The sequence below is a fragment of the Canis lupus genome, chromosome 26 (assembly GCF_003254725.2).
Source record: "Canis lupus dingo isolate Sandy chromosome 26, ASM325472v2, whole genome shotgun sequence".
Taxonomy (NCBI): Eukaryota; Metazoa; Chordata; class Mammalia; order Carnivora; family Canidae; genus Canis; species Canis lupus.
Window position 1 is genome coordinate 17,497,930 of NC_064268.1, and position 119,335 is coordinate 17,617,264.

Sequence of the window (119,335 nt, forward strand, 5' to 3'; positions counted from 1 at the left end):
CGAGAAGCTCTGCTGTAGACCAACTGTGGTCCCCTCCACCTCCTCGCCTGCTGCTTTTCAACATGTTTATATAATTATAATTACAGTTAACTCGTATCAACTCTTGACTCCATAGGCACCGTGCTAGGGTCTGAGTATTAACTCTTTCGATCCTCGCCGCGTCCCTGTGCAGCAGGCGCTGCTCCACCACGGGGTGAGGAAGACTGTCCCCAAGGAGCTACACTGAGGAGGGGCATGTGAGTTACCAGCAGTCCCGTTTGTCTTCCCCTTAATCGGCCCGGTTGGGTTTTCCTGCCCCTGGCAGGCCAGGACTGCAGTCTCCAAGAATGCAGCCTCTTTGGAGGTGAAACCAGGGGGCGGTCATCATGGTCCTTGACGGTCTAGACCAGACATCAGAGGGGGGCCCAAGCAGGATGTGAGACTGTGTGGATAAGTGGGGGCACTGTTGGCGTATGACCCGCACACGGGGCCGCCAAGCAGGGCTGTCTCATGCTTGAGCCCTGGGTGCCTAGACCCTTCCACCGGTTCCCAAATGAATCCCGGAAGAACTGTCCGCTGGCTCCCAAGGACTGTGAGCAGCGCTTTCTCAGTCATGCGCTGCAGTGGGACAGGCTCGCTCTCTGCTTTCCAGGGGCTTGGTCAGCTCACTGTGGAGCAGGTCCCTGGGGGAGGGGCTGCTGGGGACAAGGGGAGGCCTGTGGGAACCTTGCTCCTTCCTGCCTCACCCCATCTCCCCCCCAACCCCCCTCCCCGGCTCTTGCCACGCAGCTTCCTGACTGTGCTCTTTTCAGGCCCCAGAGATGGGAACACCTCTGCCCCAATTTCCCCCAAATGCACCTTCTCTCCAAGGACCTGCCTCTCCTCCAAAAATCCATCTTCTCAGCCCTTCCCCTCTTAGAGCACTCCTCTTTCCTTTCTCTTCCCTCTCAGCACCCCCTCCCCAATTCTTGTAGCAGGACCCCTGTGTCCTGCCCTCCCCTTGCCCAGCTCTGCACCCAACCCCCTCAGAACCCCACCCCCAGCCATGGCCTTTCCCGGGGACTGAGGCCTGCAAGCCCCATCTGGCTCATGGGCCTGTAACACTTTACAGACAGGGAGGTTTTGATGTTTCACTTGGACCCCCACTCTGCCCCTGGATCTAAGGTGGGCCTGAGTGTCCCCTTGCACCACACTTGCCATCTGCTTCCCTCTTCCAGCCCTTTCCACACTTCCCCCCCATACCCTCGTTATTCCTTCCTGAATGCAGGGGCTGAGTGATTATTAGCACATACTGCATGTGGCCACCATGCTGGGCACCAGTTCATAAAGGAGGAACAACCCATCTTGCAGAAGAGGAAACTGAGACTCGAGAGAGCTAAGGTGGGAGGGAGATGTGGAGCAGGCTGGGTGGCCCCACTCTCCTACCATTCCTCCTGCCTGGGAGTGGCAGAGCAGGAAGGCCAAAGCTGGTGTCTGTGTGGTCCCCTTCCTGCCCGGCAGCCTTGGAGGAATGGGGTCTGGGTGGCCACATGTGTTCAGTCTTCCCATTCCTCACTTTTGCCACAAATATTTCCAATCTTTTTGGTCTGTTTCAAATTGAGATGCTTGGTAACTGCTGCTCAAGGCTGATCCGTGAGTGGAGGACGTTGCCCATTTCACAGGTTTCAGTGACTCAGTGATCAGTTGAGACCTCACAGATTGCCTGTGGCACAGTGACACACCCCATCAGCCCTTCTGGAAGGAGCAGCCCTGGATCTGCCGCTAGAAGCAGGGCTCCAGGGCCCACCCAGCGCGGGGGGAGGGAGAGAGCTCCCCACTGAGGGTGGAAGCCAGAGTCTGGCCTGCTTCTGCCAAATAAAACAAGATGAAATCCTGCCCAAGTCCAACAACAGAGACAAGGGTGCTTTCCCCTGTAGGCAGGTTGTTTCCTGGGAGCAGGGAGGCCCCTTCTTGTCCGGAAAATAGGTCCATTTGGTCTTCCTGCTTTCTGTATTTATCTTACCACATCCCCACATCGCCCTCATCCACATTTCACAGGTGAAGAACTGGGCCCACAGAGGGGTCACCAGGCCTCTACTCAGGGGAGCGGCAGAGAGAGAACCTACGTTGCGTGGGCACACTCACCTCCCATGTGATCCCTAAATATAGAAATAGTGTCTACCACGTCCACGTAGAATTCTAAAGTGACCACCTATGTAGCCACAACCCAGGCAAGAAACAGAACACTGCCTTTCCCCCCAGGAGCCCCCATAGACCCCACATCCCCTAGACTTCAGTGCTCACTGCTTCCTAGCTTTTGAGCGTGTAAATGAACCCTACTGTTGGATTCTCTTCTCTCAACATTCTGAGGCAACTAAGACATGCATGCCTCTGCTTCGATTTTCCTTGTGGCATAGCATTCATGCAACATATACACGATTCATTATCTAGTATTTTATTGATGGATGTTTCAGCTATTTTTAGTTGTTGGCTCTTAAGAAAAAACTGCTTTGAAAGTTTCTATCTTTCAGTGCATGTAGGACTAGATCTTCTTGTAGGGGATATATACAGACCTGGATGGTGTGGAGCCTCCTGGGTCAAAAAGAATGTGCACCTCCAAACCTGTAACACTGTTTTTATCCCTTTTTCTAAAGTGTTGTACCAGCACACTGTGAAACTTCCTATTGTTCCGCATCTTCATGAACAATGGTTTAACAGCTGTGTTCATTTTGTTGATCCCAGAGTACCTGGCTGGCTCAGTCAGTGGAGCAGGGGACTCTGGATCTGGGGTTTGTGAATTTGAGCCCCTCTTTGGGTATAGAGATTGCTTAAAAATAAATCTTTAAAAAACTTTGTCAGGCATCCCAGGTGGCTCAGCGGTTTAGCGCCGCCTTCGGCCCAGGGCCTGATCCTGGAAACCTGGGATTGAGACCAACGTCGGGCTCCCTGCATGGAGCCTGCTTCTCCCTCTGCCTGTGTCTCTGCCTCTCTGTGTGTCTCTCATGAATAAATAAAATCTTTAAAAAATAAAAATAAAAAAACCTTGTCAATACAGTGGGTTTGTGGTAGGATCTGCTTCATTATGCATTTCTCTGATTATAATATGGTTGAGTGCTTTTCTGTTTATTAGCCATTTAGATTTCCTCTTGCGAAGTGCCTGTTTGAGTGTTTACGCATTTTTTCCACTAGGTTCTATCTTTTATTAGTATTATTCTTCATAGGAATTTTAAAAATGTTCTGAACAGTAGTCCTTTGTTGACTGTGTTACAAACATCCTTTAACATTTTGTGGCACATCTTTTGAAATAAGCTTTTATTCCCCCTCTCTTTTTAAAGATTTTATTTATTCATTCATGAGAGACACAGAGAGAGGCAGAGACAAAGGTAGAGGGAGAAACAGGCTCCCTGCAGGGAGCCCGATGTGGAACTAGATCCCAGAGCCCTGGGATCACGCCCTGAGCCAAAGGCATACGCTCAACCCCTGAGCCACCCAGGTGTTCCCGAAATAAGCTTTTTAAATGCAGGAAAATTGGGATCCCTGGGTGGCGCAGCGGTTTGGCGCCTGCCTTTGGCCCAGGGCGCGATCCTGGAGACCCGGGATCGAATCCCACATCGGACTCCCGGTGCATGGAGCCTGCTTCTCGCTCTGCTTCTCTCTCTGTCTCTCTCTCTCTCTCTGTGACTATCATGAATAAATAAATAAAATCTTAAAAAAAAAAAATGCAGGAAAATTTATCAATCTTTTCCTTGTGTCTTAAGAAACCTCCCCTATACTGGACCATTGTTTTATTTTGAAATAATCATAGATTCACAAAATAGATGCAAAAAGAGTAGCGGTCCCCTGTGCCCTTTGCTCAGTTTCCCCCAATGATAACTTCTAATAAGCTATAGTACAATATCATGATCAGGACGCTGATACTGGCACAATCACAGACCTTGTTCAGATGTTACTTTATATGCACGTGTATAGTTCTATGCTGTCTTATCCACATGTTGATTCGCATTCCCATCATACTGCATCACACCGCAACAGAGACAGACCTTCCACATCATCTCCTTTATGCCACCCCTTAAGAGTCACACCTGTGCCATGGCAACGACGACTCTGTTCTCCTGTTCTGTAATGCTGTACTTTCAAGAATGTTATACAAATGGAATCAGACAGCACGTGACCTCCTGACACTGCCTTTTTTTGTAATACCCATCCAAATTGTTGACAGACCAGGGGACTTGAGATGGGCCCCAGAAGCCATTGTAGGACGATGCCCTCACCAGAAACCTCCCACATCCATATTTGGGAAAGAGTCCTTAATTTTGTCTGCCAGAAGGTAGGAAATATCTCTTTAAGGGACAGAGGCGAAGTTGTTTAGTTTTGTTAGGTTGTTTTGTTAATTATTTCTAGTATTTGCCCTTTTCATTTATTTTTTTTTTTTTAATTTTTATTTATTGATGATAGTCACAGAGAGAGAGAGAGAAGCAGAGACACAGGCAGAGGGAGAAGCAGGCTCCATGCATCGGGAGCCTGACGTGGGACTCGATCCCGGGTCTCCAGGATCGCACCCTGGGCCAAAGGCAGGCGCCAAACCGCTGCGCCACCCAGGGAGCCCTGCCCTTTTCATTTAAAAAAATAAAAATAAAAATTTTCCCCTTGTTTCAGAGGTTATGTTCTCTGTGTGAAATACAGAAAAGCGCCCAAAATGAAAATGATTATCCCAACTTTTATTTTATTTTTAAAACTTTATTTATTCATGAGAGACCCAGACAGAGAGAGAGAGAGGCAGAGACACGACAGAGGGAGAAGCAGGGTCCATGCAGGGAGCCTGATGCAGGACTCGATCCTGGGACTCTAGGATCATGCCCTGAGCCAAAGGCAGACATTCAACTGCTGTGCCACCCAGGCATCCTGATTATCCCAACTTTTAGAAATCCCAACAGAGTGTTATTTTTCTTAAGAGGGGAATTATACAAATATTGCTTTTGAATTTTATTTAAAACATTTTTAGGGATCCCTAGGTTGCTCAGCGATTTAGCGCCTGCCTTCGGCCCAGGGCATAATCCTGGAGTCCTGGGATAGAGTTCCACATCAGGCTCCCTGCATGGAGCCTGCTTCTCCCTCTGCCTATCTCTCTCTCTCTCTGTCTCTTATGAATAAACACATAATTTTTTTTAAATATTAAAAAAATTTTAAAGTAATCTCTAGCCCAACATGGGATTCAAACTCATGACCTCAAGATCAAGAGTTACATGTTCTAAGCCAGCCAGGCATGCCACTTTTGGACAGCTTAATTTAACAGCATGAATATTTCTTAAAAAACAAAAAACAAACAAACAAAAAACAGTATTCCATGTTCCTTTTAATGTACTGCATAACATCCCAAATTCAAAGAGCCTCCTAGTGTTTGACATCCAGGTTATCAGTTTCTGATATTGTAACTAATGCTGTGAGAAACACCTTCGTCCCAATCTGATTATTTCCTAGGCCAAGAGGCAGCACAGCACATTCAGGGAGGGACCCTGGTAGGCCATGGAAGCATCTGAGTCTTGGTCTAAATGCAGAGGAACCTGAAGAAGGTGGGAGATTTTCATTTCAGGTATTTGTAAAAGATCTCTGACTGCAGGACGAAGAAGGTGAGGTGGATGGATGGTAGCCATGAAAGACCTGGGCAGAGGGAACAAAGCAAATGGACTTGGAGGTTGCTAGAGGTCAAAGTAGCAGGACTCAGTGCTCCTAGGCTTATGATTCCTACAGCTGGCAGAATGGATGGTGGTGCTGTGTACTTTATCTGAAAACACTGGAGAAGCGCCAGGTTGTTGCTATTGTTTGGTTAATGACAGGAGTTTAGTAGGAGAGATCATTAGATAGTTTTGTGCTGAGTTGGAGGTGCCTTTGAGATGCATATCAAAGTAGGGATATCATAGGGTTGGTGGATGTAGGAGTCTGGACTAGAGATACAGATCCAGGACGTACTGATGTGGAGATGGCGCTAGAAGCCAAAGGTCTGGCTCACATGATGTAGGAAGGCCTATGTGGTAACAAGAAGCCTAGACCTACAAACTGGCACTCCTTGGATTAGAACTGGCAAAGTCCAGAATGACTGCAAAAATGCCCAAAGAACCACATTTGTATTGGCAACCCAGAGGGAGCAAAAAGTAAGTTAACTGTAAGTCTATTATATAATGTATATGTAACTGGTGTAGAATTAGAAAACAAGCAATCAGTAGAGAAAAATCAACAAAGCCAAAAGTTCTTTACAAAGATCAATAAAGGGATTCTGTGGCTCAGTGGTTGAACCTCTGCCTTTGGTTCAGGTCATGATCCCAAGATCTGGGATCGAGTCTCATATCAGGCTTCCTGCGTGGAGCCTGCTTCTCCCTCTGCCTCTGTCTCTGCCTCTCTGTGTGTCTCTTGAATAAATAAATAAAATATTTAAAAAAAAAAAGATCAGTAAAATCAATAAGCCTCTAGACCAAGATAAAAGGAGAAGATACAAATCATAATATCAAAACTGAAGAGGAAAAATCACTACAGGTCCCATGGACATCAAAATCAAAAGGACAATAAAGGAATACTATTGACCAACTCCACGCCCACAAATTGATAACCTAGAGGAAATGGACCAATTCCTTGAAAGACATAACCTGTCAAAAGTCACACAAGAAGAAACAATCTACACAGGCCTACATCAACTTACAAAATTCAATCAATAATTAATAACCTTCCAAAAATAAAGTACCAGGCTGGCCCAGATGGATTCACTGGTGAGTTCTACCAAATGTTTACGGAAGAAAGTATACCAATTCTCTCTAGTCTTTTTCAGAAGATAGATGCAGAAGGAATACTTCCCAACCCATTCTGTGAGACCAGCATTACCCTAAAACCAAATGTAGGCAAAGGCATTACCACAGGAAAAAATTATAAATCAATCTCTCTTATGAACATAAATGCAAAAATCCTCAGCAAAATATTAGCAAATTGAATGAATCCATTAGTGTATAAAAGGAATTATATACCACAACTGGTGGGATTTATCCTGGGTATGCAAGGCTGGTTCAACATTCAAAAATCAATTAATGTAATCCATCACATCAACAAACTAAAAAAGAAAAATCACATTACATCAATAGATGCAGAAAAAACATGCAAAAAAAAAAAAAATCCAACACCCATTCATAATAAAAACTCTTAGTGAACTAGGAAGAGAAGGGAACTTCAACTTGATTAAAAAAAAAAAAAACCTACAGTTAACATCATACCTAATGGTGAGGAACTCAAAGCTTTACCACTAAGGTCAGGTCCAAGGCAAAGATGTCCCCTTCTCACCACTCCTTTTCAACATAGAAGTTCTAGCTAATGCAGTTAAGACAAGAAAAGGAAGTAAAAGATATAGATCGGGAAGGAAGAAATAAAATTCTCTTTGTTCACAAATGATATAATCATCTCTATGTAGAGAATCTGAAAGAATTAACCAAAAAAACTCCTGAAACCAATAAGCAATTATAGCAAGGTTATAGGTTAGAAAGTTAGTGTTATCATTTTTCTATATACTAGCAATGAAGAGGTGGAATTTGAAATTAAAAACAGTACCATTTACATTAGCACCAAAAAAAAAAGAAATACTATAGGTATAAATCTTAAAAAAAAAAAGAAATTACAAGAGCTATGGGAGGTACAAAATTCTGATGATGAAATTTTAGAAAGAAATATTCCATGTGGGACACCTGGGTGGCGCAGTGGTTGAGCATCTGCCTTTGGCTCAGGGTTTGAGCCCGGGGCCCTGGGATCAAGTCCCACATCAGGTTCCCCTCGAGGACCTGCTTCTCCCTCTGCCTGTGTCTCTGCCTCTCTCTCTGTATCTCTCATGAATAAATAAATAAAATCTTAAAAAAAAAAAAATATCCCATGTGGGATGCCTGAGTGGCTCAGCGGTTGGACACATGCTGTCACCTCAGGTCGTGATCCTGGGATCCAGGGTCGAGTCCTGCATCGGGCTCCCTGCGAGGAGACTGCTTCTCCCTCTGCCTATGTCTCTGTCTCTCTCTCTCTCAGTCTGTGTCTCTCATGAATAAATACATAAATCTTTAAAAAGAAAGTTCCATCCTTGTGGACAGGAAGTTTGTTAAGATGTCTGTTCTTCCAACTTGATCTATAGATTCGATGCAATCCTAGTCAAAATCCCAGCAACTGAGGCACCTGGCTTAGTGGAGCATGCAACTCTTGATCTTGGAGTTACAAGCTGGAGTCGCACAAGGGTGCAGAAATTACTTAAAAATAAAAAAGCTTAAAAAAATTCCAGCAAGGTATTTTGTAGTTATTAACATACTGATTCTGAAGTTTATGTGGAGAGGCAAAGACCCAGAAGAGCCAGTACAATACTAAAGAAAAAGAACAAATGATAACTACTCAACTTCAAGACTTACAATAAAGCAACAGTAATCAGGACAGTGGAATTGACTACAGAAGTTTGTGGTACTGACAAAAGAATAAACAGGTCAATGGAACAGATTAAGGAGCCTAGAAATACACTGACATAAATACAGTCAACTGATATTTGACAAAGGAGCCAAGGTGATATGATGAGGCAAGTATTCTTTTAAACAAATGGTGCTGGAACAACTGGACATCTACATGCCTAAGAATATACAGACACAGACCTGACACCCTTCACAAAAATTAACTCAAAATAATATGCTGAATGAGCAGAAAGAGTGGAAATAAGAATCACTTCTTATTAGTGGTGGCTTCAGCACCATCTGTTTTTTTTTTTTTTCTTTTTAAGATTTTATTCATTTATTCATGAGACACAGAGAGAGAGGCAGAGACACAGGCAGAGGGAGAAACAGGCTCCATGCAGGGAGCCCGACGTGGGACTCGATCCTGGGTCTCCAGGATCAGGCCCTAGGCTGAAGGCAGCGCTAAACCGCTGAGCCACCCGGGCTGCCCAGCACCATCTGTTCTAAAGGAACTGAACTTCATAGAAGAATCTGTGAAGAATAATCCAAAACTCACTGATTTTACAAGAAACAGAAAAAGATGCTTAAAAACAACAAACCCAATAGACACACATAATCATGGTACAAACTATAAATGAGAGAAGAGGACTCTGGGCTATACTGGAACCAGTAAAGCAATGGAAGCTCTAAACTTACAAACTATTATTCTGACCAAGTATAGAGAGGAAACATGTAAATGAATTAGAGAACCAGCATCACACAGACTTTTAATGCTATTAAGGAATATTACTGGCAGGCCTCAAAAACAAGAAATAGAAAGAAAGAAATATTCAGTAAATATCTACATGCCTATTTACCAGACATTTTGTCCACATCAACTCTATACTGAAGCTCAGACAGTATATGACTCCCAATAATACTCTATGGTTTACTTAGAAGACGATCCAGTGGAAATTAGAGGGGAGACAACAGCACTTCTACAAGAAAAATGACTATAACCTAGAAAATGTGAGCAGTCCTAGGAAATAAAGCTGTAGGAAAGTAAAAATCTTTCATTCTATGCAGCCCACTTTGCAACAATTACTAAAAGCAACAGTAACAAAGCTTGGAAAGCAATCCCTTCACACTAGAACTTTATTTCACAATAAATGAACATTTGAAACGGGGAAGCATATAGGAGCAAGAATAATGGAAGTGATGGAAGTGGTGCTCAGGGGATCATATCCAAAGAAATTCAAGACAAAAAAAAAGAAAAACAGATTAAGGATACAGTTTGCTGCTCCATTTGTTTTTATAGTGCACAATGTATGTGGAAGGCAATGCAGCCCATTACACTCTGGACTTTTTTTTAATAAACTCTGGTTTTTAATAACCTGGCACATAGCCCTTTAATTAGCTGTAATTTACTGAGATGTGCAACCTTAAATACAATAAAATGAAAACTGAAGTCTCAGAGGAAGAATCTGAAAAAAAAATACAAGTCATAAAAATATGATTATTGCTGCAGGGAACTTGTACTCCTTGCAGAGATTAATCTAGAACTGTGTCACGGTGGGAAGAGCAAGTTCTAGCCAATCTGGTTGAGTACAATCTACCTCCTTCAGGCTCAGGGCACACACATCCCAGAAGGCTGCGTGGCGCTGAGACCTTCACAAGACACAAGAGGTCCAAAGTGTCATGCCAAAAAAAAAAAAACGTCATGCCAAAAGGCTAGCCACCCAGGTGGCCTTTTGAGGCCCCCTTCTGGGATTCAGTAACATACATGTTGGGATCACCTCACACAGGGTGATCTATGGAAATTCTACCAAATGATTCCTGAAGGAGGAAAGACCTATTTCTTGCTGCCTTTCCGGAAAGCACTCATGGAGCACATCAGCCTGTCTTGGAGTTCATAGTTTTTTCTTCCAGAAAACAAGACGTGATCCTTCTGGGACCACTAAATTGATAAACCTAAAATGAAGTGCACCAAGGCTTACCAATTTGTTCTCAACAGAACAGTGAAATTTAAATGGCAAGTTTAAAAACTGAGAAACTTCCTTCATCTCTCCAGCGGGAGTCTTCACTGGAGGCTGACAATTAGCATGAGGCAACAAGAAAAATATATCCTGTCACAGGACACACTCCACAGCTCCTAGCTGGGATGCAGAGTCTGACTTTCTAAATCTATCATGGGACTGGGCGACAGCACTGTCGTGTGACTAGAAGAGACCCACCTTGGACACAAAAGGCAGGAAACAGCCTCCTGCTGGATGCTGCCTATCCACACCACCTTAGTCTGGTGTGGCCCTTGCTCCGTTTAACTATGGACCCAAATAGGCTCACTGAACTGTTTTGCAGTGACCCAAACACTCAAACAGAACACTGTACAACCATCTGGCACCTGCGCATCAAGAGCCTCAGCGTCCCTGCTCTCTGTGCTTATGGTACCAACGAAGTCAGTTCCAAGCATCCTACGGATGTCCGTAGGGCTGAGGAAAGAAAGAAAATACAAGTCTGATCAGATCAGCAGTGTCTGGAGCACTGGGGACTAATCCCAACCTAAATAAGAGCTAAAGTGCACTAGAAATGGCTGTTTTCATTTACCAGGGATAAAACTTTGACCCTACGCCAGAATTGAGCACTTCATTAACTTTTTTATTTTCTAAAAGATTTTATTCATTTATTTGAGAGAGAGAGAGAGAGTGCGAGCGAGTGCAGAAGTGGGGGGAGCAGGAGTGGGAGAAGCAGACTCCTCCCGCTGAGCAGGGAGCCAGACATGTGGTTCCCTGGGATCATGACCTGAACTGAAGGCAGATGCTTAACCAACTGAGCCACACAGGTGGCCGTATTACCTTTTTTAGTGACATTTCCACATTTCACTGTGTGAAAGCCTGGTCCCAAGGCACTCACTGATCCATGGTCCAGTGAGTTGAGAACATGCTGTTCCCTGAACCTCGAGGGCCCCAGTCAGGACAAAACAGTTCTGTAGCCCGCATAACACCTGCTTAACCTGCCTCAATGGCTTCCCAGAGATATCTGCCTACAGAGGAGCCAGACTCTTTGCATTGTTGCAGCACTTTAGAGCACCAGGGTGGCCAGAGCGGCCCTGGTGCAGGAGGAGCAGAGGTGATGTGCCTGTTGGGCCATCCCTCAGTTCCCAGGGGCTATAGTTATCAGCATCCTAGGAGCAGGGGGACAGCCTTTACTTCTCTGTGTGCCCTGTGTGGTCCTGCACAGGGGTCACTCAAGTACTCTGAGAAACAGGGAAGGACGAAAGGAGAAGAGTGGATTGACAAGTGGGGAAGGGGCACGCAGAGTTGCTGTGAGGGAGGGAAACCAGGCTGCTGTCACCTGGATGCCACTGTCTACACAGCCAGGACCTAGCACCGCTGCTCCTTCACCTCCCACCGTGCACAGGGTGACGAACAGGCCCGGGACAGCAGGGGCCCGTCACCTGCAGACTCCCTACCTGGGGCCGGTAGCCCCGCTCGGCCATCATCTTCGCCTCCTCCTGCAGCAGGGTGTCGGTGAGCTGCTCTGCCTGCCTCGCTTCCTCTTCCTCTTCCTCCTGCTGCTGGTCCTCCTCCCATGCCTGCAGCTGGCGCTCTGCAACCTGGCCACCAAGAGCACAGTCATCCAGGACCAAGCTTCCAGGGGCAGAGCCCTGCCTCGGGTCAGGAGGGAAAACCTGTGGATCTCTGCTGGCTGGAGAATCCCAGCTAAGGAACAGTGACAGCAAGCGCCAGAAGAGGTAAGGGCATTTATGAGACTGGAAAGGCTGCGTGTAAAAGCTCCAGGTGCGCCCAAGTGCTTGGAAGAGTATTTTGTGCTCCCTATCAAGTACCAAACTGAATAAATAGGAACTGTGGCCCAGGGAGCCAAAGGCATGCAGATGCAAGATTGGAAAGAAACATGCTGGCTAGGCATGACAGCCTTGCTCCTATAGAGATGGGGGACCTGGAGTGGAGCTGGAGCTAATTAGGAGGGTCAGGGTTTCAGCTGGAAAGAAAAAAGGGTGCACTGAGCTCACAAATGTGGGTTTCTCAGACAAGGTCCTAGTGACAGGCTGCAGAAATAAGTCAAGGGTCTCGGCCTCCAGTGCCTCGGGGGGGATAGGGCCATAGCAAGGCGGGCTGTGGCCTTTGCCGAAGCTGCCTCCCCCCACCCCCACCTGCCCTCTGGCTGAGCCCACCTGGGCCTCAAGCTCCTGTTTCCTGGCCGATTTCAGTTCCTCACTCTTCTCTTTCTCACGACGAGCTGACTCTCTTGCCTCCTCAAGATTTTGAATAAGCTGTTCCCTGTGTCTCAGGGACTCCTCTTGTGCCCGTCTGTTTTCTTCAAGCTTTTCTTGTATTTGTTGTTGTCTCCCTGTCAGAACCTACGCGCAGCAGGAAAGCAAAGGGCAGATTTCAGTGTGACACTCATAGGTAACCATGGCTGCCCCAAGACCCAGCCTCGTCCTCAGCTTCAGGCCTGAATATGCCAGAGGAAGGCGAGTCCAGACCACAGGACTGGCCCATGCAGTGTCAGCCCCACTTCCTACCCATCCTTGCCACACACAAAACACACACAGACTATGCATTTGGGAGAGGCAGCTGGGTGCCTACAAGGTCAGAGGAGGGGATGGAGCCCCCTCCCCAAGGCAGAAACAAGGTTGTGAGTCTCACTTCCCATCAGTTCTGGAAAAAGAAACCACAAGCTATGCAGATGACCAGAGACAGAGTCTGGGTCATCCCCTCAACCCTTTGGATTTAAATCTATTGCTCAGAGTAGCAGACACCTTCTGGGTTTGAGACCTGGCCACAGCACAGGACTACCTCCAGGGCATGGTCAGGCCTCAAGAACCAGGAACGGTGGGAAGCCACCTGCCACAGCCCACAATTATGCTCCCTGGAGGGGATATGTAAAATGGCCACAACAAGGAAAAACATTTTGAATAGGCAAAATCAAAAGGTGCTGGAGAGTATCAATATCCACAAAAGCAGGAAAGCGCTACTGGGAACCCAACTTCCCATGAATTCCAAAATAACATGCATAAAATATAATTTCCATTTTAAAGCAGTTTAACTTTTTTTTTTTTTTTAACGTATTGGGCAGCCCCAGTGGCCCAGTGGTTTAGCACCGCCTTCAGCCTAGGGCCTGATCCTGGAGACCCGGGATTGCGTCCCACATCAGGCTCCCTGCAGGCTCCCTGCGTGGAGCCTGCTTCTCCCTCTGCCTGTGTCTCTGCCTCTCTCTCTCTGTCATGAATAAATACGTAAAATCTTTAAAAAAAAAAAATTTTACGTATTTATTCATGAGAGACACAGAAAGAGAGGCAGAGACATGGGCAGAGGGAGAAGCGGGCTCCCTCCAGGAGCCTGATGCAGGACTCAATCCCAGGATCCTGGGATCATGACCTGAGCCAAAGGCAGATGTTCAACGACTGAACCACCCAGGTGTCCCCACTTTAACTTTCAATACATGGATAATGAAGGCTTTTTTCTAAAAGATTTCCTTTAAGAAATTTTTTTTTTTTTATTAAGTAATCTCTACCCACAATGTGGGGCTCAAATTCATGACCCCGGGATTAAGAGGCACATGCTCCACCAACTGAGCCAGCCAGGAGCCCCTAAAAGATTTCTTTCTAAATGGGATATGCCTTATGCATATGACTTACTTAAGTCCTGATAAAGAAAATAGTTACATTCCTCCATGAATCCACTTCTGGTATGCACCCCAAGAAAAAAAAAAATCCTAAATGTGGAAAATGGAAAGCCTTATGCATCAAGACGTTCACTACAATGTTTCTTTTTTCTTTTTTTTAAGACTTTATTTGACAGAGAGAGAGAAAGCAAGCACAAGCTGGGGGAGAGGTAGAAGCAGATCCCAGCTGAGCAGGGAGCCCAACACAAGGCTCAGTCCCAGGACCCTGGGATCATGACCTAAGCCAAAGGCAGGCGCTTAACTGAGTCACCCAGATGCCCCTGCAATGTTTCATGTAATGCCTCAAAATTAGAAAAAAAGAATACCCACAAGAGGGAAGTAGAGCACAAACTACAGTATACCCACATGACACAGTATGCAGATATCAAGATATCTACCAGGAAGATGTAAAAGTATGTTAAAAGGTTTGAAATCAAATCGCACAGTATAACAGGGAATGCACAGAAACACAGGTTATGCACAGAAACAGGAAGAGTCGAATGAAATCAATTACTGATGACTGTGTAGATGAGTCTGGGTAATTCAGTTTTTACTTCCTGTACTTAGGAATCTTTTTCTGATAAGTTGATATTTCTTTCATAATGACATTAAAAGCCTCTTTAAGATAACCAGCAAGGCCGGTGTTCCGGAACATTTAGCAGGATCAGTCCAAGCTCACAGCCAGGATTACCTCACTCATCAGTCTGTCTCGTGCGCTCCTCTCCCGGGCCCACTCCGCCTCTCTCTTTTCCCACATCTCCTTGGCCTCCTCCCTGGGAACACAGAGCAGATGACAGCAGGCTCCCTGCCACCACTGCGGGCAGAGAGCAACTAAAGGACCAGCAGGTACACACGTCTTCCGTGGGGCCAGCCTTCAGACCAGTTTCTGCACCCAAACTGTTCACAGGTGACAACTACGGATAAGCTCCCTGGGAGTACTCCCATAGTAAGGGCTTTAGGGTGCCTGAGTTTGCTCCCACCTCCTTACAAAATGCATCTGGGATGACCTGCTCCCAGGCCATTCAGACACCAAGGCAACTGAAGCTGTCAGGACCCTGAAGATGGAGAGGAGTCCTGACTGAACTCTGTCGCCCTGCCCGTGGGGTCACTGCTGGCTCGCCCTCCTCGAGTCCTGGTGACCTGAGTACCTACCACTTGGCTGGATGTCAGGATTCATAAGATGAGGATGGGAAAGTGCTTTGCCTAGTGTCTGACCCACAATCAGTGCTCAACAAATGTTACCTATTATTTGATTATTTCAATCTACTAGATTAATTTTTAGGATGCAAAACCATTTATGATAGAGACCTAAAAAGCATTCAGCATCTGTGCAGTTTATAACAATTTGCTTTAAATTTCTAAGATTTTAAATGAACAGATCCTTATTCTAAACCCTAATGACTCTAAAAATAAATAAATAAATAAACAAAACAAACCCTAATGATTTCTACCTTAAATAACTTCAGGGAAACACCCCCGACAAGCCAGGTCCGACAGACAGATGTTTCAGTAACAATGGGAGACCCTCTGGGTGCCCCGTGGGGAGGTGAGGGACCAGAGCAGAGGCCAGGAGTGTCAGGCCCACACAGGTGCCACCTCTCACCTCAACAGCAGCTGCAGCTCTGCCTCCCGCTCCCTCTCCAGCTGCAGCTGCTCTTCAATGACCTGCTTCATCCAGGCCGCATCAGCCAGGGCCTGCTCCCGCCTGGCCAAGTGCATGCGCTGGTTCTCATCGTCCTTCTCAATGAGCGCCTGCAGGATGCGTTTGTCCGCCTCCTGAAGGGTGGAGGAGGAAGCATAGTGGGCACGTTGGGGGAGCCTGTCTGCACCCATAGCCCCACTCCCACAGCCCCTCCTTTCTGCACTCAGCCCTAAGAGCAGACATTTGTGATGCTTCCAAAGGTTCTCAAGACAGAGATGGGAAGATTCAGGGTATAACCACTTAGGTATGGTTTAAAACAACACAGGAGAGGCCCAGGGGCTTTACTCTGCCAAGGGAGACCCATCTGCCACATGTCCCTGCCTGTGGACATGCCTGGTAGCAGTTTCTGAGAACATAATTGGGCAGCAGTCTCACTGCTGCGAGCACAGACTGGACACCCGAAGGCACAAAGACATGTGCACAATATGCTCACTGCAGCTATTCTGTAAGAGAATGACCCAAACACACAATAGTAGGAAACCAGCTGTTATGCACATCTCTCAGTGGGGTGCTGTAAAGAATGAGGGAATTCTGGGGGGTCCTGAGATGGGAAAGACATCCTCGGGAAGAGCTGCATGCCAGCACCAGCAGTGGCAGTGCCACACCCAGGCCACTCTGATGTAGCGGGCAAGGATGGAGGCAAATGGGTTTGCTCATTCACTCTCCCTGTTCCTGTGTCACTAGCAAGTCACAGACATGCGTAACAGGAATACCAAGCAGCTAGTAAAAAAGAACAAGCTCACGCCCAGTGTTTGAGGTTTAATGTTAGGTAAACATCATGAGGAACGCCACTTTAATTTTTAAAGAGCTTCACCACTTCCCTCTGCATCGTGTAAATATATCTAGAAGGATACTGACGCAGACACTGCTGGGGAGGGGCAGGGATTGCAGGGCTGGTGAAGGCGGAATCTCCCCTGGTGTTTTATTATGAGGACACACTCAGCTACTGAGCAATGAAAAGCATTTTCTTCCAAAAAGGGCGAAAGAAATGCCAGGCTGACTTAGACTCACCAGTTCCTCTTGGATCTGCTGTGTACGCCTATTGAGTTGCACATTATACTGATGTCGCAGGAAGCGTCTAGAAATGAGCAAAATAGGTGCTGCCTTCAGTGTCTTATAAACAATTAACAGAGGTCAGACAACTACTTACTACAAACTGTATCCTTTCTGGTTTGGGACACCCACGCAAGACTGGCAAAGTGAGAGGCTCTCCCGCCAGGCCAGGCCAGCCGTCCGGGGCCCTTCTCACACATACCCTAGCTCCGCCTTCTGCCGGAAGGCTGCCACTTGCTTCCTCTCTTCCTCCAGCCTCTCCAGCTCCCACCGCTGCTTCAGCAGATTCTCCTGCTCCTTCTTCAGTTTGGTGGCCTGTGGTGACGATGACAGTAACCCCAATTAAGGTCATCAGAATCACAGCTCCCTACGTTCTTCATCCGCATTTTCAGTAGACACAAATCAACAGGGCTGGCCTGGCCAGGGGTAAGTAGAACCCCCTCCCACATCTGGGCTCTGAGCCCCGTCTCACTCATTTCCTACAAGAGCCTTTCCTGAGCCTGTGGACAAGGATGAGACCCATGCTCCATGCTCCCACAGGACCCTGCACTCATCCACACCTTACTATAACTTAACCTGTCTCCCCAACTGACACGGCTCCTGCCATGAAGGCCAGGGCTGTGGGCCTGGCTCAGTATTGGGCAAAGAGTGGGCACATTCAGGACCTGGTTCCTGAATCATTTGGGCTTGAGGAGGGACAGGCTTCCCTCATCCAAATGGCAAGATCCAGCCCAGGATTCTAGCTCAGGGAAAGTGCACACTATTTTCAGAATGGCCTCGGGAACCAAAGATCCTCATAGTTTATGCCTTGAGATCCCAAACCTGCCAGCTGGGGAGAGCTGTAGCTATGTGCTAGAACATCAGACTAAGTCAAGTCTACTTAATGCCCTGGAAAATCCAAGTTCTAAGAAGGCACTCACACAGCCGCTCTCAAAACACACCTAGGAGAGAACAGGTATTCTCTCTACATCGTGAACATTCTAGAATCTGGGCCTTAAACCCAGGAGGATGGAAAACCCACAGCTGGGAATACATGTCAGAAGAGAGAACCTAGAATCATCCCCTAGTCCCCCAACAGGACCTATCCAGCAGTTTTTGAAATGCCTGTTTTATAATGACAGACGGCTGCAGAAGAGGAGGCTGTGTGGCCAGGGCCATGCCCTCACCTCCTTCTCCTTCAGCTTCAGCTCCTCCATCTGCTGGAGCAGCGCCTCAGCCTGGAGTTTGCCCTCCAACTGCCTCCTCTCTTCCTCCGCTTTCATCCGCTCCAGTGCTTCCCTTCGGGCCCGTTCATACTCATTTTCAGACCGTTTGTTCTCTTCCTCTTTAGTGGCTTCTTGCTACATGGACCCAAAAGAACCCAGGAGATCAGTATCTGTAATAAGGCCAGCAAAGACCCAGTTCCCCACCACTGTTCCTCATTTGGACATATCTACGCCAGAGTGGGTCGTGCCACTTAGCAGCAGTGTGACCTTGGCCAAGGGTGCATCTTCCTGGGCTCTGCTCTCACGGTGGGAACCATGGGAGTGATGCTTCCCTCAGAGACGACGCTGGGGAAATTACTCAGCACAGTGACCGGCACAACAGAGGGGTTAAAAAGGCCAGGGTTCCTGCTCCTTCCAAAAGTCAGCAAAATACTCTCCAAAATCAACTCAGAGGCAATGCTGCAGCTCTATGCAGGTGTGGACTTTTGTCCCCAGAGGTGCTGCTGTGGGCCAAGGCTGAGAGTTTATGATGCAAACTACATCAAAAGAGACTGCCAGCAACAACAGCAACCTTTAAGATGCACGTTCCCGCCAGTGGAATGGTCACCTGGTGTTACTTTGCCCCGAGAACGATCACAAAGGATTCCGTACGTGTAAGAGCAAGCGCTGTTCAGCTTTAGCATGTTACGTAAGCTGAGATAAAGTCTATTCCTGGACTGGCGTCATTAACATCAAAAACAAGAAAACTTCAAAACCATGGAGACGTGGCACTCCGACCACAGCACGCAGGACTATTTCCAGAGCCATATACCACACCTGTTTTTTTTCTTCTTTCTGCATTTTCCAGGAGTTTATCACATGCTCCTTGTGAAGGGCTGATTCAATCTGAGGGTGAGAAGGCAGAGGAGATTAACTTCCTCACTGGTTCATCTGACAGATGCACACTGCACAGCGCAGGGCCACACAATGGCAGTGACCATAAGTTCCCTAGGCATGGGAACAGGCGGAGGAGTCTTACAAGGGAGCACAAGGTGACCCCAACATATATACAGTCTAAATGCCAGTCAGTCAGTAAACCAAAAGACCAGGCAGTTCTAAACTAATCTTAAGTGCTGTAACAAAGGAACACAAACTTTTCTCCCTGCACCCCTGGGGTTGAAGAGGAGCAGGTCAGTGTACACTGAAATGGAAATACAATCAGAAAGGCCACCCCTGCCTGCTCCAAAGCATGCCAGGCCCCAGTCAGCAGGAGCTGACTGAGGCACAGACGCCGCCTTGTACCTGTCTACTCAGAATTCCCTCTGCAGGGGATCCCTGGGTGGCGCAGCGGTTTAGCGCCTGCCTTTGGCCCAGGGCGCGATCCTGGAGACCCGGGATCGAATCCCACGTCGGGCTCCCGGTGCATGGAGCCTGCTTCTCCCTCTGCCTATGTCTCTGCCTCTCTCTCTCTCTCTGTGACTATCATAAATAAATAAAAATTTAAAAAAAAAAAAAAGAATTCCCTCTGCAAAGCAGAGTTGCATAAACATGTGTTCCCTGTAGCAATGATGCAACACTTCTGGGGTTAAGAGATTTGGGGGGACGCCTGGGTGGCTCAGTCAGTTAAGTATCCAACTCTTGATCTTAGCTCAGGTCATAATTTTAGGGTCCTAAGTTCAAGCCTCCCATTTAAAAAAAAAAAAAAAAAAAAAAAAGGAAGAGATTTGGGTTTAGAGAATCTTTTGAATCAGAAAATGAATTGTAGCACTGTCTAAAAGCTTTTGTTTGGGAAGTCATTTATAAAAATTTTTAACTTCTAAAAAAAAAAAAAAATTTTAATTTCTAACATTTAATTAAGCGTCCCAAATAAACACTTCTGAGTAAAAGACTTTGGAGCACCCACACCTAAACCCTCAAATGGCCAGGGAAAGTCTGAATGCTAGCTGCACAAGACTCAAAAGCACCAAATTGCTCCATTACTTAGTGACTAGCAATTTCTAAATATAATTACGAATAAATAAACGCACACCACCAAACAGAGATACAAAGTTTGAGTTGAAATAAATTATTGACATCATCAAGGATCATCTTCCCCTAGGCCAGTCTCCGTGGAAGGATGCCCTCCCTTGCCCCCAGGTCTTGCACATTGCCCTCCTTTCTCCTGCCACCCCATTCTGGCCTCCACTACCACTGCCCTGGCCTCATCCCCTCCTGTCCACCTCAACACTGCTGCCAAAGCTACTCCTCCTCGAAAGGTAGCTGGAATCCTGCTATACCCCTGCTTAAAACTATCCAGGTGGGGGATCCCTGGGTGGCGCAGTGGTTTGGCGCCTGCCTTTGGCCCAGGGCGCGATCCTGGAGACCTGGGATCGAGTCCCACATCGGGCTCCCGGTGCATGGAGCCTGTTTCTCCCTCTGCCTGTATCTCTGCGCCTCTCTCTCTCTCTCTCTCTCTCTGTGACTATCATAAATAAATTTTAAAAAATTAAAAAAAAACAAAAAAAAAACTATCCAGGTGGCTCCTCAGTGCTTCCAGGAGGTCACACAAGGCTGGCCAGTCTGGGCCTGCCTGCCTCATTAGCCTCAATCCTGCAACAGCCCCTCCCTCTCTGATGGCACAACCCCCCAGCCACTGTTGCTCCCTGGACTCTCTCAGACCTGATCCTTGCTCAGCTGCCTCAAGCTGGAATGTCCTTTCCTCACCTCGACACCATCAAGTTAATGCCCATGTCCTTCCAAACTCCTCCACCCCAGCAACTCCTCTGAGATGCCTCTCTAACCCCCCACTGAGTTGGGGGCACTGCCCTGATGCCCAGCTTTCTGGGCCTGCCCAGCCCACTGCAACCTGCACTGGACACAAGCTCCTGAAGAGTGGGGCCCCATCTAATCTCCACATGCCCAGGTGGTGGACCATACGGCAAATGTTCAGTAAGTGTTGGCTGAACACCAAACAAACCAGATCTGTATGGTACATTTTTCAGGTGGCTGGGGTGTTCTCTCTTGTTTCACCCCAGCAAGAGATGCCAGCTTAAAAAAACAAGAAGGGAAACATGATTTCATCTACTTAGGCAAATCAAAGATTTTCACCTCTCGAAGTTTGGGGTTGTTCTTCTTCCAATGTTCATACAAAAGTTGTTCAGCAATCTGTCAAGAAAACACACAAAAAAGGAAGCCTGATTTCACTTTTCAAATCCATTCATATTTTGGATAACTCCCAGTGGAAGTTCAGCTCAGGCTGAGAGCCCCTCCACTGGCACGCCATCACTGCACCTGCCCTTCAGACCTCCTGCCTGCCTTACACCCCCGGCTCTGGGAGACATCAGAGTGGAACCAGACAGCCTTGACAAATGACTCCCACAATAGTGATGGAAGGGTGCCAAGATCTGATGCTACAGATGCGTCCCAGATGTGACAGATCTGCTGCAAAATATACAGCAGGCTTAAATACACAGACTGGTGCTCACCATTCCCCACAACTACTTGGAAGATAAAATACACCAGTGCCAAGCCTTTGTGGGACCACAGGACTGGAATGAAGACAAAGGACTCTGACATAATGATTTAAGGGGCCAAAGAGAACAGAGGTGGCTTGTGCGAAACACACATCACGAACAATGCAGCACAAGTACCTCCCCCTGCTGGCTTTGCAGTTAACTGCTGTCTGATCAGCCCAGAGTGCCCAGCCGTGATCCCACATGTCACTGACAAGCTGGGGACACTCCTGCTCTGTTGCTCCTAAAGGGCTAGAAGTTACCAGTTTTCTTTGCTCTTCTCGGGCCGACTTCAGACTGCCGTGCCGCTCCCGGATTCTTCCCTCCCGCAAGTCCATGCTTAACCGCAGCGCCTCGAGTTCTCTGGCCAGCAGCTCCTGCTCCTCCAGCAGCAGCTGCCTGAGCCTCTCCCGTCTGCCTTCCAGCTGCTTCCTCTTCTCCTCCTTCATCTTCTCACGCTGATAGGCATACATGCTGGGTGAGAGGGAGCCCTCCCTAAATCAGCCGCACTAGAGCCACACATGGCATGCTCTGCTCTGATGCGTGGCAAAGGAGGCTGAGGCGGACATGACATGGTGACACGGGCAAGTGTCTTCCAGCCGAAGCAAAGACAGCGGGTCACAGAATACTATGCATAACAGAATCTGGTTTTTGTGAAAAGAAAATGTACAGTGGTCTCATATATGCATGTACCAGCTAACTTTGACCAGTAACCATGTACCAGATACTATGTACATGGATGGCTTTCTATTAATCAAAAGTCCTACAAAGGAGGTCCTGTTGTAGCCCTACTTCACTGAAGAAGAAACTGAGGCTCATTCCTACAGCAAGTGACACAGTCAGGATTTCCATCTAGGTTTGTCTGACTCTGAAGCCTATGCTTTTAACTTTCACATCTTTACACATATTTCTGCAACAAAGGATGTACATGTATATGTATATTTATACACACACAACTGGGGAAAAGCACAGGAGGATCCATATTAGACTGTTAATTGTAGTTCCCTCAGGGGATCTAGGGTTACCAGGAGACTCCCAAATTCTACATGTATTTCCTATTCTTTTCTCCTTTTCAGTGCAAACATATCATTTCATGATGATCTTCCTTTTCAATGGTCAGTAAACATCACCATGCAAGTCATCTATGCCGTCCAGCAAATTCAAGAAAACATGCTGTTAAGCCATGTTCTACCTTCCCATCCCCCGCCAGGGGTTCTTAAAGCCACAAGCCGTAACCAACAAGTGGCTTCCTGCCTTTGTCCCACCAAGGTCCCAGCAGGTACCTCCGCTGGTAGGAGGTCTTGGAGCTCCATTCCGCCTGTTTGGAGCTACAGATATCAGACATCCTGAAGTAGCGGCTGTTCTGGTCCCACTGCTGCCGAAGCCGGGCCTCCTGCTCTCGGTGTCGCTGTCGGGCCATCTGCTGGTCCAGGAGCCTCCGGCTGCACCAGTAGGAGGGCAGCGTGGGAAGTGCCATCTGAAGAGAATGGCAATGGTACGAAAATGGGCCTGCTGCAGCTCCCTAATGAGCGGTCCTCACCCCTTGGCTGCCCCCTGGAATTACCCCACTCCAAACCAATGACACCAGAAGTCTTAGTGCCCGCCCCCAGGCATCAGCATTTTTAAAATGACTTGCATATTATTATTTTAAATAAATAATATTTATTTAAAATAAATTGGTGCCTGGACTGCACCCAGCTGTGAGCCAGACATCATCAAGGGCGTTGCAGACGAAGACTGGAACCAATGCTGACCCAAGCACTTGGGGGCTTCTATGTTCTCCACCAAGTAACAGGGATAACGATTTCAGGAATGTATATATGTGCCAAGCTCTTGGCATACATGATCTTTTTCATTGTTAAAATCACCCCATTATTTGGCAGGTGAGCAAACTCAAGTTCAAAATGGTAAAGTGACTTGCCCAAGACCACAGAGCCAGGAAGCAGAAGAGATGAAAGGGCTGGGAACCTAATTCACGCCAGTGTCAGACCAGGGCCTGGGCTCTGTAGATGTCAATAGGCTGCCCATGGGGACCAACAGGCCCTGGGTCAGGCAACCCCCAGGGAGTGCTCCAGCCTGGCTGTCACACCTGGAAGTGTTCTGGATTAGCACGGGGGTGACATTCCTCCACTTAGAAATGGAGAAACTGAGACCCAGAAAGGAATCGAGTTGCCCAGGTCACGACGCAAAACGGGGACACAATGGAGACTTGAAAGCAGGCAGCAGTCTCAGTCCAGGCACCCCTCTCCCTGACCCCAGGGCTGCCCCGATGGGCAGGGCCTACACAGTGTCTGGCTACGACAGTGCTCATGGAATGTTTCCTGAATATGCTTAGAAGTCTGGGTCCAGGCCAAGCCTCAAACTCAGTGCTCAGACCTGCAAGAACATAATGTGCGTTCATGGACCAAGTTCGGTCTGCGGCTGCCAGTTTACAGCCTGTCTTGAAACTGGGGCGGACTGGCATCACGTTTTCCCTGCCCCAAAAGCACCCCATGAAAAGCTCTGCACCAGGAATCAAGAAACAAGACTGGTCCCGGATCGCCTCTTTCTCTCAGCCCCTAAGACAGCCTCCTAAGACAAAAGGAGTTGCAGAGCAAGGCGCAGGGAGGGCGCAGGGAGGGCGCAGGGAGGGCGCAGGACCGCCGCAGGGGGCGCAAGGAACGCGCGGGGGGGGGGGGGAGCGGGACAGACGCAGGGTGGGTGCGGGGAGGGCGCAGGACGGCCGCAGGGGGCGCGGGGACGGCGCGGGGAGGCCGGGCCCCAGGACGTCCGCCACGGTTCCCGCCCGCGCGGGGCCACGGGGTCCCGGCGCCCACACCCGCCCGGCCGAGCCCACCGTCCGACTCACGTTTCTTAGCGCCCCGGAGTTTCCGAAAAGCGCCCCCGCCGAGCTCGCGCATGCCCCAGCCACGCCCGCCCCGTCCCGCCGCCACCTTCCCGGCGCCGCACGGCCCCCACGCCGGCGGTTTCCCCGCCCGTTGCCCGGGCAACGGATCTACGACGGAGCGCCGCGAGGGCCAATCTGCCTCCAGCGCGATCCCAAACGCGCGGAGAGAAAGGAGGCTGGTTTGGGTTTTTCTTTTTTTCCTCTGGCGCCCTCTCGCGGTGGGGCGGGAGATCAATCCCAAACATCGCTAGTCCCGGAACCAAGGAAGGATGAAGGCAAAAAGAAGCCTCTTCACGACTAGGCAAAATTCAGGATGGTAGTTACCCGGGAGGGCGCGGGTGGGGGGTGGTGATCGAGGTGAGGACTGGGCGGGTCTCGGGCCTGGCTGCACACGGAGATTACCCGGGGGGGGGGGGGGGGGGTCTTAAACGGCCGCTGCCGAGGCGCCTGCGGGGCTCCGCGGTTGGGCGTGATCCGGGACCCGGGATCGAGCCCCGCGTCGGGCGCCCTGCGCGGAGCCTGCCTCTCCCTCTGCCTGTGTCTCTCAGGAGTAAATAGAGCTTTCTTTTTTTTAAGTCCAGATGCCTTTAAACAAGAAACACAAATAAATTCAGATGCAAGAACCAAACTCCAGGCCGATCCCATCAGGTTCTCCAGTTGTCAGGGTTGTCGGGCCCCCAGATGCACTCAGTGTGCCCCCGGTTCCAAGAACGGTCACCTAAGTGCATACAAGCTATTGGTAACTGTTGTCTAGCTTGGTGGTGGGTACAAGGGTGTTCATTGGTGCTTCAGGACTCACATGTGTTCCATGTATTATTTTATGTATGAAAACGGTGGTAAAGGGGTGTGCACTTGGCTCATTTGGGGGAACCTGCGCACTCCTGATGTCTAGATCATGAGTTCAAGCCCCATGTTGGCCATAAAGCATAGTTTAAAATTTTGTTTAAATAAACTTACCTTAAAAAAAGTCATAAAGATGACTTCACTCATTTATCCTCTTTTGTTTTCTCATTCTTCATGTTTAATTCTCTTAATTCCTCCCTTCATTCTCTTTCATCTGTCTGGGTTTTTTTCTGGGTACAGCATAGTCAGTATCTTGAACATTTTGGCCTCTATTCCGACCCCCCCACAAGCCAGTTGTGAGGTCTCGGGCAGGTCACCTCACCTCACCTCTCTGGGAAAAGAGAATGGTCAAGTAATTGAACAGGGAGACCATTAGATGAGGCAGCTCTGATGCCTTGCTAGCCCAGCAAGCAAACCAAAACCAACACCAGAATCAAGGCTCTCAAATCTGAGAAAAAGTAAACGTGAGGTCAAACAGCCACCTAGCCTTGCCCAAATAAAGCAACTACTTAAGCTGTAGCCAATAAAATGATTTCCTTGCTTTGCTTTTGTCTCTTCTCTATAAAAAAAAATAAAATAAAAAAGCTCTCCCCCAGGTCCTGTGTGTGGCAGAGAGTTCCTACCCACATTGGCCTGGCACTACCCAGTTAAAATTGATATATTCCAAGTACACTCTTGAAAAAAAAAATTAATGTGCCTCAGTTTACCTTTTAACAAGAATACCAGCAGTGCTATTTTTTAGAGTTGCCCTTATGGGACGAAATGAAGGTTTCAGTGGAGAGCACACGGTAGCAGAGCACCTGGTGCATCTCAGGTAAGTACTCTTTCTTCACATCTCCCATGACTCCACTCGTGCTGACCCAGGATCAGCCCTGCCCCATGCATGAGGCATGCATGGCCCCTCCTGTTGGCCCCTATCCCTTTGGCCAGGCTCATGGCCACTTTCCCATATTATGTCCCCAGTGGACCAGGGAGGCAGCTGCCCCTTGGGGTCAGCCCAGCAAAAGAGCCCAATACATAAATGCTTGTTGGTGGGTCTCTGTGAATGTGGTAGGAACTTCAGAAATATGTGGATGTTGGGGGGGGTGGTGGAAAGAAATATGTGCATTGGGTAGGGGAAGACCTGGCTTATGATTTTATGCCTTTTGAGTGAGTCCCCTCTGTTCCCTGAGCCTTGTTTTCTTCCTTTCTTTTTTTCATTTTAAGATTTTATTTATTTATTCATGAGAGACCCAGAGAGAGAGGCAGAGACACAGGCAAAGGGAGAAGCAGGCTCCCTGCAGGGAGCCCAATGTGGGACTCGATCCTGGGACCCCGGGATCATGACCCCAGCCAAAGACCAATGCCCAACCACTGAGCCACCCAGCTGACCCCAGGCACCCCTTATCATTCCTGTTTTACAGTTGTCTAAACTGAGCCTCAGAGGGTGGTGTCCTTGCCCCAAGGAAGGTGGTAGAAGCCTCACCCTGTCTGGTCCTAGGCCGGGCCTTCGCAGCAGGGATCACCACCTTCCCTCCTATCCTCAGGGCATCCAGTGCAGAGTAGGCTCACCATAAATATTTGTTGGGAAGGAATGAGTAGATTACCTGCTTTTGAACCCCTTCTTCTTCTAAAGAAATAGGGAAGCATAACATAGAAAGAAAGCAAAAAGAAAGACGAAACAGAACTAACATTATTTGAATACCATGTGCCAGACACTTTGGGATATATTCCCTCACGTAAGCCTTCCTCCAGCCCCTGGGAGTTCTGCCTCCATTCTGTCTAGGAGGAAACTGAGACCCTCGATAAGCCAAGACACTCTCTTGAGGTCACACAGCCAGGACTGTGCAAGCCAGGATTTACACGCAACCTTCAGAGCTTGCTGCTCCCTCTTCAGATCGTGATTCCAGGATCTTGTGACTTGCAGGTGTCGCTCTTAAAAGAGGCCAGCAGATGCGGACCAGCTGGGCCATTTAAAGAGTTCAACAATATTAAATATTTCATGACAGGTTGATGACTACAGCCCACGGGGGGCGGAGAGGGGAAGCCCTGGCAGGTGGACGCCGCTCAGGCCGGGCCCTGGGCCAGCACAGTGAGGAGGGCTGTTCTTGGACCTGTGTCTTTGGGTGTCCTAGCACAGGAGGAGAAAACAGGGCTGGAGACATGGCGTGACGACATGGGAGCGGTTCCCCATTGGCTGAAGTGTGATGGCATCGGAGGCCATGCCGTTTCCTGACTTACTTAGTAGGTGGCATTGCCAAGGCACATTGGTCCACGCTGGGTGTTCACAGCATTCCGTCAGCCACTCCTCCAGCTTCTCTCTTCTCACTAGGGCTGGGCTCCCCATCCTTTCCCTAAAGATGAAGGATACTGCAGTAGGCCGGAAGCTCCAGGCCCCCGGGGGTATGCGGCTGCCCATCACAGCCCTAGTTTTGTGTTTTGATAATAACAGGAATAATCAAAAATGGAGATATCCAGGAGAACAAAAAGTGTAAAAAGGCGTTCACCGAAAACAGAGGATGGAGATACCACTAGGGGGCAGGATTCAGGGGGATTTTAATTTTTATTTCTCCCTAGGTTTTATTTATTTATTTATTTATTTATTTATTTATTTATTTATTTATTGAGAGAGAGCGAGCAAGCACAAACAAGGGGAGGGGCAGAGGGAGAAGCAGACTCCTCTCTGAGCAGGGACCCTAAAATGAGGCTCAATTCCAAGACCCTGGGATCATGACCTGAGCCAAAGACAGATGCTTAACCAGCTGAGCCATCCAGGCACCCTCCTCTCCCTAGATCTTTAAATTTACGATGGTCAGTGGTACTTGTGTAACTAAAGATAATACATTGGTTGGTGAATCACAACAACCTGCACTTTCATCTTGCTTCTGAGTTTATGAGATGCTTTCAATGCATGAGTGGCTCTCAACCTCGGTTACAGGTTTGAAGCCCCTAGAGAGATTTTTTAAAATCCTGATACTTGATCCCCAAGACAGAGGTTCTGATGTAATTGGTCAGGGATGGGGCAGTTTATCTTCTTAATTTAAAAAGTTTTTTTTTTTTAGGAACCGCCTGAGTGGCTCAGTGGTTGGGTGCCTGCCTTTGGCCCAGGGCGAGATCCTGGATTCCCGGGTTTGAGTCCCATATCGGGCTCCTTACATGGAGCCTGCTTCTCCCTCTGCCTCCCTCACTGTGTGTCTCATGAATAAATAAAAAATCTTCAAAAAAAATAAAAAGTTTTTTAAAAATATTTTATTTATTTATTTGAGAGAGAAAGTACGTGCCGTGTAGGGTGGGGAAGGACCAGAGGGAGGCGGAGAAGCAGGCTCCCCACTGAGCAGGGAGCCTGTCATGGGGCTCAATCCCAGGACCCGGAAATCATGACCTGAGTCAAAGTCAGAAGCTTAACCAACTGAGCCACCCAGGTGACCCTCTTTTTAATTAAAGTTTTCTTGAAGTAGGGTCGATACACAATATCATGTTATTTTCAGGTGTACAACTTAGCCATCCAAGAATTGTATACATAGCAAAATGCTCACCCCTTTGAATGTGGTCACCATCTGTTGCTAAAATTGTTACAATATTGTTGACTGTATTCCCTTTGAGGTACTTATCATCTCCGTGACTTCTTTATTTAACTGGAAGCTCCTCCATATTTTTAACAAACTTTATGTGAGGATAGTTTGAGATTTACAGAAAAATTCAAAGAGAGTAGAGGGAGTCCCCTCTTACCTGATACCCATTTTTCCATTACTAACATCTTATGTTCATATACTCCTGGGACAGAAGGACAGAAGTCTCATGGGGTTGAGTTCAAGGTGTCAGTGGGGCTGCACTCCTTTCTTGAGGCTGTAGTGGAGAACGGGTTTCTTTGCCTTCTTCAGGCTTCTAAAGGCCACCCCGTTCCTTGGCCTTCCTCCATCTTCACAGCTCACAGCAGAGCCTCTCCCTCTGACCATTCGTCACTAGTCACATCAGCTGAGGAAGCTTCTCCACTTTTAAGGATTCATGTACCCACCTGGGTAATTCAGGATAACCTCCAGGGTTTCTCACCTTAATGCCGTCTGCAGAGCCCCTTCTTCCATGTAGACAAGGTAACATATAGCTTCTGGGATTGGGAGGTGAGCATCTTTGGAGGTCATTATACCACCCACCACAGGAGGAAAGGGGGACACTTTTAATTACTATTATTCAATTTCATCTTATTATTATTCAAAAACATCATCAATTTGTTTTTGTTTTTGACCTTCTCTCCCCACCCAAAGGAAAGGTATATCACCACCACATCATTTATCCCCCTGAGCAAGCCTGACCTACAGTTACCTCATTCCTCCCAGTGTAGAGGTCATCGCCCTGAGGGAAACCCGCACAGATAAGCCCGCCCTCTTCAGGTGCATGGCCAGGGGACCTCCCATTACCATCGATGCTCCATCTGCGAATCAGGTGAACTCATCAGACCCTGTTCCTATGTGCAGAGGAAGCTACAAAATGAAATCATGTTGCAGAGCCTCCCATTCAGAGCTCTCAGGTAGTCAGCCTGCTTCCACCTGCTGGAATACATCCATCTGATGGAATGGCAATAACTGTTTTTTGGTATTCCTTTTATTTTTCAAGGCCAAGCCAACACAAAGGAAGGAGCCTCTGTGCGGCTCTCCATCATTTCATATCTCTGAGCTTTAGTTTTCCCATCTGTGAAATGGGGGTGATAGTACGAGTTTGTTATTAACAGCCGCCCTTAGCCCAGAGCCAGGCACATCATTGAGACTTGATAAATGATAACTGTTGGTGTTACAATTGTCCTCATACTGACAATTTTCTGTGTAGCACAGGCCTCAGTGAGTGCTGGGTTTAGTTCCCCCTCCCCTAAAAGAAGGCTCTGGAAAACTGTTACTCAATCGCACACCAGTAGTTGATCAACTCCTAGCAGTTCCCCCCAGTTCCCCTGTCAAGCAGCATCCCTGATTGGGGTAGAGTATCTTCCTTTCTGTGTGGTTCAGGAGGAAATCCCAATATGTGTACGCCAACCACAGGGGGACCCACAATCATGTGTGGGAGGGGACCTGGGGCCCAGTTGTAACCAATGACACTTCAGAGGATGTCTGCTGGGTGTGCAGGGTGGTTGCTGGGTTTTGTCTTATCTACTGCTGCAGCCATAATCCCACCAAGAGGAAGCCACCTGACACAGCCGACTGATCATCACAGGGCAGGAAGAGAGAGCCTGCTCCTTGATGGAGGTATGATGACGTCAGAAGCAACATCAACCCACCAGTGGTGGGCCCAACCCCATCACTTGGCCTTTCTTTTTTTTTCTTCCTTTTTTTTCTTTTGCTTCTAAGTCTTTCTTATTACTACTATTTTATGTTTAAAAAGAAATACACCAAACTTGAGATCTACCCCCTTAAAGTTTTAAGTGTACAGTACAGAATTATTAATGGATAAAGAAGACATGGCATATACATACCATGGGATTCCTTTTTAGAAGATCAGCTAAAAATAATAATAATAAATAAATAAATAAAAAGAAGATCAGCTAAAGAGCCCTCTTGCTTTTTTTTTTTTAAGCCCTCTTGCTTTAAATAATTTTCCAGTTACCAGGAAGCATGACAGACTTTTCTAGAGCAGCATTGCTCACAGTGCAATATATAAATATACAAATAAATAAATATATATATATTTATATATATATATATGACACTTGGAGAGATGGGCATTAAAATACACTTATAAAATCAACCTCTTTTTAAGATTTTTATTTATTTATTTATAAGAGACACAGAGAGAGAGGGACACAGACAGAGGGGTAAGCAGGCTCACTGTGGGGAGCCTGATGTGGGACTTGATCTCAGGACTCCGGGATCATGATCTGAGCCAAAGGCAGCTGCTCAAACACTGAGCCACCCAGGCATCCCTAAAATCAACCATTTTTAAGTGTGCAATTCAGTGGCATTAAGTACACTCACAATGTTGTACAAGCATCTCAGTCGTTTCGACTGTTATCTAATGTACAAAAATCAGGTTGTACAAACAGCTGATAACAATGATAATGCTCCCACAGCCCATATCACACTTCAGGCCGGTATGGGTATTCCCTTGCCTGAGGTGTTACTGGCTAAAAAAGACACCAGAAAACAAAATATTCAAATGCCCTCTTCCCTAGGCTGGTTGGCAGCTTACCGTGGCCCACAGATAGGAGAGGTTGCTGGGAAAACACCTCTGCTACCCCCCAAGGGTGCAGCAGGGGCCTAGAAGAGAGCTTGAATCACTCAGGCTGGTTGCCTTGACCATGGCTGAATTTCAGAAGACACACCTTCACCACATGCCAACAGCATACCTTTTGGGGAAAAAAAAAAATGTGATGTGCGAGACCCTCACTTTTAAAATCAGAGTTTAATTCTTGAACTACGATAGCAGCCAGAGAACCAATGCTGGAGGATCCCACCCACGCCCCTACCTTCACTCCCACCCCAGTTCTCCCTGGGATTGGGGGACCCAAGACCACAGTTGGAGAACAACCTGACCCACCTTAGTGGAGCTCACCCCTGACTTTCCACAGGGGCACCTGAGACCCAGAGATAGGGACGGCTTGCCCAAACATGGTAGGTAAGTGGCAGAGCAAGTGTATCTAGTGAGAGCAGCTGGTAGCCTCGTGCGGCAGAGAAGACTCAGCAGGTGCCTGCTTGGCAGCAATTGAATGGGTACTCTCCTGTGCCGCTGTGACTTCCCTCCTCACAGTGTCTCCAGGAACTGTGAGTTATCACCACTCCACTTTTCAGATGAGAAAACTGAGGCTTAGAGTATGGTTGGGCCAGAGGACTCCTATGGCCAGTATTGTGAGTCAGGGTCCTCTCCCCAAAGCCCACACCGGTTCCATTCTGCTGGGCTGTCAGGTGTGGGCACCATCTATTGAGATGAGGCATCAAACCAGCCTTGCAGGGCACCTGGGTGGCTCAGTGCTTGAGCGTCTACCTTCAGCTCAGGGCATGATCCTGGGGTCCTGGGATCGAGTCCCACATCAAGCTCCCTTCAGGGAGCCTGCTTCTCCCTCTGCCTGTGTCTCTGCCTCTCTGTATGTGTCTCTCGTGAATAAATAAGTAAAATTAAAAAAAAAAAGTCAGCCCTGCGTCTTCTGTGACTTTCCTAGACATGTACCCACTGGCCATCCCCAGATGGCAGAGACCTTCCACTTCCAAAGTTCCCAAGTTCAGGATGATTGGTGGATGGTGCCCTGGTGGTCAGAGCAACTCTCTTCTCTGCTTCACCTTGAGCCTTCCTGGGCTCCCCATTTCCCTCTGCATGAAGCCCACACTGTGATCAAGCCAGTGGACCTCAGCATGGTCTGGCTTGGCCAACCACACTTAACCTCGTTGGCCTTTCCTTTAGCTCTCATGGCCAGAGTTTCTGCTATGCTGTTCCTTCTGCCCAGAAGGCTCTGTACCGCTTCTGACTCCTCTTTATCTTTCAGGTTTTGTAAATGCCCCCTTTCTCTGGGAAGCCCTCCCTTGATCCTCTCTGATGAGATCAGGTTGCCTGGCCTTGGGACACACTGGATTTTTCCCATAGTGTTCACTGCAGTGTGAAAGAAATTTTTTTTTTTTTAATTAATAACCTGCCAGGTGCCAAGGTAGCTCAGTCGGTTGGGTGTCTGCCTTTGACTCAAGTTGTGGTCTCCGCCTTTGACTCGAGTTGTGGTCTCCGAGTCCTGGAATTGAGCCCCGTGTCAGGCTTCATGCTCAGTGGGGAGTCTGCGTCTCTCTCTCTCTCTCTCAAATATAATCTTTTTTTTTTAAATAAAGATTTTATTTATTTATTCATGAGAGACAGAGAGGCAGAGACATAGGCAGAGGGAGAAGCAGGATCCCCAAGAGGAGCCCTATACACGGCTCTATCACAGGACCCCGGGATCATGACCTGAGCCACTCAGGTGCCCCTCAAATAAAATCTAAAAAAAAAAAAAAAAAAATGAATAACCTGCCCACACTGGACTGTGAACTTCATGAGAGCAGGGACCTTGCTGCCTTGTTCCTACTATGTGTCCCCAGTCTCTGCTGTACTGATTGGTACACAGTAGGTGCTTAATAAATACTTGATGCACGAGCAGGTGAAACTCTGGCCAGTGGGCCACTAACATAAGCACACTTGTAGTCGGGGACATGGGGGCATGAGCGAGAGGGCTGTACCTTTGCCAGAGATGTCTGTCCCCTCACTTGGGCTATGTGCCAGGGGACTGGTTCTCGAAAATGAGTGCAATCTCAGTTGAGCAAGCACCTGGGGTGTTCCCAGAGTTCTCTACTGAATTTCAAGAGCCTTTGTCCCTGGGAAAATCTTCCCCACCTGTCCTGTCTCCTCAGGTGTGCCTCCACACCACCCTCACCAGGACAATAAAGTGCTCCCGTGACTGGCCTGGGTCCCGGAGGAAGGGCAGCAAGAGTGGGGGACACACCCCTAAAACCACTATTGGAATTCGAAGGTAGGAGGGTGTAGAGGGCGAGATGGAGTCACTCATGTCAAGCAGGGGCCTGTGCCAAGCAGTGACACAAGCAGCTAAGGGTACCTCGGGTGAGATATCTCCAGGACCAGCACCAGCTGACAGCACCCCGGAGCTGATAACAAGCAGAAGCAGGGCAGGTGCGCAGCGGCCCAAGACCGATAAGTCCCTTTAGGAGGGAGAGGATGTTGGCAGCAAACTGGCTGACCCTGCTATGTCTGACCACTTAAAAAAGGCAGCTGCCACCGAAGCCGCTGCCAGATTGATCTCCGAACAGAACTGAGATCCTTCCCTGCTTGAACAGAATAAACAGCACCAAGGGCTGCCCCGGATCCGACCCAGGTCTCTTCTCAGCTGCACGCCCACAGACTGACTTCACCTTTTTGTTTTTTGTATTTGTTTTTTCAACAACTTCCTATTCCCTCTGTTATCTTGTCGGCTGGGTGACTTGTGTTCTGCTCCGTGTACCCGTGTAAGAAGCCAGGTTGGTCACATGGTGAAATGTCATTGAGTTAGGAATCCTGAACCTGCTTTACAACGATGTTAACCTTGCTTTATGACGGAATAAAACTGCCATTGTGGAAAGACACACTTGTCTCCTGACACTGAGATCTCTGAAATTATTGTGCCAGACCTGCTCTCTTGATCCTCGGGGAAGATGAGGCTCAGAAAGGAAGTCTTGAAACCAATTAACAGGGTTAGAACCAGATCGTGGGGGCCCTTAACAGGTGGGCCTAGATGCTTTCCACTTTACTGAACTCCCCTGCTTTTACTCCTGAATTTCTGAGAGCTGGAGAAGGCATGTTGATCATCAGCAACATCATCCTTGGCATCCCCATGGGACCTCTGCCAAGTGCCAACATGTGCCCCAGGTGGATCTTTCTTTTAATTTTTATTTTCCTAAAAGATTTTATTTATTTATTCACAAGAGACACAGAGAGGGAGGCAGAGACATAGGCAGAGGGAGAAGCAGGCTCCCTGCGAGGAACCCATCCCAGGACCCCGGGATCACGACCTGAACCAAAGGCAGATGCTCAAGCACTGAGCCACCCAGGTGTCCCCAGCGTCTATGTTCCTATCTGCTTCCTTTTATCCTCATTTTCAGATGCTCAGGTTCAGTGCACGGTTGATTCTTGCTAACAACGTAGGGTTCTGGGAGCTCCCTGAAGGAGGGCCACCATTGAGCTCACAATGCCTAGCAAAGTCTGGCCTGGGGGAGAAGCTCAAGAAGTGACTGGAATTGAATGGGATGAAGAAGACCAGCTTTCCATTTTTATATTTCTCCAAATGACTAACGGTGGTAGTCACCTAAACCTAAAGTTTAGGTAGTTAACACACCTAAACGATGTGTTAGGTCAGTGACACAATGGTTTGGGTCTGCTTGCAGCATCCCCCACCCCCCTCAGATCCCATCACCATCGTATGGGCACGAGGATGAGGTGGGATTTCTCCCTTTCCTCTGCTCTGTGCTGTGTAAATGCCCAAAATACTATTTTCATCCAGTAACTGAAAAAATGTTCAAATATTTAGCTGCCGTGTGCTGTGCTGTTTTCCCGGGATGGCAGCAAGCGGGCCTGCTGGCGGGTGTCGCCTTTGCGTTAATTAGGGAAAAGCAGCAGACGGGCCCTGGAAACAGCAAGGCGGGTTGGCATGGCGGCTCTTCACACCCAGAGGAGTTGGCTCAACAAAGCCCATTTGGCACATTTAATCCTGCTGAAAACCTGGCAGTTGGAGAGAGGTGACATCACTGGAATCAATTACCCCACAACTGCCAGTCCTGGGTAGAAATAACTCAAGAAATCAATTCATAATAACCACCCCATTCATCGAGGGCTGCCCGCCTGCCAACTTACCAACTGCCTGATTTACATTAACCCATTCGGCCTCATATCGGCCCTGAGAGGTGGTAACCTCGATTACCATCCTCCCCTTACCGGTGAGACTGTAGGCAGAAGGGCACCCTGAGATGGGGCACTTTGGCACGATGATTATTGTGGGTTAAAAAAGTCATCAAACCCCACAGCAGCTTCAGGAAAAGCTCTTTAGTTCCCCACCAAGAGCAGCCTAAGAAGAATTTAGGTGGAGGACCTGCTCCAGGAAGAGGGCTAGCACCATATATAACTACGTTAGGGTATGAACGAGAGGTGGCGGAAAGAGAGGGACCCAGCAAGGCCACTCTGATCAGAATCGTCTGTATGCCCCATAGAGAGGGGCACATTCCTTCTCTTTGAAGTCCAAGGTCCCCTACCCCCTTCTCTTTAGTTCACCATGACACATATACCTCATTGTGGCTGTCTTTGGTATTTCCATGTTTATGTGCATTCCCTGTGCATACAAAATTAAGTCTGATTTTTCTCCTGTTCGTCTATCTTGTGACAATTTGATTCTTGGTCCAGTTAGGACCTTGAGAGGACAGGAGATTCTTGTTCCCCAGCAAGACCATGGAGGGTTAGAGAGGGGAAGTGTGGTAGGATGAGTAACGGGTCCCCTAAGAGATGAGCTTCCAATCTCTGGACCCCCCCCCCCCATATGACCTTACGTGGACAAAGCATCTTTGCAGATGTGATCGAGTTAAGGACCCTTCGATGGAGGAATCATCCTGCATTATCTGGCTGGGCCCTACCTGCCATCACAAGCACGCTTATAAGACAGAGAAGGGTACTGTGCACATATCAGGAAAGCTGTGTGAAGACAGAGGCAGATACCGGAGCCATGCAGCCACAAGCCAAAGGATGCCCAGAGTCCCCAGAAGCTCAAAGAGGCAAGGAGTAGATTCTCCTTTAAAGCTTTCCGATGATATGTTGTGCTGCTGATACCTTGATTTTACCCTGGTGATACGGATTTCAGATTTCTGGCCCCCAAAACAGATAGAATAAATGTTTGGTTGCTTAAAACCAGCAGGTTTGTGGATGTTTGTTATAGAGCAGCCCCAGGAAAGCTCACACAGGAAATGACTTGTCCAAGGCCACCCAGGTGGAAGGTAGAGGGATTGGGCTCCAAATATAGTAAATGCTCAGAAAGCATTACCTGTTGTTGTTATTGTTGTTATTATTATTATTATTTAAAGATTTTGCATATCCATTCATGAGAGACACAGAGAGAGAGAGGCAGAGACATAGGCAGAGGGAGAAGCAGGCTCCCTGTGGGGAGCCCAATACAGGACTCGATCCCAGACCCCCAGGATCATGACCTGAGCTGAAGGCAGATGCTCGACCACTGAGCCACCCAGATGCCCCTGTTGTTATTATTATTATTAATTACTCTCGCCTCTGGGAAGTCTGAGGATAAAAGCTCAAAAAGACCATGAATTTGGCCTACTTTATCCATCCCAACAGATGCTGTTGGGGAGAGACAGTCTGAGTAACCAGGATTTGATGATTCATTTTGGGAAGAAGCTATTAACCCTGGGTGGGGCCGGCTCAGGAAAATGATGAAACTTTTAGGGTGAACACCTCACCCCCACTGAGTCAGTTCTAACCACAAGACTAAACTCCACTGGCCAAGCTGGGCCTGCAGATCAGCTTGAAAGGGGGTTTGCCACCAGTGGAGCAACTAGGATGCCCCAACAATCCAAAAAGACGACACAGCTCCTCTGTGTCTGGCTGTATTTCCCCTGTAACACTCTGTTTATTGATGACTTCATCCTCTGTTCTCTTTGGTTCAGAATAAACACTCAAGGCATACTTACTGAACATGTGAATGTCTGCCCCACCACAGTAGGGAGGAACTGGTGGCCTGTAGCTCAAGCCTGCTCACTGAAGCCTTATGTGGCTTCCCCCTTCTTCCTTCCTTGCCTCCTCCTTTCCCTTCCTTTCTGTTTTTTTTTTTTTAAGATTTTATTTATTTGAGAGAGACAGAGACAGAGAGAGAGCGTGCACAAGCAGGGGGAGGGGCAGAGGGAGAAGCAGACTCCTCAATGAGCAGGGAACCCAATGTGGGGCTCGATCCCAGGACCCCAGGATCATGACCTGAGCTGAAGGCAGATGCTTAACCGACTGAGCCACCCAGGCGTCCCTCCCTTCTATTCTTGAACAATTCGATCCAAGAGCCATTTGGTGGGTCCCAGTAAGGTAAGCATCAGCAGCAGAGACACAGGGAGAGAGTATGTGCTGCTCCACAGAGAGGTGTCAGAACCCAAATGGGATAAGAAGAGTGTCCACGTGGGGTGAGGGTAGCCCACCACGGGTGGCCAGAGCTTATGTGAGTGAGGAGGGCATCCTTACAGAGAGGCAGCCCGGTGGAGTCTGAGCTCCAGTGGGCTGTAAAGGCCATCCTTGTTGGCAAGAGGGTGGCATCAACAATAGGAAATTGTTGCATATGGGGCCCAAATAAGTGAACACAATGAAAACAACAAGACAGGTTTCTCACAGTCAGATGAGGGAATTAACCAAAGTGGGAATGGGAAAAATGGGAATTTGCCCTGCAGACTTAGATGGTAATTGGATCCATTAGGATGAACTCATGGTTTTTAATATAGCAGAGGACTATGTAGACAAATATAGACAGATATTGCCGTAAATGTGTGTGTGTGTACATGGATGTGAACGTGCACATGTGTAATTCTATCCATGGAGAGGATCTAGGAGCAGTGACACCCCAATAACAAGAAGCACAGCTAGGTCTTGGTGTCTGAACACTGGTCTCCACTAAAGAACATTGGCTTTTTGGAGAAATGGCTGCTGTCAGGCCAAGGGCAGGAAGAGGGCAAGATGAGCCTGGAATATGTTGTGCTAGAGACTAAGGAAGTACTCCCAGACACAGAAGCCTGCCTGAAGGGGCCATCACAGGCCCAACCTAGGATAATTTGGGTATCCAAATAAAGAATAACAGTAACAGGGACTGGGTGGCTCAGTAGTTGAGCGTCTGCCTTTGGCTCAGGGTGTGATCCTGGAATTCCACATCAGGCTCCTTGCCTGGATCTTGCTTCTCCTCCCTGCACCTTTCTCTCTGCCCCTCTCTGTGTCTCTCATGAATAAATAAATAAAATCTAAAAAAAAAAAAAAAAAGAGTAACAGTAACATATTGTGACCCATGGAATCCTTTACATCAGTCTGTACTGACATAAATAAATGGGAAGTATGATGGACATTTACCAGGTCTCCAAGTACCTCCATATGAATTATTTATTTATTCATTTAAAAGATTTTATTTATTTCTTTGAGAGAGAGAAAGAACGAGCAATGGGGAGGGGCAGGGGGAGAGAGACAGAGAAGCAGACTCCCTGCTGAGCAAGGAGCCTGACACCGCGCTCTATCCCAAACTGGAGATCATGACCCAAGCCGAAGGCAGATGTCCAACCAACTGAGCCATCCAGTGCCCCTCGCTATGAAATATTTATTAATTTCAAGAAGGAAAAGAGCAGATGCACTGCACAGTGGAGAAGCCTGGAAGATAGCACCTCATTCAATTGATCAAAGTTAACGTTACCAGTAGTGGGACGAATTGAAGTCATGTATCATCTGTTATGATGCAAACAAAAAAGACACAGCATCACTTCTGTGATAATTTGTGATGTATAGAATCCCCAATCTACCTCTAATCTAAGATGTCTGGGATGTCTGGCTGGCTTGGTCAGTAGAGCCTGTGACTCTCGATCTTGGGGTTGTGAGTTCGAGCCTCACATTGGGTGTAGGGATTACTTTAAAAAAAAGAATCTAACATATGATCTGAGGAGTGCCTGGGTGGCTCAGTTGGTTAAGTGTTTGCCTTTAGCTCAGATCATGATCTCTGGGTCCTGAGATTGAGCCCCATGTTGTGCTTCCTGCTCAGTGGGGAGTCTGCTTCTTTCTCACTCTCTCTCTCAAAATAAAATAAATAAAATCTTAAAAAAATAAAAGATGCATGACCTGAATCTAATCAAGAAGAAATGTCAGACAAACAGAAACAGAAATATTCTCCAAATAACTGCCCAATCTCATGTTGCCAAGGATGTGGAGAAAGGGGAGCCCTCTTACACTGTTGGTGGGAATGCAAGCTGGTGCAGCCACTCTGGAAAACAGTACGGACGTTCCTCAAAAAGTTGAAAATAGAGCTGCCCTATGACCCAGCAATTGCACTACTGGATATTTACTATAAGGATACAAATGTGGTGCTTCGAAGGGCACCTGCACCCCAATATTTATAGCAGCAATGTCCACAATAGCCAACCTATGGAAAGAGCCCAGATATCCTTCGACAGATGAATGGATAAAGATGTGGTCTATATATAATGATGGAATACTACTCAGCCATCAAAAAAGAAAACTTGTCATTTACAGTGATGTGGATGGAACTAGAGGGTGTTACACTAAGCAAAACAAGTCAATCAGAGGAAAACAATTATATGATTTCACTCATGTGTGGAATGTAAGAAACAAAACAGAGGATCATAGGGGAAGAGAGGAAAGAATAAAAGAAGACAAAATCAGAGAGGGAGACAAACCATAAGACACTCTTAATCATAGGAAACAAACTGAGGGTTGCTGGAGGGGAGGGAGGTGGGGAGATGGGGTAACTGCATGAAGAACATTAAGGAGGACACGTGATGTGATAAGCACTGGGTGTTACACAAGACTGGTGAATCACTGATCTCTACCTCTGAAACCAATAATACATTATATGTTAATAGAATTTAAATTAAAAGAATAAAGCATCTAAAAAAAAAACCCAAAACAAATAACTTCCCTCTCTAACATTATCCAGGTCATGAGAACCAAAGAAAGACTCGAGAATGTTCCAGACTGAAAAAGACTCAAGAGACCTCACAGGACAACTAACTATAGGCAACATGAGATCCTGAACTGGACCTTTTGGCTACAGAGGACATCCTGTAGAAGAATGGTGAAACTTGAATAGGTCTGAAGTTTAGATGGTAATGATGTATCAGAGTTAACTTCCGGCATTGATGGATGTATTGTGATTCCACTGGAGAATATCTTTGTTTGGAGGAAACACACATTGAACTATTTAGGGTGGTGGGGCATTGTGTCAGCAACATATGCTCAGATGGTTTAGGGGTAAAACGTTACTTGAATTGTACTCCTAACTTCTCTGTAAATTTGAGATTGTGTCAAAAGAAAAAATATGTTCTGTGTGGCTTACACAGTGTTTTTTAAAAATTTGAATTAGTTGCCAACAACTAAAAATCAAGAGACTTTACCTCTAATCCAGGTTTCTGACTTCTTGAGAAATCTGAAATGCTAACAATCTGAGCAATGAATGGCCAGGTGAATAGCCACAGTGCCCTTTATTTTTAAAGACTTTTAAAGATATTTAAAAGACCTATTTAAAAAAATAAAAAAAATAAAAGACTTATTTATTTGAGAGAGAGAGAGAGAGAGAGAGAAAGAGAGAACGTTTAGGGAAGGGGAGGGGAGGGGAGAGGAGGGAGAGGATCCGAGCAGACTCTGAGCTGAGTGCTGAGCCTGACGTGGCACTCAATCCCACAACCCTGAGATCTTGACCTGAGCCATAACCAAGAGTAAGACACTCAACTGATTGAGCCACCCAGGTGTCCCCACAGTGCCCTTTAGATAGGCCATGTGACCCCTACTCCACAGTCTCCATCACTCTTTACTGTATAACATGTAGCCCACAGCATCCATTATGCTACCAGCTGGCCCCTGGGATCAGCTCACTCCCTATCATAAACTATGGGAATCACCCCAGAGGAGGCACTTAAAACATTTGTTGGATGAATGGGTGGGTAGACAAGATGGGTAGATAGATGAACTTTCAAGATATTCCATTAATCTGGAGCAATGACCTTTCTCAGCACATTTAATGTTCCATGGCAAGACAGTTCTTATAGACTTGAATTTCTTGTGTTAGCCATAGTTTCTGGGTCGTTTGGCTAGCATGGACCACGTTGTGAAATCAGGGTGTTGCCTGATGCTGGAGGTCCTCATCGTAGGTTGTGATCTCTCTGTGGAATTGAAGGAGGTGTCTGAAATGTGGGTGGGGTACTGGCACTGGGTCAGGGTGCTGGGTGGGATGGCAAGCCTTCAAGGAGATGGTATCTCAGGATGCCTGAGGTGATGAGGTTGGGCGGGGTGGGAACAAGCCAAAGCTGATGGCTTGGGCTCCTATCAGTGGGAGATCTGACTTGATGGGGCATGTCAGGATCTGTGTCATGAGCAAGAACGATGATAGCTTTGTCTCCCTCAGACCCCCTCACTTCCTGACTGTACCTGGGTTATACTTGTCTTGGAACAATCTCTTCTTCCAACTGCCCCCTAAAAGATTAACTTACAAATATTCAATACAGTTTGGCCATTATTTTTCTGGCACTAGTGAGTTCTCATTGCCCTTAGGATAAAATCCAAACTCTGTACCACTCCCTACCTAACGCAACATGCCCTGCTCACCTCCCTGAGCTAAACTCCTATCTCTCCCCTCCTATTCCCTCCCCTGGCCCACCGGACTGCTTGCACACACCAGGCTTTTTGTCACCTTAAGGCTGTTGCACAGGTTCCAGCCACTCCGGTTGTCTCCTACTTCTCCTTCAGGTCTCAACTCTTCATAGATACTTATTGCGCCGACCTCCTATATCCTCTTTCTCTCAGTACCTCTCTGACACTCTGCTGTTTTATTTTCTTCGTCTCTAGTTACGAGTGTCTGAAAGGATCTTATTTGTGTATTGTATTGTGTTGTCTCCCGAAGCAGAATGCCAGCACCAAGAGAGCAGGAGGGTTGCTGTACTGTTCATAACTTGGATCCACGATTCCTACCTAGCACAGTGCGTGGTACCTACGAGGCACACAATCAGTATTTATTCTGGAATGAATGAGAAGCTCTTAACAACTGTGCGCTAGATTTTTCGGAGAAGACGGGCATTGGGTTTTAGGCCACCAGCATCTAGGTGGATTGTGACTGATGTGACTTGTGCTCTAAGGGGCGAGAAGCATGTATCCTGGGCTGTAGAGGCGAGGTTAGGTTTGGCGAAAGGAGTGTCCAGTCGGGTGGTGGTCGAGTTGGATTGTAAACCAGGCCGGGTCCATCAGGCAACATCGGGCTGTTCGGGTCAGGCTGGACCGCAGATTTTGAGAAACAGGCGTCTCAGCCAGGCCTGGCTGCGCTAAGCTTGTGACTTGAGCAGTGTCCAATAGGTCTAACATCATTGAAGAAGAATCAAACGCCCCCATTGGCTGCAGCCAAAGAGAACTGTGACCCAAGCAGTGCCCAACGGGTTATTTGGGGCTGTTGGAGGCCGGGCTCTGTTTCTGGGGAAACAGGTGTCCTCGGGGGCGCTGGCTGCGTTGGGCTGAAACCCGGGCTGGCAGGTGGGCTGGGATGTAACCTGAGCGGTTTCACGCTCCCAGGAGGCGAGGACCGGACCCGAGCCGGCCCGCCCAGGTTGGGGGCGGAGGGGGAATACGCCGGGAGGCAGCAGGAGACACCTGCGGCAGGCTCACCCGGGAGCGGCAGGCCCACCTGGGAGCGGCAGGCTCACCCGGGAGCGGCTCGCCCGGGCGGACCTGGCCCCGCGAGGCCGCGCGCTTCCGCGCCGCACAGGCCGGCCCCGCCCCCTGACCAATGGCGGCGCGGCGGCGGGCGGCGGCGGGCGCGGATTGGGCGGGCGGGCGCGGCGGCGGGCGCGGATTGGCGCGGGCGGGCGGGGGCGGGGCGGCGCGGCGGGGCGCTTAGGCTCTCGGCCTGCGGGCGGCGCTGAGCGCTCGGCTACGCGGGGCGCGGCGCGGGCGGAAGTGGCGACGCTGGCGTCCCCGGAGCCTGCGGCGGGCGGCAGTGACGGCCCCGGCGCGGACGGCGGCGGCCCGGGGGGCGGCGTGGACGCCCGCGGCGCCGGCTGGGGCATCACCGCCGGCCTCGACCCCGAAATGGCGCTGCTGGCCGAACACCTGCTGAAGCCGCTGCCCGCGGACAAGCAGATCGAGACGGGGCCCTTCCTGGAGGCGGTGTCCCACCTGCCGCCCTTCTTCGGTGAGCCGGGGTGCGGGGGGAGCCGGCCCGCAGCGCTGCCGCAGACGCCCAGCCCCCTCCCGCGAGCAGCCTCCAGCCTCCCGCCGTCCCTCTCCCGGGCGCCCCCGATCCTATCTCCCCGGGCACCCAAGACCTAGACCCCTTTCCTTCTGGGCACCCCCGGCCTCCCTAACCCAGACCACTCCCCGATCCTCTCTCTCTCCGACATGGCACATCCTCCATCTCTCCCCGGACACCCGGAGCTCCGTCTCCGTTCCTTCATCTCCAGGCACTTCACGTTCCACGGAATCCTTCAGATGCCCCCAGTTCACCGCTTCCTTGGGATCCCCCAATCATCCGTCTCCCCCAGACACCCCTTACCCTTCCAAACCCTCAACTTCCCCATCTTCCATCTCCCTCAAAGCATCCCGCCCCTTCTCCCCCGAGTCCCATACCCTTATATCCCTCACCCCATCATTCCCTTCTTCCTTTTCAGAATGGCTTTCAGCTTCCTCCCCTTAGGATAATCCTCCTATTTCATAAGCCCTCTCTTTTCCTTATTGTCGTAGTCTTTTCGTCTTGGGACTTTGTAAACTCTTTTTTTCTCAGAATTCCCTCAATTCCAGATCAAAGACACCCCACCCCCACTCCCAAGGGTGGAATGAGGAAGCCGGGAAGGATGAGGAGGATGGAGTTGCAAAAGTCTGGCGCCCCTTTTTAGGGGGAACCACCTAAAGTTTTTTCTCCATTTAGGACAGGGGTCGGGACAGGGGAAGCTGCTTTGTGGGGGTGACATCAGACACAGGGTGCTTGGCTGGACCAGTCCCTAACCCAGCTTCAGAGCCTCCTTCCTCCCCTCCCGGAGCCCAGCCCCGGCCCTGGATGGAAGATGGGAAATAACAGACAATACCATCTGCTCCCTGCCCTTTGCCTTTTGGGTCCTGGCTAAAGGATGCATCCGGAATCTCTGCTTTCCTCTCTTCCACATGGGCTTGCCCAGCCCCGTGCCGGTGCACTCAGTGGCCTTTTGCCAGGAAGATACCAGCCCCCAGGACAGAGTTAAGCTGAAACCACAAGCTGACAGAACGACGGACTGACTTGCAACTGAAGAGATTTGGCGCCCAGGTGGTCACTCACGATCCCCCTAGTGAGTGGTCCCTATCTGTGAAATGGGGATGCTGATCCTTAAGCCTGGCTGCTGGGAGTAAATGTGTGTAGAGCCCTGAGTGTGGCTCTAGGTGTGGGGGGAGTGCTTCACCTGGTGCATCATATGGGTTCCTGGATCCCATTTGGGTTCCTTCACATAGTAGATGAATCAGTGCTGGATGAATCAGGTGCAGTCCCCTGGTTTGTATGACCTGCAGACCTGGGTAAGCAACCTGAGAGCAGGATCTTGGGCTTTTGTGTCTGCTGCTGCATCCTCAGGACCCAGAACAGCCCTGGCACATAGTAGGTCCTCAGTTAATACTCATGGAATGAATGAGATGTGCTTCTTATTGGTGTTTAAGTGTTGACAGAACACTGATTCTCCCGGCAGGGCCTTGGGAATTAACTGGCATCAGCGATGAGGAATTAATCATTTGTGTGCCTCCCACCTTGCCTCTTGTTCTGGGAACATTCACAGGACAGAACCAGCTTGCCCTGGACAAGGATTCAGAGTCTGTTTAAGGTGGTGGTTCTCCGCTGGGGGCAGTTTTGCCCCTCGGGGGGGGGGGGGACATCCAACAATGTTTAGAGGCATTTTTGTTTGTCGCAGCTTGGGGGACGGGGAGGGGGAGTGTGCAAGGAGGTGCTGCTGGCAAGTAGTGGGTAGAGGTGGGGGATGCTGCAAGATACCCTACATTGCACGGGGCAAGCATCATCACAAAGAATTGATCCAGCCCCAAATGTTAGCAGTGTGGAGATGGATAAACCCCAAGTTAAGCCCTGTGGTCTTTTCGTCTCTTATGGTCAGCATTGGTGCATGTCCTGCAGTTCTGCAGCGGGGAGAGGGAGCACCCTCATTGGATGTGATTCTGTCTGGTTTTAGAGGGAAGGGGATGGTGGGTGCTGGAGTCAGCCGTGCTATGATGCCAGGGCTGAAGAGCATCCCCTCCTCCCTTTCCCTGATCTCAAAGGACCCTTGTCTTTGCTGTGAGCTGTGTGCTGTGGGGCATCACATCTGCTGACAGAAGCGCCATTTATACAGAAGTCCCAGTGGGTTGGCCCACACAGAATAATTCTTAGCACTCTAAAAAAATGTGATAATCCATTTTGAACCATTATGCTCTCTGGGAGAAGAGTTTCTCCTGAGGATTTAAGGTTTACGAGGATGCTCCCACCAGGGGCTTTCTCTGAGACTCAAGGGTCAGTTGAGATCCACTGTCGGCTCTAACACAGGGGCTCTATGAAATCTTGGGAGCATCTGGTCACCTGGATGATCTGGGTGGTTTATGTGTGTCTCTTGAACGGAGCAGGTCTGGCTGGCTTAAGGGATGTTAGAAGTCTGAGAAAGGTTGCAGTGACAGTTGCCTCCAAATCAGGGCTCCTCCACCATGGCACTGCTGCCCACTGAGGCTGGATCACTCTTTGTGGTGGTGGGGGGGCCGTCTTGCACATTGGAGGATGTTTTAGTGGCGTCTCTGGCTGGCTAGATGCCAGAAGCACCCCCTCTCCCAAGTTGTGACAACCAAAAAGATCCGGAAGGGGACAAAATGTGGTTGAGAACCACCGCTCTTGGTATAAAGAGGGCAAAGGGCTGAAAGCTGTGTTGTTATTTTTTTTATTTATTTATTTATTTATTTATTTATTTATTTATTTATTTATTTATTTATTTTTTATTTAAGTGGGGCTTGAACTCACATCTCACAATGTCAAGATCTGAGCTGAGATCAAGAGTCAGATGCTTAACCGACTGAGTCACCCGGGCACCCTGAAAGCTATGTTTTTAAAAAGTATATAATGCTACCAGGAAGCTCTGCTTATCAAAGGATAGTTGAGCAAGAAAAAAATGATAAAAATCTCCTTGTCGTTTTTTGAGCACTTACTATGTGCCAGTACTCTATGTGGAACTAATCCTCTTAGAACCTTTGGAGATCCCTTTTTTTTTAGTTTGTTTTGAGAGCCTCTCTGCTGATGTTTCAGGTTATTTCCTTCTGGACTCATTCTTATCCATCTTTAAGGGAAAAGGTATAAGCTGCTTTTTCTGCCCAGCTCTACAGCATCTTTCCATGCCAATCATTGTTTCTCGTAGCTGCTTAGAACTCTTTTGTTTGAATGTAGCTGTCATTTATTTGACCAGTCCCCTGCTATAGAACAGTTACGTCGCTTCCCATTATCTGCTCCGGTAAACAACGCTGCAATGAACATCCTTATACGTGTTCCTTTGTATACTTCTTTCATGAGTTCTACCCTTTAGAAGTGAAATTTCTGAGTCAAAGGATATGAAGGCTTTTAACCTATTAGAGCAATCACATCCCTTTCACTTTTTTCAGGTGTGGTTTGTCACAGAATTGGTTGGCCGTGGGTGGATGCTGATTCTTGGGACTGGAGGTCAGATGTGGCTTAGAGCATCCACGTCATGGGCTAGCCCTGCCTCCTTATCTCCAGCCTAAATCCCTGGAGCGGTACAGGTTTTACTATGTCCAGCCCTGTGTCCATCTTGTTCCTCCACCTTGACCTAGTAATTGGATCTCACCTCTGAGTGATCAGCTTGCAACTGACTTCTGTAAGGTCTGCTCTCTCATCTTTTAGGTCAATTATGCAGCAATGCCCTCCGGCATTAACAGAGGGCCCAGGGAGTGGGAGAGGCGGAGGGAGAGACCTAGATGTCATTTCATCTTGTCACTCCCTGCCTAAAAGCCTCAATGGCTCCCTATTACCCTACCTTCATATCTGTTCTATAGCCTCTCTGAATGGCTTACAGCCCCACAAATGGTACCATGCCATCACTTGCCTCTGCCTGGCACACCACTCCTCTCCAGCCTACCACCTTCCTTGTGCCTGGCTGGATTCCACTTATTCCCACAGGAAAGTTGCCTCATCCAGAAAGTCTCTCCTAATTCCCTTAGACTACCCTAGAACTATCACAGTCTGTGACTTTGAGCTATTTCAGTGCCTAGCCCTGGGTGAGCTAGTGGTATTTGCTGAGTGAATGCTTTTGGTTTCATTCTTATTTTTTTCTCCCTGGGTTCTTTCTAGAAGCAGTTTGGCTTTTCTCCCTCTTTCTAAATTAAAATACATAGCTCACAAACCATACCCATGGCAGACATTATTAATCAGTCATGGTACTATTCTTTTCCGTTAAGTCTAGATACAACCTTAGCATTTCTTAACACACTGCTCCAGGTCAGCCAGACACAGTACATGACTTCACACCTGTTTGCTTTCACTGTTTAAGGAGGAACTGAGATGCAGGGGTTGAAGGGAATGCTTCCCATCTCTCAGTGCTTGAAATTCAAATTTTGGGGCTGATTTTTCTTTATCCAGATCTCTTATTTAATTAAGTGGATGTCCAGAGAATTAGGTCTTGCACATAGCTGGTGCTCATTAAGTAGTCATAGGGAAAACCCCCAAAAGAGTGATTTCCCACCCCTTTGGTTCAATGGTTGCTCTATTTTGGGGGGCCAGTGGCAGCCCAGAAGCACAGAATTAGCTTCTTATTATACAACCAGAAAAACCGAGGCCCAAGAGGCTAGGTGACTTGCCCAGGGTCACACAGCCCAGGGCGGGTAACCAGTAGAGTCCAGCTAGAACTCAGAACTCAGGCCTTGGGACTCCTTATGCAGTGGTTTTGGCTTGTGCTTGCCTGCTCTCCTGGCTTCCTGTCTGGAAGAGGAGAACCCCCATCTCCTGTGCCCCCATGGAGCCAGCCTGCTTGGCTACTGAAGTCCAGGACTCTGCTGGGCCCACAAGGACTCATCTAAGATTCTGGGAACTGCAGACCAGATATGCAGGTTTCATCTGAGGTGTGTGCCCCATCATTGGTTTGCCCATAACCCTTGCTCCTTTGTTTTGTTTCTGTTTTTGTTTTTAAGATTTTATTTAGGGGCAGCCTCCGTGGCGCAGCGGTTTGGCGCCGCCTGCAGCCCGGGGTGTGATCCTGGAGACCCTGGATGAGTCCCACATCGGGCTTCCTGCGTGGAGCCTGCTTCTCCCTCTGCCTGTGTCTCTGCCTCTCTCTTGCTCTCTCTGAATCTGAATGAATAAATAAATAAATCTTAAAAAAAAAAAGATTTTATTTATTTATTCATGAGAGACAGATTTTTTTTTTTTTTAATTTATGATAGTCACAGAGAGAGAGAGAGAGAGGCAGAGACACAGGCAGAGAGAGAAGCAGGCTCCATGCAGGGAGCCCAATGCAGGACTAGATCCTGGGGCCCCAGGATCACGCCCTGGGCCGAAGGAAAATGCTCAACCGCTGAGCCACCCAGGCATCCCACCCTTGATCCTTTGAATGCAAGTTTGAATGACGAGGATATGGAAGTCATCCCATGGGGAGGTCTCAAACAGGTCAGATTTTTCTATAATTGGGACATGGTGTTAACTGCCTGGGAACCAGCTCCACCAGCACCCCTTGGTCTATGAGTAAGAAGTTCTCCTTCTTCAGGGGAGGTTATTCTCCCCATTGTGACAAGCACCTTCCAGGACTTGACCATCTATCAGATGTCTGTAATGTTTTGTTTTGTTTTTTAAGTTTATAAACACAGATATTTATTAACCCTCTTACTATAGCAGGTTAGTTATCATTTTGGTCAAGTGTTTGTTAAGGGCTGGATTCTCTAGGGACGGGACATAGCCTGTGTACCTGGGAGGGACCCTTCTAGAAGGAAGAAACTATGTCCTGTGGGAGGAAGAAGCCAAAAATACACTTTCTGCAATGGGTTTTTGCAATTTTGAAACTGCCTGCAGACTCTTGTTGTTAGTTGGTGGTGCATTTGTAGGTAGTGAGGGCCCAGGACTTTAAGAGCACCTACACGTGCCTGATGTTCTCACGCATCCCACTTGCCGTCTCCTGTGGCCCAAGTAAGATCCAACTACCCCCTGGCCCCAGTGTGTTAGCCCATTGTCTCCCTGACAGCCGTGGTTGGCTGCTTTTGAGGCCCAGCAAGGGGGAAGTCACTTCAGGTGACCAAGACAGCAGACTAAGACACCTTAGGTCTGTTGTCTACTGAAGTCCCTGCTCTGAACATCATAGGTAGATGAATGAAAAGAAACACCGGCGTTGTTGTCAGGCTCAGCCAGCCCGAGTTCCAGTCCTGGTTCCACGGTGCCAAGGCTGTGTGCATGTAGAAATTCATCCCCTGTCTAGGCTTGCAGCCCCGACCTTCTCAGGAGGGTCAATGGAAGTGATCTTCCCAAATGATTTTGGTACTTGGTGCCCTGAATCACTCCCATCTTCACACATAATAGGATGGGGAGGCCTCAGGCCTTCAGACACTGCATGTCTTGCCACACAGCCCTTGGGAAATGAAGATCTTCCAAAAAAAAGCTCTCTGGGTCTGGTGGCCAACTGCCAGGACTCAGGGCCAGCAGAGCTGCTTGGCGGCTGGTCTGAGATTGCTCCAGCACCCTCATTTATAACATCCAAAGGTCAGCGCGGAGCACAGACCAAGGTGCCTGCCTGCTCTGTCCCCCAGGGACAGTGATTAGATCTTCCTCAGCTCCATGTTCAGAGAAGTCTGGCCCTGAGGTCAATGGCTGAAGTCTGGCCTCTGCTCCTGGAGGGAATAAAATGGAGAAGCAGGAGAGAAAAGACCTAAGTTCCACTCTGTGTCTTGCTGGCTTATCCAGCCCCTCCTCACCTCCAGTGTCCCACTGCGAATCCCTCAAGGGCAGAAGGTGGGCCCTCCCAGGGCCTGCCCAGTGGATTTGCTCAGCCAGTGTCAAAGCAAAAGGGAAAGAAAGTAAAAAAAAAAAAAGTAAAAAAAAAAAAAAAAAAAGGGAAAGAAAGTGACATGAATGACTGAGGGCTTTGTAAGGTGTAATGCATGCGCCCAATCATAGCTAGCATAATAACCCCCGTTTTGAGTGGTTCCCATATGCCAAGCTTTGAACTTGCCGCTATTTCCTTTCCAAGCCTTATCATGACCTTACTTGAATGAGGAGTTGGCACCATTTTACAGAAGACATTGAGGTTCAGAGTGGTGAAGGGACCTGACCATGTGGCACAGCTAGAAAGTAGGTCCATAGGGCTTAGAAGTGGGCTGGCCCTGTGACGAGGAAGGGCAGTCTTATTCGGGCAAAAACAGCCCTTTTTTCTGGCCCAGGCAGTGTGGGGGGAGGGGAACACCAGGCCATCCCCATCTGGCCTGACAGTGCTTATTCCCCAGCCTTGGAATGGCAAGGTGAGGTGATGGTCTTAGGTTTCATTGTTTCCCTTTAAAAAAGGCCTGGGTGGGTGTTAACTCCTCTTGTTACCTTCTTACAGCGTTACTTGTATCAGGGGCCTTTTTTCTTTTCTGCTTTTTTTTTTTTTTTTTTTTTTTATTGTTAGAGTGTTAACTGTAGCTGAGCTTTTAAAGTCATTACAGCTGATCAGCCCTCTCCAGGGTCCTATAAAAGCCAGCCAGCACACACTTCCCTGTGCTCGGAAATGATTCATTTTCTGCCTTGCTCTTCTCCCCAGTTCCTTACTCCACTCCCTTCTGAGATCGCCTTTTTTTTTTTTTTTTCTTTTTTTTTTTTTTAGCTGGCTCGGAATACATTTGAATTTGTGATTTTATGACTGGAGGTTTCCTGCTAATTGTATCCATCCCCATTTCTGGATCCCCCTTTCTTCCCCTCCCTTCCTCTCTTTGTCCTTTGATTCCTCAGTCACTGGGATTGTTCTTTTCTGGATTTCCTTTGCCTGTTGAAAAAGATGAAAATGATGTTATAATAACAATAATAATAAACATAAAGAATACTTTCTTTCCTCTGGAGCACTGGCTACGTACCAGAGACCATGTGGAGCCCTTTATACAACCTGATGTAAGCCTCACAACAACCCGATGATGTGGGGTCCATTATCAGCCTCGCTTTACAAATGAGGAGACCACAACTCAGTGAGGTTAACTAACTTTTCCCAGGCCACAGAGCAAGTAAAGAAAAACCCATTCCCCAACCACATCCCCACTTTAAGGCTGGTTTTTGCCAAAGTGGACAACTGTGGATAGAGAGTAGTTGGCATGTCATAGGAGTGACTTTTAAGCAACATTTGAGACTATTTTGTAAACATTCTTTCTTCTTTAGCTAGGATTTTTTAAAATAGCTATTCACAGAATAACAATAATAAAATGCCTTATCTCAGTAAGTTTTCATTTTAGGAAGGTGGGTGTTTTCAGGGTTCATTTTCTTCAAAATAGGCCTTGTTGCAAACTGAGCCATCACATCCACACCCACACCCACCCACTTACCCACACATACACCACACCACCCCACATACTTGTGGATTAATAAATGATTCATCTCCATCGGCTGTAATTTGAGTGCCTCTCATTATGGTCCTTGTAACCCAGGACCTGTAAAGTTAACCTGCCCCTCATCTTTAACAATGAAACCTTATTATTCAGCTATTGAAAAACAAATTGAATTTGAAATAGAACCTTCCCAAACCAGGCTCTTAGCATCGACACAGGCATTCTGTTCTTCCTTTTTGGACTACTTATAGGTCGGGCTAGGTGTTTCCATCCTGAATCACACAGGCCGAAAGTGAAGGCGTGTGTCTGAGAAATGGACTGCTTCTTATTCCTGCAATGAAATGACAGGGGGTGGGTCAGGCAGGGTGGTCCCATCACCCTGTTGCCCAGGGTCGGGCAGGTGTTGCTGGGCAGCTTGCGCATAGCATGCTGTGGTCTTGCTCAGTGTACAGCGCTTGTTGCTTTCCAACCACCTTAAGGCCAGAGAAAGCAGAAATGAATCTGATTCTGAGTGGCATATGGTGACTGCTGGCTCGTGGGGAATTCTGCTGTCTGAGCAGTCACACTCATCTGAACTATGGTGAAGACCCAGGTAGGAGGTTATCCAGCCAGAATGGTCACAGAGTCACACACAAAATGCTTGCTTGGTACCTATATCCTCTTATTTTGCAGGTGATGCTGACACAGTTGGCTATTTATTTTCCAAGTGTCTATCAGAATGAAAGCACTGCAGGAGGAAGTGACCACCACCCATCAAGAAAAGTTCCTTTTAAACTGTGCAGAACCATATTTAGTCAAGGGTTAAGGAGGTCTGCGATGTTACTGGGTCACATCTTTACCATAATTTATATTGTTAGTGATGGCCCTGTTTAGAAAACTGTGCTTGGCTTGCTGTATGAAAGCGGGGATATCTGTGTTACATTTTGATGAGTTCCATACAAAATGGTTCATCTAGAAAAGGTCCGTGCATTCATAAAACCTTGGTAGATAAAAAATACTTCACTGATTTAATTTTGTTTTCTTTTTATTATTGAGATAAGGTATTGTTGTTCTGTGATTTGCCATTTTTCTATTGAGCTATTTTTTTTCTTATTGGTTTGTTAGAGCTCTTTACATATTAGGGACAATAATCTTTAGTCCATGGTTTGTTTCACTGATCAGCACCCCAGTCATCATCAGTTTGTTGCTTGCCTGTGATTAGTGATGGGATCTATCCTTATGCTCCATACAAGAGGTCTCTGGATTTTGAAATCAGATTTGTGGTATTTTCCTTATGCTTTCTGGGTTGAGTAGCAGGCTTAGAAAAACCTTCCACACCAAACAGAAGGGGCCATTTGCCACATATTCCTGATAACCAAGGCTTATCTGTATTTAGAATCTGTGCCCATTAGAGTTGGTCCTATGAAGTGAGATGGTGGAGTTATATCTGATTTTTCTTTTTTTTTATTTTCTATTTTTTAAAAAAGGTTTTATTTATTTATTCACAAGAGACACACAGAGAGAAGCAGAGACAAAGGCAGAGGGAGAAGCAGAGGGAGAAGCAGGCTCCCTATAGGGAGCCTGATGCAATCCCAGGACCAGGGGATCACGCCCTGAGCCAAAGGCAGACGCTCAACCACTGAGCCACCTAGAAGTCCCTGTTTTTGTTTTTCAAAGACAACTTCCTTTCTGCCTGGAGGTAAGATGAGGAGCCAGGAAGGCATCCAAGCCCTCTCCCTCCCCTCTGGCAGAGGGCTTCTGGATGACATTTTAAAGAGCCTGTTTGCTAACAACAATAAAACACAACTTTGAGGTATCTGCAAAACTGGTAAAACAAGAAAGGTAATTTTGGGGCAGGGCTGCATACTATAGGAAAGGTAAGCCTGGATGGTGTCACGCTCTATCCAGAGCAGGGACCAGCCTGAGTTTAAACTATCCGAAAAGCCACTGTGCACTTGGTGATTAAAATCATCTTGTGGTTTTCCTGTCGGAATACTCTCCCTTTTGTTGAGTTCACATGGATGGAAACATTCCAGAAAGAAAGGTGATGGAGTAGTAGAACCAGCCTTTGTTCTGTAATTATGTCTGAGTGCCTGGCTCCCCCTGTGTGACCCTAGACAGGTTTTCTGGGCCTGGTGGCCTTGGAATGCACCACAGACAAACAAGCCCCAGAGCCTTGGCTGGGTCACGTTGAAGCAGATTTCAGTTCACCTGGGCCTGCAGCACCTCCTGTTCGCACGGCACCTGTGGGCTGCGGCCAGTGAGGGGCCTGAGCCCGGCATGGCTCCGTCCCTTGTCCAGAGTTATACCAGACCTAGATCTGAACCCAGAAGAGCAGACTCTAGAGCACCACACCACTTCCTCCCTGATTCCAGGTGGCCTGCTTCAGGGTGCTCCTAACGTGACCTCAGCGGGCACATTTACGGATCCACAGAGATGTTTTTCCTGCTGGAAGGCAGTTCTGGGGTCCGCACCCCACCCTCCACCCTGCCGCCCCTCTCGGCGCCTGCTCTGCTCCCAGCTCCAGAAGTAGGCTCGAGGCCTGCATGCCTACCCCTGCTGGAGCAGAAGCCCTGTCCCTGAGTGGTGGCCGCGACACACAATAACCGCTGCTGTCAGGGCCCAGCTCCTGCTGACCATGGCGGCCTCGTGACCTGGATAGCGCACTGTCAGGAGAATGGGAAACAAAAAGCCTTTCTCCCTGCCACCAGGGCCAGGCTGCCCAGAACCGCACAAGAGCTGTTTTCAGAGCCAAGGAAGTCGGATAACATTTTTCTGCTGAAATGCATGTCGAATGACCCGAGTCACTGGGACGAGCCAGTAAACCACCCCTGCATGGTTGATGATGACCTCTTGTAAGCAAGCCCCAGGTTTCTGTCTCCTCCCTTGGAAGGTTTTCCCTGAAATCAGCCTGTAGCAATCATGGCAGTGTGCCAAGCGCTCACCTGGTACATAGGATGCCTCTCCCCCTCACAGCGGCCCACTGGGGGAGGTCCTACTAAGTGTTCTCATTTCACAGACAGGGAAACAGGCCTGAGCCCCTTCCCATAGTCTCTGCCGTCTTGGTTGTGTGGGTGCTTAGAACCATATGTTGGGTCCATTGGCAGTACGAGAAAGTGGACAGAAAATGAGCCTGACCGGATGTTTCCCACCTCTTTCGTGCCACAGATGCCACCCAGGTGCCTGATGGTGTCCAGCTCCTTGCCAGGCATTGGGGACACAGGGGAACCCAGGTGATCTGGTCTCTACCCTCTCAGAGCTCAAGTCCAAAGGGGGCTGGGAACAGATGGTACATAGGGACCTCAAGCACTGTCTGCTATCACAGTGAAACGGACTTGGAAAAAAAGAAGGAAAATATATGACTTTATGAGTAACAAACAGCAAAAAATGCTGATTTTTCCCCCAGCATCTTCCATGACAATTTTCAAACATAAGGCAAAATTGAAAGAATTTTACGGCGAATATTTGTATACCCACCACCTGTATTCTGTAATATTTTACTGCACCTGTCTAGACATCCCTCTGGCCATCTGTCCCTTCACCCTGTGTCTTTGGACAGTCTACATTTTTGGAAGGTGGGGACATGAAGCCGTCAGCCAGAGCTGGGGAGCAGCCATCCCTTTAGAAGGGCTGCACCAGTCCACATGCAGCACATCCATGGCACTTGCCTGGCCCCAGTGAGGGTCGGGATGGGCATGACCTCTCCGGGGGGTTGGTTTCTGCCAGATGAAGTCAGTGGTTCAGACAAGCTTAAAGAGCGGGATGGAGGGCAGCCCCGGTGGCTCAGCAGTTTAGTGCCACCTTTGGCCCAGGGTGTGATCCTAGGATCGAGTCTCACATCAGGCTCTGCATGGAGCCTGCTTCTGTCTCTGTGTCTCTCATGAATACATAAATAAAATCTTAAAAAAAAAAAAAAAAGGGTGGGGGAGTGGGATGGAGTAGTTATCCTCCTTATAAGCAGGTAGGTCTCTGAGGCCAGAGTGCTCAGGATTGTGTGGCCAGCCACCTGGATCCCCTGCCAACCACCTCGGCCTTGGAGCTGCACCAGCATGGCCCTATGGAGGGGGGTTTGCCCCCACAGGCGTGGGAGAGAAGCCCAGTGGCTGAGAGAAGGCTGGCCAATCAGCCTGAGGATTCTGTGCCTGGAGCCTGCAGCAGGGCAAGTGAGGCACCAACCCTGGGCCCACCAACGAGGGGCCTCAGCTCGGCAGAGCATAGAGGGGATGCAGGCACAAGCCCAATGGGTTCCCATTCAGCAGAGATTCTGCAGGGCTTGGCGGTTTATAAGCATAGCCGAGTGACATCTGGGTTTGCTGGACCGTGTAGTTTGAGGTCACAAAAATGATCAAATTCCATTTACTGAGTGTTCATGCACTGGACACTCTGCTACATGCATCCAACATGTGGTTTTTAATTCCTATAACAACCCTATGAATTAAGTACTATTACTGCCCCCTTTTGACATTGGAGGAAACTGAGGCACACAGACGAGGAGCCTTGCTCACCTAGGACGTGGTTGGGGTAGGATTCGAATCCCACCTGGCTGGATGCCTACCCCATTTTTTTTCCATTGGGTTTTAGGGTATTTCATTTATAGCACCTTAAGGCTGTTTCCCCAATGCACCTCTTTTAACAGCTATGCTTAGACTGTTCCAGATGGCTGGCCAGGTGTGCCAGGTCACCTTGGGTGGAATTCAGCCTGTGGCTGTCCTTCCCCCATTCCTCTGGTCTTGTGCGGTCAAGGTGGCATGCACACCAAGGCCCCTGCTGGGCAAGGAGAGTCTGGCACTGGTGTCCCCTGCCCGCCCCCGCCCCCCCCCCCCCCCCCCCCCCCCCCCCGTGGGTCTGGAACCCTCTGGCCTGCTCAGGCATCTTTGTCCCCTGGGCTCTGTATCAGGCATGGTGGGTCTCTGGACACAGCATTGAGGACAGTGAGAATGTGTATGGGGGAGCTCGGTTGTCTTCAGGCCCTGAGGGTGAAGCCCATGTTGAGCTTGTTCATCTCTGGTCCCCGTGATGGTCTGGTAGGGGGGGTCACAAAGGAGAGGGGGGGGTGGCCGCAAGGCTGTTCACATTTCAGGTCTACCAATTTCTAGGTCTGCCTTCCGTCAACTCAGGTGTCATTGGCAACACCAAGAAAGGAGCCAGGAGCTTTTTCCCTAAAAAGTTCTTAACTAGTATGTTCTTAACTAGAACATACCGATTCCAGAGATAAAACGCATCTGGGAAGTGGATTGTTTCAAGTCCTGCTCGCAGCATGTCTGGTCCTGTTGCCCCACTGGCTAGGTGGGAAGGCCGAGGCCAGAGCTGAAAGGACACATCCCAGCCCACCCTGCCAGGGGTGGGGGCATCGAGCCCACATTCCTGTGCTCCGTGAGTGACTGGAATCCCACTGTTGGTGTGTTCTCCGGGGTTCTAATGCAGGGTCTCAGAACGGTGGAGCCTCTGAGTCACCAGCTCATTTCCTTCCTAGGAGCTGGTGAATGAGAAGGTCATTTGTAATCAATCGGGCCCCTCTTCTGCCTCGTAAAATCCCTCAATCTGCCTGCTGGCCAGCTGGTCAGTTAGCACTGATCTGCCTTGTTGGCCAAGACGGGTTTATCAGAGCATTAGTTCTGCAAGGTGCTATACAGCTGTGCCGCTCAATATGGTAGCCACCGGCCACATGTGCTATTTACATCTCAGTGGACAGAAGTCAAATAAAATTACAAATCCAGTTCCTCAGTCACACCGCATTTCAAGTGCTCAGTAGCCGCACGGGGTCCGTATTAGTGCAGATACAGAACATTTCCATCACCACACAAGATTCTAGATGGTGCTGTCGGAGGGAGACGCAGTGCTGTGGACAAAAGGGTTTGCCCCCTAGATAGTCCAGTTGCATTTTAGAGGCTCTGACAAGCCCGACAGCTGGAAACCTGGTCTCACCGGGAGCCCAGCACACCAAATCAGTTTGCCCATCAGCCTTTTTAATACCTTTACACAGGGGCACCTGGGTGGCTCAGTGGTTGAGCGTCTGCCTTTGGCTCAGGTCACGATGCCAGGGTCCTGGGATGGAGTCCCACATCGGGCTTCCCACAGGGAGGCTGCTTCTCCCTCTGCCTATATGTCTCTCTGTGTCTCTCATGAATAAATAAGTAAAATAAGAACCTATAAACAGCTCTGCTTTTCCCTCCACATACCAAGTGACCTTGCTTCCTCTTCCCAAGCCTCTAGGGTTTATGGAGTTCCTGAATCTCATCCTCACTGGGAATCTGAATCTCTCTTCTTGTTTTGCCCTCAGATTGCCTCGGGTCCCCAGTGTTTACTCCCATCAAGGCAGACATAAGCGGCAACATCACGGTATGTATCTTGGCCTGGCAGCCACAGCTGGGAGCCCACGTGGAGAATCTACACCCGTGCTGGGCACCAGGGCCCCACTCCCTGTCATGAGCTCCGCGGGTTGGGGAACAGGAAGGAGATGTGGAAAACGTGTGTGACCCCAGCTCATCCGGCTCAGGGCTCTTGGTCATCCTTTGCAGTCACACCCCCAGTCCCAGCCTGACCAGGCCCGCAGTCTGGAGGACTGACTCGAGAAGGAACCCCCTGGTTCTTGTATGCACCCCGGACCGAATAAAAAATGAACTCCAAAGTCCACCGGTGCATCGGCTCAGCCCTCTTCTCTACTGTTCCTAGGAGTCCCCACTGCTTCCTCCCAGCCACCAACCCTCTCCCTGTGAGGATCCACACAGGGCCTGGCCTGCAGGCTCAGGTGCACCATGTCCCATCACATCATCCCAGCAGCCCTTGAGGCTGGTCTGTCATTCTCCCCATTTTTACAGATGAGGAAGCTGAGGTTCACCTGAGGTCATACAGCAAGGAAGGGGCAGAGGTGGGATTCAGATCCAAACTGCCTGGCTCCAACTCAGGAGCCTCGTTCCTGGACACCCTTGTATCCCAAAGCGATTGTCCACTTCAGATACTGGGTGTCGGAGGAGCTAGCGGTAGTGGCTGGAGAACATGGAGTCTGCAGCCCGTCTGGGCTGTAACCCGCTGCCACCTGTACCAGCTATCACTTCACCTCTCTGAGCCTCGATGTCCTCATCTGCAAACTGGGATCGTGACAGAGCAACATTGGCGTCGCTGTACGGATCAAATAAAGCAGCGCCCATAGCGCACTCTGCCCCTCTCAGCTCACGGGAGGTGCTCTGTAAATACCCCCAGCCAGTGACTGTTACGAGCCCTCCTACTGGTCTCGGCGCTGGGGGCAAGGGGAGGGCTGCTCCCCTACCAAGATGTGGGCTGCCCACCTGTGAGGACAGCTTTTCCACCAGGAAAACTACACGTGCTCTGTTTCAGAAAATCAAAGCTGTGTATGACACCAACCCGGCCAAGTTCCGGACCCTGCAGAACATCCTAGAGGTGGAGAAGGAAATGTACGGAGCAGAGTGGCCCAAAGTGGGAGCCACGCTGGCGCTGATGTGGCTGAAAAGGTGACAGGCTTGGGTGGCAGGGTGTGTGTGGCTGTGTGGCCCGAGGGCCCTGCTCAGCAGGAGAGGAACGTCCAGCCCTCCTATTGCCCTGCGAGGTCACCTCCTTTTCTTTCACATGGGCTCCCCTGTGTGATGCTAGTTAGTAGCTGAGGAAAAGTGCCCGAGGGGCCAAGGCCCAACTGATAGTGACACTCCCTGTTCCAGTCCCATCAAAGATGTAGCAAGTGAGTGCATACTCTGGGCATTGTGCTAAACATTTCATATGCATGATTGTATTTCATACACTGGGGGTAAGATGTGGTAATTATCCCCACCTCACAGAGGGAGGCCACTGGGAGCTCTGGAGGCCAAATCACATGTCCAGGTCGCAAGGTCAGAGCTGGGATTCAGTGTCTAAGTACAGTTGTCCAGGTTGTGCACTGCACAAAGATGTCCTGCATGGTAGATTTGTTTCTTATGACAGTGCCTTGACAGAAATACAGTATCTTGAGGAAAAGGAACTCTATCCAATTTGCACAGATTTGTTCTATGGGCTGGGGGCAGGGTACCGTGATACGGGATTTAAACCCAGATGATCCTACCCCAGACTTGAGAATGCTCATAATCACTATATATATTGTCCTTCCAGCAAATACTTGAAGTCAGATACTGTTCCCATTTTACAGATAAGGCCACCAAGGCTGAGAGGCCAGGCACCTTGCTTGCTGCACTCACACTGCTCTCTGCCAGCTACAAATTCTCCTTTAGCTATGCAAATATCAGTGGCAGCCACAGAGCAGCCAGGGGTGTACTCTCTGCCCCACAGCTATTCCCAGTGTTGCCCTGTCTTGGGCCTGGAGTCAGGAGTCAGGAAGGGTCCTCCCCTGTCTCTTCGCCATCCCCTGGAGCCAGTCCCCTCTCCCTGCCACCTACCTTGGTGAAACGGAACAGGGAGTCCACTCCCTGGAGGGTGCAGCCTAGTGGGCCTCAGAGGGTAGGTGGGCTATAGGTAACACCCTTTCAACATGTTTTAGGAACTGCCCCCACCAAGCTGCCCATTTGGTCTGCCAACAAGAGACTCCCAGGCCTGGATGAGAACTGCCCTGGTCTGTCCATCAGCACACTCCATGGGTTCTTAGGAGGAGCAAGGCAGATGATGATGTTCAGCTCAGTTAGGTTGTTCGTGTCCAGATCAGACAGGGACAAAGCCAGATGCCTGGGAGGGCAGGTGAAAGGAGATGCCAACAGGCTGAGCACGTAATAAGCGCCTGCTGTGTGCTGGGTGTGTGGGATGCCGCACTGAATGAGGCAGGACCCCACTGCGAGTACCACAGCCTGGGTGGGACATCAGGCTGGTATGTGGATCCTGACAGCAGGATAGCAGAGCCTAAAGCAGAGAGAAGTCAGGGAGGGCTTCCTGGAGGAAGGGTGCCAAGCAGAGTCTCTGGGACTGAGCAGGCAGGTCCCAAGAGGATGAGGCCTTTGAAAGGTGGGAGGGGCAGGAGAGGCCCAGTGTGTTGTTGCTCTGGGAGGGTCTGGTCCAGCAGGCTCTGGACATGAGGCAGGAGCAGGGAGGGACCAGGTTGGCTGGACGAGGGTGAGTCCTAGTGTGATCAGGGCTGTGGGGGAGCCACCTAAGGCCATGAGGCTGGTCAGCAACAGGGTCAGATGGTGCTGCATCCCAGCTGCTGGGTAGAGGGTTGGTCATTAGGGCCAGGTAGGGGGAGGCAGAGGCTCAAGAGAGGTGGCCGACTGGGACAGGGCTGGGATTGTCCCCTGGGCTCAGTCCCACAGCCCAGGCTGATCCAGGCACAGAGGACTTCCCTGTACCTCACAGGTGATAAAGTTAGAAGACACTTTAGTCCACCAGTGCTCCTGCCCCTGAGAGCCCTCCAACCTGATCCCCACCTCCCTGTAGGGAAGGAGGGGGGGGGTTCATCCAGGGACCCTGGGGGATTAGTGAGGGATGGCGAAGGAAGAGTCCAGCTCAGGGGTGAGACAGCTGCGTTCGCATCCTGGCCTTTGCCCAAGGCTTTCAGGGGCACCTCAGTGTTCTCCTCTGTGAAATAGGTAGACGGTGGGGCTAAGGGAGCAGGAGATGAAATGCTGTGCATTAGAGGACTAGCACTTACCCATCTTTGATGTTGTCACCCTGCTGTGCCCCATGGCCTTCTCCTGGCTCTTAGAGCATCACCCTTCACCTGAAGGAAGGGCTGGAATGGCCACAGGAGGATGCAGACAGTGGCTTTGGGGAAGTGGTGCAGGTGGGGGGCCCCTGGCACAGGGTCAGGCTTGTCAGTGTGCCCAGTGTGTCCAGAGTCCGTGGTCTGTGAGCCCTCTAAGGGCCAGTCCTCAAGCGCTGACGGCCGCCTGCTGCGGGCCAGCCCAGGGGAGGCCCGTGGACACAGAAGCGGGTAAGACAGCCCCAGACCTGGCCTTGTAGACCTTACAGCCCAGCAGGGACCGCAGTCAGCGGCCAGCAGTCAGCAGCGGCCTTGGGTAGACACGGCCCCACAGTGATGCCACATTAAGCCGGGTGGTCACGCTACATGTGAGCTAGGTTAAGCACAACACTTGAGGAGTGACCACTGCCACGTGGCGCACAGCAAGTGCTGGCATCCAGATGCGGCAGGGACTGCCACCTGTGGGGATGTGCTGGCTGGGCGTCGGGCAGGAACGCGCATGGTCTTGAAGAGCCATCTCTCTCCTGGGCTGCAGAGGCCTCCGCTTCATCCAGGTATTCCTCCAGAGCATCTGTGATGGGGAGCGGGATGAGAATCACCCCAACCTCATCCGTGTCAATGCCACCAAAGCCTACGAGATGGCCCTCAAGAAGTACCATGGCTGGATCGTGCAGAAGATCTTCCAGGTGAGCTAGCCCCACACCTGCCGCTCCTCAGCCGTGGCCCGCCTGGGCTCCAGAAGGGCTCCCTGTCTATAGGGGAGGCTGGTGCGCTGAGGGGCCCTATCACATGTGCCTGCCCAGTCCCATCTCTGGCCACAGGGGCTGTTACTGTAGATGCTCCATGGGTTTCTGCTGAGTGTCCCATGAGGCCTGACTAGGGGGCCGTGGGAGAAACCTGGCAGAGACTTGCTGGCAGGCAGGCCCGTTTGGCCCCTTTGAAATCTGCCCAGATCCTCACCCTGAGCAGGGAAGAGAAGCAAGGCTCCTGTACCCACTGGGGCATCTGCTGAAGAGACACTGGCCCACAGGGTCTTGGTGGCTTATGTTGGGATGACATTGGCCAGAGTTTCTGGAAATGGGCTGCAGCACCAGCCTGGTTGCCTGAGGGCCCCCAGGGTCGCCAGGCTGAGAGGCCCACTTCAGAGATCTCAAGAGGCCCTTGGGGGCCCTGGCCACCCTCTCTCCTGCAGCCCATTCTCATTCCCCTGAGAACCAGAGTCTGACAGGCTGGTCTCTTTCCCACAAGGCACAGGCTGGCCCAGGAGTCAGTCTGGGTATAGGCCCAAAAAGCTGGGACACCTCTGGGCGGTGCCACCTGGTGGTGCTGAGGGCAGGGCCCATCCTGGGCAGCCCGTGAAGCCCTGTCCTCCTTGCAGTATGTTGCTCCCTTGCAAAGGCCTAGCAACCGGTGCCCGAATGATAGCGGTGTCCTGTGCACCTGGCCCAGGGTGTGCTGCCCACGGGCGGTGTCCTTCACGAAGGCACCGTGAAGTGGGTACATCCTTAACCCCCTTTCTCAGATGAGGAATCTGGCGCTCAGAGAGGTTAACTGTCTGGCTCCAGGTCACACAGTAAGATGGGGTCTGAGGTTCTACCTCCCTGAGCCTTTGCGTACTCATCTTTCAAGTGGGTGTAAACTGAGCCCCACCTCCAAGGGTCGTGGTGAAGATTGAGCAGGTTACTGTGTACGGAGTGCTGGGCGCACGGTTTACACTCAGGAACTTGACGCTGTGCTGTTCATAGTGATGATATTATTTATAACTCCCCCCACCCCACCCCCGCTCAAACTCAGCCTGGGCATCTCACCCAGCCGCACCGTTTCCTTTCTGGTTCTGCGATTTTGTGCATTTCTGGTTCTCGGTACTTTTCAAGTGTGAGGGAAGCCCTAAAAGTTAGGGAAGTGTTGTCCCCTGAAGGACAAGAGAGGCCACGGTCCGTATTAGCGGTCGTCTCTCCCTGGTCCACCTTCTTCTCCAGAGCAGGGAACCCAGAGGCCAGAGGCCAGAGGCCCCTGGGTGCCGGACACTGCCGGGTGCCCGGTGCCGCGTGGAGCCCTGGGTACCACCCCTTCGATCCTTTACAACCTGATTCAGCGGGTGCCATCACCATCCCCATTTTACAGATGAGGAAACTGAGGCTCAGAGAGGCTAAGTAACTTGCTCAAGGCTCCCAGCTAGTCGGCGGCCCAAGCTGGAAGTTGAAGCCAGGTCTGTGGGTCCCCAAAGCTGGTGTCCGTCCTGCCGTCCGTCACGGGGGTAGAAGGGCACACACATCTCCCTCTTCCTTTCCCTGCCGACCACGCCACGAGTAGCACGGCCTGGGGGACGTCCCCTAACGCCTCCCCTGTCCCCGACTCAAGGCAGCGCTGTACGCGGCCCCCTACAAGTCCGACTTCCTGAAAGCGCTCTCCAAGGGGCAGAACGTGACGGAGGAGGAGTGCCTGGAGAAGGTCCGCCTCTTCCTGGTCAACTACACGGCCACCATCGACGTCATCTACGAGATGTACACCAGGATGAACGCCGAGCTCAACTACAAGGTGTAGGCGCGTCCGGGGGCCGCTTGTAGCACCAGGGAACCCGAATCACTGTGAATCACACCGGCGGGCCTCCCCCCACCCCGCCCAGCCACCCAGAGGCCGGGCCCGGGCCCACTGGGGGCCTGAGGGGGACGATCAACCCCGGGTTTTTTAAAAGTCATTTTGGGGGTTCATCCTAACGGAGCAATAAATAACAACCCTACTTCCGAATCCCCTTTGAATTTCATGACAGCACAGACTGACTATCCCTTCATTTCAGTGTGGTAAAAATCAATTAATGTTTCTAATCAAGTCCTAAGGGGTTTCTTTGTTTTGGTTTTGCCCCCACGCAGAGCCTAACTCTGGGGGAGCTGTGTGTCATACACCTCACTTGAAAAAGAAACGTGTGTCCTTAGGATCCGGCTGAATGATGTTTTGGGTATTTTAAGGACCATGAGGAGTTTGATTTGAAATTATACAGGGCCCCTGTGGTGGGCTCTTTTTTTTCTTTTTTTTTTTTTTAAAAAGCAAACTGGTGTGTCTTCTCATGTGGTTTGCACGGCCCAACCTCACAACACTGTCATTACAGATTCTGTCCTTTCTTACTGTCTTTTGCCAGGCAGTGTTTTTATAGCTGAAACCAACCAGCAAGCCTTTGATGGCGAAGGGGGTGCGTGTGTGTGTATTTTAAAGCTATCAGGCACAAATAAGTGACCACAGATGACTATACTTGCATTCTTCTGCATAGTTATTTTCTTCAGGGACAGCTTTTCCAACCTAAGAAACTGCCTACCATGTGTATTCTCTCAAGGGGGAGAGGGTGAATCCTCCATCTGCTGAGACCCAAGAAAAATGCCTCGCTGCCTTAACTGTCCTTCCTGGCGCTAAAAAAAGAGCTGTATTTTTTAAAGTGTTGGGGTAGATGAAGCAACCCCAGAAGAATTGATGTGTGTGTGTTGAAAACCCAATGAGGAACAATTGGTGATTTTTATGCAGAAACTAAATGATCCTTAATAAATAAATCTCTATTTTGGAATCACAGCAATGTGCTGTTTTGGTTCGTGATTCTTCTCCCCACCCCCTACCCCACTCCGGAACAGAGTTTATAACCGGGGACCAGCCAAGAACCTATATTCTGGCCTCCATGGTTTATAAAAATAGAAGTGGTTGCCACAGTGAGAAACTAGGGAAATTTCGCACACAAATCTTAATTTCTAGCTTCTTTCAAAAAAAAAAAAATAGGACTGTATGGCAGGATCTGGGAAATAGCTGCCCCCTTGGCTGGATGGGACAAGTGGACAAATGTATTCTCCACTTTACCTCGGTCCCCAGCAATCCCCATGGCCTCCCTAACCTGCGGTTATTGCACTTTCTGATAGGCTGATGCTTTTTCTGATACTAGCATTACACGGAGAATCTTTATTTTACTTCATTCCTGGTCCTACCAAGTTGATAGTCACCTAGTGGGCGAGATGGGCCAGCACATCAACAATGATGATATAGAGTAGCCAGTATCCCAGTGTCCAGAGGGTGCATGGGGTCACCGATGAGGGGCCACATCCTGGGATGCATCTGGGGGAGTCACAGCTGGCACTGAGCCTCCACGGAAGGGGTAGGGTGGGGAAGAGCCTGGCAGAGAAGGGGCAGGGCACGCTCCAAGGTATAGGCAAAGACCTGGTGGCTCGACACACAGCAGGTTGTGTGTGTGTACATGTGCGCATGCCCACACATGAGTGTTCACACTAGGAAGGGATTTGAACATGACCTGGAAAATGATGGACCACCTTCAGGGGTCTCCTGCTCAATGTAGTCAGGTAGCCAGTTTAGAAGGCTGCCTTGGGCATGGCCAAGGGACGGACACCTGTCTCTGATTTCATTATGTTCTATTATTATTTTATTAATATTATATTTATTTATTATACCAACATTGCTGGTATAGGAATGCTACTGACCTTTCTAAGCAATAACTGCTTTTTAGGCTTGTTTCACTATGGGTTTCCTAGAAACACAAAATTCTGCCAACATGTAAAAAGAAATCTCCACCTTCCTTTTAAAAACAGCCTTTCTTGGGGTCCCTGGCTGGCTCCATCAGTAGAGCAGGCAACTCTCGATTTTGGGGTTGTGAGTTTGAGCCCCACGTTGGGGGTAGAGATTACTGAAAGAGCCTGTCTTCAGGTCTCTAACAGCCCAGTGGGACTGGGAAGGCAATGTCCTTGTGGAAGGCTGGTAAATCCCAGACTAGTCTTCTTCACTCCTGGTACCTGATGGGCCCCTAGGAACACTTCGGGTGCCCAGAGATAAAACCAGCAGTGCATCTGTGTCCTCTCATTTCATTTCTGTGCTCCAGGGCAGGGAGGAAGGAGCACACATTGAGCACCGGGTATGTACCTGGCCCTGTACAAGTGCTTTACAAATACCATCTCACAACCACCTGAGTTGGAGGCATTAGGAGCCCCATTTGTCAGATGAAGAAACAGAACCCCTAACAACAGGGCAAGAGGACTTAGCCAGGGTGACCTGGCCAGGAGTGAGGGAGCCACCAGGGTTCCACATCTGACTCCATATCCCCCCTTGGCCATGGCCACTTCCCTGCCAGCTGACAGAGTGAGCTCGCCTTCCAGCACATCTCCCTGCCAGGACATTCCCACTGTGGGGAGCCACTCATCTGACCCAGATTAACCTGATAGTGCACAAAAACCCAAGTGAGCCCAGAAGTTTGACAAGGCTTGGCCCCTTTATCCACCTATTGGGTTCATTCCATTAAACTTCACTGAACAATAGCTGACGTCCATAATAAAATATTTCAAGGGGAATCCCTGGGTGGCTCAGCGGTTTAGCGCCTGCCTTTGGCCCAGGGCTCGATTCTGGAGTCCCGGGATCGAGTCCCACGTCAGGCTCCCAGCATGGAGCCTGCTTCTCCATCCTCCTGTGTCTCTGCGTCTCTCTCTCTCTGTCTGTCATAAATAAATAAATAAATCTTTAAAAAAAATAAATAAAATAAAATATTTCAAACCCATCATAATGCATCTCTATTATAGACAAGGAACAGAAACTCATTTCTCCCTTAAGGAGCCTCAGTTTCCTTTTCTGTACTACAGGGGTCTTGCTAATACCCACCTCACGGGTTGTGAGGTCTAAATTAAATGCTGCTGTTTGGGGACGCCTGGATGGTTCAGTGGTGGCGCGTCTGCCTTCGGCTCAGGTCGCGATCCCGGGATCGTGGAATCGAGACCCGCATCAGGCTCCCCGCAGGGAGCCTGCTTCTCCCTGTGCCTGTGTCTCTAACTCTGTGTGTGTCTCGTGGATAAATAAAATCTTAAAAAAAAAAAAAAAAAGTATAGAAGCATAGAAAGCTGTCTTAGCCAAATGTTACCTTAAACTGCGAGGCTGTATTTACGCAGCGGGGCAGGTCTAACGACGCGAGCACTGGAGTCCTAGCTCCGCGGTCGCTGCGCCGCGCGGGACAGACCTCCCAGCCTCCGGCTCCGGGTCCTTCCGACCGGGATGTGCAGCCGTCCCCTGGGGGACCCGCTGGCCGGGCGCTGGGCGGCGTGACCGTCCGGGGTTGGCTCGATTAGCATCTACGGAGCGCTACGGGAGGGGAGAGCGAGGGTCCCTCCCTTGGGTTCGCTGGGCTCCTGGAGGAGCACCCCCACCCCCCACCCCCCACCCCCGGCCCGGGGGACACCGCCCCGCGCCTGCGCGCTGACCTCCCGCGGCTCCCTCGGGCCCCGGCAGGTGGCGCTGCGGACCCTGCGCGGCCGCGGTCCCCGGGGAGCCCCGGCCCTCGGCGCCTGCTCCGGCCCGCGCCCCCTGCCTGTGATGGGGTGGCTTCCAGGCCAAGGCACCAGCCCCATTTGAGCGCTGTGGGGGTCCTGACTTCAGGTCAGCCCCTGTGTCAAAGGTCTATCCCGCTGCTTCTACTACCACTACCGCGGGCGGGGCCACCATCTCCACCACCATCACCACCACCACCCCACAAATTTGGGGTTCAGGTCCAGGTTCTGTAACTTTGTAGCTGTGTGATCCGAGGGAGTCCACTCAGCGCTCTCAGCCTCAGTTTCTGCATCTGTAAAAGGGACCCCTCTACCGGGCAGGAGCGCATAACATCATGTGTGTGAAGTGCCCGGCTGGTAGAAGATGTTCTTGGTAAATGGACTTTACCAAGTGTTTTTATTTATTGTGATGCTACAGCATCACAGCATCTGAACACAATAGCATTATGAATTACAAACCAGGGGCCCCTCATGCAGTTAAACCACAGCGTGTTCGCTTGCTCCTTGTTCTTAAAGACACAGCAGGGCCCGGGTGGACACATGAACGGGAAAACCCTGGAAAACACCATGCAGTCTGGCTGCTTTTCTCACTCTGCCCTGATGTGCTGTGGGACTTTGGGCAAGTTCCTTCTCCCCTCTGGGCTTCAGTTTGCTCACCTACAAAATCAGGAGATTAGATAGTTCAAAGCTACCCCCGTTCCCCACCCCCCGTGGGTCTACAGCACAGACACCTCATGTCACTGTAAGGAGCCCCTGGTTTGTGTTCATAACTCCGGTGAAATCAGCACCACATCCTCAAGTGGAGACATCAGTCCTTCCCTGTGACATCTGGGAAGGGCGGAATGGCGGGGAGGGGTGACACGTGCAAAGCACCTAGCACAGAGCCTGGCACTTAGAAGCTGCTTGATAAAGGACAGCTATGATGATGATGAACCCTGAGACATCCCTTGATCCAGCCCAGAGAGCATTGTCTGGAAGGCAAGTCATTCAACTGCTGTTTGCTGAGCACCTGCTATGCACAAGGCCCTGAGCTAGCCTCAGGAAGTCCTGCAGGGACAAGACAGATAAGGCCCCACCCTCTAAGAGGCTCATAGACCACTGAAGGAGATGTAGAAGGGGGAGGACAGGGGAGGGCTCTCTGAGAAGGTAACATTTGAGCTGAGATCTGAAGGGGGAGAAAGAACAGGCCATGAAAAGAGGCTGGCTACAGCTAGTGCAAAGGCCCTGAGGCAGGAGAGAAAGCAGCGTGTTCTAAGGACAGAGTGAGGCCAAAGTGGCTGGAGCCTGGGGATTAAGGTGAGAGGACAGAGAGATAGAACCAATGTGACTGGTTTTTGTTCTAAGAGCAAGGGAAGTCATAAACCCCTGTGAGAAGAGGGTGACAAAGCCAATTCAGTTTACAGAGCTCTTTGCTAGGATCTTCACGGGTCTCCTCCTGGACTCAGGAAAGAGGATATCTCCCTGCCCCCGCCCCATGCCTCTTCCTGGCTGGGAGCATGGAGCCCTCATCACATGTAGGTGTGAGCGAGGTAGGGTCCCAGGCCTCCAGGAAAACCCCAGGCCTCTCTCCAGAAGGTGGCAGTTCACTGTGCCCATTTCACCCATCAGTCCAGGGGCCTCCACGCACCCCCAGCAGCCTACCCAGGGACCGAAGTAGGAAAGCCCTGAATCACTCAGAGCCCGCAGGCACCAAGGCCTCGATGCCCACCTCCCTCACGGTGCCAGTTTCAGATGAAGGCTACCTTTGAAATGCCAGTGGGCAGCTGTGGGCCAACCACACCCACAGGAGGGCAGCTGTGACCATGGCAACGGTCACTGGGAAGGGAAGGGCTTCCTCCCCACCTGCTCTCAGGTTTCTGCCCCAGGGAGACTTCCAGAAGGGCCTCATTGAAGGTGTGTGGCAGGGCAGGGCCTCCTGTCTCTGGACCAGCCATAAGCAGGACAAACCAGCTGCGTCCTCTCCAGCCTCTTGTATCCGGTCTCCGTGGTTTCTTGGTAAATGCGGGGGGCTGTGATTTCATGGGGGGGCCTACTGTCTACTGGGGCAGGCTCCCAGAGAAGACGATCAGACACAGCGCCCTCTGGGCTGTGTGACCTCTGGCAGGTTCCTTCACCTCTCTGGGCGCACTCCCTGTCCTGTGGCTGGGAGGAATCTGGTTCCTGGCCCACAGAGAGGCCTGCGCAAATGCATACATGCTGCCCTGGCCCTTCCTCAGCGACTTTCCCCGGTTGTTTCTTCTGCATTTTCTTCTTCTTGAGCTCATCCGTGTCACATGCTCACAGGGAAAGAGCAAAAAGTTGCCAGAATTGTCGCCTCAACAGCCCCACACTCCCCAGTCTCATCCAAGTGGGGGTGAGCAGACTTCCCCTGTCAGGGGTGAGAGGCCTGAGGCACACAGAGCCAGCTGACGCTCCAGGGGCCAGGGGCCGGGTGGTCCTTTGGCTTCAGACGGTGCCGGGCTTTGAATACAAAGCCTGACAGCATCACTGGCATGTACCTTGGGCAAGGGATTTTCAAAGCTGGGAGCTTCAGTTTGTCCAACTGCAAAAGGGGCTGGAGAATACTCACCCCTCGAGGCTGTGGGGAGGAGGAGCTGAGAGCCTGGATCAGAGGAATCCGGCTGCACAGGGTGGTCTCGGCTGCTTCTCTACTTGGAGAACCACGCCAGGCCCCCCGGGGACCCACCAGCCCTTGGCCTCAGCCCAGCTCTGGAGCTGGGAGGCCACCAGCTGGGCTGAGGCATCACCCGTGAAGGGAAAGAGGGAATTTGACGGGGCCGGAGCCGCATGGGCTATGCAGGGAGAGGAAAGAAGTCTCCGCCTGGGAGTGTCCGGGAGACTCTCCCCCGGGCTCCATAGTTGTCATCCGTAAAATGGGAACAGCAGCGCCAACCTAACAAGATCGCTGATGGACTCACAAGCGGGAAGACGTTACAGTAATGTGAGGGAGGACGTTGGGTGAATGTCAGAGCCCTTGGCAGGGGATGTTGAGTTGGTCGTGGTGGCGAAAGTGTGGGGACCACAGGGGCCAGTTCCTGGGCAGCTCCATGTCCCTTCCCTGCCCCGCCCTCCAGAGCGCTTCGGGGGCTTAATCCTCCCAACCGTGCCAGGTAGGAGCGGTCACTGTCCCCATTTTGCAGAGGAAAAAGTGAGGCTCAGAGAAGCACAGCCATCTGCCTGAGGTCACACTGCTAAGACCCAGGGGAGAGCCGCACCCAGATCCCCCCAGGGACACGTTTTGTTTTTTGTTTTTTTTTTTTTTCAAAACAAATGTTTTGTAACAGCTTTATCCAGATAAATTTCACATACCCTGCAACTCACCTGTTTAAGATGTGCTGTGCAGGGGCTTTGACTTTATTCACAGCACAACTGTCACCTGGCAGCTTGTGGACATTGTCATCACCCCCCCCAAAAAACCCCAGGTGCTTGAGAGAACACCCACCAAGCCTCGCCTCTCCCCGGCCCCTGGCAACCATTCATCTACTTTCTGCCTCTATAGATGTGCCTCTCCCGGTCATCTCGGTCATCTCGTACAAATGCGATCCCAAACTGTGCGGCCTTTGAAGTCTCTCTGACTTTTTTCACTTAGCATCACCTTTTCCAGGCTCATCCATGGTGCAGCCAAGCGTCGATACTTTGCTCTTCCTATGGTTGGATAATATTCCATTGTATAGACATACCACATTTTGTTCATCCATTGGCCAACTGAGTTGTTTCTATTTTGGGCAATTACGAATGACGCTGCTATGAACAATCGTGTTCAAGTTTTTGGTGTGGCTGTATGTTTTCATTTCTCTTGGCTTTATTTCGAGGAGTGGAATTGCTGGCTTATATGGTAACTCTATATTTAACATTTTGAGGAACTGCCAGACTGTTTTCCAAGGCAGCTGCACCATTTCACACTCCCACCAGCAGTGTATGAGGGCTCCCGGTCCTGCACATCCTTGGTGGCACTTACTAGTGTCTGTCTTTTTGAGACCGTGTTCCCACTGCCTGTGCTACACTGAATATGGTCAGTCAGGCTGGGGGTCAAATGCTGGCCAGGGGATCTCAGGAGAATGGCTTCTCTGTGTCTTTTCCAGAAAATGATATAAGAATCCTTCCTGGGGTGCCTGGGTGACTCAGTGGTTGAACATCTGTCTTTGGCTCAGGTTGAGATCCTGGGGTCCTGAGATCGAGTTCCACATCGGGCTCCCCACAGGGAGCCTGCTTCTCCTCCTTCTGCCTATGTCTCTGCCTCTGTCTCTCTGTGTCTCTCATGGATAAATTTTTTTTTAATCTAAAAAAAAAAGGCGGGGGGGGGGGGACAGCCCGGGTGGCTCAGCAGTTTAGCGCTGCCTTCAGTCCAGGGCTGGTCCTGGAGACCCGGGATCGAGTCCCACGTCGAGCTCCCTGCATGGAGTCTGCTTCTCCCTCTGCCTGTGTCTCTGCCTCTCTCTCTCTCTGTCTTTCTCTCTCATTAATAAATAAATAAAATCTTTAAAAAAATAAAAGGCAGAGAGAGAAGCAGGCTCCATGCAGGGAGCCCGACATGGGACTCGATCCCGGGTCTCCAGGATCAGGCCCTGGGCTGAAGGCAGCCCGAAACCGCTGAGCCACCCGGGCTGCCCTCAACCAGTACTTTTAAAGTGCACCTATTGAGTGCCAGGAGCTGGTCTTGCCATTGTGAGCAAGACAGATGTGGTCCCTTGCCTCATGAAAACTGGTACAATTTTCCAGATAAGGACACAGGCACTGGGAGGGGAGGCTGGATCCCGTTGAATCAGCTGGCAGCCAAGATCCAGCCTGTGGGCCCAGGACCAGTCACTTCCCTGCATGCGGCCTCAGGTGCCCCATCTGTGAAGCACAGGTTGGTAGGGAACTGGGTGGGTCTTCCTGCCACCTCAGCCCCACCCCCCTGCTGACTCTCAGGGAAGAGCAGGTAGGAACCCTGGCCCTACCTCCTCCTCTCCATCTCCTCTGTCCCCTCTGCCAGCCTCCTAGTAGCCAGGGTCATCCTTCTCCTTTTCCTTTCACAGCAGAGGGGCCTCCCTGCAGGAACGGGCTCTAGATGCCTGCTGCTCGCCTGCTTCCCAGCCAGATCCAGCCCCAGCAGAGAGAGGCCTTCTCTTCGGGAAGGCAGGAGGGACCCTCCTCTGTTTACATTCCTCATCACAGCCAGATAGCTGCTTGTTTGCTCTAAGATCTTGGAAACCCAGAGGGAAAAGCTTCTCCTCCCCACCCCATTATGGAGGGGGCAGCTTTTGGAGAGGCCGCACTCCCTTCCAAGCCTCAGAGCCCCATCCGTAAAGTGGGCATAACGATCCCTGCCTCTCAAACTGGCTGGGAAGCAGGTTTAGTTGAAGATTCTCTCCCACCATGCTCAGTGAGTTAATTATTAAGGTGTGTATGTGTATATATATATATATATATATATATATACATATATATATTTTTTTTTTTTGTAAATGTTTTACACTGGCAGTTTGAATGCATAATTTCTTTTCTTTTTTTAAAAAACCTATTTTATTTATTTATTCATGAGACACACAGAGAAGAGGCAGAGACACAGGCAGAGGGAGAAGCAGGGGAGCCCGATGTGGGACTTGATCCCAGGACCCGGGGATCATGCCCTGAGCCGAAGGCAGACGCTCAACCACTGAGCCACCCAGGTGGCCCTGAACACATCACTTCGGTTCAGATTCTCTCTCTCTTTCCAGCAATTTCAAAATTCCACTTTCTAGTTGCTGAACCAACACCTATTTCTATTTGAAGGCTGAGGGGGACGGCCCTACCCACTGTGTCTGGGGAGTCAGCTCAGTTTAATAAGAAAGAAGAGATGCGCAGACTCCCAGCATCTCCGCCGGGCGGGTGGGGTGGGCACATAGCTACTCCCCCTCTACAGCGGGGACAGAGGCTCAGAGGTGGAGAGATTGGCCGCTCGGTGGTGATGAGTCACAAGGCCACAGCTTGGGCTCAGAGAGCCCGGCTCTGGAGCTCAGGCCCACTAGGCTTCCAACCAGTCCCAGCAGAGTGAGCTGCCCGTCCTGTGGAGGCATTCAAGTGGCTGGAGTAGAAGGTGAGACCGTAGCCCCTTACCTTCACCACCCAATAACCCTCGCCCCCCACACACCTCGATCACCTACTGGGTGCCCGGCTGCGCATCCCGGAACGGCCCGCGGAATGAATGAGCCTGTGGCCGGCCAGCCCGGGTTCCCTGGGGACAGGCAGCCCCGAGGTGGGAGGGATCCCAGGGCCCCAAGCAGAGCCCCCGCGGGCAGCGCCTGGCCCTGGGGCCGCGACCGCGACGCCCCCCCCCGCCCCCGCCCTGGGCCCCCGCGGAGGCGGCGATCGGCGGGGCGGGCAGCGGGGCGGCGCGCGCGCTGGAACCTGAGCCGGGGGAGGAGAGCGGCGGCGGCGGCGGCGGCGGCGGCGGGAGGCGGGAGGCCGGGCTGCAGGAAGCGCCGCGCGGTCCCGGAGGTGAGTGGGGCCTGGGCCCTCGGGGCGGGGGTCCCGGGAGCGCCGGCCCAGCCGCGGCCCCCTCGCGCCCCTGGGCACGTCTCGGAGGCTCGGAGGTCCGGGCTGCGGGCGGGAGGGAGCGCGGGGTCCCTCCAGCTCCCGCCCCAGGCTGGGTGCCCCCCTGGTGCCCCTCAGGGCGGCCACCTTCTCTCTGGGCTTCTGTGTTATCACCTGAGAAATGGGTGCCGGCCTGGGCCTTGGGGCGCAGTCTGCAGAATGGGGAGGTCCCCGGTCCAGAGATCCAGGTCTAGGCACCAAAGCTAGAAGGCTCTGTTGGGGGCACCCCCATTTTGGGGAACTTGGGGCTCAGAGGTTTCCCCTCTACACCCCCCCCCCCCCCCCCGCCCCCGCGCAAGCAGGAGGGAATGGGAAGTCTGGAACTTCCAAAGGCCACTTCTTAGTTAGCCTTAGTCAGGCCCAGAGATGGCTCTTCCTCCAAGAGGCAGGACAATCTTTAACCTCCAGCTCTGCCTCTAGATTCCCCCGGGAGGTCCGGGAGGACTGGCAGAGACCTCCCACACTCCCCACCTGCCTGGCGGTGCACCAGCCACAGCCATGCCCGGGCGTACCTACCACCCCACCTGGCCCAGCCCCAGCCGCAGCCTGTCCCTCCCTCTGACCTCCCCATTTTGTGGATGAGAAAGCTGAGGCTCGGATCAGGGATTTTACCTAGTGGAATATAAGCCCAGGGCTGCCAGGCTCCAGAGTCCTCCCTGCCTGGTGCCCAGGGGGTGCCCTGGAAGTTACAGGGGACTGGGTGCGCCTGTGGCTGCTCTGGCTCAACTTCTCTACAGGGCCTCTGCTGGGGCTGGGGACATGCGATGTCGTGTGTGAGCTTTGTTCTGGGGACGCTGAGAACCACTGGAGGATTTAAGCTTTGTCGCTTCGTCTGTGGGGCAAGGAGGGGGTGACTCTGACCGCCAATGAGGAAGGTGAAGGGGTGATCTCTTTGGAGAGGTCAAGTAGAAGGGTCAGGCCCAGGCCATCTGTGGGGTTAGAAGTGGGGCTACTGTGGCAGCCCTCCTGCCTGCCCCCCACTGCTGTGTGACTTGGGTTAGTCCCTGGGCTGTCTGAAGGACAGCTCATCTGTAAAATGGGGTGGCCTGAGGGCGACCCCAGGGCTATGGTGAGGACACACAGTCCAGCTCAGTCGGTGTCATTGCAGTCATTGGTCATCGTCATCGTGCCTTTGCTGGTGGTTACAGCCCTGAGGTGAAAAGAAGGCAATTGGTCATGCCCTCATTTCTCTAGTTCATTCTGTTTGAGTAACCTCTCTCTTTCGCACCTTTGCTGGTAAATCGGAGGAGGGGATCCCAAAAATGAATGGCAGGTGGTGCTCCTGGGACAGTCAGGGCGAGGTTTGTAAGATAAGGTGGGGTCACTTTGACATGGAGTGTTCCCAGGTGTAGGAAATGGGTGCCTGAGGGAAAAAGGGTGGGGGTGAGAGCTTCTGAGAAGGTGCCTGGGGCTCCCCAGAGAAATCCATAGCCTTACTGCTGGGAAGGGCACTCCTGCCACCTCACCTGGCGGGAACCGGGCCTCAGCCACCTCCTCCTGTGTCCAGCAAACCCTTTTGAAAAGCTCCCCCACCCCATGCCAGCCTCGGACCCCAGCCAGGCTCTGGCCCGAGGGCTCTGCCCCCTGCAGCCACCTCCCCGACACTGGGACTGCCCTCTGTGTCAGCTGTGGCCTCCAGGCAGGCGGCACCCACGCCCGACCTGTGACCACCTGGCAAGGTGAGGCATGGTAGATGCTTGGCAGATTTAAGCTGTGGGATGGGGGCCAGGAGAGCATGCTGTGAGGCGGGAGAGCCATCTGGAAAGGGATCAGGGAGGGCTTGATCAAGGTAGGGGGTTGATAACTCTGGGACACAGAGAGGGGTAGTGGAAGGGGAGGTGGGCGGGGGGGCAGGGTGATTGGGTGATGGGCACTGAGGGGGGCACTTGACGGGATGAGCACTGGGTGTTATACTGTATGTTGGCAAATCCAACACCAATAAAAAAAATACAAAAAAAAATAAGGTAGGGGGCTGAGCCACACCTTGAGTAGTAAATGCAGACGTAGGGGAAAGGGCATTCAAGTAAAGGAAAGCGCACCAGCCAAGACCTGACTACTACCTGTTGCCAGGTGGGTAAAACGAGAGTTTGTAGAGCAAGGCATGGTTCCGTTTGTCTGGAATGTGTGACGTCAACAGGAAGGGCAAGCGATCCAGCAGGCAGGGGCTAGGTCAGCCCCAGAAGCCCTAAGGTCCAAGCTGGGAGGGACATGCCAGATGTGTGGTCTAGAAAGGTCCCTCTGGCTGCAGAGTAGGGGCCAGGCAGGGAGGACGGTCCCCAGGCTGGGGAAGTCATCCAGGCAGGAGATGTGAGGCCCGCCCGGGGTGGGGACTGGAGACGGGTGGCAGGCAGGAGACGCAGGAGGGAGAGAGCTCCGTGAGAATTGGCCTCATCGTGCCTGGCGCAGGGCAGGTGCTCTGTAAAGGTCTGCTGCCCAGGAGAGAGAGCACATCGTTTCGAGAGGCCCCAGCCCTTCGAGCTCCTTCATCTGTTCCTTGGTGGGAGGGGGGGTTTGCGTGAGGGGGCGTCTCGACCCCTCACAGGCCCCCCTACCTGTTGTCTGCCTCAGTTCCCCCCATTTGACTCTGGGAAAGACATTCTAAGCCCCTCCCCAAATCACTGGGCTGCAGAGAGCAGCTCCATTTCTTTGTCACACACCAGATCCTGGGAGCCAAGAGAACACTGCCTGCCAGCGGGCCCTCTGGAATGCTCCACATCTCACCCATCTGGAGAGGAATTCACCTGTTAAAGATTAATTCAGATCTCTCGAGATGCTTACGGCCTTGGGCCCCCACAGCTGCTGCTCTGAGCACTGGGTGCAAGGTTCTGCTTGGCTTTAGCCAAGCCTGGGCTGCATTAGTAGTCCTAATGATGCTAGTGAGCACTTATTGAACACTTACTGTGTGCCAGGCCCTGAGCCAAACACTCTTAATACATTTGGATACAAAACTATTATTGTACCCATTTCTGAGAGGAAGGAAATGAGGTCTGGGTAGTGAAGTCGCTTGCCCAGGGTCTTTTAGTTGACAAGGGGCAGAACTGGGATCTGAACTCCGTTTGTCTGATTCCAAAATCCATGCCCTGCACTTCCAAGGTGGCCTGTCACCATTTGTCCTGACCTGAAGTCATGGGGAAGAGACTTCAGTGTAGAGAGAGAAAAACCCGGATTGCTCAGGCCGGCCCCGTCTTAAATCCTAGGTCTGCTGCTTCCTCCCCAGGGAAGCTCAGGGCAAGTCACCTGGCCTCTCTGAGCCTCAGTTTCCTTTTCTGTCAAATGGAGCTGTCTGTTCCCACTTAGCCAGGACGGTGCAAGGCGCGGATGGGGCCCCGGAGCACCGGCCTCTCCCCCATCCTGTTCCCCCGGCCTGTTCCAGGACGCGTTTTCCTCCAGCTCGTCCCTGTGGCGCCCCGAGAGCCCCTCTGTGCCAGGCGGGCGGGCGGAAGGGAGCAGGGGCAAAGCGGGGCAAAGCGAGACTTGCATTTGGCCAAAGGGTGATGCCTTTTCAGCCGCGAGATATTTACGGGCATTGACTGAGGGCCAGGAGCAGGCAACTTTTCATACCTTGCTGATCGTTTCATGTATCATTCCCAATGTCTGTCACCTGATGCTCACCTCGATGATGTTACAGCCTTGCCCACACTGGACGTGGGCAGAAGTAAGAGGGCCGAATCTCATTTTACGGCTGGGGAAACTGAGTCTCCAGGGGAGAAGCCCCTGGCAGAGCTGGACGTGGAAGCTGGATCTGAGTGACTCTGGTCGCCTTGGGTCCCTGAAGAGCCCCAAGAGAGGACTTGCCCCTCTGGGAGTCTCACCCCCCTTGGTCCACCTTCCACCTCTGCCGCTTGCTGCTGTGTGACCTCAGGGGTAGTGTAACCTCTCTCTTCCTGGGGCTGCGGCCTGGGATGTGCTGGAGGTCAGAGCTCTGGCAGTTGGAGGGAGACTTGGGTAATTCAGGCCACGATTCTTGCCCCAGCCTGGACTCCCCGTGCCTGGGTTTCCCTTGGGTTTCATGCACTGGCACCTTAGCTGACTAGGAACGAGGAAGAGAGGCCGGCTCTCTACTTTCACCATGACTTTGACTTCCTTCCTGCCTCTGAGCCCCTTCCTGATCATTGACTTCCCCTCTCCATCCCGAGCCCTGGCCATAGCTGGCTGTGTGACCCAAGTAGGTCACCCCACCTCTCTGAGCATGTTTCTTCATTCCTCACCAGGGCTGTAGGAAGCCCTCCATAAATGCTCTTGGGTCCGCCCCAGATGAGATCAGAGGATGGGAAAGGCCACAGGAGGAGGAGGACATGAAGGGGGCAGACAGGCAAGCTATTGACCAAATGGGAATGCTCTTATTTTTCTTGGGGTGGTGAGTAATGGCTGCCCGCCCTGCCTGCTGCCCGCCCTGACTCCCCCCTGCACAAAGGACTCCTCAGTCTTTTGGTGCCTGTTTTTCCCTGAGGGCGGAGTGGCCTGGGTCCACCCAGCTGACCGGGAGGCTGACCACCTTCTGGGACGGCTCCTCGTGTGTGTGTGTGTGTGTGTGTGTGTGTGTGTGTGTGTGTGTGGTGTGTAGGGGAGGATATTCCACCATGTGGCCAGCGTGGGGCCCACAGGCTCAGGGGAGACCCCAGTAGGAAGGGGCTAGCTGACCTCAGGCCGGGGACTCGTCGGCCCTTTCTGTCTCCCTTTGTAGAGAGAAGGGGCTCAGAAATGCCTGCAGACAGAGGGAAGGAAGGAAGGAAGGAAGGAAGGAAGGAAGGAAGGAAGGAAGGAAGGAAGGAAGGAAGGAAAGGAGGGATGGGGGGAGGGAGGGAGGGAGGGAAGAATGATGAACAGACAGATCAACAAGGCAGGGGCTTCAGAAGAAAGCACCTACTCAAATTCAGACCAAGTGGGCTTGGGCAAGTGTCCTGGTCTCCTTGAGCCTCAATTTTCTCTTCTGCAAAATGGGTTTCCAATTGCTGTCACCTTCATGGGGGGGCGTGGGTCTCACAGGTCAGAGAGCCCAGCACACAGTAGTTGCTCAATAAATCACCTGTTGAAGGTTGGGAGAGAGAAAGGAAGGTAGCTAGCTAGCTAGGTAGTTGGGCTGAGGCTCATTTGTGTCTGTGAGTTCATTCATTCATTCATTCATTCAGCAAGGAGATCTTGAGCAGCTATTAAGTGCCAGGCCCAGGTCTTGGCCCTGGGGACTCAGTGGTGGCTGGAACGGAAGATTCCTATCATCCAGCGCATGGTCCTTGGGACTGCACTTTATGAGGCTCTGACCCCCACAAGGACCAAGCAACCCAGCAGTGGGTGCTGTGCTTAGCTCTCTTTTAGAAAGGAGGACACGGAGGGTCAAAGAGGCGACGTGATCTGTTGGGGGTCACAGCTCCTCGGCAGCAAAGCCAAGATTCAAACTCCCAAGTCTGTCTGTCGGCAGTGCCCTGGCTCCTCACCACCTCACCCCTGCCTGATGAGCTCCAAGGGGTGCAGTGTTTAGAAGGGGGGCTCCAGAGAGAGGGCTTCTGAGACCCCCTAAAAGGATGAACTGACACGGATTTCAAAGCAGATGGTTGGAACCCTAGCCACATTCCCTTCTCGTTGAGTCGTGACCTCACCTGGGTCTCTCATCTCTGCCTCAGTTGGTGCCTGCCTGACACGAGGACCACAATAATGCCCATCTCAGATGAAGGGCGAATGCAAAGGTACTCGGTGCGGAGCAGGTGTTGGGTGGATAGCCACCCACTTCTGTTCTCCTGGGACTTAGTTTACCCATTTGAGAATGGAGACAATGATATCTGACTTCTGGAATCATTACTTGGATTAGGACAGAGAGAAGGTGATGTGTGGAATGTTCCAGTGAGGGCAGACCCTGCTAATGGTGGGATTTCAGGCACTAGCCTCAGCCATAATTTTAAACACTTAACCAGAGACACAGCCTGCTGTTGGCCCTAGGTTGGTAGAGAGGTGGACTGGGGCAGAGAGAGGATCTCAAAATGCTTTTGGTCCCTGATGGACCCATTCACTCCCATGCATTCCCTGGACATTTGCTCGCTCCTCTGGCTTGGTGACCTTGGGCCTGTTGCTGTGAGAATGCAGTGGAGGGATTCCCATATGGGTGAGTGGGGGTCCTGTCCCTTCTGGACTGAGAAATGGGACCTCTCAGCTTCCTGGGATGGCGAGAGAGGAACTTGTAGGGTGAGAAAACTTTTGGAAGGTGAGGTTTTGGAGCACGACCATGGGCCCTGGCCTTGGAGCCAGGAAATCTGGGTCCCAGCACTCAGTCCACTCTGCCCTCTCTGGGCCTCATCTATCCAGCTATGTGCAGAGAGCATGTTAATAGTTCCCCAAAAGCACCTGCCATTCGTTGAGCACTTACTATGCGCCAAGAATGATCCTGAACTGTTGGTCATCTCATTCAATTCTCTTACCAGCCCTTTGGGGCAGGAGCTATCATTTTACTTTTTATTTTAAAGCTTGAATGTATGGTACAACAAATAATTCTAAATTCAAATATTCCCCCCATTTCATAGACAAAGAAACTGAGGCCCAGAGAGGAGAAGTGACTTGCTCGAGGCCACCCAGCCCGAGAGTGGCAGGTGGGGAACAGAACATTGGTCGAGCCATTTCCGAGGCTAGCAAATCCTCCCTGGGAGTCTCTGTGGCTTGACTGCCCTCCAGGAGAGGGGCTGGGTCCTGAGGTTTCAAGGGTTCCCTCCTGGGCCGGAGCATTGGCTGTGCTCTGCTGGAAGGGGGTGAGGACAGGGAAGGAGGGAAGGAGGTGGAGCCTCCTGGGACAGGGACACCACGTCCTCGCCCGTCCTGGCCCTTGGGTCCCTGCTCTGGGCCAGACCCCATGCCGGACCCTTTACATCTGTTTAATCCTCAGGACCTTCCTGTGTTGTGCCAAGAAAACTGAGGCTCAGGGCAGGGAAGCCCCTTGCCCAGGATCACCAAGCCAGGAAGGGGTATTGAGATGTAGCTCACATACCACATAACTCATCCTTTCAAAGTGTGCAATTAAGTGTTGTTGTTGTTGTTGTTGTTAGTGTATTCAGAGTTGTAGAGACATTCTCACTCCCTAGTTCCAAGGCATTTGCATCACCTCGAAAAGAAACCCTAGCCCATTGGCAGTCACCATCCCCATGCTCCCTCCCAGCCCCGACAAGCACTAATCAGCTCCCTGTCTCTGTGCATTTGCCTATTCTGGACATGCCCTGTAATGGAATCCCACAGCGTGGGGCCTTTTGTGTTGCAAGGCACATGCTCTTAAAACCACTCAGCCACACTACCTCCCGATGGCTCCTCCCCAGGGCTCGAGACCCTTGGAGGTAAATGGCTGCCCGGGAAAGCCAAGGACCTGTAGAATGAGGGACTGCAGTGGCCACACCAGCCTTGCCCTCTGTGGGGCCTGGTGAGTCACCCCAGCCTTGCCCCGCCTGGGTGGTGTGAGCTTGAGAGGGGCGCTCTACTGGGTGGTGGGGGCACCCTGACAGGACACTGCGGCTCTGTCTGCCCCGGACAGGAGGCCACTGTGAAGCAAACAGGAAGAGGGCTGGGCTGAGACCTGCTAGGTAAATACAGGCTGGCTGGGGAAGGTGCCTGGCATGGCCTGATGCCCCCCGCTGCTGCCGCCCGCCTGGGGCCAGGGAGCCTTGAACAGCCTGGCAGGCAGCAGGCTTTGCCTGGCCAAGGGGCTGAGCTCCCGGCCGGCTGCTCCCAGCAGCGGCTGCTCCAGGGTGGCTGTGAGTCCCAGGCTCTGGGCCCAGCCACTCTGCCTCCCAGACAGGCATACCTTCCTCAGCCCTCCATCTGTTTGCTCATCCTCCCTCTGATAATAATTAATAGTAATAATAAGAATACATGACATAGATGATGGATGCTAACAACAACCCATCTTTAGGGAGCGTGCATTCTCCCCCAGGTCCTGGGCTCAGTATTTTATACATTTATCTCATTTCAGCCCACAACAGTCCCCTGGGGTAGATGCTCTGACCATCACCATGTATAAGTAGGGAAACTGAGGCAAGGAAGCCCAGGTGACCTGCCCAGGGCCACACAGCTGGTGAACTGACCATCTGCCTCAGGGGCCTGTGGTTCCCACCAGCCACCCAGCATCCCGTTCCTCCTCCCCCTGCTTCCACCCTTCCTTCCCTTCTGGAGTCACCTGTCCTTGGAAAGTGTCCACTGAAGGCATAGGTTCTGGGGCTCATGGGTGTGAATCATGCCTCCCCCTCTCAGGAGCTGGGCAACTCTGTTGGAGTGACTGTACCTCTCTGAGCCTCAGTTTCCTTACTGGGAAGGCTTGAGGGCGGGTGTCGGACAGAGCTGGTGTTGTCTCTGCGGGACCTGTTTTCCTAACACCTTTCCTGCCCACACCCCTCCTCCAAGGCTGACCTGGAATGACAGGTGCTCAGAGTCATGTTTATTCCAGGGGACCACAGGAAGTGGGGGGGCACAGATGGAGGAGGAAGCACCCTGGGTCCCTGTGGGAGGCTCCCAGCACCCCCCAGGTCTCCGTGCTTCCCACCCACCTACGCATCCCCCCTTCCCACTCACCCATCTCTTCTTCCTCTGCCTTCTTTATCCCAACGCCTCAGCCCACGTGGTCCCCCAGTGCCCCCCGCCCTTTCTGGTCTCTGCACTTTGGATCTTGCCGGCTCCAGTCCAGACCCCCTCCTCCTGCAGCCCACCTTCATCGGGATGCCTGCTGCCTCCCTACGCCTGCACCCTCCGGCGACCTCAGAGGGCCCCTGCCTTACAGTTCAAGAAGGCAAATATTTCAGGATGCCCCATGCTGCCTCTGCAGGGTGCTGGGTGCTGGGGAGACAACAGAACTAAAGCAGTCCCTCCCTCATGGAACTCCAGAGAAGAGAAGGTGAATAAAGGAGTAATAGAAGTCAACACCCAAGTTTGATCACGGAAAGTGCTATAAAGGGAGGCACATGTGGCTTGAAGGATGAGCAACAAGGAGCTGGTTTAGACCAGAGGTCTAAAGGGAGGGGACCCAGCCAGGGGAGGAAGAGGGGACAGCTTTGGCAAAGGTCTGGAGGGGGGAAAAAGCCATGTGCTTCCCCCCCCCCCCCCCCCCCCCCCCCCCCCGTGCCCAGACTCTTTTGTTAGCTCTCCATCTTTTATGTTTCCCTGCCCGCCCCCCCAACAGGTGGCACTCCCCAGATGCCCACTGGAGTGAATCGATCCCAGGAGGGAGGGAACTGGGAGGAAGTAGCTCCCTGGAATTCATCCCCCCCTGGGGTGGAGCAGCCCTGCACGCCCAAACTTGCCACCAGATTTAAGCAGCTTTCCTGGGTCATGGAATCAGGAGGCTGGGATTTGATAAATATGTGCCAGAGTTTCCATGAGATCAGGCAAAGCCACGGGTGATGGTGAGGATGGGCCCCTTCGTCCACCCTGTGCATGGGGAGGGGGCGGGTGGGAGGCCAGGAGACCTCCACCCCCGCTGGACCTAAGATTCTCTGAGAGAAGGTTCACTCAGGCATGTAGTTGGCTGTTGATGAGGGCTTGCTCTGTGCCAGGTGCTTGACTCAACTTATATAATTCGCACAACGACCCAGTTAAGATCCCCCATGGACAGGTGAGGAAAGCAAGACCCAGAGAAGCTAAGTCTCTTGCTCAAGCCAAGGTCAGTGGGCCAAGCGCCTGGTCGGTCTGATCCAAATACACACTCTTTTCATCCCCCACTAGCTCCCTCTGGGGGAGAGACAGGCCTTGGCTCCCCAGACCGTGTCCCTGGGTCCCTCAAAGCAGAATACATGGCTTTCAGCTGTATTCCTGGAAAGCCTGGAGCCTCTGTCGGGGCAGAGAGGAAGGCTTAGGGACCCTGTGTCTCCTCACCCTGCTCGGGATCTCTGCACCCCTTAACTCAAGTCACTCCTTAGCCTCTCTGGTCTATACAGCCCTGAACACCACTGGACATGACTCTGCTTCTTGCTTTGTCCAGCTGTTTACTCTGCTCCCCACCAGAAGGTGAGTCCAGGAGGGCAGGGATTATTTGCAGGTTTGTTCACATCTATGTCCCCTGTACTTGGCACACTGGAGGTGCTCAGTAAACATTTGGTGAATAAATGAAAAGATGAGTGGTTTCTAATCCTGCTTCTTGGGCTTTGAGATTCAGATCCCCCTCCATTCATCCTGTCCAACCTCTCTCTGTGTGGACTACAATCTGGTTTATATTTATTTATTATTTTTTTAAAGATTTTATTTATTTTAATATTTTATTTATTTATTCATGAGAGACAGAGAGAGAGAGAGAGAGAGAGAGAGAGGCAGAGACACAAGCAGAGGGAGAAGCAGGCTCCCTGCAGGGATCCTGATGCAGGACTCAATCCCAGGATCCCGGGATCCCAACCTGAGCAGAAGGCAGACGCTCAACCACTGAGCCGCCCAGGCATCCCTACAATCTGGTTTTTATATTCAAAAGATGTGCTCAGTGCTTAAAACAGCGTGTGAAATCCACAGCTTTACATGGATGCAGTGGTGACACGCGGTGTGCATCACCTCCACGGCCTCGATTGGGCCCCGGGTGCCCCCCTCCCCCGCTGGGTGCTGCCCGCTGTGAAGGCCTCCCCAGGAGGGGTGAGCCCCCAAGGGCTCATCCTGGGCACACGCATGCGCACACCAACTGGGAAAGACCAGGAAGCAGACAGGACATTCGCATGAGCTCTCAGCCTCTCTCCCTGCCCGCACCCCCATCCCCAGCCTGGCATGGGTCTGGAACGTGTAATAGCAGCCTACGGGGCAAATTAGAACAGGGAGTGAGCTCTTTCCCTGACCACAGAGAACAGGGTAGCATTTGGGGGAAGAATTGCCACAGAGCAGCAGCGCAGCCCGAGGTGAGTGTGTGTGTGTGTGTGTGTGTGTGTGTGTGTGTGTGTGTGTATGCGCGCGCTTGCACGCTCGCGTGTATGTACACATGTATGCATATGCACGCATATGCTCCCTGGTGTGTACACATGCTTGAGGGGTGTGGAAGGAGCCCAGGCTTAGGATCCAGAGGACTTATTTTTTTTTAAGATTTTATTTATTTATTCATGAGAGACACAGACACAGAGGCAGAGACACAGGCAGAGGGAGAAGCAGGCTCCCTGTGGGGAGCCCGATGTGGGACTTGATCCCAGGACCCCGGGAACATGCCCTGGGCCGAAGGCTGACGCCCAACCGCTGAGCCACCCAGGCACCCCCAGAAGCCTTCTTTATGGCCGTTTGCTTCCTGGATGGCCTATGGGAGCCTCAGTTTCCTTAGCTGAAAATGGGAGCAGCTTTGGTGGCCAGGCCCTCGGGGGCCGGGGGTGCCAGGCTGCATGGGGAGCCCGTGCGTGTGCGTGAGGGGGCAGCGAGGGGGGCAGGTTAACGCACTATCGCACGACACCAGGTGAAGATGGAAGCACTCGTCAAATGCTCACTTAGACGCCCAAGAGACCCGCGATCTGCCTTAGGTCGCAGTCGCCCTACGGGACAGATGCTGTCACAGCCCTCATTTTGCAGGTAGAGAAACTGAGGCTCAGAGAGATTAGCAATAACCCTTAGCTCCCAGCTGTTGCGCAGCTGGAACAAGATACCATAAGCCCTCGGGGAGATGCCCGGCAGCTAGGCCAGGCCCCACCAAGCGAGGGGCGAGGGTAGCCCAAGCTTGGCCGCCGACTGCTCCGACTTGGATTCGGGCCTGGCTCAGTCCGCTCTGTGGCCGTGGGCAAGTCACTTCGCCTCTCTGAGCCTCAGCATCTTCATCTGTAGAACGGGAATGAGAGCCGTACCTGCCTCCAGAGCAGGGTTTCTTGACCTCAGCGCTGTTGACATTTGGGCTGATCACTCCTTGCGGTGGGGGCTCTTCTGTGCATTGTCATATTTATCGTTTCATCATAATTAAATGCTAATAATGATTACATGTGTCTCGCCTAAGGCTATGAGCAAGGAGGTGAGTGGCTGAGAGGAGGTTTGAACCTGGGGCTGGCTGACCTTAGACCCCTTGTCATGGAGCCCTCAGAAACCCTGGATGCCATCTGGGTTGGCATTCCTTAGGAGAGGGGGTGCAGGCATGGTGGGGGGTTGGAGCTCCCCAAAGCGGGGTGTCCATCTGGCTTTGCTCCAGTGAGGGAAGGGGTGTGGTAATCAGGAGTGTGTTGACAGCAGAGGCACGTGCCCCAATGCCTCCCCTCCCCTCACCCCTAGATCCCCAATGAGGTGGACAGGGGCTGTGCCCTGGGAAGTCAGTCTTCCCCCTCCATGCCTGCACCCCAGTGGATACCTGTCCTTGCCTCAACATGCTCCCCGTTCTTACAGAACAAAGCCATCTGACATCTCCAAGATCTCTAGAAGGAGGTGTGGTCACCCCAGTCTTACAAGTAGAGAAACCAAGGCTCAGAGAGGAAGTGATTTGTCCAAGATCACATAGCTGCTGGTGTCCAGGGCCAAGACAGGAACCAAGTACATCTGATGTCAGAACCTGTGCTCCTAACCCTCCCTCCTTTGATTAGAATCACCAACAGCCCCCCAATTTATTCCCAGGGTTGGCACTGGAAATGCCTGACCTCATTTAATTCTTCCCGCAAAGCTTTGAAAACCTGTTGCCTTTACACACATTTTTTAAAAAAGATTTTATTTATTTATTCATGAGAGACACAGAGAGAGAGAGGCAGAGACACAGGCAGAGGGAGAAGCAGGCTCCACGCAGGGAGCCCGACGCAGGACTCGATCCCAGGTCTCCAGGATCATGCCCTGGGCTGAAGGCAGATGCTTAACTGCTGAGCCACTCAAGCGTCCCGTTTACACCCATTTTATTTTTATTTTTATTTTTTTTTAATTTTTATTTATTTATGATAGTCACAGAGAGAGAGAGAGAGAGAGAGAGAGAGAGAGAGAGAGAGAGAGAGAGGCAGAGACATAGGCAGAGGGAGAAGCAGGCTCCATGCACCGGGAGCCCGATGTGGGATTTGATCCCGGGTCTCCAGGATCGCGCCCTGGGCCAAAGGCAGGCGCCAAACCGCTGCGCCACCCAGGGATCCCTACACCCATTTTATTTAAAGATTTTATTTATTCATTTCTAGAGAGACAGAGCATGAGGGGAGGGGCAGAGGAGGAGGGGGAGGGAGAAGCAGACTCTGTGCTGAACACTGAGACCATGATCTGAGCTGAAACCAAGAGTCAGATGCTTAAGTGACTCAGCCACCCAGGTGCCCCTGCATCCATTTTATTTAATTTTTAAAATTTTATTTATTTATTCATGAGAGACACACAGAGAGAGGCAGAGACTCAGGCAGAGGGAGAAGCCGGCTCCCTTTGGGGAGCCTGATGTAGGACTCGATCCCAGGACCCTGGGATCACAACCTGAGCCAAAGGCAGAAGCTCAATGGCTGAGCCACTCAGGCGTCCCTGCATCCATTTTAAAGAGGAGAAAACCGAGTCTCGGGGAGCTAAAGTGACCTCTCCCAAGGTCACACTGCATGTCAATAGCAACTGGGCCTAGAACCCAGAGCTGGGTCACTCTCGAGTCTAGCCTGTCCCTCCCCACTGGTGCCCAGAGAAGGGGCCAGTCCCCGGCAGGAGCGCTGACCCTCTGTATGCCCTGTTGTACCCGCCGAGAGAGGCCTCTGGTGGTACCCCCACCTCTCTGGCCCCAGCCTTCCCTCCTGGGAGTCACAAAACAAACAAGGCGGTAACCAGTGTTTATTTGCTCCTCTGCTAATGTGTTGGGCAGGGAGAGGAAGACCTAGAAAAGAGAGCTTTTCAGACATCTCCCTGCAGCCCGGGTGGGATGGCAAGAAAGTTCCAGGAAACTCGCCCACAGTGCACCGCAGAGGGCAGCGGCCTGCCAGCCAGCCAGCGGGCACCTGGCTCCTCCCCACCCTGGCTCCTGGCTAACATTGGGCCCGGAGCGGGGGAGACCTGGGTTCTAGTCCAGCTCTCCTCCCTACAAGCTGTGTGAGTGCCCCTCCTAAAGCTCCAGTCTTGCTGTCTGAGAAATGGGAGCAAATCACACTTTTGTCTGCGAGGCACCCTTCTAGGTGTTGGGGGTGCAGGAGTGAATAAGCAGAGGTGTTCCCTGCCTCCTGGGACTCACGGCCCGGGGATGAACTAATCCCATGGAGAGATGGTCAGGGAGGGCTTCCCGGAAGGGACAATTGAGCTGGGAACACAGAGGGTAGGAGTTAGCCAGACCAACAGGGGAGGTGAGGGACGAGCACTTGGCACTGGGGAGCTGAGGTTTATAGCAAGTCAGCTATAGTGTTGGGAACTCAGTTTCCTGCTCTGCCAAAGGGGAGTTAGAAGGATGGCACCAGGGAGGATGGAGGAACGCTGGCTCACACAATGGGATTTTTGTTTTTTCTGAGCACCTCCTGGGCCCAAAGCATACATTTTATGGTCATATTTTAGTTGGTGCCTGGCACTGCGCTGGCCATGGGAATGCATGCTCTCTGCTTGGACGTGCCCATTTTACAGGTGAGAAAACCAAGGCCATGAAATATCAGCTTGCCCAACGCCACATGGTTGCTCCACATGGTGTGGAGCCTGGATGGAGGCCCGCCCTGTGGGGTCTGAAGTTGGCTGGGTTGGGCAGGAGTAAGCCCCAGGCCCCAGGTTTGGGGTCCCAGGGTGACTCTGAGGCCCTTCCTCCTCCAGCTAATGCCCAGGGTGGTTGGACCGGAGGCACATTTGCGTTTCCAGGTCCCTAAAAGAGGCTCCTGTTGCAGCTTTTGCCCGGGGCCGGCAGCCAACCACATCTGGGAGTGGTCACCCCGCACCCCTGTCATTACAACGGTGGCTTTGAAGCAGCTGGCAGCAGTGCTGTTTGCCCACGTGGGAGGGGGCTTCCTGGAGCCCCCACCTCTGGCTGGGCCCCGCCTGACTCCCCTCCTGTTCCCTTGCAGGCCGAGCAGTGCAGACGGGTCTCGGGTCGGCATGGCGGATCCCAGCGAAGGCCCCCACACCGGGCCCGGGGAGGTGGCTGAGACCCCCGGGGACGAGAGTGGCACCCCCGGCAGCGAGGCCTTCCCCCTCTCTTCGCTGGCCAACCTGTTTGAAGGGGAGGATGGCTCCCCCTCCCCCTCCCCAGCTGACACTGGTCGCCCCGCTGGCCCGGGTGACGGGAGACCAAACCTGCGCATGAAGTTCCAGGGTGCCTTCCGCAAGGGGGTGCCCAACCCCATTGACCTGCTGGAGTCCACCCTGTATGAGTCCTCCGTGGTGCCCGGACCCAAGAAGGCGCCCATGGACTCGCTCTTCGACTATGGCACTTACCGTCACCACCCCAGTGACAACAAGCGGTGGAGGAAGAAGGTCATCGAGTGAGTATTGCTGGCCGCCTGGCCAATGGTCTCCTCTGTGTTGAATCCATCCATCCACCCGTCTGTCCATCCATCCATCCATTCGCCTACCTGTCCACCCACCTGTCCACTTTTCCGTATACTTGTCTGTTCACGCATCTGTCCATCCACTCACCATCCATCCATCCATCCACCGTCTACTCATTCATTCATCCAGCTACCTGTCTTTCCACCTGCTTGTCCACTTGTCCAATCCTTCTGTCCATCATCCACCGTTCACCTATGTCTCTGCCCATTTGTCATCTCTCGCTCCAGCCATCCACCCAGAAAACCCCTAAGAACCCCCTCAGGCCCCTGTGTGTACCTGGAGGACAGTCTTGAAGGCGGGAGATGACCCGTTGTTGCCTGGTCCTTGTCTGTCCCCCTTGCCGATCACAGACTCACGTACGCCCTTGGATGAAGCCCTTGCTTGGTCCAGAGCTGTCTCCTTTAGGCACTGAGTCACTGATTCACTCAGTGCATGTTCCTCAAGCACCTTCACTGGCACACTCATCTTGGAGGGTGAGCCAGGTAATAAGCAAGTAAATAGGCATGTGAACATACCATTTGCGTTGGGGGAGGTGCTGAGGTGGAGAGGAAGCTGATACAGGAAAGGTAGTCCAGGAGGGCTTCTCGGAGGAGGCAACATCTGAGCCCCACGCTAAGGGATGACAAGGAGTAGCCACACGGGGTGAGGAAGGTGTTCCTTTGGAGGGAAGTGCACACACCAGGGCTGCTGGCTGCCTCAGCCTCTGTTCAGGGGACAGCAAAGCGCCCCAGGGTCCCCATCCCTTCCAGGTCCTGCTGGAAGCTGGTGGGCTCCGTGTCTCCCTTTCCTCTCCCTTGGAACTCTTCCTTCAAGCCCTCACCACACCCCTATTCCAGACAGGGCTAATAGCTTTGCAGGGGCTGTGCAGGAACTGGGGGGGAGGGGGGGTGGCCACTAAGTGGCTGAGGTCCTAGAGGCCCTGAACACCACCTAATGAACCACGTCCCCTGGCCTGCTTCCAGCTCTCTCTGCCCCTGCAGCCCCTCCTGGCCTCAGTCTCCCCTCCCGCCCGCCCGGCTGCTATCACCTGTCCCCCTGGCTCCCCTCCTTTCTCCTCGGCTCCCTCCTTTCTGTTTCTTTCTCTGCTCTACCCTCCATTCATCTAAGGGGTTCTCCCTGTGTCCCACACACACCAGGCGCTGGGTACCTGGAGACCTAACAGAGACGATCCTTGCCCTTCCTGGGGCCCCCTGGGCTAGTGCCACTCCCAGCCCTTTGTCTCTTAAAATCTAGCACACAGTAGGTGCCTAAGTAGTGTTTGTTGAATGACCAAAGGAATATCCATTTTCTTCCTTCCTTTGTCTTTCTGCTTCCTCACTCCCAGCGCCTCGCCTCGCCTCGCCTCCTCGTGGGTCGTGTCCTTTCTCCACCCGCCTCTGCAGCTCAGCATTTCTCCTCCCACCCCCACAGCTCTGGACACACAGTGTCACCGTCGGCTAACATGTGCTGTGTCCACTGTATGGAGGGGGGTGCCTCGAACCTGGCACCCGTGTGCATGGTCTCATTTGTCTCAAATGTTTGTTGCGTGAATAAATCAATGAGCAAATGGCCCAATAAATCAATCAATTGCTTTATCTTTTAGCCCGGCGTTCCCCCTTTATTTTCTCGCTGTCTGTATCTCTTTCCATCTGGCTTTGTAAGTACTCAGTAACAGAAATGGAAGAGTGGATGGATGGATGGATGGATGGATGGATGGATGGATGGATGGACAGATGGATGGACAGATGGATGAGTGGGTGGGTGGATGGACAAATGGATGGATGGTTGGTTGGAATGATGGGCCGATAGGTGGGTGGATGGGTGGGTGGGTGGATGGGTGGGTGGATGGGTGGATGGATGGGTGGATGGGTGGGTGGATGGATAGGTAGGCTTATATGTTTCTTTTTGTCTGTTTCTACCCAACACACAGTAGGTACTAGGTAGGGTTTGTTGGGATAAAATATTCCTTTGTTTCTCCAGCTATCCATCCCTTGTCATCCTGGTCCCTCTCTAGGGCTCCAGCTCCCCCGCCCCCAACCACAACCTCTGGGCCCCTCAGGCGGGAGATAGGGTGGGAGGGGGTCGAGCCCTCCCATCACTCTGCCTTCTGCTACCTCCAGGAAGCAGCCACAGAGTCCCAAAGCTCCTGCTCCCCAGCCGCCCCCCATCCTTAAAGTCTTCAACCGGCCTATCCTCTTTGACATCGTGTCCCGGGGCTCTACCACCGACCTGGATGGGCTGCTGCCCTTCTTGCTGACCCACAAGAAGCGCCTGACTGACGAGGAGTTCCGGGGTGAGCCACCCAGGTGGGGCTAGTGGGTGGGCCAGCCAGGGGCTGAGGGAGGCCTGGTGTTGGGGGCCCCCTTCTCTCAGCATCTTCTCCTGGGTCGGTGGGCTGCACCGGCCATGAAGAGCACTGCATAGGGAGTCTGATCCTGTGTGTCCGTTGCCATATTACTTAAGCCCTCTGGGCTTTTGCTACCATCATTCATTCATTCATTCATTCATTCTTTCAGCCTTTGTTTATGGAAAGATCAGTGTTGTAGGTAAGCAGAGTCCACTCACCTGGGTTCAAATGACGCCTCCATCACTTAAGGGATGTGTGGCCTCCGTGAGACCCAGTTTCCCCATCTGTCAACCAGGGAGTAATCATAGCGTAGTCCTCGCAGAGCATTCCCACCCAGCTTTCAGGCTCCCCTCCCTCAGCCAGAGGCTCCCTAGTCAGCCTGCCCCACACTTTTCCAGCCCAGAGAGCTCACCCCTCAGCCTTATCTGGACTCCAAACCCAAAGTCCATCAGCTCCTCTGATGCCCCAGGCCTTCCCTGCAAATTGGCAAAGTTGGCCTGTGAGCCCCTTCACCTGAGTCAGTCACCTGTTATGTGCCTGGTACCGGATGTAGGAGCCATTATTAACTGGCCAAATGACCCCATGAATCAACATGGAATGCTAGGAACCGCAGCACCTGTTACAAAGGACAGCCTGTCTTGAGAAGGCCAGGGCAGTCTACTGCTCAGGCCTGATGACGTTCAGGGATGTCAAGGAGACATTTTTTTTTTTTTTTTAAAGATTTTATCCATCTATTTGACAGAGAGAGAGCACATGCAGGGGGAGTGAAAAAGGGAGAAGCAGGCTCCTCACTGAGCAGGGAGCCCAATCTGGGGCTTGATTGATACGGGGCTTGATTCCAGGACCCGGGGAATCACAACCTGACCCTAAGGCAGATGCCCAGCTGGCTGAGCCATGCTGGCACCCCCAGAGGGGGGGCATTATTTGAGGCTTCAAGTACTTCAGCTAAATTAAGTGGCCAAGCAGGGTGACCCAGCCAGCAGTACATTTTTCACATATGCCTCTACCAACTGGGGTCTTTGACACCAGCGCGATACAGTGCAGTTTCATGACAGTCGGAGGAGAATTCCTGAATTATCAAAAATATTCCTTCCTGGTGCTCAGCCGGCCGATGTGGCTGTTTGCGGCACGAGCTCAGAGTTGGGGCACCCTGGGGTTCCTCTCTGCGCTCAGAGGGTCTCACTGACTTCGTGAATCATCTCATTTGGAGATAACACCCACATCCAAGCCCAGACCGAAGGGTGCCTCCTGACCCCCACGTGCAGGAGGCACAGGTGGAGAAGTTGGGGGGAGAGCAAACCACCGTGTCTTCAGCGAGGCAGTACAGCTCCCGGCTGGGGCTTCCAAGGCTCTGGCTTCTCCTGGGTCTGCAGCTGAGTCGGGGGCTTCTCACCGAGGCCAGGAACCCTGGGGCCAGTGTATCTGTGTGCATGAGGGCGGGGGGTGGTCGTGCTTCCTGAAACTGGGGAGTAGTGAATGTTATTGGAGGATTAACCGGGAGACCCATGCTCGCTTGCTCGGGCCCCTTCTAAGGCCCTGCAACTAATTCTGAATTCATAATGGCGTGCTCGTTTTCATACACAGCACCCCCAAATTGTGTAAGTCTGAGGCCCTGAGAAACCTGGATCCGCCCCTGCGTGTTGTTCTAGCCAGAGGTTCAGGAGCTCGTCTGATTCTCAGGGGCATCTGTGACCACCACCCCTCAAAGTCTGACACCCTCCAATTTGACAGTAATTTTGGGCTTCCCCGCCCCCCGCCCCCAGGGCCCCCAAACCCTAGCAGCTCCCGCGGGCAGAGCCACTTCGCCACCTGGTGGTCGAGTTCTGGAACTGCGTGTCCCTCCCAGGTTCTGGGAAGATGCAGCTCTTGCCAAATCATCCCCGGACCAGGGCTGGCAGCTCCCCACCCTACGACAGCCTGTCTGGAGGTGTGGGAGCCCAAATCCAAGGTCTGGGTCCATGCCTTGCACAAACCACTTTGGGGTGTCTGTGGTTTGGAATTATCTGTGGTGACCAGCCCATCAGGTGCTGTGCGGGCATGGGGCGAACAATGACGAATGAAGCAGACACAACCCTGTCCTCAAGTTGCTCACAGTTTCCTGGGTGAGACCAACATCGATCAAGCAATCACAGAAATAAAAACAATTCTAAATTGTCACGTGTGCCGACAAGTGGCTGTGTTTGGAGGATTTGATCTAGCCAGGAAAATCTGGGAGAGCTTCCTGGGGGAGGTGACACTTAAGCTGAATCTGAATGACTTGTGATTAACCAGGTAAAACAAGAGAAAGGACCAGGGAAAGGATGAAGGGAGAGCATGTGCAAAGGCCCTGTGGCTTACTGTGATAGCATACAGAGATGACCCTCCAGCTGCTATGTGGATTGAAGGAAAGCCAGAGAGGCTGGTGGAAACCAGGCAGGTGTCTTGGGCCAGGGTGGTGGCAGTGGAGACGGGGAGTGGTGGAGGGATTGAATAAGACGTGTGGAGGAGAAGAGAGGGACAAGGCTGACACAAAGGTTTTTGGCTGGAGGGGGACACCATCCTATGCAGGCTGGGAGTGGGTTTGGGGAGTGAGCATGGAGAGCTGCAAGCTGCCTGAATTAGGAAATGGACTGACACTTCCTCAAGGCTGGAGCTGAGTGTGAGTGGGTCTGGTGAGGATCTCCAGGGCCCTTGGCCAGCTTTTAGGGCACCCCCACCCCGCACACATGCACATGAGGAACTGGAGTCTGCTCCCTGTGACTCTGGGCTGGGCGCCAATGGGTACGCCAGGAAGCAGCTGGGGACGAGACTTGCCCGAGACACCTCAGTCCTGGGGGGTGCTGAGACTGGAACCCAGGTCCCTGAGAGTCTCTCTTATTCTCCCCCACTGACTCCTGGTACCTAGGGAGAAATTCCTAAAGCACCTCCCGTGGAATAATAACCACAACAGAATATTTACTGAAGACTGTTATCTGCCTGGTGTTGGGCTCATCAACAAACATCTACCAGCTTTTCGATTTCCTCTGTGGCCTCAATTTTGCTAGAAAGGAAACCAAGGCAGAGGAAGGGTCACACAGGAATCGGGAGTAAAGCTGGGATTCGAACCCCAAGGTGCCTGGCTCCAGAGCAGGTGTCTCAGTTCACACCTGCGTCTCCCATTCCCGATCCCATTCCTGCTTCCGCCTTTCCCGAGCCCCCAGCATGATTTTGCCCCGTGCCTGGTTCACAGGGGTGTTCTCTTTTCATCAACTTGTTCTTTCTATTCTTTTTAAAGATTATTTATTTGAGAGAGACAGGGCGAGGGGGAGGGGAAGGGGCAGAGGGGGAGAACGAATCTCAAGCGGACTCCCTGCTGAGTGCGGAGCCCAATGTGAGACTTGACCTCATGACCCTGAGATCATGACCTGAGCCAAAACCAAGAGTGGATGCTCAACCCTCAACTGACTGAGCCACCCAGGCAGCCCTCATTGACTACCTCTTTTAAGATGTAAACCAACTCATGTAACCGTAAAAATTAACACAAGGGGAAGAACATTGCACGGGGATGTTGTCAGAAGGCAGCGTTAAGGACCTGTTTGTACCAGGTGGAGACTGGCTTCATGAGATTTGACAAGGAGTTGAAAATGCTCATGGCAGGCCTTCAGTGTTATTATTGCTGCATCTGGGACCCCAGAGCCCTCTCCTGCCCTTCCTGAGGTAATTTCATGTCCACTATGGCAGGCAGTCTGCACTTTGGGGACCACTGCACCCTGTCTGCTCCCCTCTAGGGGCACTGGTGTAAATACTTCACGGGAAGAGGAGCCTCTGTTCAAATAGATGGCAAATGGGGCCTGCTGTGTCTGACTTTTAAATAGATGGCTGAGCTTCACGGTCACCCTTAGCATATTAAAAGCTCTCGCAAGTGCTTAAAATAAATATGGTTGTCTTTGTTTAACCCAGGCTTCTTCACCATTTATTTGATTTTTAAAATTCCCTCCAAATTATGCTCTGGTAAATCCCAATCTCCATAGGCTGTGGCTTCCTACCTTTTGAAGAACTAACTGCCCCTCTGAGTTTCTTAGACCCCCTCAGCACCGTGAGCACAGGTAGGGAATGGGCTCAGAGGAGGGGTGACAGGGCCAGGACTCTGCCCAGTGCCCTATCCCCTGCCATCCAGTAGTCCCATACCACAGACTGAACGCCCCTCATCCTGTACGTTTATCCCCCCAGAGCCATCCACAGGGAAGACCTGCCTGCCCAAGGCCCTGCTGAATCTGAGCAATGGCCGCAATGACACCATCCCTGTGCTCCTGGACATCGCCGAGCGGACGGGCAACATGCGGGAGTTCATCAACTCGCCCTTCCGGGACATCTACTACCGAGGTGGGGTCCCGTGCCGGGGCAGGGGTGATGCAGGGTGGTGGTAGGGTGCTGTCCTTGCTCATCTGACCCCCACGCCAGCCCAAGAGCTTCCATCTATGCCCCAGGTGCCAGCATTGCAGCCAGGAACCGAGCATTGAATGACTCCCCTTTCCGATCTTGCCATTCTGAGTTTCAGAAATCCAAGATTCTGAATCCAAGACTCTGAGATGCAGTGAACCTAATGACCCATGGCCTTGGCACTCTGGACCGGAGATGCCATGGTTCCGGACACACTAAGGCTCTATGATAATTGTATGGGCCAGCATCGCTAAGAGGCAAAAATGACAGTAACCAGTCCCAGCTCCCCGGGTCTAAATTTTGAAATTCCATGAATCAGACTTGACCTTTCCAATTCCTGGATAGGAAGCTTCAAAGTCTGTGAATTTTATACTTGAGTCCAAAATTCTGTAAGATCACAATGCCCTTGTCTCCCCCTGGATTAAAGCCTCTCATGCGCCTGACAAGTTCTCACACTTGGGATCCTATGTGTGGGATCGGCTTGGAGTCTCAGTTATGCCTGCACCATGCAGTGCGGCACGGCAGGCCTTCGTGCAGCAGAGATCCCACGTCCGGGCAGCATCTGGGGGGTTCGTTTGCTGCCCTTGGGAGGAGCCGGTCAAGGCCTGGGCCTGCAGCCTCCATCTGACTTCCACACTATGCACCCTGCCCCCTGCCCTCAAGCCGGGTCCAGTCCCTGCCCCCGCCGGTGACAGTCCCTCACCACCCCCACACTCCAGGTCAGACCGCCCTGCACATCGCCATCGAGCGGCGCTGCAAACACTATGTGGAGCTCCTGGTGGCCCAAGGAGCTGATGTCCATGCCCAGGCCCGAGGGCGCTTCTTCCAGCCCAAGGATGAGGGAGGCTACTTCTACTTCGGTGAGGACGGGACAGTGGGGGCTGGGGGTACATGGTGGTGTCCACAGCCCTGGCCCCTCTCAGACACTAGAGCCCTGCTGGCCAAGGGCTCAGATGGGGTCCCACGTGCTGGCTGCGTGTCGGTGTCACCGAGGTCTTGCCTATGAGGGGTAGAGCATGCTCTGGTCTCCTGGGGTCTCAGCTCCCCATCTGTACAGTGGGGATTATGAGAGCCCCTAGCTCTGTGATGGGTGTCCGCCCCGCACCCTGCACCCTGCACCTTGTCGTGCACACCCTTTAGTTCCACTGAAGCCGGGACTGGTGGTCAGATGGCAGGGCCCAAGCCTCATCGCCACCATGTCCCAGTTGAATCCACCCCGCTTAAAGGCGCACATTATTTGGGGCGCCTGGGTTGCTCAGGGTCTGCTTTCCACTCAGGGCGTGATCCTGGGGTCGCGGGATCAAGTCCCGCATCAGGCGCCCCGCAGGGAGCCTCCTTCTCCCTCTGCCCGTGTCTCTGCCTCTCTCTGTGTGTCTCTCATGAATGGATGAATAAAATGTTAAAAAAAAAAAAAAAAAGGCACACATTATTTGAAGTTCGGGGACAAAGTCCGTCAAAGAATCCCTCAATGCCTCCAAATCGCAAAGGGACACCCCGTCTCCCGCACGTCACCCACAAAAACGCACAACCGGCCCGGCCCGACACGCTGACACCGCCTGTCGCTGCTGTGCCCGGCGCCCCCGCTGACCCCCCCCCCGCAGGCGAGCTGCCCCTGTCCCTGGCCGCCTGCACCAACCAGCCCCACATCGTCAACTACCTGACGGAGAACCCGCACAAGAAGGCGGACATGCGGCGGCAGGACTCCCGAGGCAACACGGTGCTGCACGCGCTGGTGGCCATCGCCGACAACACCCGCGAGAACACCAAGTTCGTCACCAAGATGTACGACCTGCTGCTGCTCAAGTGCGCCCGCCTCTTCCCCGACAGCAACCTGGAGGCCGTGCTCAACAGTGACGGGCTCTCGCCCCTCATGATGGCTGCGAAGACGGGCAAGATCGGGGTGAGTGCGGCGGCGGTGCACACGCACACACGCGTGCACACCCCCAGGAGGGGCTGCTGTGGCCTGCGTCATTGCTAACACGCACACCCCCTCCTATCATGCCAGCCCCATTGTGCACATGTCCTGGCTCGAGACCCTGCTGTGGCCCCCTATTGTCCAGCCAAACTCCCCCACTTCACCCAGAGCCTGTGTCCTCATCCCGTGCCCCCGGATGCTCGGGTCCTGCTCCCACCAGCCAGGACAAGCCACTGATAGAAATCTGAGTCCCAGGCCCCCAGCCCTGTGGAAGTCCCCTGTCATCCCCTGCCAGGGTCCTAGCTCAGCCCCTCACCTGCCGAGCAGCCCTGCACAGCTTCTTTCCCTCGCTGGCCTCTTCCCGGAGAGGGTTTCTCGGGCCGGGCGCTACTGACATTTGCCTCTGGGGTGTGCGGCCTGGCCAGCGCAGTGTAGGGTGTTTAGCTGCATCCCTGACCTCGAACCACCAGATAGCAGGGGTACTCCCCGCCACTGTGACAGCCCCCCGCCGAACTCTCCAGACATTGCCAGCTTGTCCCCTGGGCGGCACCGTTGCTCTGATTGAGAACCAAACCTGCAGGGCTCTGCAGTCAGGAGCACCTGAGTCCAAAGCCCCGCTCAGCTACTTCCCAGTGTGTGGCCACAGCCATCTCCCCTCCGTGCCTCAGTGTCCTGTTCTGTAAAATGGGAATGAAAATAGCACCCAGGGGTATCATGTGCCACTAGATAGGGTGATCCACTTAAAGCTCTTTAATGAAGACCCTGGGATGGGTAGTAAGTGCTCAGTAAATGGCAGGTATTATTATCGTTCTATTAAAAACATAGCAAAAGCTACTAAAATTGCAATTTATTTGAGAGTCTTGAGGCAAAAGCCTGAGTTTCAATTCTGATTTTGTCCTATTAGCCTGTGTGGCCTTGGGCAGTGGCCACCCCCTCTCTGTTCCTCAGTATCCCCTGCGTGTAAGCTAGTAAGATAGTAGCAGTAGCATCAGGAAGGACTGGATATAACAATTATTCCTAGATTTAACATGTTAATAAGATTGATTTGTTGTTTTAATTATATAAAAAAAATGTCCATCACAATTCTGGTTTTTAAGGCTGGGCTGGTTCAGTCTGGCTTCAGCTGACTGCTTGTGTGGCCTCAGGGAGCAAACACCCTGACGTGAGCACAGGGGTCTGGCATGACCATAAACATTTCCTCCCTGCTACCTCCTGCGGTCTGGGGAGGCACCACCTGATGGGCTGTGCAGGGCCACCAGGGATCCCTCTGATGTGGGGGGCTGAGCATCGGTGTCCCTCCCCGGGGCTCCCTGACCCTCTCTTTTCCCCCATGCAGGTCTTTCAGCACATTATCCGCCGAGAGGTGACAGATGAGGATACAAGGCACCTGTCCCGCAAGTTCAAAGACTGGGCCTATGGGCCGGTGTATTCCTCGCTCTATGACCTCTCCTCCCTGGACACGTGTGGGGAAGAGGCCTCTGTGCTGGAGATCCTGGTGTACAACAGCAAGATCGAGGTGAGCACCGGGGCACGGGACAGGGCCTACGGACGGTGTGGGGTGGTGGCTGCTGAGAGCAGGCAAGGGGCCCTGGGGCCGGGAGGGGCTCTGTAACACATGCTGTGTGACTCAGGACAAGTGACCCAACCTCTCTGAGTCCCAGCTTCCTCTTTTGTAAAATGGGGAGAAGAATACTTCACGTCCCATAGGGTTGTTGGACGGACCAACTGAGTTCATTTGCAAACAGCCTGGCACAGAATAAACATTATATGTCAGCTATTATCATTAGTAGTCGTTAGATGAAGTTTTGAAAGCTCCTTTTTCCCACTTAACAGTATTTCTCGAACATTGTTCTGCACCATTAAATATTCCTCTGCAACATCATTGCTGCGAGTAAATGTACCACATTCTAATTAACCGTTCCTCTATTCTTGGTCATTTGGGTTTGTTTCTGCATTTAACTCTCAGGAATAACACTGCACTAGCATCTCTGTGGCTGCATTGTTGCACAGATCCATGGTTATGAAGAAACTCAGTCATTAACGGGACAGGATGCTGTGCAAAAAGGGCAGAAAACGCTGGGGACTGGGTGCAGGTCTCCTTCCCTCCCTGAGCTTGGACAGATGCCTTTCCTTGCTGGGGCTCACTTCCCTCATCTTTGAAATTAGTGACTGACTTGACTTAGGTTATGAGTGGTGGGTGGTTTAGCATCTCTGGTGCAAGCTTTGATTGACTGGTAGTGTCTGCCCGGGGACCTGTATAGAGAACTCTTGGGCGGGGTTCTCTCACTTATTGATGCCCGCCCCCCTCCAAGAATTGGAGAATTATGGTGAGTCAAGTGTCTTATCATCCTGGGGCTGAATTTCCCAATCCTGCTTCTGACTCAGAACTTATGAGGTTGGAGCCCAGGGATTCACATATTTTGACAAGCTGCCTAGGTGATTTTGTCACCAGCAGTTGGGTACCTACGGTCTGCAGGTTGGAGTTTGGGGACCATGAGAATAGCTTCCCAGCTCTGGGTTCTCCGAGTCTAGAATAGGCTGGAAAGGTAAGTTGGGGCAGAATTGGGCAGAGCCTCAAATACCGAGCCCAGGAGTGTGGGCTTGATTCTGGATCCCCATCCAGTTCCCCGTGAATCCCTGAGTGTTGCTGAAGAGAGAGTTAGGAGGAGAAAGTGCTTTCAGGGCAGAGGGTGGGGGCAGGCGCACTGGAGCCGGCCTGCCCGGATCCCACGTGGACCCTGAGCATCCTCATCCCACCTCCCCCAGAACCGCCACGAGATGCTGGCTGTGGAGCCCATCAATGAACTGCTGCGGGACAAGTGGCGCAAGTTCGGCGCCGTGTCCTTCTACATCAATGTGGTCTCCTATCTGTGTGCCATGGTCATCTTTACCCTCACCGCCTACTACCAGCCTCTGGAGGGCACCGTGAGTGGGCGGGAGGGGGCGGGAGCTGGGGCACAACTGGGTCCTCCTCCGGGGGTGCCCCCGGGAGGGACTGGAAAAGGCTTGGGAATGGGATGGGGAGGTGCCCCCAGCACCCAGGGGGAAGAGGATCCACAGGACCCAGATGGTTGGGCGGCGGTGGGGAACATCTAGATCCGGGCCCGGATGGTGGAGGGGCTGGGTGAGGACCTGCACACCATGTACCCCCCCAGCCCCCATACCCTTACCGCACCACCGTGGACTACCTGAGGCTGGCTGGCGAGATCATCACGCTCTTCACCGGGGTCCTGTTCTTCTTTACCAATGTGAGTGGCTGGCCCCCAACTGCACCCACCCTGCCCGTCCTCCTTCCCACCTTTCCTATTTCCCCCCTTCCACTCCCTTCTTCTGCCTCCTCCTCCAGGCCTCTACCCTCCTTCTCTGCTTTTTCTTCCTTCCCCAACAGAAAAGAGCCCATCATCTTGAGGCGCCTGGGTGGCTCAGTTGGTTAAGCATCTGCCTTCGGCTCAGGTCATGATCTTGGGGTCCTGGGATCGAGTCCCACGTCGGGCTTCCTGCTCAGTGGGGAGTCTGCTTCTCCCTCTCCCCCTGCCCCTCCACACTACCCCAGTCATGTTCTGTCTCTCTCAAATAAATAAAATCTTAAAAAGAAAAAGAAAAAACCCTTCATCTTGTCTTTGTATCATACTCTGCCTCCCTCTCTCCTCTCTCCTCCCCTTTGCGCTCCTGCCAACTCCACCCTTCTTACCTGCCTCCTCCCCTCTTCCAGATCAAAGACTTGTTCATGAAGAAATGCCCAGGAGTGAATTCTCTCTTCATTGATGGCTCCTTCCAACTACTCTAGTGAGTAGAGGTCCCCTCTAATGAATAAAGGTCCCCAGGCTGGCAGCTTCTGGGTGAGGAAGGTGGGATTGGGGCTGGGATATCATCTAGATTTGGGAGTGGGGTGGGAAGGTGACTCTATCAGGAGTGGATTCACACATCCTGGACAGCTGTAGCCCAAAGTCAGGACAAGGCCAATGTCAAGCAGTAGAGTCTTCTGGATAAAGTGAGATACTGGTTGCTGAAGAGTTATCACCATATACACCTTATATGGAAATAAGGTAACTTCTAATGCTGGTGATTGATTGCTAATGTCTGCCAGGAGTGCCATGTGAAGAACACATTTGTGTTTAGTGGGAAAGAGTGCTGTGCTTGATTGATGATGTCTGCTGGGGCACAGGATTAGTTGCCACATGTGTACTACATCTTTTCACTTTTTCTTAGAGAACAGTGAAATTCACTTAACCACAAGATCTCCACTCAACACACTTTCTCTAGCAATTCCAAAGAGCATCACTGTGGGATCCTGTGGGGCCTCAGAGCCATTACACATGCATTAGTTGCCACCTAATTGAGCATTCTGCTGAACAGAATGCTAGGGAACCCAGTGAATTCACTTTTGTTTCTCTTCTGGGGATCCAGAAGGCATCTGGGTGTTCTGGTCTCCTGGAGGGCTTGGGGGCATGTCTACTCCTCTGGGGCCTCACTGTCCTCTCTCCCCTCTGGACCCTCTCATGGCCTCTACTGCCCATAGCTTCATCTACTCCGTGTTAGTGATTGTCTCAGCGGCCCTCTACCTGGCGGGAATTGAAGCCTACCTGGCTGTCATGGTCTTTGCCTTGGTCCTGGGCTGGATGAATGCCCTCTACTTTACCCGTGGGTTGAAGCTGACAGGAACCTATAGCATCATGATCCAGAAGGTATGGGCCATGGAATGCTCTGGAATGTGTGTCCCTGGAGGGAGTCACACAGGCAATGTAGATGTGCAGCTTGCACATGTAGATGGTGCCCTCAGCCCAAAGGACCTGGGGCACTGTGAGGGCCACTGGCAGGGTCTGGATATCACTGGAGGTGGGAAGGGACAAGGGGGGAGGTCGGAACACTTGGGATGGAGAAGTCGGGAAAGCGAGAAACCATGCATCTCATCTTTGTCTCCATATTCCCACTGGGGTTTTTAGATCCTCTTCAAAGACCTTTTCCGCTTCCTTCTGGTCTACTTGCTCTTCATGATCGGCTATGCTTCAGGTGAGCTCTGGGTAGCCAGGGGAACTTGGTGGGGGTGGCGCCAGGACTGGAAGGGCAGCCGCGGTATGTGGAGGACAACAGTGAGCCTGTGCTAGGTTCTCCCCAGGTGCCAGGCACTGGGCTGAGTCCTGTCCCATCCCCGCCTCATTAATTGCCATCGATGGGACTGCGAAGTAAGTGCCTTCTTTTATTGTCCCCTTTCCAGGTAAGAAAACTGAGGCTTAGAAAAGTTAAATAACTTGCCTAAGTTCCTAAGCTAGGAATTGGTAAAACTGGTGTGTTAGCTATTATTGCTATTATTATTATTATAGCTATTATAATATATAATATTATAATAATATTATTATTATTATTCAGAAGCCATCCGAATTTAGGAGTTAAAACAACCACTATTTATTTATTTATTTATTTATTTATTTATTTATTTATTTATTATTTTAAAAAGATTTTATTTGAGAGAACGAGTGCAAGCACAAGTGGTGGGGAGGGGCAGAGGGAGAGGGAGAAGCAGGCTCCCCGCTGAGCAGGGAGTCCCGTTTAGAGCTCAATCCCAGGACCCCAGGATTATGACCTGAGCCAAAGGGAGAGGCTCAAGTGACCGAGCCACCCAGGTGCCCTGAATAACCTCTGTTTATTATTGCTCACAAATCTTGGGGTCAGCTGGGCAGTCGTGCTGACCCGGGCCAGGTTCGGCCCATTCCCATGAGCTCCTGTGTCTGCAGTTGCCTGTGGTTTGGCTGCTGGCTGGAGGGTCTAGTGAGGATGGCCTCGGTGGGGGTGACCTCACTCTCTTCCCCGTGGCCATCCATCCTCCAGTCAGCTTGGGCTTGTTCACATCATGGTCTGAGGGTTCTGAGAATGTAAGTGGAAGTGTTCAGGGTCACTGCCGGGCATCACTTCTGCTTCACTCTGTCGGCCAACACAAGTGACAGGCCAGCCTTGCTCAAAGGTGGTGAAATAGATTCTACCTCTTGATGGAAAGACGCACAAAGTCACATTGAAGGAATGTGGATGGAGGGAAGGGTGAATTTTAATACTTAATCTACCAGTTCAGGTCAATTCTGGCTGTCTCCAATATGCCTTCTCCATGATGTCATGATGCCAGCAGACCTCAGTGGCACAGGCCATGGGGCAAGGGTCAGGAATGGGGAAACTGACTGAGCCACTGGGCTGGTCCCCAAGAGGTGCGTGAGCTGCCATCAATGCCTGGCATCCAAAAGGGAGTGGCTATTTCAGGCTTCACCAGGCCATGTTCACATCTGAGGAGGTTGTTTTGGGGATGAGCACTGAAGCAGGAGTCTGATGGTGGTGATACTTTAACCCAGAGAGTCCCAAGGCTCTGCTTGGAATTTGGAGGAAGCTGAACTGTACCGTTAGCTGGGGATATAGGGACAGGACACAGCTGCCCCCTCCCAGGGTTTGGACTGGGAAGAACTAGACAGAGGGTCAAGGGTTCCATGATGTTTTGGGGTTCAGGTCCCAGAGTCAGCCCTACTGTGGTCCTAATTGTCGAAACTGAAGCAGACTCTTAGAGGTTAAATTAGCAACTGAGTGGTCAGCGTGCTCCAAGGCTTCTCCTGCTAAGGGTCACTAGATCCCTCTTCTGAGGCTGAGCTAACACAAACATGACACATGTGCATTTTGTGCCCATGGCACACATCACTAATGTATCACAGAGTGATTTTTTCTGATAGGTCCAGATAAGGTTAGATGAGGTCAAATAAGGTCTCAGAATCCTCAGTACACGTGTCAGCAGCTGCTACACACCTGAACAGCGATATCCTGTGGGTTGAAGTATGCTCGCCATAATCCCAGGACGAAGGCACCATGAGATTGTATGCCCTGCCGACCGAGGGGCTCAGCCTCCCTATGCTCCCTGCCCTGGACGGCGTAGGGGAAGTTGTTGCTGCTGAACCGTGTTGAGAAAGATCCTGAAGCTTCGTTTGGGCTCAGCGGGAAGGGATGAGGGGGCAAAGGCCTTGGCAGGCATGACTTCTAGAACAGTCAGGGCTGACCCTGGGTTTTAGCTTGCACCTTTCATCTGTGAAGGAAATAGGAGCATATTAGAGGGTCTGCCCCTGGGAATGCTGGGACCTCTACCAGCAATAGGCTAGATTAGGGTTTCCCAGCCTTGGCCCTGTTGACCCTTTGGGCCAGATAATGCTCTGTGGGCGCCGTCCTGTGCAAGGTCCTGTCCAGCAGCATCCCTGGCTTTTCCCCACTAAGTATCAGGAGCGCTGCCTCTCTGGTTGTGACAACTAAGCATCGCCAGACGTCCCCTAGGGGAAACGTGGCCCCTGGTTGAGAACCGCTGGACTAGATCCCAGGAACCTCTTCCTTGTTAGCAAGAGTTTGCATAAAGAGCAAAGGCTTTGGACATTTGGCTCAGCTCATATGCTGGGTGACCTGGGGCCAGTGCACTCCCCTCACCAAGCCTCAGCTGTCCCCTCTGTTGAATGAGAATGGTGCTCTCCACCTGTCAGTGCGTGTTGTCACTCAGCAAATGTCACCCTGTCCCTCCCACAGCCCTGGTGTCCCTTCTGAACCCATGTGCCAACATGAAGGTGTGCAGCGAGGACCACACCAACTGCACGGTGCCCACATACCCGTCCTGCCGTGACAGCGAGACATTCAGCACCTTCCTCCTGGACCTCTTCAAGCTGACCATCGGCATGGGTGACCTGGAGATGCTGAGCAGCACCAAGTACCCCGTGGTCTTCATCATCCTGCTCGTCACCTACATCATCCTCACCTTCGTGCTGCTCCTCAACATGCTCATCGCCCTCATGGGGGAGACAGTGGGCCAGGTCTCCAAGGAGAGCAAGCATATCTGGAAGCTGCAGGTGACGCCCTGGGACCCTCGTCCCCACCTCGCCAGCCACCAGCTTCTTCCAAAACAGGGAGACCTGACTCACTGCACCTCCTTGGCCCTCCGCTCAGGGCAAGCTATGCCATCTCCTTCTGACTGCATCCCTGTCGTAAAATGGACATTGGAGGCTGCCACCTGCTTCCCAGAACCGCCTAGTCCATTTCCAGGTGGCTTTGTGCCTGGCTGCCAGCAGTGGTCTCAGACTCACCTTGTGGTCCAGCCTGCTGTGTGCCAGTCCAGGCACAGTCAGCTGCACCTCGCACCACTGAGTGAGCTCCATTGGCACAGGGAACGCTCAGAGTGTCAGTATTTCAGCAGGAGCCCTGCAATAACCCCAAGGGCAGCTTCTGAGCTTCCCCACAGCCCAAGAGACAGGGCTGGCATAGATGCAGGCCACTGCTGTGCCGGGAAGTGACAGTGTCCCCATCGGAGGGGCTTTTTTACCAGCCCAGATGTAGCCAGGCTCCACTGCCCCTGAGAAGCCAACGTGGACATGGGCCTCATTGGCACAGGGGAGCTGCTCTCTCTATTTATAAAAGTTTTCTATGCAATTCTAGAAGGCAATGGCTCAGGGGGTCACAGCCCTCTCAAGCCCCGTGCAGCTCACAAACCTGGGCGTTCACAATAAACAGCGCTATCACTAGGCCAGGAACGTATCAGCCACATTTTCCTTGATTCAGTGCATTTCAAGGAAATGGTGCAATAAGAAAAAAAAAAAAGCCCCAAGACCATCCTCCCTGTTGTGGGTCTGGGGAAACACCTCGCTGCTCTTAATCTTTATGCATACCGCTTACTTCCTCAGGCCTCAGTTTCTCCACGGGGTGTAACTCATAAGATGCAAAGTGGCAACCTATGGACTGGGTTTGACCCGCAAAGATTTACGTTTTCTGTTTTGTCATATTTAAAAGAAGACGAATGCAGAATTTTAAAATCAAGAGATTTTCTGTAAAAGCCTGATTTCTGGCCTTTCTCAAAAGTTGGAAGCCTGGCACGGTGGGCCCACGTTCCTTTCCAGCAATGCCCTGGGGAGGATGAGAGGCAGCTGCTTGCTCCACCGGACTTGTGCTCCCTGGTTTGCCCCAGTCCTCAACCCTCCCTGGTGTTCCCAACACCAAGTGGTGACATAGTACATGTGTCACGGGGCCTGGGCTATGGCCTTCCTACCTCTGGTCCTGCTTCACTCATTTGTGCTCCTGCCGGACCCCGTGCGTATCTGAATATAGGACCCTGCTTCCGGAGAGGTGGGGTGCGCATCATTTCTGCCATGGGGGCAGCAGGTGCTGGTGGGGGGAGGCTCACCAATCCTGCCCTCTGTCCCTCCCTGCAGTGGGCCACCACCATCCTGGACATCGAGCGGTCCTTCCCCGTGTTCCTGAGGAAGGCCTTCCGCTCTGGCGAGATGGTGACTGTGGGAAAGAGCTCGGACGGCACTCCAGACCGCAGGTGGTGCTTCAGGTGAGGCGGGGCAGGTGGGGCGGAACCATCCTGTGGGGCTCGAGTCTCCTGACCTTTTCTACCCACCGCAACTTCTTGAGCCACTGAGGCCCAATGGGTCCCACTGGAGTTCAGGTCTTTGGAGTGATCTTGGGTAAGACGGTTTCCTTCCCAGCCTGAGTTTCTTCAGTGGATCATAGCACCACCCCCCAAGCAAGCTGTGTGGATTTGATCGAAGGACTTGGGCCATTGCCCAGATGCTCAGGGAGTGCCCGCTTCTTAGGGAAACCCCTGGGTGAATATTTTCATAGAGTACCTAGAGTACAACTGTCATGTTTGGAGTCAGGCAAAGCCAGTTTCCTCATCTGTGATGTGGGGAAAGTGATTGCACCCACCTCATAGGCCAGCCGGTTGGTCCTGTTCAGTTTCCTGACTCTAATTTGTCAGCTTTGTGTCCTTGCATGAACAGTGTGAAATGAGCCTGGGTTTTTGCATCTGTAAAAGTGGAACAGTGAATGTACCTTCCATGCTGGGTCATGATGTGTAGAAATGGCTCTGACTATGGGGGTCAAATGAAAACAACAAAAAATAATTTTACAGGCGCCTGGGAGGCTCAGTGGTTGAGTGTCTGCCTTTGGCTCAGGTCATGATCCCAGAGTCCTGAGATCGAGTCCCACATTGGGCTCCCCACAGGAAGCCTGCTTCTCCCTCTGACTGTCTCTGCCTCACTCTGTGTGTTTCTCATGAATAAATAAATAAGATCTTTTTAGAAAAATAATTTTACAAGGGGGAAATTAAATCGAGCCAGTTTGGGCCCAAGAAGCTGCCACCACTTTTGCCAGGGTGTCCCATAAATACGAGGAGAGGGTGTCAAGAGGCAGGGTGGCCATTGCAGGTGAACAGATAAGCAAAACTCATGCGTCCATCATAAAAAGGACTGAAGTCCTGATGCATGCTTCAGCGTGGATGAGCCTTGAAATGCTGTGTGAAAGCAGCCACATGCAAAAGGCCGCACAGTATAGGATTCCATTTCTGCGAGATGTCCAGGATAGGCAAATCCACATAGCAGAAAGAACACAGATTACGGGGGGGCTGGCAGGAGGGGTAGTGGGACTTACTGTATGATGGGTACAAAATTTCTGTTTGGGGTGATGGTAAATATTGGGAATAGTTAGCGGTGATGGTGACAAGACACGAGGTGGGGGGAATATATTTATTCCAGTAAATCGTATACTTAAAAATGGTTAAAATGGCAAATTTTATGTTATGTGTATTTTATCAGAATTTTTAGGCAAAGGAGGAGGAAGGGGGGCTGGAGCAGGGAGGCTGCCTGGGGGTGAGGAAGGGGTGCTATCTGGGTGGTGGCTCTCCCTGACCCTTATGTCTGCTGTGGCCCTGCCAGGGTGGACGAGGTGAACTGGTCTCACTGGAACCAGAACTTGGGCATCATTAATGAGGACCCAGGCAAGAGCGAGAACTACCAGTACTATGGCTTCTCACACACCGTGGGCCGCCTCCGGAGGGGTGAGTGAAGCGGAGGTGGGGAGTATAGTGAGGGAGATCCAGAGGTGCAGAGGGGGAGCCCTGGTTATGCTGGTCTCTGATTTGCTTTGAGCAGTCCTATCCTCTTCCAGTCTTCCAGAGACTCACTGGTCCTGTCTGTAGAACGGGAGGGCCCGATGGGCTGGCCAGTGAGTTTTGGCCTTTGCTGCTCGTGAGCGTCTGGGGCTCCCTTCCCCTACACTGGGTACATGAGACACAGTGGACAGGACGCAGGCACTCAGGCATTCTGACCTGGGCTTGAATTCCGTTTACTCCTTGGTGCTCCTGGGTTTGGTGCCTAGACCTCTCTGAGCCCCAGTTTCCACCTTTGTAAAATAAGGGTGATAGTCCTCCCCCTTTAGGTCACTGTGGAGTGCTGAGTACATAGTAGGCACGCACTACATGTGTACCTCCTCCACCCGCCCTCACACCTCCCTGCCATGCTCACGACAGATCGCTGGTCCTCGGTGGTTCCGCGCGTGGTGGAGCTGAACAAGAACTCGAACCCGGACGAGGTGGTGGTGCCTCTGGACAACATGGGGAACCCCAGCTGCGATGGCCACCAGCAGAGTTACCCCCCAAAGTGGAGGACTGACGATGCTCCCCTCTAGGGGCTGCGATGGGACAGGGTCTCTGGTCTGCAGCCCAAGCTCATCCCTCCACCTGCCTGTTTCTACTCCACCTGCACTTCAGCAATGCCTCCCTGGGTGTCCTCCACATGCTCCTTTGACCTCCAGAGGCGAGGGCCAGACGGAGATGAAGGGGAGGCCCCAGGACCCTCTGGTCCCCAGGCCCTTGCCCTCAGCTCCACCTCCCCACCGGGGGTGTGAGGCTGCTGACTGCCCGTCTCACTCCCATGGAGTCACTAAGCCAATGCCAGGGCCTCTCTGCCCGCAGGGGCTCAGACCCCTGCCTCTCCATTATTTATTTGCTCTGCTCTCAGGAAAGTGGTGTGGTCCTCGCCCCCAAAAGGAACCTGGCAAAGGCCTGAGGACGCCATTCCAGGTCACTGCTGGCCAACGCCCAGCCCCAGCCTATGCCCTAGGCTGCACACAGCACCCCAAGCAGCAGTGTAGTGGCTTTGCTGAGGGGCCGGGGCCCTTGGGGTGGGGCCATGCCTTCAGTGTGTTCTGTAAAGGGTCTGGGATTTGTCGGTGCCAAATAAATGTTCATTCACTGATGGTGAAGGTGGTAGGAATGATGGTGAGTGGTAATGGCTATGGGGATAACAGTGGGAGATGGGGGAGCTCAGAAATGCTGGTGGGGGCCAGGGATGAGAATGAGGAGCCGTGGTAGTGACAAAGGTGGTATTTTTTTTTTTTTTTTTTACAAAGGTGGTATTTAGGGTAATGGTTGGAGGCCAGACTCAGGGTGGCAGTGGTGGTGTGAGCTTAAGAGATGTGGATGAGCTTAGAGTGGAGGGAAAATATAGAGTTGAAGGGAATAAGGGAAAAGTAATGTTGGTTGGATGGGGGAGTAATGCCAGGGGTAGCATTAGCGGGGGGAAGAGTAGTGTTAGTAGGGAGGAGAGAGTGTAGGTGTGGGGAGCATCATTTTGGAGGGAAAGAGTAATGTTGGTGGGAATGAATAATGGTGGGGAGCGTAATATTGGTGGGAAAGAGTAATGTTGTGGGGAGAGTAAGATTCTGGGAAAGAGTAATATTGCTGAGGAGAGTATTAGTGGAAAGTACTATTGGTAGGGAAAGAGTGCAGGTGGATGGAATAATGGTGGGGAGAGAGTAATATTGGTGGAAAGAGTAATGTTGGTGGGGGAGAGTAAGATTGGTGAGAGGAGAGTAATACTGGTGTGGAAGATTTATGTTGGTGAGAAAAGTAATGATGAGAAAGTAATATTGGTGAGAAAAAAGTAATGTCGAGGAGAGTAATATTGATTGAAAAAGTAATGGTGGGAGGAGAGTAATGCTTGTAGGTGGACTGATGGTGAGAGGAGAGTAATGGTGGGGGAAGAGTAATGCAGGAGGGCAGAGTAATATTGGCAGGATGAGTAATGTTGGTGGGGGGAGAGTATTGCTGGTGTGGTAGACTAATGGCTGGAGGAGAGTAATGGCGGGGGGAGAGTAATGTTCGTGGGGGAGAGTATTGCTGGTGGGGCAGAGTAATGGCGGGGGGAGAGTAATGGCGGGGGGAAGAGTAATGTTGGTGGAGGAGAGTAATGGTGGGGCAGAGTAATGGCGGGAGGAGAGTATTGGCGGGGGGGGGAGAGTAATGGCGGGGGGAGAGTAATGGTGGGGGGGAGAGTAATGGCGGGAGGAGAGTATTGGCGGGGGGGGGAGAGTAATGGCGGGGGGAGAGTAATGGTGGGGGGGAGAGTAATGGCGGGGGGGAGAGTAATGGTGGGGCAGAGTAATGGCGGGAGGAGAGTATTGGCGGGGGGGGAGAGTAATGGCGGGGGGGAGAGTAATGACGGGGGGAGAGTAATGTTGGTGGAGGAGAGTAATGGTGGGGCAGAGTAATGGCGGGAGGAGAGTATTGGCGGTGGGGGGGAGAGTAATGGCGGAGGGAAAGTAATGGCTGGGGGGAGAGTAATGGTGGGGCAGAGTAATGGCGGGAGGAGAGTAATGGCGGGGGGAGAGTAATGGCAGGGGGAGAGTATTGCTGGTCGGGCAGAGTAATGGCGGAGGGAAGAGTAATGGCGGGGGGAGAGTAATGGTGGGGCAGAGTAATGGCGGGAGGAGAGTAATGGCAGGGGGAGAGTAATTGTGGGGGGAGAGCAATGGTGGGGCAGAGTAATGGTGGGGGGAGAGTAATGGTGGGGGGAGAGTATTGCTGGTGGGGCAGAGTAATGGCGGGAGGAGAGTAATGGTGGGGGGAGAGTAATGGTGGGGCAGAGTAATGGCGGGGGGAGAGTAATGTTGGTGGAGGAGAGTAATGGCGGGGCAGAGTAATGGCGGGAGGAGAGTATTGCTGGTGGGACAGAGTAATGGCGGGGGGGAACAGTAATGGTGGGGGAGAGTAATGGTGGGGGAGAGCAATGGTGGGGGGAGAGCAATGGTGGGGCAGAGTAATGGTGGGGGGAGAGTAATGGCGGGGGGGAGAGTAATGGCAGGGGGAGAGTATTGCTGGTGGGGCAGAGTAATGGCGGGGGAAGAGTAATGGTGGGGGAGAGTAATGGCGGGGGGAAGAGTAATGGTGGGGGGAGAGCGATGGTGGGGGGAGAGCGATGGTGGGGGGAGAGCGATGGTGGGGGGGCAGTGATGCGGGGGGAAGGGTAACGCTGGCGCGAGGACAGCAATGGCGGTCCTTCTTGCATCTCTTTCTTATGAAGCAGGAAGCCTTTCCCTGAGCGACCGCCCCTCTGTGTTATTGGCCAGAACCTTGTCACGTGTCTCACACTCCAGCCAATCAGCGGGCAGGGAGCCACAAGGTCCTAGAGCCAATGGACCAATGGGGAAAGGTGCCCCCCCGCCCCCCCGCGTCCGCGCAGGCGCAGGCCTGTTTCCCGACGCCCGCTCATCCCCGCAGTGGAGAGGACTCGCCGGGGCAGGCAGGGCCTGTGGGCCGCAGGGCTGGAGCCGGGGGCGGCGCGGGCTCCCGCAGGCCGCAGGGGCCGAGGGTGGACTGTGGGGGCTTCCGCAGGAGAGGTGCGCTGGAGGGTGTGGGCGCCCGGGCCTTGGCGGATGGCCTCCTCCCACTGGGCAGAGCAGAGCTGAGCACCCTGGCCTGGCGCAGCGCTCCGTGTTGACCAGCGGGCTGTGGGCAGAGACGCCTGCTGGGCGCCCCCGCCCCGCCCCGCCCCGCCCCGCCCGCAGGCTGAGAGATCCGTGGAGCAGAGCCAGCCCGCTCACACCGCGGGAGCACCAAAGATGCTGTGAAAGAATGGTTTTCGTAGGCCTATGAGGGGTGTTTTGTTTTGTTTTTAAAGATTTTATTTATTTATTCATGATAGTCACACAGAGAGAGAGAGGCAGAGACACAGGCAGAGGGAGAAGCAGGCTCCATGCACCGGGAGCCCGACGTGGGATTCGATCCCGGGTCTCCAGGATCGCGCCCTGGGCCAAAGGCAGGCGCCAAACCGCTGCGCCACCCAGGGATCCCTTTTTTTGTTTTGTTTTGTTTTGTTTTGTCTTGTTTTGTTTTGTTTTCTTAAGGGCCGGCATCGATTTCTGTGGCAATAGCGAAGGGCTGCAGTGTCCACTGCACCCCCTGTTTTAGATGAGGAAACCAGGGCTCAGAGAGGCGAAGACATGCCCAGGGCACCCGGCTGGGAGGCGGTGGAGGTGGGATTCGAACACCCACTTTCTGCCCTTGGAGCCCATCCTGGAAAGAGAACACTCTGCCCCCCGAGGGGTGGTGACAGGTGGCAAGGCCAGCGCCCCTCTGCCCCGAAGACCCTGGCTGTGGCCCGCCACTTTTGCCAAGCCCCCCGAGACTGTCGGCTCCCATTTACAAGCCTCCTCTCTCTCTGAGCATACCCCTAACTTTATTCCAACCCGGATTTCTTATTATGTGCGTGTATGTGTATTTAATAATGATAAAGCACTCGTATGTCATATTTGACAGGAGGGCTTTTTTCATCTCAAGTTTAAAGCACTACTGGGAAATAATTAGTGCTACTAGAGTCAAAAACAATGGGACCCCATCAGAAAAGACAGTCTCCGAAACCCTCAGATCTTAATTGAACAATTACCTCTTATGCCTATGAATACTTCATTATTACATGCCCTGTTATTATTAGCTGTTATTATTGTTTTAGATGAATGCTGGGGATTTTTTAAAAATCAAAAGCCATTTTCAACCACACTGTTCATCTCCCTGGAAAGCATACTTCTGACATTTCCGAATGCAATAACGTCTTAGCCGGCAGTCTCCACGCCTTGCCCGGAATCCGGTGTATTCTGATCATTCGGTTGTTTGGATGGAGCCGGAGCCGTTCAAGACTGCAGGCCTCTGTTCATAATGTCAGTAACTGCTGACTCCCTGGTGAAAGAATTTGCATGAAAACCGTGTACTTCCTACCTTTTAATTTTTAGGAGCCCTCAGCCATCATGGCCAATGGGGAGATCTTTGTCTACCCCCCACCCCAGCTTATGAGATCAAGCGAAAGGAGGGCTGGTGGTGGCAGTAGGGGACAGGGTGGAAGGGGCGCTGGCCGTGGAGACCCAAGCCCGGGGAGGGAGGCGGGCTGGGCATCTTCTGTTCCTGGGGGTGAATCACAGAGAGGAGGAAGCAGGTGAACAGAGTGCTGGGCACTGTGCACAGTGTTTGGTGTTCGCATCTCAGGAACCATGTGTGGGAATGAGGGTCAGGTGTTTGATGGCTCTCCCAGGCCGCCACCCCTCTTCTTCACAGCATCTGGTTTGTTCACTCCAGTCAGGGGCTTCCCTGAGCCAACCACTGTGACTCTATTTCCCTTACTAGGGATTGGTTGAGGAATTGCCACGTGAGCCAGTTCTGACCTATGAGACAAAAAGGGAAGTCTGCTGAAGGAGGGGGATTCTGGGAAAATAAGAGAAATATAGGAAGACAGGGTCTTCCCCTTTGCTGGGCACTGTCAGGTCTGTGATGTGATGCCTGGAACTCCAGCAGCCATTCTGTGACCCTGAAGGGGCTTGGTGGAATAGAAAGATGGAAAGGGGTCTTCAATGATACCATTGAGCTGCTGAATTAACCCTGCCCTGGGGGCCACCCTACGGCGCTTCTTATGATTGTTGGAGATGATAGTTTTGCTTTTTCATTTAAACCAACGAGTCAGGGTTTCCTGATACCTTGCCCAAATCAGGCGGATTCCAGAATATATTTTGATCCCTCTGTTACAGATGAAGAAAGTGAGCTCCAACGAAGTAGACACACAGCCTAGATGCAGTGGGGTCAGGATTTGCCCCCCTCTGTCCTGGAAGGAGAACCCTCCTAGGGGATTGGCAGAATTTTTTTCTTGCCTAGTGTTTTTCCAAAGCGTGTGCACATCCATTTCTCCCTGAGAACAGCCTGTAGTGGGTTCTAACAGGTGAGGACAGGGGAGGTTGGGTGGAGCTGGGACTGGAACCCAGACGCGTACCCTGACTCCAGCAGAGTCTTCCCAGCATCTCCACGTGCTCAGTGACATCAGAGAGTCCCTTACCACCCCCAATCCCCCTCTCCCCCCCTCCTTTTGGGCTGCGCGCCCGAGGGATACCACAGATCAGCCTTCGCCTGCGCAGGGTGGGACTGCTGATCCTGGAGATTGGCCACCAGGGGCCGCTGTAGTCACACCCAGGGGCCTCCTCAGAAGAGGCCCTGGGGAACTGGAACCAGCCAGTCTGGTTGGGAAGAGGCCCCAGCTGAGCTCCCCACTAGGTGTGCCCTGAGGCTGTTAGACTCAGAATTCCCTCACCTCCCAACCAGGAGAGAAGGTGACCCAGATCTGCCTCTGGGGAGTCTAGAACCTAGATGCTGTGTGCCCTCAGGTGAGTTGCCTTCCCTCTCTGAAGTTCACTTTTGTTATTTTCAAAATAGGGGTACCCACCCCCACTTGTCAGATGAGGGCTTCCTTCTGTCCTTGGGGGTCCTTTCCCTCCTTTGGGCCTATCTCAGCACGGTGGACAAAGACCAATTAGAATGCGGTGGCCCCAGAATTGAGGCCCATGACTCTGGGTCAGGGTTGGATTCCAGTGCCAACTGGGGAAACTGAGGGCTACACATCACTAGAGAGAAGAAGGGACTTACTCAGTTTCGCTAATTGCAACACAAGAGGTAGGACTCTGTTTTCTTAAGTATTTGTTCCTAATGAATAGAAACAAACACTCAGGTGATCAAAAATATTAGGGAAAAGCTGGGTTAAAGCCAAAAGCGTACCTTGCCTGCAGGACTTTTTAGAGCCTTTAATATGCTAATGAAATTGTGCATCTCTAAGGTGGGGGAAGGGGATGCATCTGTTATCTCTAACTCTTTTTAACCTGGGAACCCATTTTCCAAAGTGACTGCAGCTGGACCAGATGATGATAGAAATAACAAGCCTAACTTTTTGGGCATCTTGCCCCAAGCTGACTCTGTTCTTCATTCCCTAGGGGACTTGACCACTTACTCCCTATTTTCAACCCCACATGGTTGTAATGTGCTTGTAATATCAGTCTCTCTTGGCAGTGGAGACATAGGCAGCTCAAAGAGGGGTGGTTCCTTGCCAAAGGCCACATGCTCATGACAGGCAGGGTCAGGACTGGAACCAGGACTGTCTGAGCCTCAAACCTCTAGACCCCACTGCCCTCAGGTGGGTCCCTCTCACGGGACTCGTTTGCCCTGTCATCCTGATCACACATCCTGGGTGACATCCCCATCCTTCAGAGGCCACCACCTCCTTTGCCAGATCTGGAATTGAGGCTCAGAGAGGCCACACAAGTCCCCCGCCCCCCCCCCCCCCCAGGGTCACATATGGAGAAACTGAGGCCAGCTTTCCTGCCTCCTCCCTTCCCGCTAGGTGATGGTGGCGATTTAAATAGAAATCCTTTTGTTGGGCAGCCCGGGTGGCTCAGTGGTTTGGCGACGCCTTCAGTCCAGGGCGTGATCCTGGAATCCCTGCGTGGAGCCTGCTTCTCCCTCTGCCTGTGTCTCTGCCTCTCTCTCTCTCTGTGTGTCTCTCATGAATGATAATAAAAAAATCCTTTTGTCCAGCAGTACCCCTGGCTGCCCCACCTTCCAGACCCGTACGGGGGATGGGGGGCAGGTGGGGACCACAAGGGTCCTTTAAGGCGGCCTGGGTTGCACAGGCACAGTGCGGTGCGGGGGGACAGGGTGCGCGTGGAACCCACGTGGGGGTGGAGTCCGGGCGCAGGTGGAAGCCCGAGGGCAGGCTGGAAGTCAGCAGGCTGTTGCCAGGGGAGTTCAGGGGGTGACCTTGTCTGTCTCCCCTCTCCAGAGGCCTGTGGAGGAGTCGGGAAAGCTCAGAGCTACCCAGGAAGGGTGAGTGTCCCCCGAGTCCCCTCCACTCAGGTGTTTGCCAGGGCCACCCTGATGTCCCTGTAAGACGGGGCGATGATCTCCTGGCAGCTGCTGCTGACAGCAGGTGTAACCCCGGGCAGGTTATGTGCCCCCCACACCTGGGGACCGTGTGGGACAGCTCAGCCCGAAGGGGTGTGAGCCCAAGACACCAAAGGGAGAGAAGGAGCCGTGTCCCCACGAGAGACTTAAGGACAGAGGAAGGCGTGCAGCTCTGCTTGAGGTGGGGGGCAGGAAATGGCAGGTTCTTCCCCCGCCCCCTCACCCGGCACGGAGTCCTGCAGCCAGGGGTGCGGCCCCCAAGGCCGGACCTGTGTGCGGGAGCCAACTTGGCCATAGTTGGGGCTTGGCCCAAATATTTTCTGTTCTCTGCGCAGTGCAGCCGTTCCGACGGGCCCGGGTCCTGCCCCAGCTGTTTCTCTGTTCCCCACCCTCAGCTGCCTTGGGGCAAACTGATTGCCCTCCTGGGGGCCTCCTGGGCTCACCTGCCATGTGGGGACCTGCACCTGTCGTGCCGGGTAGTTACGAGGGGACTAGATACCGTCTAGCGCCGAGCCCGAGGACGGGTCTGCCTGCGGTGACCGCGGGCCGTTGTAGCATTGACGGCGATTCCTTGTCGTCACCTGCGCTGCCCCCCAGTGTGGCAGGTAGTCCTAGGTGATTCTATGAATGAAGGCCGGGCCTGCTTTGAGACCAATTAGCCCCCTTCCCAGGGAGGTGCCCGGCCAAGGCACCCGGGGAGCCGGTGTTAGCTGAGGGCTGGGACCCCAGCTGGACCCTGGGGCCCGGCCCAGACTGTCTGTGTCACGTGTCCCCACTGTCCTGTGCACAGAGCTGCAGACCCCGCCACAGCCATCGAGCTTTTCCCAGATCAGAGGTGGGCCCTCCGCCCACATCTCTAAATGGGAGGGACCTGACGGGAGGGTGACTCCAGTCTTGCTTCCTTGCACTCCTGATGCCCCTGCGTGGGTGGGCCTGGCAGGGAGTTCAGGACAAGGGGACCTGGACTACCCAGAGACCGTGTTGGTGTAGCGTTGGACCCTGGGAACAGCAGAGCCACAGGCCACCACCTGGCCCTAAACCTGGCCCCAGACCCTGCTGCTCCACCCCTGCCCCCAAGTCCCTGCACCGTGCTTTCGGGTCCTATCTGGTTCAGGGTCACCCCAAGCTTCAAAGCCAGGATTCCAGCCTGCTGTGAGGGTAGAAGCTGCGGGAGAGGTCTGGGGCATCTGGAGGTGGCCTGGGCCGAGGTGTGGGACCTGAAGCCGGAACTTGGCTCCCTCTTACCATCCTGTGGCCGTTCTCAGTTTCTGTGTTCCCGACTGTAAAGCAGGGATGATTTGGTTACACACCTGGTAATGTGGTTGAGACTGTTTTGGGAGGTCAGAAAAGCAGCTGCTTTCGTACCATTTGTGGTCCCTCCTGGTGGCCTTATGCGGCACTGACTCTCATTGGCTCGTCACCCAGCACCCCTGGGCTGCTCCCCAGGGTGTGACGGGTGCTGTGCTTGGCTTACTGACCCACTTGAGAAGGGCCTGGGTCCCACCCTTGCACCCAGGTAGGGCTCTGTGCATGGGAGGGGGAGACTTGCATCAAATAGGGGGCTCTCCAGGTACTCCCCCCCTCCCCCACTGAATGGCAGACTTCCCTGCCAGGGGATAAGGCAGAGCCAGGATGTGAGGAAGAGTCCATGGGGTTCAAACCCCAACTTTTCAGACTTGCTGTGTGACCTTAGGTTCACTTCACATCTCTGAGCTTCAGTTTCTTCCTCTCAGAGGCTTAGTACCTTACAGGAGATGGTAAGGCTCCAGTGAGATGTGGTGTATGTGCAATACCCAGCACCAATGCCGGATAGATGCTGAGCATCCTGGGTGGTCTCCTGCAGACGCCCCGGCACCCAGGGCCTGGGGCGCATGTGTGTTGGGCTGGCCAGGGAGGAGGTGCATGGTCAGGCCCATGGAAGCTTGGAGGGTGTCAGGCACAGAGGAGAAGCTGGGAAGGAATTTAGTACCATGAGGTGTGTGTGTGTGTGTGTGTGTGTGAGAGAGAGAGAGAGAGAGAGAGAGAGAGAGACAGAGAGACACCATCCCTAGACCGCCTCTGCACCTTGCAGGCAATGAGCCAAGGGGCCTAGGCTTGGT

The 119,335-nt window shown here is 52.0% G+C and overlaps 3 protein-coding genes across 9 annotated transcripts; 2 read left to right on the forward strand and 1 right to left on the reverse strand.

Moving 5' to 3' along the window:
• Positions 1-5,291: 5,291 nt before the first annotated feature.
• LOC112676702 (trichoplein keratin filament binding) lies at positions 5,292-24,481 on the reverse strand. Of its 2 annotated transcripts, XR_003146676.3 has the most exons (14): positions 24,351-24,481; positions 22,786-22,979; positions 21,766-21,976; positions 21,099-21,155; positions 18,849-18,917; positions 17,994-18,167; positions 17,030-17,142; positions 16,786-16,852; positions 15,676-15,848; positions 14,764-14,845; positions 12,580-12,765; positions 11,857-12,000; positions 10,789-10,876; positions 5,292-5,616 (listed from the first exon to the last, which is right to left on the reverse strand). XR_003146676.3 is itself a non-coding variant. In XM_025474259.3 (13 exons), the coding sequence occupies exons 2-13, from the start codon at positions 22,977-22,979 to the stop codon at positions 10,859-10,861; spliced, it is 1,488 nt and encodes a 495-aa protein (XP_025330044.1). In that variant the 5' UTR covers positions 24,351-24,481; the 3' UTR covers positions 9,525-10,858. The 2 variants fall into 2 exon arrangements, 1 of the variants encoding a protein (XP_025330044.1); XM_025474259.3 differs by lacking the exon at positions 5,292-5,616 and having other exon boundaries at positions 9,525-10,876.
• An 18,876-nt stretch (positions 24,482-43,357) lies between these two features.
• Positions 43,358-65,136, forward strand: LOC112676704 (glycolipid transfer protein). Its single transcript, XM_025474260.3, has 5 exons — positions 43,358-43,611; positions 58,228-58,286; positions 59,283-59,416; positions 62,114-62,264; positions 63,940-65,136. Exons 1-5 carry the CDS (start codon positions 43,509-43,511, stop codon positions 64,120-64,122), a joined length of 630 nt encoding a protein of 209 aa, XP_025330045.1. The 5' UTR covers positions 43,358-43,508; the 3' UTR covers positions 64,123-65,136.
• An 8,635-nt stretch (positions 65,137-73,771) lies between these two features.
• Positions 73,772-110,452, forward strand: TRPV4 (transient receptor potential cation channel subfamily V member 4). Of its 6 annotated transcripts, none has more exons than XM_049101811.1 (18): positions 73,772-73,929; positions 89,288-89,704; positions 91,354-91,407; positions 91,871-92,043; positions 96,087-96,161; positions 96,286-96,438; positions 97,215-97,355; positions 98,097-98,395; positions 99,747-99,926; positions 101,177-101,335; positions 101,566-101,658; positions 102,123-102,196; positions 102,930-103,095; positions 103,354-103,420; positions 105,947-106,263; positions 107,617-107,744; positions 109,126-109,247; positions 109,719-110,452. In XM_049101811.1, exons 2-18 carry the CDS (start codon positions 89,319-89,321, stop codon positions 109,874-109,876), a joined length of 2,745 nt encoding a protein of 914 aa, XP_048957768.1. In that variant the 5' UTR covers positions 73,772-73,929; positions 89,288-89,318; the 3' UTR covers positions 109,877-110,452. The 6 variants fall into 6 exon arrangements, with proteins under 6 accessions (XP_048957768.1, XP_048957769.1, XP_048957766.1 ...); XM_049101812.1 differs by lacking the exon at positions 73,772-73,929 and adding an exon at positions 74,232-74,330; XM_049101809.1 differs by lacking the exon at positions 73,772-73,929 and adding an exon at positions 81,680-81,816.
• The last annotated feature ends 8,883 nt before the right edge of the window (positions 110,453-119,335 follow it).

What these genes read in the sequence shown, in the direction of transcription:
- LOC112676702 (XM_025474259.3), bottom strand. Translation starts at nt 22,979, where the DNA reads ATGGCACTTCCCACGCTGCCCTCCTACTGGTGCAGCCGGAGGCTCCTG. An exon ending in TGAAGCTGAAGGAGAAGGAG is followed by an intron (nt 17,143 to 17,993) that starts GTGAGGGCATGG and finishes TCGTCACCACAG; the next exon opens with GCCACCAAACTGAAGAAGGA. An exon ending in AGCAGATCCAAGAGGAACTG is followed by an intron (nt 15,849 to 16,785) that starts GTGAGTCTAAGT and finishes TCCACCCTTCAG; the next exon opens with GAGGCGGACAAACGCATCCT.
- LOC112676704 (XM_025474260.3), top strand. Translation starts at nt 43,509, where the DNA reads ATGGCGCTGCTGGCCGAACACCTGCTGAAGCCGCTGCCCGCGGACAAG. An exon ending in GCGCTGATGTGGCTGAAAAG is followed by an intron (nt 59,417 to 62,113) that starts GTGACAGGCTTG and finishes CCTGGGCTGCAG; the next exon opens with AGGCCTCCGCTTCATCCAGG. An exon ending in TCGTGCAGAAGATCTTCCAG is followed by an intron (nt 62,265 to 63,939) that starts GTGAGCTAGCCC and finishes CCCCGACTCAAG; the next exon opens with GCAGCGCTGTACGCGGCCCC.
- TRPV4 (XM_049101809.1), top strand. Translation starts at nt 81,701, where the DNA reads ATGGCTCCTCCCCAGGGCTCGAGACCCTTGGAGGTAAATGGCTGCCCG. An exon ending in TCCTGTTCTTCTTTACCAAT is followed by an intron (nt 101,659 to 102,122) that starts GTGAGTGGCTGG and finishes CCCCTCTTCCAG; the next exon opens with ATCAAAGACTTGTTCATGAA. An exon ending in GGCTCCTTCCAACTACTCTA is followed by an intron (nt 102,197 to 102,929) that starts GTGAGTAGAGGT and finishes TACTGCCCATAG; the next exon opens with CTTCATCTACTCCGTGTTAG.